The 117,118-nt window shown below is 35.4% G+C and overlaps 2 protein-coding genes across 3 annotated transcripts; both read left to right on the top strand.

Moving 5' to 3' along the window:
* Nucleotides 1–11,879: 11,879 nt before the first annotated feature.
* On the top strand, nucleotides 11,880–26,310 carry LOC136036860 (GTPase-activating protein skywalker-like). Its single transcript, XM_065719193.1, has 4 exons — nucleotides 11,880–12,095; nucleotides 21,323–21,481; nucleotides 22,752–22,975; nucleotides 25,316–26,310. The coding sequence occupies exons 1-4, from the start codon at nucleotides 11,937–11,939 to the stop codon at nucleotides 25,464–25,466; spliced, it is 693 nt and encodes a 230-aa protein (XP_065575265.1). The 5' UTR covers nucleotides 11,880–11,936; the 3' UTR covers nucleotides 25,467–26,310.
* A 21,810-nt stretch (nucleotides 26,311–48,120) lies between these two features.
* Nucleotides 48,121–114,513, top strand: LOC136037204 (uncharacterized). 2 transcript variants are annotated; one of them, XM_065719781.1, is made up of 8 exons: nucleotides 48,121–48,231; nucleotides 68,180–68,451; nucleotides 83,474–83,628; nucleotides 89,013–89,842; nucleotides 97,513–97,676; nucleotides 100,911–101,114; nucleotides 107,226–107,393; nucleotides 114,053–114,513. In XM_065719781.1, exons 2-8 carry the CDS (start codon nucleotides 68,229–68,231, stop codon nucleotides 114,418–114,420), a joined length of 2,112 nt encoding a protein of 703 aa, XP_065575853.1. In that variant the 5' UTR covers nucleotides 48,121–48,231; nucleotides 68,180–68,228; the 3' UTR covers nucleotides 114,421–114,513. The 2 variants fall into 2 exon arrangements, with proteins under 2 accessions (XP_065575853.1, XP_065575854.1); XM_065719782.1 differs by lacking the exon at nucleotides 48,121–48,231 and adding an exon at nucleotides 54,573–54,713.
* The last annotated feature ends 2,605 nt before the right edge of the window (nucleotides 114,514–117,118 follow it).

Below are 117,118 nucleotides of genomic sequence, written 5' to 3'. Positions count from 1 at the left end.
GATTGTCAGGTTTACCGACCCTCGAACATGCAACGTACAATTGTCCATGGGAAAAACAATCAGTATTAAGATCTATACCACATTTTTCTAATGATTGACCTTGAGCTTTGTTAATGGTGATTGCAAATGCTAATCGAATTGGGAATTGCAATCTTTTAAATTGAAACGGCAGATCCGTTGGAATCATGGGAATGCGAGGAATAAGAACAGCCTCACCCTCAAAAGGCCCTGTCAAGATTGTGGCCTCTATTAGGTTTTCCATTGTTTTTTTTACGGCAAGTCGAGTGCCATTGCAAAGCTTTGGTGGGTTTATATTTCTTAAAAGTATTATTGGTACGCCTATTTTTAGTTGTAGCACGTGTGGTGGAAACCCTGAAAGATCTATGGAATTTAAAAATTCAGATGGATAATTAACCGCTTCATTTGGTTCCAAAACTGTGTCGACTGACTTGTAAAGGACTGCCTGGTCTCGAATCTTGGTCAAAACAATATTGTTGATTTCGTGGACGTCTATATTTTTGGGTGCGAGAATCGCTCTTTCACTTAGCCATTTATTATTTTTATAATTTTTTAGAATATTCGGAAATACCTTTTCAATCAATTCATTTTTGGACGTCACTAAATTACAGAAATCAGCAGGTAGTTGTATACGTCCTGAAATTGAGTCTACTGGGAGCTTTCCGTTTCCCATTGCCAGCAATTGATCTGAAAATGTTTGACCAGAGTCATCGTTTTGCAATCGGACACGCATATTTGTAGTTAATTTTAATGTTTTTACGTGTGCCCATAAATTAGAATTTTTCAGGCAAGCATTCATTTCGTCTGCAGGAGTTGATCTAGGTATTATAGGTAATGTTTGCCTGAAATCTCCCGCAAGCAATATTAATGTGCTGCCAAAGGGTTTCGACTTCCCTCGCAAATCTTTCAAGCATTGATCCAGAGCCCCGAGCGATTTTTTGTGTGCCATTGTGCACTCATCCCAAATAATAAGTTTGCATTGCTGCAATACTTTACCCATCCCAGATGATTTGGAAATATTGCACGTGGGAGTTTCTGTAGAATGCAAGTTCAGAGGCAATTTCAAAGCGGAATGAGCAGTTCTTCCACCAGGCAGCAATGTTGCGGCTATTCCGGACGACGCAATTGCCAACGCTATATCATTTTTTGATCGCATTGATGCCAGAATCAGTTTTATCACAAACGTTTTACCAGTACCTCCTGGCGCATCCAAAAAGAAAATTTCTCCAACGTTGTTATCGACACAATGCATTATCGTATCATAAATGTCTTTTTGTTCCGACGTTAACTTGGAAATGTTATTTTGTACATACGACAATAGATCACTCGTACTGTAACTTTGTTCACGATCCAATTCTACACATGTCGAAACAGCAGCGATACGGTTAGGTGAAGGCATTCCCAAATCCTGAAGAGGTTTGTTTGCCATTCGTACGCACAAATCTTCTATAACAACTAAAGTGTAGTTATAAATTTCTGATGTAAAATCAAAAGTCATATCTGACGTCTCTAACTGTTTTCGATGGAGTTTATCTTCGGACATTTTTGACTTATATTTTTCCCATAACTCTGTAGGAGCTGATGGAGAGCAAGTTGTTAAAATGATGCCAAACAATGCACGAATTTGACTCGGGGTTGACGTTTCGCACGCGTCATTGATGCAGTTATCCCAGTGTTGGTCATTCTCCAATAAATTCAGAGCTTGGCATGCACTACGGTAAGTGTCATGTATAGTACCATTTACAGTCCTCAAATACTCAAAGGATGTCGGACCGGGTACATTCACCAAAAGCAGGCGTAGAAAGAAGCATTCATGTTGATTGGGGTGAACGGTGTAGAGTCTTCCTATCGTGGTATCTTTGAAGATGGTAGGTTGGCCGTCGACTGACTTACCCTGTTTTCGACGTTCAAATACTTTATTTTTAGTATTCCACGTGTAATACGAAGGCACTTCAGTATACAGCAGTTTTTTTGCAAAAGAATCATTTTTGCAAAGCGAAAAAAAAGCTGTTAATGTTGTATCCGGTGGATTCAGGACTCTTTGTTGCACGTTGGTTTCCGTGAAATAAACACGTTGACCATTCTGTAAATGTACCGCTAAGTGAACAACAGCTGGACTACGTTCATGTATCGGAAATGAAAGAATTCGCCAAACAGCTTCATTACTGCTTATGTATCTTCCAGCCTGATATTGTACGATTTCATCGAAATCTTTGATTTCGGGCTGCAAGCCAAAAACTGCCATGTCACTGCCTTTGTTGACGTATTTACATATGTATTTGATTGCCTTTACGGAGTTACAGTATTCAACGTTTATGTGTGCATTAAATGTTTTTGATAATAATGGGGAATATGGAACAACCCACTGGTTATCTACTTCGATGGTGGTACCGTTACGCTTCTTTATTATTGCTGTTTTACCGCCATCTTCAGTAGATCTTCTTCTATATTGTGGGTAACCATCATTGCCAGTAATTGTGTTTGATACTAAAAGTCGAGGATATTGCTTTGTGCACCTTCCTTTGGCCATGCATGGTGAATTTTCGTTCAGTGCACCGCAAGGTCCATGTATCGTATTTTTTACAATAATATCATGTAACCCCTTATCGACATTTTTATCAGGTATTTCAGCGGAAATCACATCATCAATTTCGTTCGAAGTAATTTTTTTATGTAGCCAGATTAGTATATGTGCGTGTGGCAAACCTCGTTTTTGCCATTCCACTGAGTACATCCAGCATCGCACTGACCCAAACACTTCAAGTTTTACAATGTAGTTTATCAGTGATTTCAACTTTTGCCGGAAGACACGGGCCGTAATGTCATGCCTATGAACCGCCGATTGTCCTTGAAGTAAAAGCTGCAGTATCTCGTCCCAAGATTGATTACATGTAAATGTAATAAATAAATCTGGACGACCATAAAGACGAACATACGCAATAGCATCTTGAGCATATTCATGCATATGACGGGGACTGCCAGCATATGACGAAGGTAAAATTGTTAATCTTCCAACGTTTGTGGTATTACCGTCATTTATAACTGCATCTCGCAAATGAATGTATTGTTCAGAGCGGAGCTTGGTCTGATTTAGGCGGATATATAGCAAACGTTCTGATTCAATTTTAGCATACATATCAACGACGAATTGGTGAAACAATTCACGGCATTTTAAAATATAATTTTCCTCATCCTGCCGAATCATTAGTCTATAGGAATAATAATGCATTGCACTGCATTTCTTATTCATTTCTTTGTTAGTGGCTGGATTCATCAATTTAATATTAAAGTGATAGCCGTCGGCTCCATCCCAAAAAATGATAGGATATTGTAGGGCATCGTAGCATCGATGAGTTTCAGCAATTCTTAACAACTGAGCGTTTCGCTTATGAAGAATAATATCTCGAGGTAAAAACTGATCACCGACCATAACGATTGCCACTTCGTCGATAGTTGGAGCATTGTATCTACGCACATGTTGGCCAGGAGGCGTTTTGTCAGCGGAAATAACAATTTTATGCGTATCAGTAGGCATCAAATCGATGGCTGTTTTGAACAGACGCACTAAATTATTATTTTCGTGGAAAAGATGTTGCAATTGGGAAACGATTGTCCTTTCAACGTTGGGAGAAATTTCGCAACGTGCATTCAATTCAGAATTTCTATCACTGATGAAGTACAATTGTAAAAATTTATGATTCTCGCCTGAGAATGGTAGAAGGGACCCTGCTCTATGATAAATTTGCCCTTTTACTTTGAAAGTAGACATAAATTGATCTGGATTTTCGATTTGGGCTCCAAACGACGTCATTTGGAAACATGAGTTGTATTTTCTGATTTTTGACAAAAAACGCTTAGATTCTGACGTAGTTCCAGTAAGGAAAGTCTTCAATGGCTCTGGCGGTGCAGCCAATAGAGGAAGTTTAACTTTTCCTGAGGCGCAACACATTCCCATTGTTTCACCATTGAATTTCAAGGCCTTGCAATAGGGACAAATTTTAGACATTGTCCCGATTTGAACACATCTACTCAAGCTATAATCATCGACTGGGTTGTACCTGAATGCCAGGCGATAACTTTCAGGTTGCTCTGATTCCTCGGCACGCTTTCTTTTCTTACTTTCTCTATCAGCAGCAAGCCTGATTTCTTGCTGTTCTTGTGATTCCTCGGCACGCTTTCTTTTCTTACTTTCTCTATCAGCAGCAAGCCTGATTTCTTGCTGTTCTTGTAATTCCTCGGCACGCCTTCTTTTTTCACTTTCTCTTTTAGCAGCAAGTCTGCTTCCGCGTTGCTCTGGTAGTTCCTCGGCACGCTTTCTGTTCTTTCTTTCTCTATCAGCCTCAAGCCTGTTTCCTTGCTGTTCTTTTGATTCCTCAGCACGCTTTCTGTTCTTTCTTTCTCTATCAGCCTCAAGCCTGTTTCCTTGCTGTTCTTTTGATTCCTCGGCACGCCTTCTTTTTTCACTTTCTCTTTTAGCAGCAAGTCTGCTTTCGCGTTGCTCTGGTAGTTCCTCGGCACGCTTTCTTTTCTGACTTTCTCTATCAGCAGCAAGTTTTTTGGCATAGACTCTTTGAGCATCTTCATCGGCTTTTGCCATGGTAAGTTCATCAGTCATTGTAAACTTAAACATTAATAGATTTCTACGTGAACATATGTCTTAAATATCTTGAATGACGTCACCGTCAAAGCAAAAATGACGACAACTAATTTCATGACGTCAGTCAACACAGAAACATGACGTCACCTGATCCACAGACAGACACACAGACAGACAACTTATTTTTATATATATAGACTAGCTGTTGGGGTGGCTCTTCGCGCCAACCCAACACCTAGTTGGAGGGGGCGCTTCGCCCCCCAACCCCCCAAGCCCCCCCGCACGCTTAAGTCGTTGCGCGCCATTGTAGTTGTGTCCCTGTGTCCCACCTGTGAATATAGATAGATATATATATATAGATTTTTAACTACGTAAAACTTACGAATATAAAACATTCTTGGCTGTCCCATTGTCTGTGCATATAAATAGATTGTCAGGTTTGCCGACTCTTGAACATGCAACATATAATTGTCCATGGGAAAAACAATCTGTATTCAGATCTATACCTCATTATTCTAATGATTGCCCTTGAGCTTTGTCGATGGTGATTGCTAATCGAACATTCCCTGTGTCCGCGTCGTCATTTATATATTCCCCTGTGCCCCCCGGCGTCCCCGTTGTTGTTGTTTCCCTGTGTCCCGGTCGTCATTTGTGTCCCGGTGTCCCAGTCTGTAATTTCTCTTTGAGTGTCGCGGTCGTCATTTATATTCCCGGTTCCCCGGTCGTCATTTTTGTCCCGGTCGTCATTTGTGTTCCGGTGTCCCGTTCTGTAATTTCTCTTTGAGTGTCCTGGTCGTCATTTATGTTCCCTGTATCCCGGCGCTTTGTTGATGGTGATTTCTAATCGAACATTCCTTGTGTCCCGGTCGCTTTCTCTTTGAGTGTCCCGGTCGTCATTTATATTCCGTATGTCCCGGTGTCCCGGTCGTCATTTGTGTCCCGATGTCCCGGTCTGTAATTTCGTCAGTCGACAAACATGACGTCAGTCGACACACAAACATGACGTCACTCGACACACAGACAACTTATTTATATATATATACTAGCTGTTGGGGTGGCGCTTCGCGCCCCCCCCCCAAGCCCCCCGCGCGCGTAAGTCGTTACGCGCCATATTAGTTACGCGCCATTGCAGTTGTGTCCCTCTGTCCCATCTGTCAATATAGATAGATTTATATATGTGTTTTAAACTACGTAAAACATGCGAATATACAACATTCTTGGCTTTCCCATTGTCTGTGCATATACAAAGCATTATATACTAATAATGACGTCATATGCAAACGCTCTTTTTACAAACAAACAAACATGCATACACACAACTCGTTTTTATATAGATATATAGATAGATAGATACAATACAAATTAACTCCGTAAAACTTGCGAATATACAACATTCTTCGCTGTCAAATTGTCGCTGCATATAAATAGATTGTCAGGTTTACCGACCCTCGAACATGCAACGTACAATTGTCCATGGGAAAAACAATCAGTATTAAGATCTATACCACATTTTTCTAATGATTGACCTTGAGCTTTGTTAATGGTGATTGCAAATGCTAATCGAATTCGGAATTGCAATCTTTTAAATTGAAAAGGCAGATCCGTTGGAATCATGGGAATGCGAGGAATAAGAACAGCCTCACCCTCAAAACGCCCTGTCAAGATTGTGGCCTCTATTAGGTTTTCCATTGTTGTTTTTTTACGGCAAGTCGCGTGCCATTGCAAAGCTTTGGTGGGTTGATATTTCTTAAAAGTATTATTGGTACGCCTATTTTTAGTTGTAGCACGTGTGGTGGAAACCCTGAAAGATCCACGGAATTTAAAAATTCAGATGGATAATTAACCGCTTCATTTGGTTCCAGAACTGTGTCGACTGACTTGTAAAGGACTGCCTGGTCTCGAATCTTGGTCAAAACAATATTGTTGATTTCGTGGACGTCTATATTTTTGGGTGCAAGAATCGCTCTTTCACTTAGCCATTTATTATTTTTATAATTTTTTAGAATATTCGGAAATACTTTTTCAATCAATTCATTTTTGGACGTCACTAAATTACAGAAATCAGCAGGTAGTTTTATACGTCCTGAAATTGAGTCTACTGGGAGCTTTCCGTTTCCAATTGCCAGCAATTGATCTGAAAATGTTTGACCAGTCTTCGTTTTGCAATCGGACACGCATATTTGTAGTTAATTTTAATGTTTTTACGTGTGCCCATAAATTAGAATTTTTCAGGCAAGCATTCATTTCGTGTGCAGGGGTTGGTCTCGGTATTATAGGTAATGTTTGCCTGAAATCTCCCGCAAGCAATATTAATGTGCTGCCAAAGGGTTTCGACTTCCCTCGCAAATCTTTCAAGCATTGATCCAGAGCCTCGAGCGATTTTTTGTGTGCCATTGTGCACTCATCCCAAATAATAAGTTTGCATTGCTGCAATACTTTACCCATCCCAGATGATTTGGAAATATTGCACGTGGGAGTTTCTGTAGAATGCAAATTCAGAGGCAATTTCAAAGCGGAATGAGCAGTTCTTCCACCAGGCAGCAATGTTGCGGCTATTCCGGACGACGCAATTGCCAACGCTATATCATTTTTTGATCGAATTGATGCCAGAATCAGTTTTATCACAAACGTTTTGCCAGTACCTCATGGCGCATCCAAAAAGAAAATTTCTCCAACGTTGTTATCGACACAATGCATTATCGTATCATAAATGTCTTTTTGTTCCGACGTTAACTTGGAAATGTTATTTTGTACATACGACAATAGATCACTCGCACTGTAACTTTGTTCACGATCCAATTCTACACATGTCGAAACAGCAGCGATACGGTTAGGTGAAGGCATTCCCAAATCCTGAAGAGGTTTGCCATACGTACGCAAAATTCTTCTATAATAACTAAAGTGTAGTTATAAATTTCTGATGTAAAATCAAAAGTCATATCTGACGTCTCTAACTGTTTTCGATGGAGTATATCTTCGGACAGTTTTGACTTATATTTTTCCCATAACTCTGTAGGAGCTGATGGAGAGCAAGTTGTTAAAATGATGCCAAACAATGCACGAATTTGACTTGGAGTTGACGTTTCGCTTGCGTCAAAGAAGCATTCATGTTGATTGGGGTGAACGGTGTAGAGTCTTCCTATCGTGGTATCTTTGAAGATGGTAGGTTGGCCGTCGACTGACTTACCCTGTTTTTGACGTTCAAATACTTTATTTTTAGTATTCCACGTGTAATACGAAGGCACTTCAGTATATAGCAGTTTTTTTGCAATAGAATCATTTTTGCAAAGCGAAAAGAAAGCGGTTAACTTTGTATCCGGTGGATTCAGGGCTCTTTGTTGCACGTTGGTTTCCGAGAAATAAACACGTTGACCTATCTGTAAATGTACCGCTAAGTGAACAACAGCTGGACTACGCTCATGTATCGGAAATGAAAGAATTATATATATATATATATATATATATATATATATATATATATATATATATATATATATATATATATATATCATCTATTCATAGGTGGGACACAGGGACACAACTACAATGGCCCGTAACGACTTACGCGCGGGGGGGGGGGGGGGGGGGGGGCTTGCGCCACCCCAACAGCTAATATATATATATATATATATATATATATATATATATATATATATATATATATATATATATATATATATATATATATATATCTATTCACAGGTGGGACACAACTACAATGGTGCGTAACTAATATGGTGCGAAAAAAGCTAAAAAAGAAAAAACCTAAAAAGAAAAAATTTTTAAAAAAGGAAAAAAAATAAAAAAGGTAAAAAACTAAAAAGAAAAAAAGCTAAAAACTAAAAAAGCTGCGAAACTAAAAAAAGAAAAACTAAAAAAGAAACTATATCTATATATATATATATATATATATATATATATATATATATATATATATATATATATATATATATATATATATATAAGTTGTATGTATGCATGTTTGTTTGTTTGTTTGTTGGTTTGCATGTGACGTCATTATAAGTATATAAGGCTTTGTATATGACGTCATTATAAGATGACACTACAGACCGGGACACAGAGAATATAAATGACGACCGGGACACTGACAGAGAAATTACAGACCGGAACACCGCGACACAAATGACGACCGGGACACCGGGACATAGGGAATATAATGACGACCGGGACACAGGGAATGTTCGATTAGCAATCACCATCAACAAAGCTCAGGGGCAATCATTAGAATAATTAGGTAAAGATCTGAATACGGATTGTTTTTCTCATGGACAATTATATGTTGCATGTTCAAGAGTCCGTAAACCTGACAATCTATTTATATGCACAGACAATGGGATAGCAAAGAATGTTGTATATTAAAAAAAAAAACATCAAAAATTTGATTATACTCATTTCTGCTGCGTATTTACGAGTCACACAAACATTTGGAGGGGGGTAGATTTCAAAGCCTCTAAACCCTCCCCAGGATACGGTCTTGGGAGCAGGTCCAAAGGGGTACATGTCTGACTAATTTTAAGACTTATAAATTGGTTTTCAGAAGGTTGGATATAGGTTGCTTTGTGTGTATTCTCTTGGGAAGTCCATGTCAAAACTGGACAGCTAAATTGCATGGCAACATAACTTCATTTCATCCAAAATGTCTTATATCTACTTCCTGATTTGACAACAAGATTATGTTCTGTATAATTTGGAATAAGGATTTTTTCATTGCATTATGACCTCAAGGGGTGTAATATTACCTACGGTCAGGACTGCCAACTGGACAAAAAATCACTAGATTCTTGAAAAATCACTAAATTAGTACAAAAACTACTAGATTATTGAATATAAATCACTAGAATTATAATTGTCTTTATCATTGTAATTAATATTTGTTCTATTTCTTTACCATGTTCTATACAGGTGGACCTACTGGAAGGGGATAAAATTACCCCTCTAGATGTGAAAACATAACTTTAGATCGATGGTTTTTTTTCTCAAGAGAAAATTACCCTTAACATTTTGGAAAATACCTTTTTGCATTTTTATGAAGAGGGAGTATAGAACAAAGTCCTAGCTTCCTCCCTGTATTTTTCTGAGTTGGCACCATTGGCCTATACCCCGATCACTGAAATCAGTTATTGGTCATATAATCGAAATATTTGTTTTTTCTTTTTGATTTTTTTTTTCCTTGTCGATTCACATCCTCTGTTTTTTCCCAACAAATATAGAAACTGTTTTCTTTTTACTCTAGTTGAGCTGATATAATTACTGGGACACCAGCGACAATTTTGATAATGGCCCTTTTGTATTTTCATGGAATTTATTTTACTGGAATTATTTTGTATTTTAAAGTAACCTAACCCAGCCCCCTAATTTGCAAATATATAGCCCAAGTTATACAAGTCCAATGCATTCTGCCACCCGTTAGTCTTTGAGGCTATGAAACTGGTTTTCATAGATCGTACATTATCCTTATTATCCGTAGCAAATTATGCTTAGCATACTTTCATCGCCAGATCTATCATCAGGGCCTGTGCGGGTCATGTTAAATCTAAAGGTGTAGTTTTGGAGCCTTTCAACTATACTAAATAGCTATCTCAAACAACAACCAACTGACTCTCTTAAACTTTTGATCGAACAAGTTTTGGGGGAAAATGGAGGTGGGAAGGGGTGGGGCTAGTAGCCGTCCGATTTTCTTGTTCAAATAAAAGAGACACCAGAATTCAATTTCCGTTCAAATGAGCCCTATTCCGATGTTCTAAGACCGTTAGTTTGATATCGCTCCTGACAAAATAAAACAAAGTAGCATCCGTCCATGCTTTTTCTTGTGGCTAATAATATAAAATTCAACATTTTTGTAAATAGGTGCTTTAAACTTGTACAGCAGGGTTCTCTGATACGCTGAATCCAGTGGTTTGATTTTAATTAAAATTCTTTGACTTTGAGTGGGTGTTCCCTTTCTCTTTCAGGCAAATTTTTGCACTTTCTTAGCCTTTTATGGGTAAAACTAAGCTTAATCAATCTTATATATTTGGAATCAACAGGATAAGCCTATGATAAATCGACTAATATCAAAATACTAAGTTCAATTTTCCTTTATCAATGTTTTTTTTTGGAAAATTTTACTCGATTTATGCCTACCTTCTTATTTTTCAACTCCATTTCTATTTTGTTTACAGATGTAGAGGATGTATTCATATCCACCATTCACTCCACTTCCAACGGCTTTAATAGAAGAAAATCTAACTAAGAACTAGTAAATTACAAAAAAAAACTAAATATGAAGACAAAATTTAACCTGTTCAAATATTGTAAATTAGGAAATATAGAACATTTTTGCAATTTTTGGATTAAATATGCTTGCCTGTTATCTTGATGATACACTCTGTGGTCTATTTCTGATGTGGACATATGGTGGGATATCGGAAGTTTCAAGGTGGTGTATTTCCATAAATCCTAATCTGGACCATATTAAGAACTGTATTGAATCACTGTTTTTTGTTTGTTTTTTTTTAAATTAGCTTTTTTGTATGATTTACTCGATTGAATCGTGAATCTACGCGCTATATCGTGAAAAACAACAAGATTTAGGGAAAATTCACTAGTTTTAGAACAGAAATCACAATAAATCACTAGCTAGAAGAAAATCACTAGATAACATACAAATCACTAAAAATGGTGATAAATCATAGAGGTAGCAACCCTGGCTACAGTTCTATCACTTGGCAAAGTCCTGGAAGTGTTTGGCACACTTTCGTTTTTTGGCATGGCGACCCTCGTTAGCAAACTAGAATTTCTATTTTGATCACCTGTAAACACACACCTAAGGCTTGTTTTTGAATTTGGACTGTAGCCACCTTACCCCGCCTCCCCAAACCAAAAAGTGGCTATGCCAATCATTAAAGTGAGAGAGAACACAATATATAATCAACCAAAAGTTTGAACCTCAGATTAACTAGTCTTGACACCTGGAACGATCCACCTTTTTCGCGGTATAAGCAATTTGTCATTTTTTTCCTTCTTCTCGGAACTATTATGACGGTGATTGTGTAGATGCGGAAAGTCCCTGGGGGATGTTTGAGTGAGAAAAGTCAGTTCCTCTACATAGCACGCTAAGCATCTTGTATAAAGAGAGTATCGGGCCACCTTTAGGCGGTCGAATCTTACTCGGCTAGTAATGAGAAAATGCTTAGTTTTACGGCATTGATCATAAAATAACATGTGGCAGAAACATTTGTTAAATTCCGTGAGTGACGTGTCAGTCTTGTTCTAACTACAAGTATGAAAGAATTGTGTGGTTTTTCTAAGTTAAATAAAAATGTTTGCTATATTTCACTCTACACGTAAATCCTCTGTTATTGCTGCTATTGGAATATCTGATGCTAAACAGGGTAGAGTATCTCCTGTTCTCAATTCCAGTGGAATTGGTACTTACCCATTTCAACAACTTAACTCAACATGTCTCTCACAGGAAATGGTAAGTGTAGCCTATTACCGCAATTAAGTTTGATTTAGTTGCTGCGACCATCTCTTGAGCTCTGTGCCCTTTGCTTTCCATCTAGCTTTTGAGCCTTTGTCCAAGATTATGTCCTTGCTTCTGTACTGCTTCTTTCTCCCAGTGTTGCAACCCATAGTGATTTATAACTATTCCTAGTGATTTTTTATATTACCTTAACAAAAAAAAATAATAAATCAGGACATAAATCACTAGATTGTTGAAGAAAATCGCTAAATCAACCAAAAAGCGACTAAAACCTAATGATTTTTCTCAACGGATGGCAACCCTGCTCTCTCATTGCTTCTGGTCAAACAACTTCTGGTAACAAACTGTAAGTAAGGAGCGACCTGGCTCAATAATAACCGAAACTCTAAAAATGGAACATTTTTGGAACATGTCATTGGAAAAGGATACCAATAAATGCATCATTAGAATCAGATTTTTATGCTAACTTCAAATATATAAGTTTCATTAAGTTTAATCCTACTCATCAAAAGTTACGAGCCTGAGAATATTTGCTTTATTTTCGAAAAAAGGGGGAAACTCCCCCTAAAAGTCACGGAGTCTTAATTAAAATTTCACCATCAGATTCAGCATACCAAAGGATCCCATCGCAGAGGTTTCAAGCTCCTATCTGCAAAAATGTGGAATTTTGTTTTTTTTTTTGGTTTTTTCTTCCCAGGGGTGATCGTATCGACCCAGTCGTCATAGAATATCGCAAGAGGACTCATTAGAACGGAAATTAAAAGTTCTAGTGCCCTTTTTAAGTGACCAAAAAGAGAGGGTAACTAGGCCCCCTCCCACGCTCATATTTTCCCAAAGTCACCCGATCAAAATTTCTAGATAGCCATATTGTTCAGCATAGTCGAAAAATCTAATAGATATGTCTTTCAGGATGACTGAATTCCCCACAGCCCCAGGTGAAGGGCTGCAAGTTGTGAACTTTGCCCATTGTCTACATACAATGTTGGTTATTGGGAAGTATACAGACGTTTTCATGTGGAATTTCTTCTGGGGAAAGGTCAGGGGGAGAAGTTTACGTGGAAGGATCTTTCCATCGAGGAATTTTTCATGGGGGAAGAGAATTTTCCATGAAGGGGCGCTGGATGTTTCAGCGTTATTTGACTTGACTTTGACTTTTATTTACATAAAAAACAAGAGCGAAGAGCCAAGAGGTCATATGGTATGAGCTCTAACAAAATTCTAAGAATCCATAGATTGATTTAAAAGGTAAATCAGAGGCTTAATGTCGATTGGGATTTAAAATAAGAGCTCTGAGTCACAATGTCCTTCTAAATATCAAAATTCATTAAGATCCGATTACCCCCTCGTAAGTTATAAATACCTCATTTTTTTTCTAATTTCTCCTCTCCCTTTAGCCCCTCAGATGGCCGAATCTGGGAAAACGACTTTATCAAGTCAATTTGTGTCGCTCCCTGACACGCCTACCAATTTTCATCGTCCTAGCATGTCCAGAAGCACCAAACTCGCCAAAGCACTGAACCCCTCCCTCCAACTCCCCCAAAGAGAGCAAATCCAGTACGGTTACGTCAATCACGTATCTACGACATTTGCTTATTCTATCCACCAAGTTTCATCCCGATTCCTCCACTCTATGCGTTTTCCAAGATTTCTGTTTCCCTCCTCCAACCCCCTTTGTCCCCGGATCCAATTCGAATCGAAAATGGAGCATCTGAGACATAAGATCCTTCTATATATCCAGTTTCATTAAGATCCGATCATCATTCGTAAGATAAAAATACCCCAATTTTCACGTTTTCCAAGAATTCTGGTTTCCCCCTCCAACTCCTCCCAATGTCACAGGATCTGGTCGGAATTTAAAATAAGAGCTTCAAAGCACAAGATCCTTCTAAATGTCAAATTTCATTAAGATCTGATCACCCGTTCGTAATTTACAAATACCTAATTTTTCCGAATTACTCCCCCCCCCAACTCCACCAAAGAGAGAGGATCCGGTCCAGTTACGTCAGTCACGTATCTTAGACTTGTTTCTATTCCTCCCTTCAAATTTTATCCTGATCTCTCCTCTTTAAGTATTTTCTAAGATTCCCCCCCAACTGGCCTTCCAGTGACGCTGGATCCGGTTGAGATTTAAAATACGTGATCTGAGTTACGAGGTCCTTCTAAATATGAAGTTTTTTAAAGAACCGATCACTCCTTCGTAAGTTAAAAATACGTAATTTTTTCTAATTTTTCAGAAGTAACCCCCCCCCCAATTCCCCCAAAGAGAGCGGATCCGTTCCAATTATGTCAATCACGTATCTAAGACTTCTGCTTATTTTTCCCACCAAGTTTCATCCTAATCCCTCCACTCAAAGCGTTTTCCATGATTTTAGCCCCCCCCCCAAACTCCCCCAATGTCACCAGATCAGGTCGGAACTTAAAATAAGAGCTTTGAGACACGATATCCTTCTAAATATCAAATTTTATTGAGATCCGATCTCCCTTTCGTAAGTTAAAAATACCTCATTTTTTCTATTTTTTTAGAATTAATCCCCCCCTCCCTCAACTCTCCCAAAGAGAGCGGATCCGTTCCGGTTATTTCAATCATGTATCTAGGACTTTCGCTTATTTTTACCACCAAGTTTCATCCCGATGCCTCCACTCTAAGGGTTTTCCAAGATTTTAGGTTCCCCCTCCCAAATACCCCCAGTGTCAACAGATCCGGTCGGGATTTAAACTAAGAGCTCTGAGAAACGATATCCTTCCAAACATCAAATTTCATTAAGATTTGATAAAAAAATATAATTAAAAATACTTCATTTTTTCTGTTTTTTTCCGAATTGACCGGCCCCCCACTCCCCCCAGATGGTCAAATTGGGAAAACGACTATTTCTAATTTAATCTGGTCCGGTCCCTGATATGCTTGCCATAATTTCATCGTCCTAGCTTACTTGGAAGTGCCTAAAGTAGCAAAATCGGGACCGACAGAATTTGCGATCGCTATATGTCACTTGGTTAATACCAAGTGCCATAAGAAAAATATAAACTATTACAGATATAAATCACTACGCTATGGAAAAAAAAATTGCTAACGCCTAGCGATTAACTATATAAACATTCCTAAAGGCATCGTAAATTAATAACAATAATAATAATAATAAACCTTATAATAATAATAATATTCCTAAAAGCATCCTAGACTAATTGAAATTATAATAAAAATTAAAAAAGAGAAAAAGAGACAATCGTCTTCTCTTAAACACCCCCAGGGCAACAACCACCATCCAAATACCTCGTCAATGCCTCGCTCTTTATGCTAAAGTTTTACTTAAGCATAAAAAGAGCGAGGTATTGACGGTTGGCGAAACCCCTCATATACGTAATAATTTCCGTTCGTTTAAGTTTTAATGTTGCTCCTTACTTTTAGCTGAAAAACATGTTTTTTATATTTAATATACAAAAAGCATTGTGCTAGTTTGAAATCCCTCTTGTGTAGCTGGATGCTTACCTTTGATATTGTATTCTTGCATGTTTAGCAGTTAATAATGATGTTGAATGTATGTTACGTGTTTACTAGGTTACTAGAAACCGTACTGTTGACTCGCAAAAACAAAGTTTGTTTTACATGATTCTTAGAAATGGTCGTTTTAAGGGTCAAGTTAAAATTCTTCGATCAGTTCTTTGGCTTAACTGCTTTAAATAAAAATCAGGTTGTCTGGATAATTACTTTGGTACTTCCGTGTTAGCCAGTACACACTTGAAAAGTGAAGTTAGGTTAATCATAATGAAATATATGATACTAAATTATAATGATGTGTAATGACAATGAAAATATAATGATTAAGTAAATGATGAAAATGTAATACTTCAGTTACAAAACTGTCGAAACCACGAAAAAGAACTATGGAAAGAGGGTTGCTCAGAACGCATTATATTAAATACGTAACCCAACCAAAATGCCAACTCTCTGTATTAAATATTTAATTAAAATATAGTTACTATGTATTTTATTCCAGTGAAACTAAGCTAATTATCTCCGAATAGAGAAATGTCAACCGGTGTCTAGGTAAATACGGTATTCAAACCGTAAGTAGACTAAATAAAATAGAAGGAGAGAGGGTAAAACTCTAGGGGTCTGACGTATTCCCCCCAGAAAATTCCTAGCCCTTGAAAATTCCCTTCTCCCAACAATTCCTCGCTAGAGAATTCTCCCCAAATGTAAAATTGAGCAGTCAAATGGAAATTAAGACAAATCAAAAGAATGAAGAAAAGAAGGGATTATGGAAAGTCTAGCTATATTCCAAAATTTAAGGTGCAGAATCAAACAGTTGTGGTGTAACGAATGTAAGAAGCAACTCGGGCCAAAATTAACCAAACGTCTAAAAAAAGGAAATTTGATAACAATTCAAATTATCAAAATCTTGTTTTTAGCTGATTTCAAATATATGGAGTTCATTAAATTTAGCTTAGCATATCAAGCGCCACGAGCGTGGGAAAGTTTGTCTGATTTTCGAAAAATGTGAGTGATCTTAACAAAATCACACCATTAGATTCAGCATATTAGAAAGCCCTATTGTGGAGGTTTCAAGCTTGTATCTATAAAAATGTGGAATTTTCCTATTTTCCCCCAGAAGAAAGATCTCGGATTCGTATTTATTATTTTTTTTTTTTTTTAGAACCATCTGATCGATGGTTCCAAAATATCGGAGATGGCTCATTCAAACTGGAAATAAAAGTGCTAGGCCATTATAAAGTGACCATGTACTTGGTTCTGACCTAGAGCTTGACTTATTGTAATTTAAATTAAATTGAAAAAAAAATAATGCTCCTTAAAGGTAGCCTACTTCAGACAGGAAGACCTTATGGTGTACGCCTAGTGGACGTGTTCTTGATCACATGGGATGAACTGGTGTCATATACTACAGCTATTGGCAAGAGCGTCACTTATGGGTTGAGGGGGGGCTCCCCCTTCCAGTATTTTAACCCATTCAGATAGAGAATTTAGGTCAGTAAAAAGTGGTGCGAAGCGCCACTATTTTACTGGCCCATTATTTTTTTATTATCATTATTTGGGTAAATGGGCTGACGAAAATAATATGACGCAAAATCAATGAAAGTAAATCATTCTCAGTTGAAAAGAACAAAAATGAAGTAATTCAATAGCAATACCACCCAAATCAGATCAGTCGGTAAAAATGACCAGATAAGCAGTAAGATCCCTCCCTCCACGTCCCAAACACTATCGCTAGTGATGCCTGTGGTCAGTTCCAGACCAAGTCCAGGTGAAGTGATTGATCGTACTTCTTAGTCCCACTCTGTTATCTCTGCGCACTTCCGTCATATTGCAACTCTTATACTGTTGTCACTAATTTCATGTTTTCAAACCTTTTTAAGGCACTTGGTATTAACCAAGTGACATATAGCAATCGCAAATTCTGTCGGTCTGTCTGTCGGTCCCGGTTTTGCTACTTTAGGCGCTTCCAGGTAAGCTAGGACGATGAAATTAGGCAGGCATATCAGGGATTGGACCAGATTAAATTAGAAATAGTCTTTTTCCCGATTTGACCATCTGGGCGGGAGTGGGGGGCCCGTTAATTCGGAAAAATCGAAAAAAAAAGTATTTTTAACTTACGAACGGTTAATCAGATCTTAATGAAATTTGATGTTTGGAAGGATATCGTGTCTCAGAGCTGTTATTTCAAATCCCGACCGGATCTGGTGACATTGGGGAGGAAGTTGGGAGGGGGAAACCTAATATATTGTAAAACACTTGGAGTGGAGGATTCGGGATGAAACTTGGTGAGAAAAATAAACACAAGTCATAGATACATGATTGACATAACCGGAACGGATCCGCTCTCTTTGGGGGGGGTGATTCTGAAAAATTAGAAAAAATGACGTATTTTTAACTTACGAAGGAGTGATCGGATCTTCATGAAACTTCATATTTAGAAGGACCTCGTAACTCGGATCTCTTATTTTAAATCTCAACCGGATCCAGCGTCATTGGGGGGGGGGCAGTTGCGGGGACCGGAAATCCTAGAAAATACTTAAAGCGGAGAGATCAGGATGAAACTGGATGGGAAGAATAAAAACCTGTCTAAGATACGTGACTGACATAACCGGACCGGATCTGCTCTCTTTGGTGGAGTTGGGGGGGGGGTAACTCGGAAAAATAAGGCATTTGTAACTTACGAATGGGTGACCAGATCTTAATGAAATTTGATGTTTAGAAGGATCTTGTGCTTTAAAGCTCTAATTTTGGATTCCAACCAGATCCTGCGACATTGGGGGGGGGGGGAGTTGGAGGGGGAAACCGGAATTCTTGGAAAACGTGAAAATTTGGGTATTTTTATCTTACGAATAGGTGATCGGATCTTATTGAAACTTGATATATATAAAAGGATCTTATGTCTCAGATGCTCCATTTTCGACTCGAATTGGATAAGGGGACATAGGGGGTTGGAGGAGGGAAACAGAAATTTTGGAAAACGCTTAGAATGGAGAGATCGGGATGAAACTTGATGGGAAGAATCAGCACAAGTTCTAGATACGTGGTTGACACAATTGGAACGAATCCGTTCTCTTTGGAGGAGCTGGGGGTGTTAATTTGGAAAAATTAGAAAAATTGAGGTTTTTTTAGCTTAAGAACGGATGACCGGATCTTAGTGAAATTTTTTTTTAGAAGGAATTCATGTCTCAGAGCTCTTATTTCGAATCCCGACCAGATTTGTTGACATTGGGGGGAGTTGGAGGGGGAAATTTTGGAAAACGCTTGGAGTGGAGGAATCGGGATGAAGCTTGGTGGATAGAATAAGCAAATGTCCTTGATACGTGATTGACGTAACCGTACTGGATTCGCTCTCTTTGGGGGAGCTGGGGGAGGGGCTCAGTAATTTGGCGAGTTTGGTGCTTCTGGACGCGCTAGGACGATGAAAATTGGTTGGCGTGTCAGGGAGCTGCACAAATTGACTTGATAAAGTCGTTTTCCCAGATTCGACTATCTTGGGGGCTAAAGGGAGAGGAAAAATTAGAAAAAATGATGTATTTATATCTTACGAGTGGGTGATCGGATCTTAATGAATTTTCATATTTAGAAGGATATCGTGACTCAGAGCTCTTATTTTAAATCCTGACCGGCATTAAGCCTCTGATTTACCTTTTAAATCAATCTATTGATTCTTAGAATTTGGTTAGAGCTCATACCATATGAGCTCTTGGCTCTTAGCTCTTCTTGCCTCGTCACAATTGCCATATGAGCTCTTAGCTTTTGTTAAATAATATAAGCAGGAAGTAAAATGAAATTGTTCTAGGAAGTTTCTATGGAAGACATGGTCATATAAACTTTGGAGGAGGATCGTTCGGTAAAAATATTAAGCATATTGCGTCATTGGCGCTTCAGTGAAAACTATATGTTTCTTGAAAAGTCTTGGAAAGAACCAATAAAATTAAAAAGAATATTTGATACATAATGATTTTAATTCCTGAAAGCTCATTATGTCAATATTTTATTTCACTGTAATTTTAATTTTATTTTCAATGTTGTAATTAGTACGTAAGAAAATATCTATATATATTTTGTAATATAATTCATTTTCAGTAAAGCGCCAATGACGCCATTAGCTTTATAATTTTACCGTTTGGGCAGGAGGCAGTAAACAAACACTTTTTCGAAGTGGTTTTTGTTCGTTTTATGCTTGATCTGCACAGTTTAAGTTTTAGTCGTTTTAAGATTTATTCATTCATTTATATTAGTACCTGTTGTATGTTTATTTGCTATGATTCTTTATTTAATTTCTGGTCATTTTGAGTTTGAATTATTATATATATATATTTTTTTTTCAATCTTAATTTTAATATGGCCTTTGCTTTTCTTTGATTTTTCGGAGAGTTTTTTTTTTGAATTAATTCGTAAGACAGGCCCATAGGATATCAATTATAACGGTAACACCTAGAATGTATGCTATGGTTTTAGATGGTTCAAATTCGATCCGATGGATGTTGTCGCTTATACTCCTCTGCAACTATAATCTTTAGGTCGCAGTTGCTGCGTTGCTTCATGGGGCGGCGGCTGTGCTCGCCTTGTTTAAATATCATTCCAGTACTATCATCTTTATACCATCCTTATTATTAGAATTCATGGAAGCATTTTAAATTCTTCACCGAGACTATAGAGTGGTTTACTATAGAGACATGGCATAATTTCGGGAGTGGGGATTTATGAAAATAGACTAGTAAGACCAATTAACCTAGTTGAGAGAAGTAGAAACATTTTTCTTAAATTCTGTTTTTATCTTTTATTGATTACGGCCGCCGAACGATATATAGACGAAATATCTATTTTTTTAAACTCTGTTCCAGAAGTCGTATCATTTCGCTACGCTATGGAAAGGAAGGGATGATTTTGGCAATTTCTGTGCTAAGATTGTTCCTGTACTAGGGGGTAAAAATCAAAGAAAACACTTATTTAGTGAATTTATTTGTAATTTGTTAATACACATTTTATGTTTCTTTTAAACTTTTGGGATTGGCCATGGCCCTCACCCAATAGTGACGTCCCTGAAAATAAACTTTTAATTGTCAGATTTATGGGAATATCGTCATGTAGCTGCTAATGCTATAATGTAAAATTTTATAATAAACTTTGAGTTGCGATAATTTCTGCTTTCACAAATATTGTTTTTCGACTTTCTTTTTTTTTATGAACCTTTTTTGTTTTCTTATTTTGTGAATTGCCTTAGGAGTCTACTAACTATAATTTAAAATGGTGAAAGTGAACTTACATTACGATAGTCAGTAAAACCATAAATAACGTCATTGACATTATAATCTACGTATTGTTATTGTGTAGTTTGGAACAAGGTACCAAATCAATATATAAACGCGCTAAAACGTGCTTTGCATCATTTGTCAAAGTAAGATGCACATAGAAATCGCTGACTGTCAAAGAAGTGCCAACAAATTCGGGAAAACATGGGATTTGGTGGAGGGGAGCTGGCCAGTCCCTCCTGTGTACGTGTTTGATCGTAATAGGTTTCAGAGATATTCAAAGAGACTAGATCTAAGAGACATCTATGACAGAATTTTTTGAAAATCAAGAGACATTTTGTAGAAAAATTCGGGAATATATTGGAAAGATTATCGAAAACATGATAAAAGAGAAAAAAAAGTGAAGATGAAATTTGAGGAGATATATCTCCAAAATGTTTGAAAAGTTTAATTTAATTTCTTTTTTCTTCTAGTTTTGGTCGCTGTGGTCTTGGCTTCCTATAAGGATAACTGTGTATCAGCCTACGCTTTTGTTTACGTCAGAAGAGCATGGTTACAGTCTTACGACTCTTTTTACTAAAGTCGAAAACCATAGTCCAACCGTTATTATTATCAAGACTTCTATGGGTGAGGTAAGAATACTTGGAAAAGTTGGCTTATAAATAACTATGTCAAATAATAGCATATAGAAAAGTGTTTCTTAACTAGGAATTTCCGGAATCTTAGAAGTTGTTTCAAAGAAGTTGACGAGTGGTACAGCAATAAAGTGTGAACTATGATGGAACCGCTTCAACTCGGACGATAAAATATAAAAAAGCTATTTATTCTAAATAGGTCCCTTGGAACCTCTTCTTTATTCAAGGCCTCCTCAAAGCTAAAAATTCTTTGAAACGATGCCAGAAAATAAACCCAGAAGATAGCATTGTCACAAGCCAGTGTATATGAAGGAACGGGGGGGTTATAACTTTTACTGGCTGCCTAGACTTTTTGGTGGGAGCGTTCGATTGTCGTTTTAATGCTATTGCCTATTTGGAGGATGCAGCAGTTCAAAGGCACTCTTTTACATGCAATAGCTTTGGTCCTTTGGTTTTATTAGAAGCGTATCAAAATCGAATAGAACATTTTGAACGGTTTCTTCTCTAGCCATGATTGTGGCAAATGGGGGTATTGCAATTGAAGCTTCGTGGGTCCATGGTAAATGAGTCCATTTTGCGTACTATGAGTCCTTTGTAATGAGTCCTTTGTACTATGGTCAAAATGCTTTGTGGACTTTTACCTTTGCACATTTATAATGAAACTTCCTTATAACGAGGGACATCTCCCAAAATGAAACCTATCTGTTGACTAAAATGGTAATTAGTGTGTTTTTAAGAGTTCAATTTGGCCAACTCCACATTAAGGAAAAAAATTGCATATTCTATGTACTCTATTCGAAGACATAAGCAAATACATGAAAATGTTAAGTTTTTTTCCCGTGATGATTTTTCAATAAAGAAAAAATTCAGTAATGCGTTTTAATGCAGTACTAGAAAAAACGCTGGGCTTTTTTTGTCACTTTTTCCCCTTTTTTTCTTATTTAGTTTTGTAGAGCGGTTTGTGTCTTTGCTATGCCTAGCATTATGGAAGTAATAATGTGCTGCAGCTTTAAGCCCCGCGAACCACTAATAAGCACTCCTATTCCCTCCTGTTTAAAGCTCTGATTTTGTATCTCTTATGAAATCTCGCAATATTTCTGGACGTTTCTTAGAGCCTCAAAGTTTTCTAGGAGGATAATCTTTGGCCATTCTGAAGAAATTTCCATGCTCCTTTAGGATACGCACGCGTACATAAGTTCAAGTCCCTATATTCTTAAAAAGTATTCGTCTGTCTTATCGAAAACTGTATGAATAATCTTTTTTGCAGGTCTTTGGAGCTTACTGCTCATCTCCATGGAGGAAGCGAAATGAAAAGGCCGCATTTGGGAGCAAGCAGGGATATTTTGGAACTGGTGAAACCTTTGTGTTTACTCTTCTCCCTGAAATGAATAAATACCCTTGGGTGGGGATTGAAGGGAGTACTAGCAATGATTCCAAGGGCACTGGCCTCTTCATGGCTGCTGACAATTATATGCTTGTTATCGGTGGGGGGTAAGTTTTTATATTTTTTTTTTGTATTACTCCAACTTTTTAAAACACAGCAATGGTAAGTAATGCAATGGTTGTAATGTTTGCAACTAAACGGATTGGAAAATCATCCTCAAATTTTTTTATTTTATTTGAAAAAAAACTGAAGTTGTAGTTCTCCTTGTTGACCAAGGAGTTGTTTTTACTGGGAAACCTTGAATGAACTCATCATAAATTTGATGCATCATCTTTATGAAAGGGTCAGGTTTTGAAATACAAGTAAACTGTAGGCTACAATTGGTGGTGTTTTGCTAGCGATAAGTTTCATGCTCTTTGGGTAGTTATGCATACATTAACTAAAGTGATTGGCAATGTATAAAAACCTTTTTAATGAGAAAATTTATTCCGTTGTCGAAAAAAAAAAACATTAAAAAAACAGAACAATAGGGCTATACTTCCACGTAAATCAATATCATGATAATTAATCCTTGAGAATTAAGAGACCATCGTGTTCACGAACCCAAATAGTTTTCTCAATGGCCTCAGATGCTGTTATTGATAATAAAATATTGATAAAAATAAAATTGCGCAATTTTAGTTTTAAGTTATATAGTTGGATAGAAAACGATGGTTAGTTTTGTGTTTAAAAAAAAGGCAAGTGGAAAAGTAAGGGAAAGCAAGTGGAAAAGTAAGGAAAAGCAAGTGGAAAAGTAAGGAAAAGCAAGTGGAAAAGTAAGGGAAAGCAAGTGTAAAAGTAAGGAAAAGCAAGTAAGGAAAAGCAAGTGGAAAAGTAAGGGAAAGCAAGTGAAAAAGTAAGGAAAAGCAAGTGGAAAAGTAAGGGAAAGCAAGTAAGGAAAAGCAAGTGGAAAAGTAAGGAAAAGCAAGTGGAAAAGTAAGGAAAAGCAAGTGGAAAAGTAAGGAAAAGCAAGTGGAAAAGTAAGGAAAAGCAAGTGGAAAAGTAAGGAAAAGCAAGTGGAAAAGTAAGGAAAAGCAAGTGGAAAAGTAAGGGAAAGCAAGTAAGGAAAGGCAAGTGGAAAAGTAAGGAAAAGCAAGTGGAAAAGTAAGGGAAAGCAAGTAAGGAAAAGTAAGGGAAAGCAAGTAAGGAAAGGCAAGTGGAAAAGTAAGGAAAAGCAAGTAAGGAAAAGCAAGTGGAAAAGTAAGGAAAAGTAAGGAAAAGCAAGTGGAAAACTAGGAAAGGCAAGTGGAAAACCGCTCTACAACAGGGTAACATACGTTATTATACATATGATGAAACATTTTTAGGTATGTGTTCTGCGTCTGCTCATATAGCAAGACTGAAAAACATATATGCGGCTTCTAACTCAAAACCTACGTGTGGAGTTAGGTTTAACATTTGATTGTCGATTCGGATATTAGTATCTTTTAGTTTTTGGAAGTTTGATGATGCTTCGTAACAAAACCTTGGACTACAGATAAATTAGTAATTTGAGAAATCAACGGTCTGCATGGTGCTTCAAGTTATTTTGGCCATAGAATTACTTGGGTCAAGCAATTATTTTGATATAGCTATTCAATAGGCTTTTTCTCTGTTGCTATATAAACTGCATATATTTGTTTCTTTACATCTGTCACGGAAGTTTGCCTTCTTCTCTGAGAATTTGTGCTTCTTCCCTACAGTTAACCAGGATATACTTGATGGTAGGAAGTAATGTATTTCCAAGTACCTTGTACTGGAAATAATTTTTTTATTCAAAATGAATAGTATGTACCTAAATGTAACTGAGTCAGCTTTTGTATACGTCTTGAACGATTTATTTTAAGATATAGGTGATTTGAGCATTTGAAGACGAAATATGACTCTTTCCTGTAGATCTGAGAGTAATTAATTTGTGTGTGGTGGGGCGGACCTTGCTGGATCGAGGCTCAGGCCTCAAAGGCCAATTGCCTCCACGCCTTTGGTTTCTGAGTAACACATCACTAACCCCCATCCCAAGTCTGGACCTGGCTCTAGGATTAAAACCTGCAACCCGAAGGGTAAAGGCTTATGAATCCAGTTTTCCATCCACTGGTCGAGGTTGGCCGGTAGCAGGTAATATAGATCAGCATGTTGTTACTTTAGCTACCTCGTTCAAATTTCACCACACTTATCCCAATCTTAACATAGTATTGGTTATGAAGGTATTGGCTAAATAAAGTTTTCATTTAAAAAATATTGAATGTTAGAAAAACTTTGAGACAACTTGTTTTATGCTTTGTAGTAACAGTTTCTAATTAACTACCTAACAGTTTCAAGATGTCGTAATTTTGTTCTTGTTATGAGTTGAATTTAGCGAGAAAGAAGTTTCTTTTCACTTAATCAGCACTATAAGTTTAACTGCGCTTATTTATTATTTCTTTTTATAGAAATGGCCAAGCTATCTACATTGATGCAGATCTACGCTTTGGAAACACGGACACGTGCTTGACCTTCAACAATCGACCTTTATGTCCAACTAAGGATTTTGAAATTCAAGTCATCGAAGTCATCGGCTTTGTCGGCTGCGAGACCCCATAAAATCTGTGTTTTCTTTTATAGTCTATTCCCTTTTTACAAGGCCGTATCAAAGGGGGGTTAGGAGGTTTAACCCCCCCCCAAAAAAAAAAAAAAATCTTGCTTACGACCCTGCCCTTGTGTTTAAGTTTTTGAGGATATCCCAGATCAAAAATATATGTTAGGCAAATAGCTGAACTTTTAGCAGGTATGCCGTACAAAATTAAAACACAACTTTTTAAAGAACAGATTTTTTATTTTTAAATCAATAAAAAAAAAGTTGTACACATTCTGCTTTGTACAAGCCTAAAAAAAAGATGTATCGATTTTGTAAACGTAATAGATCAACGCAGCTGATCAGGTAACAACACCTAGACAATCTGCTTAGAAATAGAAAAAGTACATAGTGTTTCGATTTTAGACGATAGATCTATATTAAGAACAGTTTGATACTGAAGACTTTATATTACAAGACCCTAGATAATATTAGTTTCTGTGCTAGGCTACGTTTTCACTTTGCTTTTTCAGATAATGGTGGCAGAGTGATGTCGAAACGAGCAACCTATCAGGTTGGTCAAATCAACAGGACCATATTGGTCCCACTCCGTCATGGGACGCATTAATTTGGAATAAAAATAATAATAATCTATTTGAACCCAGTATACATACAAAAATGTACCTAGAGGAGTAAAAAACTTTCATAATGGCACCATAAAAATACATGGGGAGCAAAAAACGAGTTATAAAGCCAGCCAATTGTTTGTTTTGTCGAATAGAACTTTAACTCCAGAAAAACGTCCATAGGACTTTCTCAACTTCTCTCAACAAATTTATTGTTAGTGACCATGTTTCTCAAATCGAGGTCATGAATGCAAGTCCAAGGTACTTTAGAGACATACTGGCAAAAATTGAATCAGGACGAACCTGAATTTTTGAATCAGGAGGGCGATGACAACCAAAAACGAGAAATTCAGTTTTAGCAGAAGCGACTGACAGCCCGGTGTCAGACAACCTGGCATAAAGGCTGCTCACAGCAGCCTGCAGTGATTGCAAATTATTAGACAGCAGAAGAATGGTTCAGAAGTCTTTTGGCCAGCTTTACCTGAAATAGGCAAATGATGAAACGGCTGTATACTTGCGTTATATCTTTTCCTCGACGTTTCCATTCTTCCGATAGAAACCGCAATGCCATCTGTGAAACTTTTAAATGAAATATATCAGTAACAAAAGTACATGTAGCTACAATACATTTTGAGAGGGCAATTCCACTCGTAAAATTGTATTCAAAATACTTTGAGATTTTCTTTTAATTTACACCCTACATAGACCAATATTTTTAGTAGAGGAACTGATTCGAGCGATTGGGTCTCTTCTTTCGGTCCTCGCATTGCTAATTTCGATAGCCGCTTATCAATTATTTCTATCTATGTACACCTAAGCTTGAGAATCGAAGTATCGAATTTAATGACATTAAGGGTCTAGTAATATAAGGTTTTCATCTGGCATCAATGACTATAGGCATTTAAGTGTTTAGCTTGAGAAACTTTCAATAACTTGGCTCGAGGTATTGTCACTTTAACGTGTTACAGTTTTTTTTCTTTTTTTTTACCTCTGCCCTTATTGGTACCATATTAGTGAGGTTAAATGAAAAAGAGAGACTAGGAATGTTGGTTGTCCCATACCAAGGGAAATTATCTTTAAAAAACAGTTTTAGAAAAGGGTTGTCCTAATAAACAATAGACTATTTCAGACCATGGCATATGTGTCCTCTTCTAAATATATACTGAAAAGGTATTCTGACCTAACTTTTGAGGGATGTTTTAGCATTTGTACCTTAACCTTCTTCCATGACAAGATCAGTCTATTTGATGAATTGATGTGATGCTTCAAAAGAACATTGATAGTATTATTTGTATCTGAAATTGATGCCTAATTAGGCTTATTCCAGATGTTTGGGATTATAATTGTAATATCACCTAAGTGAAATTTTCAATTGTCTCCTTGTAGGACAATATTGAAATACCGTGCGAATTTTTGAGAATCTTAGTAGCAAAGCAACATTTTGTGGGAAACAGTTTGTGGAAATGAGATGGATCATGCATCAATATTACTCATTTTCACACAGGAGAAAGCAAGAAGTGATAATCCAGCCGTGAAGAATTTTGGACGGGAAAAAAAATGTAATTTGTGGCAGTCATTTCGTCTGAAATCCATTGAAAATTGTATTTTCCTGCTTCAAGTTGATTAAGATCAGGCACTTTATTTTAAATGTCTAATATCTAAGAGAAACTCTGTAACAAAAAAGATTCGAGAAAAGGGAAATATATCATAAGATTTTATTTGTAGTGATGTTGTGATCACGTGTTGCTTTCTTTAATTTATTGGATGATTGTTTCCTTTTTTTTATATATTTGTCTTTCTGAACTAATTTTACATGCATGTTTGTAATTTAGTTAGCTTTTTTTTTACCCAAGTTCACTAGCCTTTACATTTGAGATTTTTTTTTTTTTTTTTTTTTTTTTTTTTTTTTTTTTTTTTTTTTTTTTTTTTTTTTTTTTTTTTTTTTTTTTTTCTTAGCATCATTTCATGTCTATATTTAGCAGCTGTTATTGAGTTATATTCCTATGTAATTGTTCTCAACGATGCTATATTGTTTTCTGCTACAGTGTTTTCCCATCATTTTTCTTTCGCATGATTATTGAAAAACTTTCCAGATAAATTTTGTCAAACAGATAATAATTCATCGTTTAATAGAATATATTTTTGGAGTTATCATTGATTTTTTTTTTAGTCTAATCGTCGTACCCATAAAACAAAGTTGCCTACACTTTTACCAAAAATAACCTGGTTTGCGGATGCCTTTTCAGGCGAATGCCTTTTCATTCGCTTCATAAAAAGTAGGCGACTCGGCAATGAATGGAAAAGGAACAATATGATAACACATACTATAGCTGACGAAATGAAGTTTGGCGTGTCTTTATTAATTGGAATAATATATTTGGACTAAGTGCGGAATACGGGGGTTGACGGGTCGGCAGTTCCCCTTTTATCGTGGAAAAATTTCAAGTGCAAAATAAAAGATTATGCTTAGAAGAAGATTTTCCCAAGGAATCCCCCCCCCCAAAAAAAAAGAAAAATGTAACATAGAAATTCGGTTTTAACTTATCTGCTTTTGCGAATACTTTCAGAATCTTAGTCTTGCTCTTTGCTAAAACTGCTAATGACTCAGATATGCCCTTTCGCTTCGAATAAAACGTTATTATCACTTAGGAGAACGTTTAGAAAATTATTAACATTTAGACCATCTGATCCAACCCTCAACCCCAGGGCCGTAGCCAGGATTTTTTTTTTCGGGGGTGTTTTACTCAAGGATTTTTTCGGGAGGGGTTACACAAAAAAAAAACCCTCAAAAACGCATAAAAATTGTTTCTATCCATTTTTGTTTAGTTTTTATGAGTCAAACATTTCCTGGGGATCTAACCTCCTCCCCTGGATACGGCGTTTCTCAACACCTATTTCTCAGTAAAATATTTAAACCGACGGATAGAATAATATAAACTGCAACACTTTTTTGCGCTTCATGTACTTTCTTAAGTCGTCTGTAAGAAGTCAGTACCTTTTTTTTATATCGAATATATACAATATCGGCATATGTAATGTACATTTCAATAATTTTCTAATACTATTTTTTTCATCGGTGTAATATTTGCGGAATACAACAATATTAATTACACAGAAACTTAAAAATAGCACTTTTTTTCTTTTTTTTAAGTCTTTATCAGTTAAAAATAGCTATTACCCCAAGACTGTTGCAATAAATATTAAATGAACTGAAAAAAAGGCTAGAATAGGGAATGTATTGACAATATATTCTTATGATAAACACTATTTCTACTACTACTACTAATAACTCACTGCAGCACCAAGCCGCCTGAGGCCAACACAGCTACGCATGCTCCTCCTCCAACCTAATCTATTTAAAGCCTCCCTCTTAACACCCTCCCAGGAAGTTCCCATTTCCTCTAAATCTTTATTTATGACATCCTCCCAACCCAGACAAGGACGACCTGCTTTCCGTGTAGCCCCAGACGGTTGGCCAAAAAGGACAATCTTCAGTAACCTGTCATCCTGCATCCGTAGAACGTGGCCTAGCCATCTCAACCTTTCTTTCATTATAGCCCTAGAAAGCGGGATTGAACCACATTTTTCATACAACCTACTGTTTGAAATACAGTCAATCAGCCGGGTACCCAGAACAATCCGTTGGCAGTTTCTCTGGAAAACATCTAGTAAATTTTCATCTGCTTTTCTGAGCGCCTATGCTTCAGAGCCGTATTTGACCACTGTCATCACTGTAGCTTCCAATATTCTAATCTTGGTTTGCAGACTAATCTTTCTATTCTTCCAAACTTTTTTATACCCATGTGGAAATCTGTGGTTTCAGGTCTCTGTGAGTTAATTTTCATAAGCAAATGACAATCAATCGATTCAGCAAAAAATGCGATCCAGAAATGTATAAAAATTAGTTACCGTTTAATCCCTTTTCTCCTTATAATGAAGACAGAGCGACATTTTTAACGCCATTTACATTCTACCTAGGATAGGAGCTACTCATGACGCGTATTCTTCAGTGCAGAATTCAAACCAAATATTACAAATAATTTATCTATCAGTGCTAAAATCTAATAAAAGCCAAGAGAGTTTGGGATGTTACCAACACCCCTTCCTCTTTCATGTTCCTATGATAATAACTGTAGGTTTCACTTGCATATTTGCATGGAAATGAAGCATGTATATTACGAGTAATTCGACTGCCTATTTAAGTCTTGAAAATTTTCAAATCTCAAAAATACGTTTGGAGGCCAGGGTTATTTTAATGATTTGATTTGTTGAACTTCCGTAAATGCGTAAAAATGAACCATTTTCTGGAACTCGTCTGACATAGTGGGTAACTTGTGTTCCATATAACGGCGGGAGAATACAAGCCATCATTTTTCACAGCCCCGCTCTCCCCTCGCCCTTCCTGAAACCTTTTAATATAAGGATTTTGATAAGTGATAAAGTTAAGGCTGGACTCCTGTTGAACCGTCAAATATGAGCTATTTAAATAAATTTTTATTTCTTTCTTTACGTTTGCATGATAAAGCTAAATCAAACGTATTTAATGATATGGAGGATTCAGACAGATTGGGCGCTAACAAATGCAAACTTTTAGGTGGCTGACAAGATTTTCTATGGGGCATGTCACTTATTTTAGAGACTTGACGGGATTCGCCCCGGGGTGCAAAGTCAAAAGCATACGTTACGCTATTGTTTCTATAGAAAATATTGCGATTTCAGGGTATTGATTGGTATCCGCTCAAGAGCACCCGGTATGCTAAAGCAGTATCGAGTTTATTGGTGATCTCCCTAATTTCGTTCAAATGAAAAGACGAAATCAACTATCATAAATTTCCACGGATTTGACTCTATCCATTCACCATTTCTATGCCAAAAACTTCTCATATTACACTAACATTTAATGAACACAAGAAGAAATTACTTTCAATAAAAAAAATATTTTCTTTTTTCGAACTTCCAAACTTATAGACTCATCCGTTTGTCAAAAAACATCTATGGCAGAAGAAAAAGTATGTGTGGTATTTCTATATAAGTCAGTTCCTGTAAAGCTAAGGACAGTCAACATTATTTTCTTAAAGCTGCACGTCCTAATAACTTGCTTTTCAAATAAAATCGTTTATTAATAAAAGCGTGCTATAAATGTTCTCCTAGTGTGTATATCTGTGTGGTTCTGGAGAAGCTAAATTTTCTGTGAATACAATTGTATTTAATCTAGATCTGAAATATGAGTGGAGATTTAACGTTGTGGTTTTTAATTATATCATACCGAAGGATTGTTTTGCTTATTTATTGTTGTGTCTAGTCTCGTTTTGTTGTATATTTGCTTCGTTGTAAAGATGGTTTATATTCATTAAAGCTGTGTTATGTGGTACCACAGCATTGTTATGAATAGGTTTGAAATTTGAGGCATATTTCTTAACGGAACAAGTGGGTTTTTTTCCAGAGTTCATGAGGTATTCAAACCATTTTTACCAGCCCAGCAGAAAGCGTAGATTTTTTCTAGTGTTACTTCTCTTTTTGTTCTCAGTAGTTTCTACAGAATCAAGAAAAGGAGAAACCAACCAAGAATATTGGAAAGGATTCTGTGGAAGAGCTTAGAAAAAGAGAACTGGTTGCTTCATTCTGAGAAGCCTTCATCCCTTGTTTCAAGTTGTGTTCTTCAAAATGACAAACGCATAGGTACTCAACCATCTCTGCATACTTGAAAGCGGAACGCCTAGAAAAGAGCTGGGTCCTTGGTAACAAAAAACTTGGATATTAGTAAGAGCTTCGTACTTCAGATTTAAACTGAAAAATATTAAGGTATTTTTAGTGTTTAAGGTGGGTATAGGGGTGGGGTATTTTTATGCCCCTGGTAATTCCAGCTTTGTATGTCGAATACTCTCGACGGTCCATAAAATTGGTTTCTGAGAAAGAAGTAAATAACATTACGAGTCAGTAAAAAACTTCATAATAAGGAATTTTGTTAAATTCTAAGTTATACCCCTCCCCCTCCAAAAAAGTGTACTTTTTTATCAGTATAACCTATATGCAACTCAAGAAACGAGAATATTGGAAAGGATTCTGTCGCCCTAGTCTAATTTTCTTGAGTCTGTGGAGGAGCTTAGAAAAAGAGAACTGGTGTATTACTGCAATTGGGTGACTTGTTATAATTGGAGAGTGGATTTACGCCCGCAAAATTTTGGGAAGTTGCGTCAATCTGTCAAAAAATTATAGCGAAGGAAAACGACAATTTAAATGCTTAATTCGAGATAACAGGTCGCAGCATTCCACAACATTGTTTTTAAAGAATGTTTGCCTGCTCGATTATTAAGTGGGAAACGTTAAAAAATGTTCAGTGGCATGTTTTTAGGCCTTCCGTATAATTTTGAAGGCCAGCTTAATCATCCAAAACTTCGCTCAAAAACGTCCGTTCAGATCTGGCATATTTCCAGAGATAATTTCAAGGGTTTCAAATTCAATAATAGGAGAAAAATAAGCCTTTTGCTTGAAAATTAATGTTGAAATTTTGGTAGGATTGACGCCCACTCTCCTTTCTTTTTTTCTTTTTTTTTCTTTTTTTTACTGAGATATGAATTTCAAACAGCTTCTTTTTTCAGAATTCTAGTAGTATTTGTACGTTTTATGGATTATGTGCGCATAGGCAGTGGTGAATAACCCGTTTAACTTAACTAGAAAAAAAAATAATATATAGTCATTGAAAGTATATTTGTTAACTTGTTTAACCGTGATTAGCTTAGCAGCTATGTGAGTCTCTAAAAAAGAATAAATGGAAGCCTTTTATTTCAATTTAATTTTAAATATTTAAAAATATTGCTAAAGTCAGTTCAGTTATCAAAAACAGAGTAGAGAATAAAATAGGAAAAGGGAAAATTGTATGTTTTGGCTTCGTTGGCGAGGAAGAACAGGACAATTTCTTCATCGTTGCACAGTGTTAAAAGGGCATTTACTATTGAAATAAAAATATTTTTTCCCCCATGGGAAAAAATTACGTGTAATAACTTTAAGAGCTTTTAATTTTCCTCAGTGCCTTATAACTTATAATAGTAATAGTGATTCCTTATAATAGTAATTCCTTGTAATTGCCACTTTATTTGGCTGTTTTTTTGTTTTTTTTCTGTTCTGAGGAATTTAGGACCTCTTCTCTTGAAATATGTTCCTGTGGCCGCTGCTGCTATGTAAATTGTGCTTTTCTATTTGGTGAACCTTTTTATATTTATGTATATATTTTTTTCCATTATTAATATTTAATAGATATTTAACGAATAGCTAGGGCCGGGGGTGAAGCAATAAATTTAAAGAGGGAATAATATTAAGTTTTTCGAAAAGGACATTTCTTTGATAATAAGGGCGAGGCTAGCTAACACCTTCCCCCTAAGATAAATGACCGCCACAGTGCCACATTGATCAGAACTTAAATCTCAAAATTTCATATATTCTAAATAAATCTTTGATTTTTGCAATCTGGGAATAGTTGATGTCAGGTTTTAGTACATTTGATTTAATCCTATATTTTTCAACAGGAAATAGTAATTTCAAAATAAGAAACCAATAATTGGTTGCCGGTATTAAGGATGTGAGAGTCAATCCAGCTTGATCATCCCTCCATATTAGTCTTGCATAAGACATGTTACCAAATAGGTCAGTTCACTTCATGCAGGGGCACTCGAAAGTCACTTTGGGTTCACAGATGATCCAGAATCTGGCTTGTGGACAGGCTGTATCATCTTCAGAGACCGATTGGCACCTATAAAAAATATTCTTAAATGTCGGCAATAATGATCCTCTACAATTGAATTGGCTTGCCTTATTCTGAGAAGCTTTCATCCCTTGTTTCAAGTTGTGGTCTTCAAGATAAAAAACGCATAGGCACTCAACCAGCTCTGCATACTTGAATTTGGAACGTCTAGAAAAGAATTGGGCAAAAAAAATTGGATATTAGCAAGAGCTTCTTAATTCAGATTTAAACAAAAATTATTACTAAGTTCATGTCACTAGTAACAAATCGAAAAAATAAAATATTAAAAATGTCTTTAGAAAGCTAAGCGTAGCCTGAGGTTGTCAGTTCCGATTAATTCGATCACTTTGGTTACCATGTCACTTTTTTTGGTATTTTGGTGATAAACACTTACCGTGCACAGCAATTTTAACATTGGACTTCTAAAATAAGTTTGATCAACATATAAGAAACTTCATCATTTTAATCTTTTTAACCGAGACTGTAAACATGACCTATTGTATGCAATGATTTTTTTTTTTTTTTTTTTGCATCAAGGCAAATCCTGCATTCTTTTAGCTTTTCATAAGCACACAACAAGTATACAACCGAAGCATATTTTATAATTCTTCCGCTTTGAGGGTGAACTCGAATAGATAACACATCCGTTATCTTGCAACTAGTTTTCACTAGTTAGAGAACAGCATCTCGTCATCCACATTAAAAATCTGTGTTTTCAAAACACTATCAAAATAATAGAATATTGATTTGATCCAGCGAAAGTGTCCTCGAATAGCACATTCACAGACAAATTTAACCAAAATCCAGATTTAGCTAGCGCTAATATGACCCAATCAGAAACTCTCGTAAAGTTTTTCAGCCAGTCAGAAAATTCTATTGAGAATCTGATTGCCTCAAATTATCACTAGATAAATATTAGTAAACTTCAACGAATTTGTTCCACCGCTCTTTCGATTTTGATGGTATTTACAGCGTTTAATTTAAAACTCGCTTTCATTAACCTCGAGCTCTTCAAACTTGGCTTATAATGAAAAAACAACACTTACTTAAAAATTTTGAGCGTGACTTCAAATGTTATAAGTTGGGAATGTAGCATGTTGATTAGGGGTATTTAAAAAAAACGGCAAAGGACAGGCTTCCAAGGATTAAAGTGCATAAATAGTATACTTTGTTACTTCCGTACGTACTGAAATTACCATGTGAATAAATTAAGATTTATCATGGAAACAAGTGTACCGTAAACCCAGGCACGTTCACAGCTAAACTGTTGAGGTTTTTATAGAATCTTTTTCATAGTTCCCCATATTTTCCGCACTTTTCTCCTGTCTTTGCTTATTAAAATCAACATGAGAATAAACCAAAGCAAATTTTGCAGTAGACTCGTGTTTATCAGACAGTTAATGATAACGAGCTATAAGCAAGGAGCAACCCGGCTCAATAGTAACCAAACTCTAAAAAACCGGATTTTGATAACAATAGATATATCGACAGAATTAGCTTATTACGCTGGTAGCAAATATATAAGTTTCACTAAGTTTGCTTTTACCTGTCAATGGCTACGAGCCTGAGAAAACTTGCCTGGCTTTCGAAAAAGGGGGAAAACACTCCCTGAAAATCATAGAATTTTAATGAAAATCACACACCATGAGGTTCAGTGTATCAGAGAACCCTATTGCAGAGGTTTCAAGCACCTACATGAAAAAATATGGAATTTTGTTTTTTTCGGAAGAGAGATCATGGATGCATGTTTATTTGTTTTTTTTCCTCCAGGGTTGATCGTACCGACCCAGTGGTCCTAGAACATCAGGAGTGGGCTTATTTGAACGGAAATTAAAAGTTCTAGTGCTCTTGTCAAGGGACCAAAATATCGGAGGGTAACTAGCTCTCCTTCCACCTTCGTTTTTCCTCAAAATCCTCTGATCAAAATTTTGAGATAGCCATTTTGTTCAACATAGTTTAAAATCCCAGTAACTTTGCCTTTGGGGATAACATGACTCCACCAGAGCCTCTTGGGAAAGTTCTTTAAGTTATAAAATGTGCCAATTGTTTGCGTATAGTATTTGCTATTGGGAAGCTTGCATACATTCTTTGGGAGGGGGCGGATTTTCTGCCGGAGGAATTTTCCATGGTGAAGAAAGTTTCCAGGAGATGAATCTTTCAGGGGAAATTTTACATTGGGGGAATTTGCCGAAGTTCCTATACGAAATTATTCATATATCTTGCTTTTTCTTTAGTGACTCAATTTGGCGCGTGGAGATGTTAAGGGTAATTTTCCAACGTAAATTTTCACCAGGATTAAATTGTCTATAGGATATATCCGTGGGGAAGAGAAATTTTTCCGTGGAGGTAGAGCCAGTTTTCCTCTCTTTATTAAAAAACGATCAGAAATTAGATTTTAAAAACAGAAATTTTTCAACTGAAAGTAAGAAGCAGCAGTAAATCTTAAAACGAAGAGAAATTACTACGTATATGAGGGGTCGCCCCTCCTAAACACCTCGCTCTTTACCCTAAATTTTGAATTTTGTCCTAATTCTCTAAGAACGACTCATGAAACAAAAGGTTTGCTTTACAAGAACAATCAGAAGCTTTTTTAAAAGTACTCAGAAACTTTAGCGTAAAGATCGAGTTGTGGAGGAAGGGGCAACCCCCCTCATATACGGAATAATTTCTATTCTTTTTTTATTGGGAAGGAGCAACAATATTTTTAATGGTCGGGGGGGGGGATAATACCTTTGAATAAAACGTGAAATCGGTTGATTATATAGAAATTTCCAGACACAGAGAAAAAATCAACAAAAATCTCGGGCTTTAAGCAAGGCCCGCAACCCATCTGTGTATTCACTTTCCACCTCCTCTTAAAGGTTAAAACCATGTGGAATGTGTACTATTTGAAAATTTATTGGCTATAAAAAGACTTCTAGCATGGTAGTCTCTCTTCTTTTACTCGTAGCTGAGTCCTGTTTACAGCCCAGTTCAAAGGGTCCGTCTGATTTTTTATCAGTTAAACTTCCATGTCTGATTATGATCAATGATCATAACAATCTTTGTTTGGATTAGTTAAGAAAATGTATTTTTTTTTTCAGTATATTGCTATGAGCTTAAAGCAAGAGTGCTCTGGGGTTTCATAGATGGCCTCTACAATCCCAGCGTCTGTTCTGTGTACACATTAAAACATGCCAATGCGGAAATTCAAGCGTTGGACTCTCCAAGTGCAAGAGAAGCAAAACAAACAAATTTGTTAACGATGGCATGCAGGTGGCAAACTAAGGTACACTCTGGTCGTGTGTAAGAGAGAAGCGACAGGAACACGAAATATATTCGTTAAATCGAATAGGATACAAGCTGTACACTTTTCACATAGGTTGTAATGTACCACTGTGCATTTTAAAACATTCTCATTTTTCTACAGAATACCATGAAGTAGGAAAAAATATTTTGCAGATTTTTAAAACAAGAATGAATCACGGTCTTACCTCAAATTATGCTAAAAAAAAACTGGCCTTTCAGTATGCTTTTGAAACCCCATCATCTTGGACAGAACAAAACAATACTTCAAAGGACTGGCTTAGTGCTTTTTTGAAAAGAAACCCTAATATCGTGCTTCTTGCACCTGAGCCCACTAGCCAAGCCAGGGCAAGTGGCTTCAACAAAGTAGTTATTTCAGAAAAAAATTAGAATCTACTTGATGTCTATGACAGGTATCAATTTAAAGCTGAGCGCATTTGAAATGTCGATGAGCTAAACAAGGCACCAACAAGAGCTAAACAGGTAAAACAGACCTTCTTACTGAGCGAAGATAAGATACAACATTGGTTTGCTTTATCAATGCAATGTCTCTATAGAGTGAGGTGAAAACACAACATAATGAAATTGGGGACAGGCTCCACCAATTTTTATTTCCCCAAGAGAACAATTCAAGCCTGAGATGGTACGAAAAGGTCCTCCTGGGTCCCTTCTTCTCACACACCCGTAGGGATGGGTGAAGAGCAAGAGCTTTTTCTTGTAGGCTCTACAAAACTGTTGGGAGCATTGCTACTCTTCAAGAGACAATCCTTATCTTCTCTTACTTGATAATCATGAAATCACCTTGATCCAATATGTATTTCTTTCTACAAGGAAAACAGTCTTGTTCTCCTAGCTTTCCCATCACATTGTTCCCTCCGACTCCAACCCTTAGATGTTGCTGTTCTTTGGTCCTTTCAAGAGCGGTTTCAAGCTAAAGCTAAATGAGTGGATCTAGTTAAACCTTGGACTAAGGGTGTCTAATGGGTGGCTGAGCTCCGTCTTACGCCTTACCTAGAGAAAATCTCACCGGCCAATATCACTTCCTCTTTCAAAAAGGCTGGAACAGGGCCTTTTGACAGATATCTCTTCAGTAAGGTAGTTTTCCTCCCGTCCAAAGTGAAGGACTGACTCATTCAAGAACAAGTAAGTTCAAATTAGGTTATTGCAGTAGCCTTAAAACTTGACAAATTTTGCAAGTCTTGAGCCACGATGATATTTCTACTAATAGACGATCAACTGACCTGCTCCCAAGCCATCAGCCACAAACCTGCAAGGTCAGTTGACAAGAACAACCACACAAATGATTAGACCTTTCTCGCTTATACTAAATGTTCGCGCAAGATCTCTTAAGCACTACAAAACCGGCAGAACCAGGGTGCTCACTTTGTCTCCAGAAAAACAAGAAATTGAGGCAAAAAAAGTATGGAAAGAGAGAAAAACAACCCAAGGAGACACCTGTGGTAGATCTCAAGCTGGACGATTCATCTGATGAATCATCACATCTTGGTGAAGAAGACAATAATGATGACCTGCCGTTCAGCCCATCTTCTTTGTCAATAGGAGATTACGTCCATTCAAGTTCCAGATAAAGAAGTCAGCCCACTACTATGTCAGCCTAGTGCAGGAGAGTGCAGAAGGTGAAGCTACGGTTCGTTTATGCACAAGAAAAGCGAAAGGTTTATCTTACCCGAGGCAGAAGACGTTGCAAGTGTGGATTTTTCTGATATTCTCCAAATTCTGCCAAAACCCCTTTCCTCTGGAAGAACCAGCAGTATGCCTTAAAGCTTTCGCTTTGAATTTGATTTCTCACCACGCAATATATCTTAATCAATCAAGATTAAAAATTTTTTAATTGTGCACAACTGTATTCGAAGTAAAAAAAAAAGCGTTTTATGAACGAATTTACTGTTTGTACAAGACTGTCAGTAGATTCTCGGCATTTTCTTAGCTTGCCCAGTTCGAGTCCCAGTGTTTCCAACACCCCCCCCCCCCTCCACTTTGGTGGGGATGGATCGGACACTAAGATTATAAATGCAGATCTTGAGAAAATTCGAAGAACGAAAAGCCAGAAGTTTTTTTTTAAGCATTAAGAGGTATCTAGAGAGCATCAAATTTTGGTTTCACATTCATAAACAAACGAAATATTTGTGATCGGTGAATTTTGTCCTATTCAACTCCGATCTCCGCCTAAAAATGTCTTTTCCAGCTTCCAGCTACATATCACTATCCAAACTTTTCGTTTGCAATTCAATACGATTCTCGCTGTCGTATTATCTATTTCTTTTGCTTAACTGTTGCGATTCTTGCTTTCGCTTCCTGTCTAATTACAAATTCATTTTTGCTTGATTTTCGTTACCCATTACCGAATATTTGTAATGCCCTTTTCTTTAGTTGTGTGAATATGTCTTGTCACATTCGATGGTCTACACTGTTGGGCAAAAATTTCTTCTTGTTGTTCAAACAACGCATCATTTTCAACTATTGTGAGTTCAGTAATGTCATGTTGTTTGTGCTTTATTTAAGGAAACAGAGCTTAAATTAGAAGTAGCCTTGTGTAAAATTATAAATTCGTTTTCTTAGTGTCTCGGATTGTGTAGGCTCGATCTCTACAGCTTTTGGTGCCAGATGTGGTTTTAATAGATTCTACTTCAGACTTGCCTATATAATTACATCCTTTCTCAACGTCCCTAAAATTATCTACATCCTAAGCGAAATTGCTATTCCCTCACTAAAAGTTTAACATGAAGCTCAGCAGTATTTTATACAGTATCAGCTTCTTCACTTACGTCCTTATAAACTCCAATGTCTATATTTATAGCTATTTTATTGCTAGGAGATTTAAAAAATATTGAACGTCTTTATTTTCTGCTTTTTCTTTGATTAGACCTTGAATTTTCGCCTCAGCTTGTCTTTTGTCATTATGAAAAACGTGTCGCTGAACTTTTTTTTCCTTAACAGAGGCTGATGCAGTATCAGGTTCTTTGTTAATGTCCTTGTAAACTCCAATGTCTATATTTATAGCTATTCCATCGCTTGGAGCTTTTATAAATTGCTGAACGCCTTCATTTACTGCCCTTTTTTACAGAGGCAAGATAAGCATTTATGGCGTCGTCGATGTCAAAATCTCAAAGCTATTCCTTATCGCTATTAAATAAAAAAAAAAGACTGGTTTTTTTAACTGAAAGTAAGGAGTGACATTAAAACTTAAAACGAACAGAAATTACTCCGTATATGAAATGGGTTGTCCCCTCCGCAATCCCTCGCTCTTTACGCTAAAGCTTTTAATTGTTTTAAAAAGTAGAATTATGGCAAAGAGTCAAACTTTAGCGTAAAGAGCGAGGGATTGCGGAGGGGACAACCCATTTCATATACGGAGTAATTTCTGTTCGTTTTAAGTTTTAATGTCGCTCCTTACTTTCAGTTAAAAAAAACAATTTTTTTTTTTTAATTTCTGAACGTTTTTGAATTAATGCAAGTTTGATTTTGGCTCTCCGCACATAAACTATTAAAATGAAACTTGTATATTAATTCTTTTTTTTTTTTTTGGTTAAATGGCTTTCTCTTAGTTTTGATCAGACGATTTTGAGAAATAAGGGGTAGGGAAGGAAGCCTAGTTGCCCTCCAATTTGTCGGTTACTTAAAAAGGCAACTAGAACTTTTAATTTTTAACGAACGTTTTTATTAGTAAAAAATATACGTAACTTAAGAATTAACTTACGTAACAAACTTTTATATTCTTATATTTTTATTATGTATACGAGGGGGTTTGTACCCTCGTTAATACGTCGCTCTTTACACTAAATCGTAAGTTTTGTCTCAATTCTTTAAGAATGGCCCCTGAATCAGAAAGGACGTAGAATAAATAGTTGAAATTACTAAAAAATACTTTAGCATAAAGAGCGAGGTATTTATCTCCTCCTAAATACCTCGCTCTTTATGCTAAATTATTTTTAGAACCCCTCATATGCGTAATAATCTCTGTTCGTTATCTCTGTTGTTGTCCAATTAACGGGCCATTGAGCCCTTTGGGATATTGTTTTTGTTATTGTTCTTTATGAAAATAAATAGAAAAAATAAAAATAGAACGTTTTAAGTTTCAATGCTACTCCTTACCTTCAATTGAAAAAACGTTTTCATGTTTATTTTTTCATTGTTATTTTATAGTAATGCTAGAAAATCCTGCGCCCTTTTTATTGAATTTTTCTTCCCCCATGACATATTCCTCCAAGGAAAGATCCTCCCACATAGCCCCCTCCCCTCAACCCCACCCCCAAACCAAAATAATCCCCCTGAAAACGTGTGTACACTTTCCAATAACCATTACTATATGTAATTTTAAAACAGTAAAAAACTTTAGCGTAAAGTGCGGGGCGTTGAGGAGGAAAAGCCCCTTTCAAATACGGAGTAATTTCTGTTCGTTTTAAGTTTTCATGTCGCACCTTACTTTCATTTAAATTTCATTTTTTTCATTTTCATTCATTTTTTTGTTTAATTTCTGGACGTTTTTGAATTAATGCATAGTTTGATCTTGGCTCTCCGCACATAAATGATTAAAACGAAATTTGCATATTAATTTTTTGGGGCTAAATGGCTTTTTCATAGTTTTAATCGGAAGATTTTGAGAAAAAAGGAGCGAGGGAGGAGGCCTAGTTGCCCTCCAATTTTTTGATTACTTTGAAAGGCAACTATAACTTATAATTTTTTACGAACGTTTTCATAAGTAAAAAATATACGTAACTTACGAATTAAATTACGCAGCGAACTTCTATATTCGTATGTTTGTATTACGTATATGAGGGGGCTCACCTCTCGTCGATACCTCGCTCTTTACATTAAAGCTTAAATTTTGTCCCAATTCCTTAAGAATGACCCCTAAATCACAAAGGCTGAATCAAAAATACTTTAGCGTAAAGAGCGAGGTATTACGAGGAGGTAAACCCCTCATATGCGTAATCATTTCTGTTCGTTTTAAGTTTTAATGCTGCTTCTCATTTTCAGTAGAAAACACTTTTCATATTTATTTTTTCATTGTTTTTTTTTTAAATAATGCTAGAAAATCCTGCGCCCCCTCCATTGAAAGTCTCTTCCCCCATGAGAAGTTACTCCATGGAAAGATCCTCCCCGGTAACCCTCTCCCCTCAAATATTCCCCCTCAAACCAAAAGAATCCCCCTGAAAACGTCTGTACACTTCCCAGTAACCATTACTATATGTAAACACACGTCAAAGTTTGTAACTTGCAAACAATGGTTAGCTAAACTTGCAGCCCCTCAAGTTACGCAGATGAATAATTAAAGTGAAATTTGCCTATTTATTTATTTGGCTAAATGGCTTTCCCATAGTTTTGATCGAATGATTTTGAGAAAAAAGGAGGGGGAGGAGGCCCAGTTGCCCACCAATTTTTTGGGTACTTAAAAAGGCAACTAGAACTTTTAGTTTTTTACGAACGTTTTCATTAGTAAAAGATATATGTAACTTACGAATTAGCTTACGTAACAAACTTCTATATTCGTAAGTTTTTAATATGTATATGAGAGGGTTCTCCCACTCGTCAATACCTCGCTCTTTACACTAAAGCTTAAATTTTGTCCCCTGAATCACAAAGGCCGTAGAATAAACAGTTGAAATTACTAAAAATGCTTTAGCGTAAAGAGTGAGGTATTAGGAGGAGGCGAACCCCTTACATGCGTAATATTTTCTGTTCGTTTTAATTTTTAATGCTACTCCTTACTTTCAGTTGAAAAAACTTTTGCATATTTATTTTTTCATTGTTTTTTTAAATAATGCTAGAAAATGCTGCGCCCCCTTTATGGAAATCTTCTTCCCCCATGACAAATTCCTCCATGGAAAGTATCCCCCACATAACCCCCTCTTCTCAACCCCCCTCCCAACCAAAAAATCCTCCTGAAAACGTTTTAACACTCCCCAAAAAACAAGGGTCAAAATTTGTAACTTGCAGCCCCTCCCATGGGGACTGTGGGGGAGTAAGTTGTCCCCAAAGACATAGTTATTGGGTTTTTCGACTATGGTGAATAAAATGGCTATCTTAGAATTTTGATCTGGTGACTCTGGGTAAAAAATGAGCGTGGGAGGGGGCCTAGGTGCAATTTTTTAGTCACTTAAAAAGGGCACTAGAACTTTTAATTTCCGTTAGAATGAGTCCTTTCGCGACATTCTAGGAACACTGAGTCGAGACGATCACCCCTGGGAAAAAAAAACACAAAACAAAACAAATAAACACGCATCCGTGATTTGTCTTCTGGCAAAAAATGCGAAATTCCACATTTTTGTAGATAGTAGCTTGAAACCTCAACAACAAGGTTCTCTGATACGCAAGGTTCGTTGAAGAGGTAAGGTTCTCTGATCCTTACCTCTTCAACGCCCTGCTCTTTGCGCTAACGTTTAACCCTTTCTCTCAACTCTAATTTTTAAAACAGTAAAAACTTTAGCGAAAAGAGCAGGGCGTTGAAGAGGGAACAGCCCCTTTCATATACGGGGTTATTTCTGTTCGTTTTAAGTTTTAATGTCGCTCCTTACTTTAAGTTAAAAAAACTTTTTTTTATCTTTAATTTCTGAATGTTTTTTAGTTAATCCATATTTTGATTTCGGCTCTCCGCAGATGAATAATTAAAGTGAAATTTGCCAATTTATTTCTTTGGCTAAATGCCTTTCCCATAGTTTTGATCGAACGATTTTGAGAAAAAAGGAGGGGGAGGAGGCCCAGTTGCCCACCAATTTTTTGGGTACTTAAAAAGGCAACTAGAACTTTAGTTTTTTATGAACGTTTTCATTAGTAAAAGATATATGTAACTTACGAATTAGCTTACGTAACAAACTTCTATATTCGTAAGTTTTTAATATGTATATGAGAAGGTTCTCCCACTCGTCAATACCTCGCTCTTTACACTAAAGCTTAAATTTTGTCCCCTGAATCACAAAGGCCGTAGAATAAATAGTTGAAATTACTAAATGCTTTAGCGTAAAGAGTGAGGTATTAGGAGGAGGGGAACCCCTTACATGCGTAATATTATCTGTTCGTTTTAATTTTTAATGCTACTCCTTACTTTCAGTTGAAAAAACTTTTGCATATTTATTTTTTCATTTTTTTTAAATAATGCTAGAAAATGCTGCGCCCCCTTTATGGAAATCTTCTTCCCCCATGACAAATTCCTCCATGGAAAGTATCCCCCACATAACCCCCTCTTCTCAACCCCCCTCCCAACCAAAAAATCCCCCTGAAAACGTTTTCACACTCCCCAAAAACCATTACTATATGCAAACACTGGTCAAAATTTGTAACTTGCAGCCCCTCCCACGGGGACTGTGGGGGAGTAAGTCGTCCCCAAAGACATAGTTACAAGGTTTTTCGACTATGCTGAATAAAATGGCTATCTCAGAATTTTGATCCAACGACTTTGGGAAAAAATTAGCGTGAGAGGGGGCCTAGGTGCCCTCCAATTTTTTTGGTCACTTAAAAAGGGCCCTAGAACTTTTCATTTCCGTTCGAATGAGCCCTCTCGCAAAATTCTAGGACTACTGGGTCGATACGATCAACCCTGGGAAAAAGAAAAAAAAAAACAAATAAACACGCATCCGGGATTTGTCTTCTGGCAAAAAATAAAAGATTCCACATTTTTGTAGATAGGAGCTTGGAACTTGTATAATACGGTTCTCTGATACGCTGAATCTGATGGTTTGATTTTCGTTAAGATTCTATGACTTTTAGGAGGTGTTTCCCCCTGTTTTCTAAAATAGGGCAAATTTTCTCAGGCTCGTAACTTCTGATGGGTAAATCTAAACTAAACTTGATGAAACTTATATATTTGAAATCATCGTTAAAATGCGATTCCTTCGATGTAACTATTGGTATCAAAGTTCCGTTTTTTAGAGTTTTGGTTACTATTGAGCCGGGTCGCTCCTTACTACAGTTCGTTACCACGAAGTGTTTGATTTTAACCTTCTGATCAAGGATTTTTGGCCATGCCGATCTTGATGGTACTCTGTTTATGCTTCCAAGCCTATCAACTCCGGGAATGACATAAAAAGTCCATTTTTGGTGCCATGTGTCACCTTGCGGTGACGTTATCCGGACGCATTTTGCAAAAAGTAGGTATATGATCAAGAGCTTTGAAATGAGCCATTGAACATCTGTTAACGATGTTGCAGTAGCCTTCTAGTTTTGTTAGTCAGTATGAAAATTATTAAGGGTGCTGGGAGGGAGAGTGTACAAGAGGGAGCGTTTTAGACCTTTGGTTAAGAGTTTCTGACTATGGAGGTTATATTTACACCCTATCTATTCTTTCCAGTCTTTCTAATCGAGAAATAACCCTAAAAAGTGCCATTTATGGTGCCGTATAGAACTTCAAGATAGCGTTGATGAGACAAATTAGCAAAAATCAGGTAGATTATTAGTTTTTTAATTGAGTCACGAAGAATCTCTCTATGATGTTGCAGTAGCTTTGGTAGAAAAAAAAACAGAAAAAAAGCAGACATCAGTGCTACCCTTTCTAAGAAGCTTTTTTTCTAGTTATTCATGGTGGGTGACTTTAATCCTCCTGTGTGGGATTTTCGACTGTGTTGACTGGAATGTTGCGGTTTCCTTTCGATCTACCGCCATTTCTGAGAGGTTTCAAGCTCTTATTCGAGATTCCCACAGACTCGTTTTCGTATTAGACTTCTACTATTACGATAGCCAAAATTATAGTACCACCCTGAATCAGCTTCAAATGATATTTTTTTGTCACTAGACACTTTTTTACAAAACATATTTATGAGCTTTTAGTTACTCTGGGCCGTGATTCGCTCTTTACGAGGTTCCAGATATCACTTCAACCCTGATCCAAAATTATCAAATAAAAAAATATGTGCATTAATTTATTCTATTTCATATTTAAAGAAACTAAAGGTTTGATAATATAGCTAAAAAAGAAAAGAATGAACAACATATTCGTAAGAAAGAAACAATTTTTTTATTAAAGAAGCGATTGATTTGTATTGAAAGATATGCATACAATCATATCGATTTATTTGAATCGCAGCTGGGACAAAGCAGGTGCAAAAATAAATATTTAGGCTATTTTAGCACACCTCGATCCATTCTTTTTTCTCGCATATTTAATTATGTGAACGAAAATATGGTGGAAAACACTTAGAATGTAGAGTTGATTACTTAGTTTCTATCTCTAGTATGTTTCCAATATTAACCTTAGTCAATGTTTCAAATGCATTTACGGAATTTAGTGTGATACTAAGCTCATAAATTTAAAAAAAAAAAAAAAAATTAAAGAATTGCATTTGGTTTGAGAGACCAGATCATGCGAATATACCTTATTATAGTAAGTTTACATTTTCAATTATTCTATTTCACCGATCCTATCCTTTTAGTGTTTACTGTTTAATGCCACCAAGTGTGGTCTAAGGGGGAATTGCAATCCATTTCTGCCAAAGCTTTTCTAAAGGAGCCATTTTTCTCCAGGTGGCTGGGCCGAAGAATAAAAGGGAGAGAGTGAAAAATAGAAAACAAAAACTAATCTGTGTTGTTTTACTTCGTGGAAATATAATCACACGAGCGGTAAAAAATTAGCTATGAGCGTCTAATTTTGAATTTGGCGAAAGTTTGAAATAAGATCTTGCAGACAAGTTAATCGTGTAGCATTTATAATCGGTTAGATTTTAGCCGTTTTGCATGGTCAAAAATAATTATAGCCCAAAAGACGTATGTCATTGGACCTTAGGGAGAGGGCAGAGGGAGACTTCAGCCTTACCTCTGGATAACTAGAAAGCCGAAAACATAAAGAATACAACGAATCTTAAAACTATATGGTGGATTTACTGTAAAAACTCATTTTTCTAACCATAACCTTTTGAAAAAAATTGTTCTATGCTTGCCCCCTCTTCTCCTTAAAAGAACTTTTGCGGATGCCCTTCGATATGTCTTCGATATACATATATTTTTCCAATAATTCTAGTTATTTAAATCTTGTATTTTTTTTCTGATATCTAAGCATTTAACTATGTGGATACTTTATAAGAAATTGAACCATTCAAATAAACAATGTTGTCAATCAAAAATCACTTTGATATAACCGAATTTTGCTATGTTTGTATATGTGACTTTGTACTATCAGCGACAATTTGATCACAACCAAGCTAAGGGGCTTATTTACACGTTCAGTTTTTTTTAATTACTTGTTTTTTTAACTAAAATTAATTTTTGTCACAGACTGATGTCAATTTCAAAGAATTATCCTTAAAAAGGGATTTCCTTATTATAGAGCTTTCTTTCTTGTGGGGATCCTTAGAATTTTATATGGGAAGGGGGGGGGGAGAAAGAAGGACAAGAAAAGCCGGAATTGTTTTTTGCCCGGGAGGACAGAGAATTATTTGTTCAACATCGAAAAATACGGTTTTCCAAGAATCGAAATGCGCACTTTCTGTGTCATCACGGTATTCTTAGAGAGGAGAGTAGAAATGCCTGTTTTACTGCATATACTTATTACTCCTTGGACTCGGTAGGTAGAGATTAACTAGTTTTTCGAAGCAAATTAACTATATTTTTAGTGGGTTTGTTTTCTATATCTTTCATTGTGTTGTTTTGGGGTTTTATATTGTAGTGTTTTGTTGTTTATTTTATGTTGGTTTTTTAAATGGTCTCATGCTCCATACTCTTTTTATTTTTTATTTTTTCAATTTATTTTAGCACATTCTCGGAAGCTCCGCTTTTGTTTTGCTATTATATAAAAATGATTATTTTCAATAAAATTATTAAAAAAAAAACAAAAAAAAACTGTTATTTGAATTCTATAATTCCAATTAATATTTACTTTGCTCCCTCTCAATAATTTTCTATTTTCTTCTTCTACAATATCTTGAAAGCAGAACACTTATAATTTAGGGTAATATGAAAACTACCACTTTTTAAAGTATAAACTATAAATATCCTAACAACAGTAATTTTTTTTATTAAAAAAGGGCTGCGTCATCATAATATTACCCGGTTAGAAGTTTAATGGTATTTTCGTTTACCTTCATCACAGTTATAAACAGTGCAAGAGAAGGTAAAGCAGTTACAAAGAGTACTAGTTAAAACCAACATCTTGCAATTGAATGTGATACCGGTTTTTCATATCAAATCAATCGAAGTTTTGTAAGTTATCTTCTTTATTAAGCACAAAAACGATCATAATATTTTGTTTGTAGGACTTCTGGGGTCAATTCACTTGGCTGGATTTTCTCGGGATCTTTACCCTCCCCCCCCCCCATCCAGAAAAAAAAACAATGTGAAAAATGAGCCGGAACAATTTGAACAAAACGTGTTTGTTTGGTAGAATTGTAAAAATATGGGCGTTTTGCTAGCTCGGAAAGCTGTTGAGCCTGGAATGGATACGCAGAGCAATCTCAATTAAGGCCCAGAGCAGGATACAGTAATCTTGTATCAAAGTTCCTATTCTGAACCAAGTACTATAATAAAATGACATTAGTACCATTCGATTCCCACTCAACTTTCTTTCCAAAAATAATGGCCACCGCTGCGACAATTGTACTCTAGCCCCCCCCCCACCTTTTCTCCCCTAATAAGGCAAAGTTTGGCCCAAGACTAAACCTAAGTTATGCAAAACTTTGCTGATTCTGTTGGATTGCATTATTTGTTTATAGTTAGGCTATTTTCATCAACATTTGGTGCGAAATAATGCTGATTTGAACAAAAATTAAAATCAGCAAAGCCCATATTTATATATAGCCCATATTTAGCCCATATTTCGTATATAGCCCATATTTAGCCTCGAGCGGGAAGGGGGCTCGGATCCGATTGCCACAGTAACGGCTATAATCTTAGGAGACGGTGCTTGGCAATTAGGATTGGAAATTAAATCGTACCACTTATCTGGTATTAGCCTATAATGTTTAGTACATAAAAGGGATCATGGCACAAGATTATCAATAATTAAAGCGTAAGTTAACAAACAACAGCTCAGGGCCAGTGGCGTAATTTTTTCAAAATCCTTGGGGGGGGGGGCAAAGTTGGAACCAATTTTCCAAAATCATGTGAAAATGAAAGTAAAAACTAAAAAAAAAGACATTTGGTAACATAAAGGTACTATCTAGTGCTATGAAGTACTAGCACTAAAAAGGTAAATTGTTACTAAAAAAAAGACTGGGGATACCACCAGATGGCCAATTTGACAGTGTATATATATGCAAATCTTTAAATTAGCGAACCAGCCAACCAGCATTACAAGCCTAGGAGCCCAGCTGGGCATAAGGAAACATGTTAAGAAAACAATTCTTACTCCATAATATGCAGAATAATCATAGTTAACACATTTTGCGGGGGAGAGCCTTTATTTTCACTTCTTTCCTTTTTTCTGCAGTTTTAAGCAATTTTATGCTTTCTAAGAAATTCATGCATTTCTTTGAACCTATATATTTACAGATCCCCAACCCCCCTAATGTGCAAAAATATACCCAGAATTGCATCCTGAATCTAAATATAACATTCATTTGCAACAAGAATGAGCTTTACCCCCCCCCCCCACATTAGTCATATGGTGGATGTCCAAAAAACTGATCCGTTTCTGTTGATGCTTGAATTATGTAGGTTTATCTTAGTTTTGAAAGATTTTGGGAGAAACTAAATTTCAGATGGGGGGGGAGATGAGGCCTAGGAGGGGGGGGGGGGGGTAAACCGAGGTTTTGGAGGGATAGTCTTATTTTTGTTCCCAGACAACGGATAACAAAGAACTATAGGTACTTTTAATTACTAGAAGTGCATAACGAACTATTCTATTAGCCCCTTTTGTGCGTAATAAACATTCTAGGGGCTAAACTAGTTGCTACCTTTGTTTTGAGGGCAAATGCAATGCTTGCTTACTTACCTTCTTGGAAACCGGACAAAGATCCGTCTAGCCCCGACGTCAGCGTTCGACGGGATGACTGACATTGTCGAATACGGTCTGTCAATGGCAGTCTTTTTTGCGATTTTCAACCAATTCTTTTCCCAACACGTGTGTGACGGTGGAAGCCACCCAGAGGATCAAGGCTATTCTTAATATCTGCCAAAGATTTTTCTCTGACCCCCAGATCCTCATTCCCAAATTAGAGGGGGCCCAAGTGAGGATGTCATGGGATTTGGTTGCCAGTTAGTCGTCATAGCGTGTGCCCAAGGAATTTCATTCGTCCTTTCTTGGTTTCTGAGTGGGGGTCTTCTTTGGATGCACTGCCTTCGAACTTCAGCGTTTGACATGAAAGACCATCGGCTGTATATAGAACGCGCCTCATGCAACGATGGCCGAGAACTTAGTGGGAGCGAGGTTTTTTGGCCTTTAGATGCCAAGTTTCCCAGGCGTATAGCAGGATATGTAAGAAAGTTGCCTCATACACATTCATTTTAGTTTTTATGCTGGTTCCTTCGCCATAGGGACTTATTTATACTTATGAATTTATCCCACGCTTTTTCTATTCGTGCTGCAATGTCGATTTTGGCACCACTACTTGGAGATAAGATAGAGTCAAGATAGCAGAGTCCTTAACGGTATTAACAAACAAAACGTTTTTCTGATCACGGTTACAACGGTAGCTGCAACCTAGTAAAGGAAGAACCTCGGCCCCTAGTAGCCAAAAATAAAAAAAAAAAAACGCGTTAAAACTGGCAAGTGAAGATTAAAGTTAAGAGCAAAGTTCATATTTAAAAAGTTCAGAAGTTCATAAGTTTATGAACTTATGAACTTTACAACTCGTTTGATACAATCATCTTTGGTAAAAAAAAAAAAAAAAAAAAAAAAAAAAAAAAAAAAAAAAAAAAAAAAAAAAAAAAAACACACAAAGCGGGTATTTTCTGGAAAAGTGAGAAAACTAATGACACATTGAATAACCTCTGTTCCAGGACTTTTCCAGGCGTTTTGAATTCTATGGTGTAATCTTCCTCAAGATTGTACCACTTTTGGGTCTTTTTTCACCCTTTTTCTTAAATTTTTCAAATTTACCATGACTTTATCCAAGCAACTCTAAGCTTAAGAATTTTACATACCTGGAAGGAGCATGAAAATGAGGTTTATTTTGTGCATACATTGTCTTGAAATTCGTTTTTTTAGGAATTTCTTTGCTATTGACAGTGTCGCTTTTTACCAGATTGATAGCTATGAAGCAACAACATTTTACTGTATAATAATCGAAACAACTCTACTGTTTAGCGCACGCTAGTTTTCTTCCAGTTAGAATTTTTTAATTTTTTTTTCAATTAAAAAAAAATTAATGAAAAAATAAAATTAATTTGGTCAGGAAGTTATAGTACTGGTGTGCTGTTTGCACTGAGCTTTGAAAATATCCAGTTCATGAACTTTCAACTGGTAAAACCTTTGGCGCAAGAAAAGAGTGTGTGAACATCCAATTTCCGATTCAATAAGCCCCGATCAAAATTTGTACAACGACATCTTCTATATGAGCGATCATAAAAAAATAATGACAACACTGGATGCACACGTCTCTTTAGTAAGGTAACTTTACTCCATTGTCTCAAATAAGACAGTTATATGACAGTTAATTTTTTCGAACAAGTTAGGTAGGATAGCCCCCATTTTCAACAACACTGTAAGTACAAGAATCGTAGATAGTGCCCTTGTCTTTCTTAAAGGAGGGATTATATTGTGAAAAGAAAGTTAAAGTCCCATTTGGTAAACCCGGTAATCCAAGGAGTAGTTAAGTTTTCCTGCTACAAATTATTCTTAGTTACCAAGGGAATAATTGTTCTTTTTTTGTCACTAGGGCAAAGGTTTTTGTCCTGAAATTAAAAAATAAGTAGAGGTTCATGTAACCGATAGGGTTTCTAAACCATCCTTATGAAACAATTTTAGCTCACTATACAGACTTGACTCTCCCCGGTTTAACTATGTGATCCCATGGTACTTGTGTATTGTAAGCCAATCACTCAAGTACTTCATTTAATTAGAACCTGTTTCTTTGAAGCTCATCAATATATATAAATTCCTAATAAAAAATCACAAAATGTGATGACAATATAATACTTTAAAAACAAATTTGGGCGATATATTTGTACATTAGCTGGGAGAGGGAGTAAAATATAGCGAGAGATGTCTTAGGTACAATTGTTCAGCATAAGATGAAGTAAGAATTGTTTTCTAACTTCAAACTGCCCATACACGTCACCCCACCCCAGCCCTAATGTGCAAATATATAGCCCAAGTTATATATTTCCCATCTACTCTGTCACTTGTCTTGTCTCGCGGAAGGCAAAAGAAACTAACGAAGAAACCGATTTGTTCTCGAGTTTTACACAGCGTAAACTTGAACAAGTGGCGTATCAAACAGTTCGTGGTAACAAACTGTAGTAAGGAGCGACCCGGCTCAATAGTAACCAAAACTTAAAAATGGAATTTTGATACCAATAGCTACATCAAAAGAATCTAATTTTAATGCTGATTTTAAATATATAAGTTTCATCAAGTTTAATCTTACCCATCAAAAGTTACGAGCCTGAGAAAATTTGCCTTATTTTAGAAAATAGGGAGAAACAACCCCTAAAAGTCATAGAATCTTAACGAAAATCACACCATCAGATTCAGCGTATCAGAGAACCCTACTGTACAAGTTTCAAGCTCCTATCTACAAAAATGTGGAATTTTGTATTTTTGCCAGAAGGCAGGTCACGGATGCGTGTTTATTTGTTTGTTTGTTTTTCCAGGGGTGATCGTATCACCCCAGTGGTCCGAGAATCTTGCAAGAGGGCTCATTCTAGTGGAAATGAAAAGTTCTAGTGCCCTTTTTTAAGTGACCAGAAAAATTGGAGGGCACCTAGGCCCCCTCTCACGCTAATTATTTTCCCAAAGTCACCGGATCAAAATTCTGAGATAGCCATTTTATTCAGCGTAGTCAAAAAACCTTATAACTATGTCTTTGGGGACCACTTACTCCCCCACAGTCCCCGTGGGAGGGGCCACAAGTTACAAACTTTGACCAATGCTTACATATAGTAATGGTTATTTGGAAGAGTACAGACGTTTTCTGGGGGATTTTTAGGTTGAGGGGGGGGGGGTTGAGAAGATGGGGATATGTTGGGGGAACTTTCCTTGGAGGAATTTGTCATGGGGGAAGAAAAGTTTCATGAAGGGAGCGCAGGATTTTCTAGCATTATTTAAAAAAAAAACAATGAAAAAATAAATATGAAAAAGTTTTTTCAACTGAAAGTAAGGAGAAGCATTAAAACTTAAAACGAACAGAAATTATTACGTCTATGATGGGCTCACCTCCTCCTAATACCTCGCTCTTTACGCTAAAGCATTTTTAGTAATTTCAATTATTTATTCTACGGCTTTTGTGATTCAGGGATCATTCTTAAGAAATTGGGACAAGATTTAAGCTTTAGTGTAAAGAGCGAGGTACTAACGAGGGGGTGAATCCCTTTATATACGTTATAAAAACATTAGAATACAGAAGTTCGTTACGTAAGCTAATTTGTAAATTACCTATATCTTTTACTAATAAATATTCGTAAAAAATTAAAAGTTGTAGTTGCCTTTTTAAGTAACTAAAAAATCGGAGGGCAACTAGGCCTCCTCCCCCGCTCCTTTTTTTCTCAAAATCACTCGATCAAAACTACGAGAAAGCCAATTAGCCAAAAAAATAAATATGAAAATTTCGTTTTAATTATTCATCTGCGGAGAGCCAAAATCAAAACATGCATTGATTCAAAAACATTCAGAAATTAAATATAAAAAAAACAAGTTTTTTTAACGGGAAGTAAGGAGCGACATTAAAACTTAAAACGAACAGAAATTACTTCGTATATGAAAGGGCTGCTTCTTCATCAACGCCCCGCTCTTTACGCTAAAGTTTGTTACTGCTTTAAAAAGTAGAATTAAGAGAAAGAGTCAAACTTAAGCGTAAAGAGAGGGGTGTTGATGAGGAAGCAGCCCTTTCATATACGAAGTAATTTCTGTTTGTTTTAAGTTTTAATGTCGCTCCTTACTTCCCGTTAAAAAAACTTGTTTTTTTTTAATTAATAATACACAAGCAATGATCCCATCTATACTTCTAGCTCTAGCTATAAAATTTCGAAACCACAAAATTGTTGATATTATCAAAAGCTTTAGGCAGGAATAATCCTACGGAGCCTCTTCCGTGACCTATATTTTTGTAAATAAAAAATGACTATTACAAAACCGTACAAAGGATTAAATTGTTATTGAGAAATCAGTTTCTTCCTTTAGGGGGCGAAAAAAGAAACAACTTTCGGTTATCGTCTATAATGGAACAGGTTTTGCATATACAATGCAAGGCCGCTCAGAACAATGTAAACACAAAAACCGCTCAGAATAATGTAAACACAAAAAAAGGTAAATTTTAGTCTTTGTTTACACACTCAGAAATGATGCCGCCTCCTGAATCAGAATTTTGTGACATTCTTTGGTTTCAAGTGGACTTTCAAGACTTTATTCAAGTTCACTAGCGATTATTTTTTCGTCAAAGGCACATGGTATAATCTGAATGATGGTTGAAATCATTTGCTTGGATTGGAGCATAGCCGGAGCCTAATTTGACTTGAATAAAGGAACTTGACTTGAAGAAAAAACTGGTACGAAGGTGCTGTATTCTGGGAATATTGAAATATCATGAGTAAGGGAAATTGTATTTTTAAGACATAGTTTAATTCATTTTAAACTTTTTAAACATTTAAACTAACGTTTAATTCATTTGTATACTAAAAGGTTTCTTTTGTCTTTTAGCCACCAAACTCAAGATCTTGTGTCGCGAACATGAGACAATAACCGGTTTTCATGGTCTTTATACGAGACGCAGGTTCGAATCCTAGTATACTCAATTGCTTAGTTTGGGATGGGGGACACTGATGTGACTCTGTAAGCTTAGCCAGAGTCGACCCAGCTCTAAATGGGTACCTGGAGACATCTGGGGAAGGTAAACAGGAAGGGTGTCCGAAACCACTTGATGGTTGGCCCTCAACGCCCATTGCACTTCCTAGCTGAAGGACCAAGAAACGCAGATCAGCACCGCCGGTAGGGACTGAAAAGTCTAATACCGTATCCTTTACCTTTTTTAATATTAGCTTCCGCTTGGTGGGAAACTACACTGTAGCTATATTTTAGTTAAATATGTAGTTGGTATTTTTGTTAAGTTAGGGTAGGTTAGTTTAGATTACGTATTTGATATAATGTGGTTTTGGCCGTCCCCTTTCCATAATGCTTTGTTGTAATTCTGTTGAAAAAATATTATATTGTCATCATACTTTGTTTTATTCCATTAGCATTCACTTAACTTCACTTCTCCACAGAATTTGAGTTGGGTGGCTATAAGACACAAGTACCATTATAAGCGTACAAATAGGTTAGTAGGCCCCACTGAACCATCAGCCTTTGAAGCAGGAAACGATGAAGTAAGGGCAATAAGGAACACTACCGAACTGTTATAGGAATACGTTTATTTTATAATACAAATCACTGATAATTAGCTATATCAGGCTTACGTTCACGGCACTGATTCCAGCAACGTAGATGCAAATAAAACAAATGCCAATCAGAAGCGGCACTCTAGGGCTGCATAAGTAAAGAGACCTAAGCTTACAATGGATTATTTTGCCCCGGGCCTTTCACTTATGGAAGAAATGGTTGTAGGAACTTCCGAAGGGGCTCATTTGCCTGAAAACTGAAAGTTGTAGTGCTCTATTAAGAGTCAAAAGTAATCGGAGGACATCCATCTCTCTTGTGCCTTCTTGGCAACCCAACTCCTGCAGCCCCCGAGAAATTCTATCAAATTAATCGATAGACATTTGGTTAAAAATAGTTAGAATTCCCAATAAACGTGCATATGGGATTATATGTCCCCATATCACCGGGGACAAGGAGTATAAGTTATGTAAACTGCCACTAGTTTAAATATATGTTGAATAAAGTTGGGTGTTTGATTTGCCTGGAAATTTCAGGGATATTATTTTGGGGTCAAAAAGATCAAAATTTGGTTGTTGGAGGGAGGGGCCCAGGTGTAGACCAAAGCCGTTCGTCCCTGATCAGTTGGAGGATTATAACCCTATTTCTAGTGACCAATATGAATCCAATGCAAAAAAATGTCGCGGAGCAAATCCCCCCCCCCCCCAAAAAAGACAATTAAAGGACCATGAAAAAATCGGTTCGAAGCTTATATCATTAAGTCCTGGGGCTAAGAGCACCCGAACGCAGAATTAAAAATAGAAAAAAAATTGGTTCCCCCAATCTTTCCCTGACAGAGGGCCAAAAAACGGTCAAAAGGCCATTTTACCGGCCATTTTTTGCTGAAGGGGCGCTAGGAAACATTAAAGGGTGCTCACTCGATTGAAAACTAAAGTTCTAGCATTTTTTAAGGGCCGAAAGTGATTAGAAGGAAACAGTCTACATTCCGTTCCTTTTTCTGCTACCCGTAACCGTTTTTCCGTACCACCAAGATACCGGATCAAAGTGTTGACATCTTAGTTTTTCTTGGGAACGTAGAAAGGTCTAATAACTATGCTTATGTGGTTGATTTCATCCTCACAATCGTAGGAACAGTAACCCTTAATAATGCAAATTACTTGTAGTTTACAGATCGGCTTTAGTAGAAAAGGAGGCAATGTTGGTTTCGGATGTCCGATCAGCTAGAAGTTTTTCAGATTGTTTTCTAGGCCCAGATTTCCAGAGTTTCCCAAGGGGTATGCTCGGAAAGGGTTTGCCTACTTGAGTAAACCAAAAGACTTTTGAATAATAGTTCATATAGAAATTAAACGAACCATCACATCAAACAGGAAGATAATAGATACCCTTTAGATGAATAGATGTGTGCTAAAGCGAACATAAATAACCAAAAACAGGATAGATAACCTGTGCCAAAATCTTCTACTGGCCAGAGCGCGTCGCTTGCACTTTATTTAAAATAACATTTTATTTTTTATAATTATAACACTAAAGATTCATGAATTGCTAACGTTTCGAGGAATATCTGTCATTACGTATTAAACAATCATTTTATTTACATTAGTTCTTTCCGGTATTTTTGATTATTATGGTTATTTAGTTTTTTTCTTTATTTTGTCGATATTTTCACTAATAAAAATCTAACTGTTCAGAATAGTTTAGGCGTTAAGCCTCTCGGAAAATCCCCCCACCCCCTCTAGAAAATACCCACCGTAGAAAATACCCCACGGAAAATACCCCCCCTTGGAAAATAATCTCCGTGGAAAATAGCCCCCTTAATAATCCTCCCCCGGAAAGTTACCCTCGTAGAAAATACCCCATCACCCTGGAATACCCCATGGAAAATACCCCATCCCGTAGAAAATACTCCTTGAAAATACCCCGCCCCTTCGTGGAAAATACATCCGCGCTGAAAGGAAATTATTCCCAAAAATCTTCTCCCCACTGAAAATTCCCCCAGACAATCCCCCCCCGCAGGACACTCCCCTGACAAAAATTTCCGTATGTTTCCCAATAGCAAATACTATCTGCAAGCAATGGACAAATTACCAAACTTGAAAAGGGACTTCATCTTCTACAATGGGGCTCTTTGATTGTTTTGTAGTTAGGGAAGGAGGGAGATGCTTCAAAGGGTGCATTTTAATGCCAAAATATCTCAGCGCTCATTGAGCTATCTGATAAATACAGAAGTAGTTTTAAGGAAGGGACGAAGGGAGGGTGGAGGTAGAAATTGATGTATAACCCCAGGGCCGTAACCAGGATTTTGCTTGGGGGGTATTTTTTTCGGGGAAGGATGTACAAAAGAAACTTTTAAAAAAATATAAAAAACGTAAAATTGATGCCTACTCCCTCGTGATTTGTGGAAATATTTTTGGTCTACGCTGATATTATGAAAGTAAAGAGTAACATCAAATCCCAAAATGAGGCAAATTTATTCCATATTGGGAGGGGGTTTGCCCCTTCCTCGTCTACACCTTCACCTCATTGTCGCAGATATTTCGGAGTGTGCGCATTAGAACAGAAATTGAGATTTCTAGTGTTCATTTTTATAAATGGAAAGTGACTGGAGACCAACCAGCTGCGGGAGGAGCTATTTTCTAAGGGGAGGGTGTTTTCAAGGGAGACATTCTGCCTGGGGGATCGTTGTGTGGAGGGATGGTATTTTTCGCCGAGGTGGTAATCCTGAATAAATAACGTTTTCAATAAAATGCAAATGACACTCAAGTCGCTTAGAGGATTTGAAAGGGAAAGGGATCACCACTCTGTTGCAAACCTTCGTTAGATTTGTGGTATATTGCGCTGTTAGCCTATTACAGATAAAGAAAAAAACACTGTTCCAAATACAAATTGTTTTCGGTAAAGCGCAAATGACGCTATGACATTTAGAAGATTTGGGTGGAATTGTCCTCCTCCTGTTTGCGGTAGTTTCCCTTAATCTCAAGTTGATTATTCAAATTTGTTCGGGATGATATTCCATTTGTTGTTAAGAAGCAACTATCTAAGCATGACCAAGAGATGACTTTTGAGAGCCTTTGCATTGAGTGTGTGATTGATAATAGGAAAGTTCTTGTTTGTGTTGTTTATCGATCACCATCGGCTTCGTTACAAGAGTTTTTGTGAGTTTATGAATGCTTCATTGAAGGTGTGACTAATTTGAATTCTGAGCAAGTTCTGGTAATGGGTTATTTTAATATTAATTTATTGTTAGCTCAGACAAATAGACCGGGAATTTCTAATCATTTGCATGAAAAATCGCTTGAATTTCTGTGCATGAACCTATCAAAATCACTTTTACCATCATGCAGGTCTGCGACCCGGGTTACGGAAGATACGGCTACTCTCGTTGATAATATTTTTTCTACTATCCCCGTTACTCTTTCGCATATTGTTTTTACAGATTTTTCTGACCATTGTGTGGTAGTTGCGGATGTTGGAATTAATCACAGACCAAAATTTTCGGAATTTAAACAAACTCGAAAAATTGATAAAGAAGGAATGGATAAATTGAGGAACCTTTTGTATTTAAATGAATGGACTGCAATTCTAGAATGTGAATGCCCTGAGATTTCTACGGCTCTGTTTTCAAAATATTTCCGTGAGTGCTTGGATGAAGCATGTCCATTGAGACGCATTAAAATAAAAAAATATACACTCCCTAAAAAACCATGGATCTCACGCGGGCTTCTACACTCTATTTCAATAAAAAATAAGCTATTTAAAATATCTATGTCATTCCCATCTACTAAAAATAAAGAAGAGTTTAAAAAGTATAAAAATGTCCTGACACAGTTAATTCGGAAGGCAAAAGCTAGATATTTTGAAAAATCATTTATAGAAGCTCGTGGGGATCAAAAACACACTTGGAGACTTATTAACTCTCTGTTGCGAAGGTCTCAGAAATCTTCATTTCTGAATGAAATGCTACGTGGTGATGGTACTTTCTCTTCCGATGAGCAGGAAATAGTGAACTTGCTCAATGCTCATTTTGTAAGCATCGGTGAGAAAACAGCTAATGCATCTCATGTTTCTCCAAATAATAATAATAGTGATTTATTTAAAGATCACATGCGCCCTCCCTCTGATAAAAGCATGTTCCTTTCCCCGGTCACTGAAATTGAACTAAAACACATCATATCTAAAATGAAGAATGGTTCATCTGAAGCCCTTGATGGATCTTCGACTAATTTAGTCAAAGAAATATTCCCCGTTACATCACCGGTGTTATGCCACATTATTAATCTTATATTTGTAACTGGTGTCCATCCTTCAAAATTTAAATCAGCAGGAATTGTTGCCCTACATAAGGGTTATGACCCGAGGCTTCCTGCTAATTGTCGTTCTATATCGATACTCTCTGCTTTTTTGAAGGTTGTAGAGCGAGCACTTTATAACAGAATTATTCTTTTTTTGAGGAATTTGATTACATTTCTAAACTTCAGCTTGGATTTAGAAAAGAGCACTGCACTGATCATCTTATGGCTATTATTGTCCAACATATTAGTGATTGTCTTGACCCTGGCGGAACGCCTGCAACTATATTTTTAGACATACAGAAAGCTTTTGATTCCATTTCTCATGAAATTCTTTTGTATAAGCTTTCGAATGCTGGTATTCGTGGTAATTGCCTTAGGTTACTTGAATCGTATCTTCATGCGAGGCAGCAGATACTTTTATATAATGATGTAAGATCTGATTCTCTAAAGCAGTCAGATAAGGTTGGTGTTCCCCAGGTACCCATATTAGGACCTCTGCTTTTCCTAGTTTACATTAATGATTTGTGTTCAGCTACTGGAGTTTTTTCTATAGACACTCAGTTTGCTGACGACACTGCAGTAACCGTTTCTGGTAAATCTCGTGAAGAGCTAGTGGTCAATTTAACATCCACATACGATAGATTGTCTACTTGGCTCTCTGATAATAGACTACTTCTGAACAGAAAGGAGACGAAGTTTATTGTTTACAGCAGAACGGGTCACAAGTTTCCAGATATGGAATCAGTTTCCCTTTCTGCGAATGAACCTGAGTCTGTTATTGAAAGGATTGTATCGATAAGATATTTGGGATTTGTGTTTGATGAGAATTTGTCATGGAAAGAGCAAATTAATCAGGTTGAAGCAAAGTCTGCCCGTGGAGTTTGTATAATGTGCAGACTGAAAAACCTTCTTCCATATTGTGCTCTTAAATCCCTTTACATTTGCCTTGTGCAATCCCATTTTGATAATGCATCTATTATTTTTTTGAACCCTTTTAAAAGTAATGTTACCCCTTTACAGATTATCCAAAATAAAGCAGTTCGTATCCTTAAACCTTTTCTGCCATCGCCATCAAACTTCCCCTTAAAATCCACAACAGAGACCCTTTTTTCACTTCATAATATTCTTCCTGTTCGGCAAAGTATCCAATTTTTAAGTGCTATGTTTAAGATTAAGCTTGAACGAGAAAAGCTCCCCAGATATTTAGCATCGATGGGTCTTATTTCTTCTCCTTCATCTTCACAAGTTGAAACCCGTGGTAAATATAATCTGCGGACTCCTAAGGTAGTTACAGAGAGGTCACGTTTTTGCCTGAGGTATTTGATTCCTCTACATTGGGAAAGATTGAAAAATGAGATTGATTTTAATGTAAGCATAGATGCTATAAGACGGAAGTTGAAAAGAGTGCTGATTGAAAGTTATAAATCTAAATAATATGAAAAAATGTTTTTTTTTTCTTTTAAGGATGCTTATTATTTTTTTAAGTATTGGGTTGGTCTCCGGGGTTCACCCATAAGGCCTCCAGATGTCTTATGACTCGCTTGGTTTTAAGTTGTAAATTTAATTGTGTCTCAGGATGGTGCGCGGAGGATGGAAGTGGTATCGTACGGCACGGGATTTGTTTTTTATTTATTTCTGCCAAGATTGGTTAAGAGAAGTATTTATTTTTAATTTTTGTGCATATTTAGTGTTTCTTAAAGGTAGCTCAATTGCATTCGAGCTATACTCTCAGCCTTGGGTTACCTAATATTTTGTATATATTGGTTATAATAAAAGAACCTTGAACCATTTTAATTTCTTTTCATATTAGGATTCATTAATACATCTATAGCAGTATTTGTTGTTTTTGTTTAATGTGATAATATTCGTTTTAATTCCAGTTAGTTTTACGATTTGTCAGTCCATAGTAGTGTCGGATATTTTATGTTTGGTCTAATTATTAGCTTTAATTGCTGCTCGTTTTGGTTTTCATTTATTCATTGATTCTAACTTCTGTTCGTTTTAAGTTTGAATGGTTATATGACTTTATCTCTGCCTGTCTTCGGTTTTAAAATGCTATGTACTTTTTTATTTTAAAAACCCTTTTTTGGGAAACGCTTTTTTAATTAATCGCTTTAAATGAGCATGGGAAAAATGAATTTACTGGATAGCGTAGTTAAGAGAGTTTCTTAAATGATCTTTCTATGGAAGCCGTCCTTGACAGTTTTGTATCATGTCATCAAAGTTGCCATCAATGTTATTGCGCACCATTTATAGAATTTTTACTCGAAAATGGATAATTATGCCGCATTTTTATTGCTCGAAGTTGAATGTAGGGCTACCAGCCCCCCTCGTGTGCCCCATTTTGCAACTAGGCAGAGGCAATAATCGTGGGCAGTGGTGGGGGGGGTAGGTTGTAACTAGCCACTTTTGATTTTGAAAAAAAATTGCATTTTTATTGCAAAAAAAAAATGTGCACTCTGTATGGTAGTGACTCTGACAAAATGTTTTTTCTATCTTCATTTCAGAAATGTTGAGAAAATTCTTTCTCCCCCCCCCCCACATTTTTATAAATTAGTATCATTGCCAGAGGTCGTCCTCATAACTCACCATTGAGTTGGATAAAAATCGGAGATAGCCATTTCACTTAGAATGATAAAAAGGTAAAAAAAAGAAAAAGAAAAATTGCGCCACCAATGTTGTAGGAGAGGGCAGGACAACACAGCCTAAAGGCTAATGACCTAAATTGTAGAAAAATAGCCAGTTTTTTTTTTCGGAACACTGTAGTAAAAAATATGGGCACGCTGCTGATGGCTACAACCCAAATCCCATGAAGAGCTAGATTCTTTTATGCTTGGAGGTGTAAAATATGCTTCGTAATCCTCCAAACAACCACCTCCTCCTGCACTGCAAACTTTTAACATTAAAGTATACATATATATATATATATATATATATATATATATATATATATATATATATATATATATATATATATATATATATATATATATATATATATATATATACTAGCTGTTGGGGTGGCGCTTCGCGCCACCCCAACACCTAGTTGGTGGGGGCGCTTCGCGCCCCCCCAAGCCCCCCCGCGCGCGTAAGTCGTTACGCGCCATATTAGTTACGCGCCATTGTAGTTGTGTCCCTATGTCCCACCTGTGAATATAGATAGATATAATATACAACATTCTTTGCTGTCCCATTGTCTATGCATATAAATAGATTGTCAGGTTTACCGACTCTTGAACATGCAACATATAATGGTCAATGGGAAAACAATCCGTATTCAGATCTATACCTCATGATTCTAATGATTGCCCTTGAGCTTTGTTGATGGTGATTGCTAATCGACCATTCCCTGAGTCGCCATCGTCATTTATATATCCCCCTGTGCACCCCGGCGTCCCCTTTGTAGTTATGTCCCTGTGTCCTGGTCGTCATTTATATTCCCTGTGTCCCGGTCGTCATTTGTGTCCCGGTGTTCCAGTCTGTGATTTCTCTTTGAGTGTCCCGGGCATCATTTATATTCCTTGTGTCCCGGTCGTCATTTATATCCCCCTGTGCCCCCCGGCGTCCCCGTTGTAGTTGTGTCATTTATATTCCCTGTGTCCCGGTCGTCATCCCGGTATACATTCGTTTTTGAATTGGTATATGATGAAATAAATTTTTAATTTTTTCCCTTTTTTCCTTTTAGTTTTTTTTTATTGGTTTTGACCTTTTTTTAGGTTTTTTAGTTTTTTTCTTTTTTCTTTTTAGTTTTTTTTGAAGTTTTTATCTTTTTAGTTTTTTTATTTTTATTTATATTTTTTTAGTTTTCTTTTTCTCCTTTATTTTTCAGTTTTTTTCCTTTTTTTAGTTTTTTTTCTTTTTAGTTCTTTTAGTTTTTACCTTTTTTAGTTTTTTTTAGTTTTTTAGATGAAAATTTTTTTAGTTTTATTCCTTTTTTTCTTTTCAGTTTTTTATTGGTTTTTACCTTTTTTTTAGCTTTTTTAGTTTTTTTTCGTTTTTTCTTTTTACTTTTTTTTTTAGTTTTTATCTTTTTTATTTTTTTTATTTTTATTCTTAATTTTTTTTTATTAGTTTTTAGTTTTTTTTGTAGTTTTTGCCTTTTTTAGTTTTTTCAGTTTTTTTTTTAGTTTTTAGATTTTTACCTTTTTTAGCCTAACCAGGATTTGAACCTGGGACCTTCATTCTCCGTTCTGACAACCTCTCTCACCGAGTGACTACTCCAGCATGTTCATTTTGGTGTTTTAAATGGTATATTATTAACCAAATTAATGTGTTTTACAATATACTAAGCAAATTTAATGACGTCAGTCAACACAGAAATTAAGTTCTGAAATTAAGTCATGAAATTAGTTGCCGTCATTTTTGCTTTGACGGTGACGTCATTCAAGTTATATAAGACATATGTTCACGTAGAAATCTATTAATGTTTAAGTTTACAATGACTGATGAAGATGCTCAAAGAGTCTATGCCAAAAAACTTGCTGCTGATAGAGAAAGTCAGAAAAGAAAGCGTGCCGAGGAACTATCAGCAGCAAGTTTTTTGGCATAGACTCTTTGAGCATCTTCATCAGTCATTGTAAACTTAAACATTAATAGATTTCTACGTGAGCATATGTCTTATATAACTTGAATGACGTCACCGTCAAAGCAAAAATGACGACAACTAATTTCATGACGTCAGCCGACAAAGAAACATGACGTCACCTGACAACTAATTTCATGACGTCAGCCGACACAGAAACATGACGTCACCTGATCTACAGATCCACAGACAGACAACTTATTATGGTATGAGCTCCAACTAAATTCTAAGAATCAATAGATTGATTTAAAAGTAAAATCAGAGGCTTGCACATTTTATCAAAGGCTGAATTTAAAATGAAATTAAAGATTTCTTTTTCATTCCTCGTTTTTGCTTCTGTAGGTTTACTGAAAAAGTGTCATTAAACATTTTCATATTTGGTTTTTGATCAAGTTGGAGGGCTTTATGAATCTTTGTGACCTTAAAACCTTTGACTACGATCCTTTGCAAAAGAACATGGTATACAGCAATATTCTGTTCTGGAATAATTTCGGCAATACGTTTTTGTTTTGAAGGTGTTCTGTCCATTCCCCCATCCTCTACCAAAAAATATCATGTGGACTCAAAGAGGCCTTAGTAATCGGTCTATGCACGGAAAAACTAAATCTTTTACCATGAGTCATGAAGTTCCAAATGTATTTTACCATCAATTTCAAAAAACCATCCATGGGGTACATTCTCCTCAACAGCGGCAACGTCTGGGACCTTTTGAGTATGAAAATTTTCTGGACATTTGTAATTACAACACGACAAAGAGTTGTGAGACATTGCCGACGGACAAAGGGAATTCATATCCAGAAAAACTGTTTCTAACTTTTCACCAGTGCGTTGCCCAGTTGAGTCTGTTTCTAAGATACAATCCCCGTGAAAGACATACCCTCCCCTCATGCTCTCTCTGCAAATACATGATGATCCACATTGGTCATCAAGCTTTTTTTACTTATTTTTAGAATTAAATCCATTACCCGACGAGGAGTTGAAAAATAATACTCCAAATCCAGCCTCAACCAAAATTCCTGATAGGTTTTATCCGTGTTCTTACATATAATATCCAACAGCACTATTACATCACTTGTCCGGTACATTTTTTAATAGTCCTCCCTGTTTTTACAGCCTCCCTTTGCCCTTGCTTGATTGCTTAAATGATCATGATCGCGTAATGACATCCCTAACCCACTACCTTCAACAAATTTACCCTGACAAACCCAACACATTTTCTGATTTTTAATGGGCAAATCGTCCTCTGGTGATAGGGTCATTGGATAATTAATATTGTGCAACTGTAAAATTGACTTATTTGCTGTTTTATTTAGTCCAATCAATTATTTAGTCCGTGAATTTTATTTAGTCCAATGACTGCGACCGTTCAGTCTTCCCCACACAATCTGAAAAAGCTCTACCAATTGCATGTTATTACTCGAACCTCTTTGTGCATGGGCGTAAGGGACTGCAATGGCGTCAAGCTCTTTGATACGATTTAAATTCCATGGGTCGTGCACAACTGTGAGTCTAGACTCACAGTCTAAGACGTGTGAGTAGAATGAGTATTTGAAAGTCTTTGTGTGTAAACTCTTAAATGTTATGACCTGAATATTCAAACTTTGTTCCTGTTTGAATATAGGCTATTTGTAACGTATGCAAATTTTATACATGTTACACTGTAGGCAATATGTACCTGATGACAAATGGGCAATCTTGTTGCTTGTACCGTCTGTAGTATATACAATCTTAAGAGCCTCAGGCGTATTTATTAGCCAGGCACAGGCTATGGCGATGGAAGACATCATGTAAATATGGGACCCATTGAGGCTATAGCGATGAGACCAATTATGTAAGCATGGGACCTATCTATGCCATACTACTTATATATCAGTGTATTGATATAAATAAGAAAAAATATCTTATTTGTATCAAATGAGTATAATGGTATAAGTAATAAATAAATGTTAAATAAGTAGTAAATGAGTAATAATATTTATATCAAATAAGTAGTAATGGAAATAAGTAGTAAAATGGAAGAGGTGGTCGTATCTCTTCCATTTAATATGTCATCCCTAACCACGAGTGTCGAGAACGATGCATAGAAACGTTATGCTTAGAAAGTTCTCCTGTGAAACTGGCTTAGAAGTTCAAGACTAATCTTTATTAAGTTCCAAACTACTACAAAATGCTACTAAAAATATTAAAGAATACTATTACTACATCTGCTTCTTCGTTTGTCAAATGTAAGGTTAAGCGAGCGTCCATTGGCCTTAGCGAATTTCAAATCTTTGTCGTTACACGTCCTTCTTATTATATGTCATTTACATACGTCATATCATTTTCACATATCATCATATGTTACATATCATTTTATGTCATTTACTTCGTCCTTCTTATTATATTTCTTTGAAATTTTATTCCTCATTCCCATAGCGCTTGCCAGGATCTTTGATTAATTAGATGGTCTTTTTTTGAAACGTATGTGAAGTTTGCGTCGCTATTCATAAGAATTCGTCGAGCAAAAGATGAAATAAAAAAGGCTCAGAAGATGAAAACCTGATGTAGGCCCCATAATAAAAACCTTTTTTAAAGGTTTTTTTAGAAACTTTAGAGTGAAGAGAGGGGCATTGAGAAAGGGACAGCCCCCTTATATGCGGAAAAATTTCTGTTTGTTTTAAGTTTTAATGTTGCTCCTTACTTCGGGTAGAAAAAAACTTGTTTTTTTAACTAATTATGACGACAAAAGGAGTCATATTGGACACTTGACGTCATATTGGAGCATATTCCGATATGACTATGTTCAATGATTGGAATTGCCGATAATAATCATTTGAGTTACCGAACATGTGTAATGTCAATTCAATCAACTGCTTTAAGATCCGCGAACCAGGACTAACTACACACCGTTTTTCTTTAATAGTCAAACTAAAGAGAACAGAGGATTTATAAGATTATCATGCTCTTTGGACAGTGGTTTCAGTCAAGGACATATCAAGGACTTTTTTTCAGGGGAGGATATTTTTGTTTGGGAGAGAGGATACAAAAAAACGGATCAAAAATCGTTTTTATGCGTTTTTGTCACGTTTTTTACGAATTAAACGACAGTTTTGGGGATAGGGAGGTTCAAACCTTTTAGCATCCTCCTGTAAACGGCCTTGGTGTTAATTCACGAAAATTTAGAGGGGGCAAAATATATTTTTCAAAGTTAGGGTGAGGTGAGCTTGTGGTTTTGTTCATTTTTTTCAAAGAAAATTCCCCCCAAAAAATATTTTTCCATTAGGGAGAGGAGCGGAAATCTTGGAGGGGACTTATGCCCACCTCTCCCCCAATTGACGCTACTGTCTAAGCATCACATCTCTAAAAAGGTATGTTCTGATTTTCTGTTTTTTAACCTTATTGCTCAGTTCTCCAACATGGATCAAAAACACCAAAAATTGTCATACTAAGAAAATTCCCGGCCTGATGACTTGGATAATTTTTTTCATCAACGCCCTTTTGTTCTGATCAGAAAAGACAACGCGTCAAAACTTACCGCTGGGTAGTCGTATGAGCTTAATATCAGTCATATGCCCCATTGAAGAGGCAGTTTTAGGCAAAATTAAACATAATATTCCGAATAGTTTACTTTTTAGGTGACTGCACATTGTTGCCAGAAATGATTTTGCAGTTTTCTTCCAACCTTTATCTTTAACTATTATTTTGTTTAAGTGAGGCGTAAAGCTAGTTTCACTAAGTCATTTGCCAATGATTTGTCAAACTTTGTTTTTATTTCCTTTCTTATTTAAATAGGCTCAAGGACTTGGTTTGACCTTTTGTTTTTTTTAGATTATATTTCAACTCAATTATGCAAATTTGAAAGTTATTTGAAGTAGGAATGGATTTTTTCAAACGATCCGATAACACCAAAAACGAAAAGAAGAAAACGGAGAAAAAATTGGAAAAGAAGAAGGCCGAAACTGGAGAAAAAGATGAAATTAATGACAAAGGAAAACAAGGAAAAAATAAGGTGAAAGTCACAGGATGGGCTCGAATAAAGAAAGATTTTCTTGTTCGAGAATTTTGGCCACTAAAGCCTCTTTTCTTTCTCCTTTTCTCAAGTAAGTATTATTTTTAACAATGTCTGATCATATAGGGTTTATTAGTATTGCCATTTAGCCTTTCTCTGCGCTAGAAATGTCATTGCCACCATTAGCCTGACAGTATTCTGCTAATAGTATTCGCCGTTGATCCAGACACTAGTTCAAGTTCAAGTTCATTTATTTATTAATCGCACATACATATATATATAAATGACATAGGCCCATGGGGAGACAAGCTCGAAAAACTAGGCCTAGACAAAGATAAAATAATAACACACTACAATACAAAGATAAACATGACGGCAAAGATACAATAACACAACAATAATATGAAAGTAGCAGCTAGCCTAGGATCATTCAATACTATTGAAGAAATTAAAAATGTCCATATTATTAAATATAAATTAATACTGGAAGATAGCTGAGAGGCCCATAATCACCCAGAGCAACGAATCAAACAAAAACTTTGCCTTACTAGAAAGATACTTAATTAAAAATAATCCTGAACTAAATGAAATTTAAGTTTCCTTTTTATTATGGCACTTGGTATTAACCAAGTGACATATAGCAGTCGCCAATTCTGTCGGTCTGTCGGTCTGTCTGTCTGTTGGTCTGTCGGTCCCGGTTTTGCTACTTTAGGCACTTCCAGGTAAGCTAGGACGATGAAATTTGGCAAGCGTGTCAGGGACCGGACCTGATTAAATTAGAAATAGTCGTTTTTCCGATTTGACCATCTGGGGGGGGGGGCCCGGTTAATTTGCCAAAAATAGAAAAAATGAAGTATTTTTAACTTATCAGCGGGTGATTGGATCTTAATGAAATTTGATGTTTGGAATGATATTGTGTCTCTCAGAGCTCTTATTTTAAATCCCGACCGGATCTGATGACAGTGGGGGGAGTTGGAGGGGGAAAACCTAAAGTCCCGGTTTTGCTACTTTAGGCACTTCCAGGTAAGCTAGGACGATGAAATTTGGCAAGCGTATCAGGGACCGGACCAGATTAAATTAGAAATAGTCGTTTTCCCGATTTGACAATCTGGGGGGGGGGGGGTAGGGGCCGGTTAATTCGGAAAAAATAGAAAAAATGAAGTATTTTTAACTTATGAGCGGGTGATTGGATCTTAATGAAATTTGATGTTTGGAATAATATTGTGTCTCAGAGCTCTTATTTTAAATCCCGACTGGGTCTGATGACATTGGGGGGAGTTGCAGGGGGGAAACCTAAAATCTTGGAAAACACTTAGAGTAGAGGGATCGGGATGAAACTTGATGGGAAAAATAAGCGCAAGTCCCAGGTACATGATTGACATAATCGGAACTGATTTGCTCTCTTTGGGGTAGTTGGGGGGGGGGAGTAATTCTTAAAAATTAGAAAAATGAGGTATTTTCAACTTACGAACGGGTGATCGGATCTCAATGGAATTTGATGTTTAGAAGGATATCGTGTCTTAGAGCTCTTATTTTAAATCCCGACCGGATCTGGTGATGGTGGCGGGGAGTTGGGAGGGGGAAACCTAAAACTTGGAAAACACTTAGAGTGGAGGGATCGGGATGAAACATGGTGGGAAAAATAAACACAAGTCCTAGATAGATGATTGACATAAACGGAACGGATCCGCTCTCTTTTGGGTAGTTGGGGGGGGGGGTATTTCTGAAAAAATAAAAAAATGAGGTATTTTTAACTTACGAACGGGTGATCAGATCTCAATGAAATTTGATATTTAGAAGGATATCGTGGCTCAGAGCTCTTATTTTAAACCCGACCGGATATGGTGACATTGGGGGGGGGGGAGTTGGGAGGGAGAAACCTAAAAACTGGAAAACACTTAGAGTGGAGGGATCGGGATGAAACTTGGTGGAAAAAAAAACACGAGTCCTAGATACATGATTGACATAACCACAACGGATCCGCTCTCTTTGGGGTAGTTGGGGGGGGGGGGGTTAATTCTGAAAAATTAGACAAAATGAGGTATTTTTACCTTACTAACGGGTGATTGGATCTCCATGAAATTTGATTTTTAGAAGGATATCGTGTCTCAAAGCTCTTATTTTAAATCCTGACCGGATCTGGTGACATTGGGGGAAGTTTGGGGTGGGGAGACCTAAAATCATGGGAAACGCTTAGATTGGAGGGATTGGGATGAAACTTGGTTGGAAAAATAAGCAGAAGTCTTGCGTACGTGATTTACATAATTAGAACGGATCCGCTCAATTGCGGGGGGGGGGGGGTAATTTTGAAAAATAAGAAAAATTACGTATTTTTAAATTACGAAGGAGAGATCGGATCTTCATGAAACTTCATATTTAGAAGGACCTCGTAACTCCGATATCTTATTTTAAATCTCAACCGGATCAAGCGTGATTGGGAGGGCAGTTGGGGGGACCGGAAATCTTAGAAAATACTTAAAGCGGTGAGATCAGGATGAAACTGGATGGGAAGAATAGAAACCTGTCTAAGATACGTGACTGACATAACTGGACCGGATCTGCTTTCTTTGGTGGAATTGGGGGGGGGGGTAATTTTGAAAATTGAGGTATTTGTAACTTACGAAAGGGTGACCAGATCTTAATGAAATTTGATATTTAGAATGATCTTGTGCTTTAAAGTTCTAATTTCAAATTCCGACCAGATCCTGTGAAATTCGGGGGAGTTGGAGGGGGGAACTGGAATTCTTGGAAAACATGAAAATTGGAGTATTTATATCTTACGAATAGATGATCGGATCGTAATGAAATTTGATTTTTAGAAGGAATTCATGTCTCAGAGCTCTTATTTCAAATCCCGACCAGATCTTTTGACATTGTGGGGATTTGGAGGGGGAAATCTTGGAAAAACACTTGGAGTGTAGGAATCGGGATGTAGCTTGGTGGATAGAATAAACATATGTCCTTGATACGTGTTTGACAGAATCGTACTGGATTCGCTCTCTTTGAGGAAGTTGGGGGGGAGGGGTTCAGTGATTTGGCGAGTTCGGTGCTACTGGACGTGCTAGGGTGATGAAAATTTGTAGGCGAGTCAGGGAGCTGCACAATTTGACTTGATAAAGTCGTTTTCCCAGATTCGACCATCTGGGGAGCAAAAGGGAGAGGAAAAATTAGAAAAAATTAGGTATTTATAACTTACGAGTGGGTGATAGGATCTTAATGAATTTTGATATTTAGAAGGACTTTGTGACTCAGAGCTCTTATTTTAAATCTTGACCGGTATTAAGCCTCTTATTTTCCTTTTTAAATCAATCTATTGATTCTTAGAATTTTGTTAGAGCTCATACCATATGATCTCTTGGCTCTTAGCTCTTCTCGCCTCGTCACAAGTGCCATATGAGCTCTAAGCTCTTGTTAAATGGATAGAGGAAAAATTATCAATAAGAGTCTTGTGAGCATCCCAGCACCGAGCTATTGACTCAAACGGAGCGAATTGATCGCTCCGTTTGACCAATCTCTCAGTATTATACTTGTCAATGTAGATATCCTTTTTTTGTCGAGTGTTATAATTATGTAAATCTTGTGATTGGGAGAACAAACTTTGATGGAGGTAATATGGCAGTAATTTCTTAATGTCATAATTGATTTTGAAAAGAATTGCTCCAAAAGCAAATTGTTGAGAGACTGGAAGTATATCTAGATAAGTATATAAAGATGCAGTAGAAGACTTATTTGGAAGTTCAATAGGTGATGGAATAAACAGTTTAAGGATTCTTAGGGATTTATTTTGTCAAATCTGTATTGGTTTAATATGGCTTTTAAATGTAGATAAATTTCAAGTGAATAAAAATGTCACTATTGAGTGACCCGGCTCAATAGTAAACGAAATTCTAAACAATTGAACTTCGATGCTAAAAGATATATCAAAAGAATCGAATTTTTATGCTGATTTTAAATATATAAGTTTCATCAAATTTAGTCGTTGTCATCAAAAGTTATGAGCCTGAGAAAATTTGCCTTATTTTTGAAAATAGGGGGAAAGTTTGACTCTTTGCCACAATTCTACTTTTTAAAACAATTAAAAACTGTAGCGTAAAGAGCGACGGATTGCGGAGGGGACAACCCATTTCATATACGGAGTTATTTCTGTTTGTTTTAAGTTTTAATGTCGCTCCTTACTTTCAGTTAAAAAAAACTTGTTTTTTTATTTAATCTATCATAGATTGAGACCATTCACAATGATTTCTCCAGCCATTTATAGATTTTGTTTTCTACCTTTCTTTCTATTCGTTGTTGTTTCCTTCTTACTGCTCTCTTTAAGCCTGGATTGTTTCTGTAATCCCTATATTTCAGTGTAATTCTCAGACAATGGGTGTACTTTTAAGGTTTGGATGAACTTGCCTCTCGAACCTGAAATGTGAGCCATCCCATATAACAAATCGGCACACGGGTTTGTGCCACATAGTCTGGGGCTACCCTAAGAATTGTCTGGTACTACCCCACAGTGGCTTCAATTGGGGGAGGGGATTTTTGAACAGGGACTTAGGGGAATACTCACTAAATTCTTTATGCTCAAATTTAATTAAAAATGATCTTACAAAATATTTTACTAAACCGATTTATAATAGTATTGAACCAGTTACGAAAATGCCTTTGAGACAGGCTGCAAAAAATGCAAGGTCGGCTCTGAGAAATTGCATTTAATCACTTTGTTCTCTTTAGTTTGAATGAATTTATATTCTCACTTCATTCTTTTTGTCAGTTCTGGTTGAACTTCGCTGAAGTAAGGATGCTAGGGCTGTTTTTTAAAAGAGTTTTTAAAAACATTATTAGTTTTAATTCTCATAATTTAATGTAAGTTTATTTATATATACATATTTTCTCTCTCGTTGTCGTATTGTGCTGAAAACGGCCCTTGGACATAGGGTCGAAATATTCACAGGACTGATTTCCACTGTCTTGAAAAGATTTTCCCTATTGTTTCTACTTTGTATTTGTTTGGGCTTGTGCCCTCTGTATTTTATTACTCCACTATATTTTTAAAAATACCATGTTCGGGGGGGGGGGGGATTTTCACTAAAAGTGCCTTTGTTTGGTATTTATATTTAAAACAAATTGACGAATTTGCCCGCATATATTTTGAAAAACACGCGTTCCCCCCACCTCCAGAATTTCTGTGAATTGACGTCAACTTTTTACATATAATTTTGGGAAAGCGTATGAGGGCTCACAAAAAACAAGACTTTTATGGCTAATGGCCTCAAAAAGTATTTGGAGATTTAAATAAGAGAGAGCTAAGACATATCTTCATTTTTAATACTTACGTGACAAGCGGAAGATAAGTAACCGCTCTACCTGTATATTAATTATTGTACGTCATGTACCTCTGGTGTCAATAATTTTACTTACCATTTTGTATTTTTTATCACTTTTTTTAATAGGCTTATAAAATGTAGAGACGTCAAGATATTTTTTGGTATGTGCGTCCTTCCAAAATAAAAATGTAACTTAAAGTAATATTTTTAAGTGGTCTAAATAGTAACTCTCCACGAAGTTCAAATACCCTGTTAGGACAAGGGTAATGTAGGGGTACCAGGGTAAATATTTAGGGCTGAAATCCCTGGTAAAGTGTTTTCGACTGTGATTTACTCAATGACACACATTTTTTTTTATCCACTGCCATTTTGAGGGTTTTCAAGCTCGTTTTCGATTTTCTCATGTATTTATTTTTGCCCTTGGTTTTTAGTTTTGTTACCAAGTAGAACAAAAAATGGGACTTGATTGTTTGAATTGGTTACGTGGAAGCTTACACAACAATACATGTGTTAAGAAAATAGACACTGGAAATTCAATTCCTAATGAAAACGACCTCCATATGCAATTAAGCATTTTGGTAGTAATTAATTTTGCAAAAAAAGAAAACAATTGTGATGAAAGGAAAGAGCGAAGTCGAACATATTTCTGATCATTTGATTTAATTATTTTTACATATATTTGGTTATTGAAATTTACAATTTTACAGAACAATTTTAAATCTCTAAAAAACTTATGCAAGCTGAGTTTTCAGTAAAGCCCTAGTTTTTCAGAATTTTACAAATATAGAGAAACATCACGAGTCGTTGCATTTGAAACAGATCTTCAAAAAATACGTTGAATTGATTTATTTAAGTTTCAACTTTGCAAAAATAAATTTTTGCGCGTTTTTAAGGTTTTAAAACTACAGATAATAACCTTTATATAAAGATTTTTACCAACTTTGACAAAGAAACTTTAGAAGTCAACCTGAGTTTTTGCTAAAATACGGAATCAAACGCAGGTTTAACCTCATATATCTCTTAAACTTTCTCTTAAAGAAAATCAGAAATTTTTCAAATAAAAATCAATGGGATATGTTATCCTTGGCATGTTTGAGGAGTTGTGAATAAAAAAAAAAATCTGTTACCTGTGGTGTATTATCATATACGAAATATTTACAAATTTTACAAACCTGATGGACGTCGAAACAATCTAAAATGATCTCCGGGATGAGAATCTGAGAGAAATTTTTCAGGAACAGTTGAATACCAAACTGGAGAGTTTAAGATTTGACAATGTAGAAGAGTAATAATTTGGGAAAAATAGTTTATGGGGTCGCTAATGGTGTCTTAGGAAAAAGAGTTAAAAACACAACACGGAATATTAGTGAAAATGCTTTATGTTTAATAGAGGGGAGGAGGGGCTTGTAACATGATTATTTGAGCCAGGAAATATATAAAAATAAGAGAAATATGGTGAAAGTAGATAAAGCAATTAAATGTGAATTAAGAAGGTGTGAAGTGAAGGCTATGGATAAAATTGCCGAAAATCCAGAAGATACACCCAGACGGCATAATTGTAAAATGTTGTACCGGCATGTTAATAAATTTAGAGGGAATGGTCAACCCAGACCCGTCCCATCAAAAATAGGAACAGGGCCATAATTACGTGATACGTAAAGAGCTAAAAAGAGGTGGGCAGAGCATTTTGAGATTGTGCTAAAATGTGGAGAAAGCAATAAAATATAAATTAAGAAGGTGTCAAGTGGAGGCTATGGATAAAACTGCCGAAAATCCAGAAGATACAGCCAGACGGTATAATTTTAAAATATTGTACCGGCATGTTATTAAATTTAGAGGGAATAGTCAACCCAGACCCGTCCCATCAAAAATAGGAACAGGGCCATAATTACGTGATACGTAAAGAGCTAAAAAGAGGTGGGCAGAGCATTTCGAGAATGTGCTAAAATGTGGAGAAAGCAATAAAATATGAATTAAGGAGGTGTGAAATGGAGGCTATGGATGAAACTGTCGAAAATCCAGAAGATACAGCCAGATGGCGTAATTATAAATATTGTACCGGCATGATTAGAGGGAATAGTCAACCCAGACCCGTCCCATCAAAAATAGGAACAGGGCCATAATTACGTGATACGGAAAGAGCTGAAGAGAGGTGGGCAGAGCATTTTGAGAATGTGCTAAAATGTGGAGAAAGCAATAAAATATGAATTAAGAAGGTGTGAAATGGAGGCTATGGATGAAACTGCCGAAAATCCAGAAGATACAGCCAGACGGCATAATTGTAAAATATTGCAGTGACATGTTAATAAGTTGAGAGGGAATAGTCAATCCAGACCTGTCCCATTAAAAATAGGAAATTACATGATACGGACAGATCTAAAGAGAGATGGGCAGAGCATTTTGAGAATGTGTTAATTGTGATAGAGTTATAGGAAAAGATATATAAAAAATTAAAAAGTTTGTGACACTTTAGATGTGAAGGAAGATTTATTTTATGAGGAAAAATTGGTGACAATACTTAAATAATTAAAAATAATAAGGCTCCAGGTGCTGATAGTGTGTTATATGAGTTTTTATATATGGCGGTTATAAAGTTCGAGATAAGTTGCCAAAAATTATGAATATGATTTTAAAAAAGGGAAGTGCCTAGCGGTTTTAGGAAAATACTAATTACACCCCTCTATAAGAAAAGCGACAAGAGAGAGTTTGGTAATTATTTTGGCGTATTAGCTTGGTTTCTGTAGGTAGCAAATTACTTAGTATGGTGATACTTTTTAGACCAAGATATACTGTAGACAAAGTTATAAGAAAAGAACATTGTGGTTTTAGGAAAGGTAGAGGATGTGTTGAACAAATTTTCACTGTCGAATAATAATTCAATACAGTCACTTAAATTTAATCAATAAATTATCGAAGTCACTGTGTCGAATAAATTAATATTTCAGAAGTGCCTAAATCGTCGAACCCCTTCCTCAGTTTTATTGATTATGAGCACGCGTTTGATTTAGCTGATGGAAGAGCTTTAGTGAAGGTCTTATCCTTCTATGGTATAACGGATAAATAACATTGAACTGATTAACTATATACGAGAATAACATTACTGCGGTTAAGGTAGGAGATGAGGTTAGTAGCTGGTTTCTTATCAAATCAGTAGTTAAGTAGGGTTTGGTCCTATTCTATCCCCAGTTATATGGATCATTTTGGTTGACTCTGTCCTAAGTAGTGCAGCAAAGCCAATTGGAGAGCGGAGATTCAATAGGGGAAGTAAAATTTTCCTAGATTTAGGTTATGTTGATGATTCAAGCATCTTAAATGAAAAAATTTGGCAAAATAAATGATTTTTCAGAAGTTTTGCAAGTTCAGTGTGCAAGAATAAGTTTCAAAATTAATGTTAAGAAGAGTAAGTCGCTAAGACTAGGAATAAGTGAAGGCGAAGAGGTAATGATGGGTAACACGAAGATCGATCAAGTAGACAGCTTCACTAATCTATTTAGTATTATTAGTAAAGACGGTGGTTGCAGTGAAGATGTTAAAAGTTAAATAGCCAAAGCTCAGGGTATTTTTTCGCAGTTGAAAAAAGTTTGGATGAATGGGAAGATAAGTCTGCAAACCAAGAATGGAATGTTAAAATCTAAAGTGATGACAGTGGTCAGGTTTTATTCTGAAGCGTGGACGATCCAGAAAAACCGGAGGAGAATTTGTTAGATGTTTTCCAGAAAAACTTCCAACGGATCGTTTCGGGCAGCAGACTGAAGTCCTGATCCCAGCTAGTAAGATGTAAAAAAAATGGGGGCTTATTCCGCTTTCTAGTTCTATAGTGAGAAAAAAAGTTGAGATGGCTAGGACACTTTTTGCGGATGAAACATGACAGATTGCCCAAGATCGTCCTTGGCGGGCAGCCGTCTAGGGCTAAACAAAAAGAATATCACCCACGAATTGGGTGGGATGATGTCGTAAGGAAAAACAAGGCAAATGGGAACTTATTGGTAGTGTGTAAAGAGGAAGGCTTTGAATGGATCGAGAAAAAGGAGGAGTTTGCGCAGCTTTTTTGGCCTCCGGCGGCTAGGTGCTGCAGTGACCTGTTAGTTGTTGTAGTATTAGTAGATAATATACTTTACGAAAACTTGTGTTATTATTGATGCAATTTTTCTCCTGCAATGTTGCAAAGAATTTGAAAATCTCACCTGAAAGTATACTATCTGATTTTTGGACTTTAAATATTTTAGGAAAACCGGTCATTAGAAATGAATGGGCGCTTGTAACAGCATGCGTATTAAAAAAAAATCGTCTGAATAAGGATTACCACGGCAACAATGAGTTGTCCTTACAGCTACCCTGTGTCCTTACTCTTGTTTTATTATGTTTTTTATGGTTTTGTCGTTCCCAATTAACATTTTATTATATCCTAAGAATTCTATGCAAATGAGATAACATAGACCTCAAGTTCTACCACCACTTATACATTCGTTTTTTAGTTTTGTTTTTCTCCTTTATTTTTTTCCTTTTTTTTCTTTTTTAGCTTATTTAGATTTTTAGATTTTTTAGTTTTTTTATTAGTTTTTAGTTTTTTTTTCTTTTTAGTTTTTTTGTCCCGGTCGTCATTTATATCCCCCTGTTTCCCCCGGTGTCCCCGTTGTAGTTGTGTCCCTGTGTCCCGGTCGTCATTTATATTCCCTGTGTCCCGGTCGTCATTTGTATCCCGGTGTACCGGTCTGTATATACATTCGTTTTTTAGTTTTGTTTTTCTCCTTTATTTTTTTCCTTTTTTTTTCTTTTTTAGTTTATTTAGATTTTTAGATTTTTTAGTTTTTTTTTTAGTTTTTAGTTTTTTTTCTTTTTAGTTTTTTTGTAGTTTTTAACTTCTTTTTAGTTTTGTTAATTTTTTTTTTACTTATGTCCTGGTCGTCATTTATACTCCCTGTGTCCCGGTGCTTTGTTGATTGCTAATCGAACATTCCTTTTGTCCTGGTCGCTTTCTCTTTGAGTGTCGTCATTTATTTTTTTCTTTTTTAGTTCTTTTAGTTTTTACCTTTTTTAGTTTTTTTTAGTTTTTTAGATGAAAATTTTTTTAGTTTTTTCCTTTTTTTCTTTTTAGTTTTTTATTGGTTTTTACCTTTATGTTAGCTTATTTTTCAGTTTTTCCTTTTTTTTAGTTTTTTTTTATTTTTTATTTTTTTTAGTTTTTTACCTTTTTTTAGTTTTTTTAGTTTTTTTAGTTTTTTTTTAGTTTTTTAGCTTTTTTACTTTTTTTATTAGTTTTTAGTTTTTTTGTAGTTTTTGCCTTTTTTTAGTTTTTTCAGTTTTTTTTTAGTTTTTTATTGGTTTTTACCTTTATTTTAGCTTATTTTTTCAGTTTTTTCCTTTTTTTTAGTTTTTTTTAGTTTTTAGTTTTTTTAGTTTTTTACCTTTTTTTAGTTTTTTTAGTTTTTTTTTGTTTTTTAGCTTTTTTATTTTTTTTATTAGTTTTTAGTTTTTTTTGTAGTTTTTGCCTTTTTTTAGTTTTTTTAGTTTTTTAGCTTTTTTATTTTTTTTATTAGTTTTTAGTTTTTTTTGTAGTTTTTGCCTTTTTTAGTTTTTTCAGTTTTGACGTCACCTGATCCAGTTTTTTCAGGTGACGTCACCTGATCCACGATCCACAGATCCACAGACAACTTATTTTTATATATATAGATAGTTTTTTTTTTTTACTTATGTCCTGGTCGTCATTTATACTCCCTGTGTCCCGGTGCTTTGTTGATTGCTAATCGAACATTCCTTTTGTCCTGGTCGCTTTCTCTTTGAGTTTCGTCATTTATTTTTTTCTTTTTTAGTTCTTTTAGTTTTTACCTTTTTTAGTTTTTTTTAGTTTTTTAGATGAAAATTTTTTTTAGTTTTTTCCTTTTTTTCTTTTTAGTTTTTTATTGGTTTTTATCTTTATTTTAGCTTATTTTTCAGTTTTTTCCTTTTTTTTAGTTTTTTTTTATTTTTTATTTTTTTTAGTTTTTTACCTTTTTTTAGTTTTTTAGTTTTTTTAGTTTTTTAGCTTTTTTACTTTTTTTATTAGTTTTTAGTTTTTTTTTGTAGTTTTTGGCTTTTTTTAGTTTTTTCAGTTTTTTTTTTAGTTTTTTATTGGTTTTTACCTTTATTTTAGCTTATTTTTCAGTTTTTTCCTTTTTTTTAGTTTTTAGTTTTTTTCGTTTTTTACCTTTTTTTTTAGTTTTTTTAGTTTTTTTAGTTTTTTAGCTTTTTTATTCTTTTTATTAGTTTTTAGTTTTTTTTGTAGTTTTTGCCTTTTTTTAGTTTTTTTAGTTTTTTAGCTTTTTTATTAGTTTTTAGTTTTTTTGTAGTTTTTGCCTTTTTTTAGTTTTTTTAGTTTTTTAGCTTTTTTATTTTTTTATTAGTTTTTAGTTTTTTTGTAGTTTTTGCCTTTTTTAGTTTTTTCAGTTTTGACGTCACCTGATCCAGTTTTTTCAGGTGACGTCACCTGACCCATCCACAGACAGACAACTTATTTTTATATATATAGATATATATATATTTATATTTATTTACTGGCGCTTAAAGCTTAACTTGGATAATAACAGCTACCTTTCCTTAACCAGTATCGAACGACGATTTGGAAACTAATCTCAAGTAACATGGTATTTTCCATACGAGGAGGAGGTTGGGAGAGCAATTACGTAAAATACGAAGCTGTAAAAGTGGGAGGAGTTGCATTAGATAAAAATGGTTGTAAGAATCCTCATATACGGTGGGACAAAAAAAATCCCTGCGCATATGCAAATGGCTGTCAATAAGCAAAAAATTCTTTGCTACAATGATTTCTTGATTTAGTTTAAAATACCACTTTATTCGAAGTTTGATTCTGCTCGAAAATACTGATTTGCATTTTGATTTTACAGTAATGTTGGTACTTACGTGTTATAGCGACCACACTTTGTTCTTGATCTGTAGTGAAACCGGTTTTCTGTGCTCATTCGGAGGTAATCAGCTTAGCTTTTGCGTTATAAACGGTATCTATGCAGGTATATTTTAATTAATATAGAGGTGGTTAAATATTTAATTTTATTGCGTTCTGGGTGGCTCGTTTTCCATAATTTCCTGTCGTAGTTTTCTTAATTTTGCTGCTAAAGAATTATATTTTCAATCATATTTTGGTATATGTAATAAGGGCTAACCTAAATTCACTTCTTTGGTGTAGTCGCTATAACAAGTAAGTACCTTAATTTTTGAATGGGGTTTAGCTTCGGTTCGTTTGGACGTGAATATTTTGACTTGCCCTTTTCTTACTATTATCACTATAACTTTCTAATTCGGCTTGATTCCGAATCAACAGCGATGCATAAAGCTCTAATTCGATTCAACCTCCTCCTTCCCAAACCAAAAAAGTTAAAAATCCAGATATTTTATTTACAAATAAGAAGGTCAACCACCTTAGCTCCAACTCCTCCCAAATGAAATTTTGACTGCGCCTGCCTTTTTCTTTTTATTAATTGATTTATCTGAATAAGCTCGTGAAAAACACAAAAAATCCTTTAACTCAAGCGGAAAAGTGGTTACTTAAAATTGGATGCTCAGTTTAAAAGACCGGATAGGAAATTATAACGAGTAGTAAAAAAAAACAACAACGAAAATACAATAGAGAGCAAAAACTGGTTTCTGGATGCTAATCAAAATTTTTAAAACAATTTGCGAAAGGAATTTTCTAACTTGGGTTCATAAATGAATATTTAAATAGACTATTTTTAAGAATATCTATTCAGCATATTTCATACTTTGAATAAGCCTGAAATATGCTATACTTTGAAATATGCTATCAGCATATTTCATACCATGAATAAGCCTGCTACACATACCTGTAACTAGAAAAGGATATAGAGGAGCCCCAAAGAAAATCTGACAGGGTTGGCACTACAAACTCTCTGTTTGGGTTCTTCAAACGCCCTAATCATAAGATATCCAAAATTTGAAGAGATATCGAAGTAGCATGGGATGTTACGTATAACATAAAAAAATTAAGTCAATGACAGTTTATTTTTAATTTATTTTTAATAAATTATTTATTTTTAATTTATTTTTAATTATTTATTTTTAATTTACCAGCAAAAAAAGAGCTTCAAAAAATTTAAGATATGAAAGAACACTACATAACTAACATATAAATATCATGAAATATCCAAATGAAGGCTGACCAAATAATTTAAGTTTCAGTGAAACTTTCCTTCTTGGAAATCATTCTGAAAACAGATTTCCAAACATAAATCTTCTATTTATAGAAAGGTGACTAATAATGATCACTCTTTACTCTCTTCAAACCACCTTTGAATAGACCCTTCTTTGAATAGAGGCATGGTAATGTCTTTAGTTCATACACTTTCAAGGATTTGTTCAGACAGTCATGTAGCCATTGAACTAAATTATACAAAACATATCTTGTTCTGCAGATCTCGTATATCACAACTTAAAAAAACATAATAAAAGACAAAAATCAATGTATTCCCCAATCTTCTGTATAAATCGTAACATAAAATAAAAAATTCACAATACTGCCGTATATTCCTAGACTTGGCAAAGAGCTGGAAAAATTTTTACGGGAATATAATATTTCCATTTTCTTCAGAAAAGGGTTTATGATTGAACTTTTTCTTACCCCAGGAACGACAAAATAGTCCCTATTCTCGTTAGTGGTGAGCATAGAGCCCAGTGTCTCGTGTGGTAAATTTTCTATTGACAATGCTCATTATCACATAAGACAAAGGTCACGTGAACATAAGCTATCAATACATCAGTCTTCAAAGTCTAACAATAAAAATTGTACTTCCGACTCTCAGGGCGCTCTCCACACTTTTGAAAATATAGATTATTCGTTTTTTTGACGAGGTTAAACTTAGTGCCCACAATAAATGACTTACCGTAATCTTTTAGGGAAGAAATAATTCTAAAAAAAAAAAAAAAAAAAAAACAAACGAACACGCGCAAAGGACTCGCTTTAAACTAAGATATTTTGAACAAAACATAGCTTTTCTAATAGAAGTAAAGAGCTAAATCGACATTTGTAGCAAACAAAAATTATTGCTTCTTAGATTGTGCAAATATAAAACTAGCTACAAAGCTTAGCTTGTGCAAATATATGTTTACAAATAGCAAACATAAAACCCCCTCAAACAAATCGTCTCATGAAATTTCCCTTTTTTATAGAATTTGAAAAATTAGTGTTTTACTGAAAACACAAAGCCCATGTCAAAGAATGGGACATTGTTTTAGGAGTATAATAGTTCCTAAGCGACCAGCAGAAATTTAAAGCCTACTTTATAAGACTATTAACAACCTGTTGCTGGCCTTGATACTGATAATTTTTAGTATAAAATTTAGATTCTCTAAAAAATCTAAGTAAAAAAAAAAGAATCATAGCTGACAAGTAAATATGCAGTATACAGAAATTAAACACTGATTTATGAGGCAATTCACTTGTGTTACCACCCAAACTACCAATAGCCAGAAATATAAATTTTTAACTGTGGAAATGCACTTTAGAATTATTAAACACAAAACTAATAAACCATAATGTAAATTCCACAAACGTTATTTCTGCCTATAGTACGGTGAGTTTCAAGCCCTGATGTGAGTTCACTTCAGATCGTCTACAAAATTATTAATAAGCAAGTCGTGCCAAATTAAGGATGAAGATCTCCGTGTCCCCAAGCATAGCATCAATCCAATATACTACAACAGGGAGCACTGAATTACATGCCACTCGATTCTTTTACTTTTTTGGCATTGAGACAGCTCGTACTTCAGTCAATTATTGTTATGTTTTTTTAGGTATCGTTGCCCTATTGCCATTTATGACGCTTCACATGCGGATGCTGGGGATAACAGACGAAGAAACAGGCTATATCATGGCCATGTTTGCCATTTTCTCCCTTCTAACGCCTTTTATTTTCACAACAATTGCTGACAAAGTTGGGAACTTTAAGGTGATTATATCTTTGTACCTTTGACAGAAGGGCCTCATGTAAGAAAGTAACCATGTTTAACATTCATTAGACAAGTCTAGTAATCAGAGGACTCCCTTAGAAAGGGCATATTCCGTTGAAGTATTTGATTAAACATGTGAGTGACACTGCCCTGAATTGAGCCTACTTCAACTCTAAATATAGGGCTTCAGACTGATGCCCGTAATCCGTAATAAATAGCAAAGCCTTGGGATTGTTGTCTCAAGAATTGAAATATGCTATAAAAACACATCGAGTTACATTGAATTCAATCATATTTTTTTGTCAATCATGGCTTTGCAATACATTTTTGGGGTGATATTTCTATTATATCTAATATTAAACAAAAAAAAATGTATTCTTTTTACTTAGTATCCATATTTTTTTATTATAGTTAATATTTGGCGATATTTACGTTTGAAGCACCAAATATTCCATGAAAACCGAAAAAAAAACAACCTCACAAAATTATTGGTGATAGAAGTAGGCGTGTTTCGAATATGTCTTGATTCTAGCGCACAAAGGAGCACCAGAAAACTTTACTAAAGAACTGATCTTTTTTTCTCACAAAATTAAAAACTTCAACAACCAAAGACTTTATTTTTTTTCTGATCTCAAACCAAGGAACAAAGCAATCTTTTCTTTGGTTGTAAGAAAACACTGACAAAATTTTCGGTTATTGTATACTAAACTGCATGGTGGAATTTTGCCAAACTATAGAACAAAAAAAAAATAAAAAAACAATAAATGTAAACATCGGAAGAAAAAAAGTCTAAAAATTGGTCATCAAAAACCATGATTAATGAAAAGTAATTTTTAGTTCATTTTTTAGCTAGAGGCTATTATATTTTTTTAGCTAAAGGCTTTTTTTAGCTTGTTTACTTTTTTTTAAAGCTATGACATTGGGTTTTTCTTCTGATCTCACACCAAGGAACAAAGCACTCTTTCTTTGCCCAGTCATTGAAGTGTTTTCTTTTTTGTAAATGAACTAATATTATTGCTTCCATTTCTCTTTTTCTGAAATCGGGCAAAGGTCGTATAAAATTGGATGATCTTAAGTAGATTCAAAGAAGATATTGAAAGAAAGAAACGTAATTTTTTTATTTGTGATCTCTCTGTGTTTTGATAGCCAAATGGAGTGCTGTTATTAACAGCTTTTGATAAGGCAAATTCACAATTGTGTTCCGTTGGTGGTATCTTGCCACCGTTTTGAAACTGGTGCAAATGATTTCCTAATTAAACGGGCTTCTGCTTGCAGCATAACTATTGCAGTTGTAAGTTTTTAATTGCTTTTATCTCCTCATACACTCTTGACTTGAAGAGGCAGTCTGTGCAATTACCATCACTGCGTAAGAGGCATCTAAGCTAAACAGTAAAAACAGCAAAACTTATGTATTCTTTGTTCTGCAAAAAAATAAAGCATACTGTAAAATTGACTGGAAAATTGGAAATTAATATTTGCTTTTTGAGATGCAGCAAAGGGATATTGGATAATTTTTTTGTTAAGTGTATCCGAGTCTATACACATAACAAATATTTACATTTGATTTCCTACAAACTATATATGTTGCACTCAGAAAAGCTTTTAGTTAAGTACTAGGAGCACTGTAGTTGAGCACTTCGATTAAGTGCAAGTAGCACAAGCACTATTTTAAATTTAATTATCACTCTTCACAGCCAATTGAAACCTTTTTTTTTAAATTAGTATGGTTCAAGGTCCAAAATATGAGCTATATGGTACTGAGCATTTTTTCCCAAATTCAAAATAAAAGTGACGTGAAGCTGACGATTATTCTGATTATTATCCAAAATTTTCTTGGGAACTTACTTGGAAACAAAATCCAAGTGTCTATATTTATCTTTTGATCGTGATATCTGCTTTTGGATTGTGATATTAATTAAAAGAATCGTGAGAACTCACGATAAGTAGGTAGGCATGGTGACACTGTTAATAGGTCAATTTTGAGAATGCAATTAGTACTATCCTATCATCTGAAGTTTTTGCTCAATATTTTTTGATTTTTTCTATTGTTTGAAACATTAAACCCACCCCTTGAATAAATTACCCTGTACTTGCTTCCTTTGGTTGTAAGAAAAAACCGACTAAATTTTTGGTTACTGTATAAAAAAACTGCATCGTGGAATTTTGCCAAGCTATAGGAAAAAAAATACGATAAATGTAAATATTTGAAAAAAATGTTTAAAAATTGTTCCCTCAAAAACCATGATTTATGGAAAGCCATACTTGTTTTTTGTATATTTTTTTAAATATTTTGAGATTTTTTTAAGTATTTGAGTTTTATCCATATAACAATAGAATCGCCAAACAACTTTCTTGATCCAGAAACCGCGTTTCCCAACTGAATGAAACGGCATTTTTTAAATTTCACTTTCCAGGGTTTCTGTCCCTAATGTAAGAGGTCTGTTCTAATTAAAACAATAGGCACTGCGATTTTTTTTTCCCATTTAATTTTCTCCAAAATAATTTACCTTTTTATATTTGAAACACTATAAATACTAGGAATTTTTGTGTAAAGGCCCCGCAAGTCAGGGCCGGACTTGCTTTACCGGAAAGGCTTTACCACCCTGCCGGGTTGTAAAGCCTTAATCATAAGCCTATATATTGAACCTGGATCTGCTGCGCTTACCTAGCTTTATTTTCAAACAACTAAGGGTATGACTTTGATTCTTGGACAAAATTTTTCGACCAAAACTATATGGAACTTGTCTTGGCAGATGTAGTTTGGACACTATATTTTTTTTGAAAATTTCATCCTTTTCAGCAAGGCTTTTAACTACCTTGTAGTTAAACCGGCAATTTAGTTTCACAATATTAAGGTGTTTTGTCACATACGTGTCTTTTATTTATTAGAAAGTTAAATTGCTTTATTTCAATTTGTAGCAAAGGATAGAAAAAGCATACGTTTTATGAAACAAAGCAAGATTTGAAGGCTATTTTTGTTGTTAAGCTAATTTCTAATGTTTCTGTTAACCAGGAAACTTGGCAAAATCCTTCATCATTCCGAGAGTGAATTTAAAGCTATATAAGAAAGAGGATAAAGAAAATATAGCTGGTGCCTATATCTTTGAACAAATATTTGTTTATTTGTTCTTAATTTGTTTATTTGTTTATTATATTCTATGCATGGCTTAGAAGTTCCAATTTAACTGTTTCTACCTATACCAATCTTTCTCATTATCGGGAGTCAAATGAACTGCCTTTCTGATTGGACAGTGGAAAGAGCATAGATGGAGGGATATCTGTATGGAACCACGGATCCATTGTACGAATCGGTCCATTATATTTGTTCATTGAAATTTTTTTATCTTTGAGTCCTTGCCGAAATCTTATTTCCGAGGCGGTCCATCTTGAAAAATGAATTTTCTCTTCAATGCATATATTTATAGAAAGTTTTTCTTATTTTACGAAGGGATTGAACCCCTCCCCGCACGTTCACACATTCCCCAAAATCTTTGGTTATACTGCTGAAGAATAATAAACATGAGTAATAGAAGATTCTCAAAAAAATTATGTTTTCAGGAATTTGCTACAAGCAAAATTTTTACGAATAGTTCCGGTTTTTTGGAGCCATAAAATAGACCATAACTATTTCCAAAGATGGCCACTGTATTAATATTTTTTTTTTCTGTTGAAAGACCGAAACAAATTATAAGAGTTTAGTCAAACACATAGATTTGGTTATGCATCTACAAGCGCTTGAGTAAGCAGCGATATTTCTGGTTCAGTCAATGACCAACCCGAGCGAGTTGAGGTCCTATCTGCCCAGCGCAGCTCATGGCGACCAAAAGTCGAAGGGAGTAGAGGAAAACTAGGCCAAAACTCGACTCTCTGTTACCCTTTAAGATTTTAAAATAGCTGTTTCAACCCCCAGAGCGAAAGGTTTCCTCACTCCTGCCATAAGAATCTCAAGCATTGCTCATTGCGCAGGTGTATTTTAAAACAGCAAATATATCGTGTGACCAATCTTTTAATTTCAATAGTTTTCCTTTTCTTCCAAATAGCCTAATCTTTTCCAATAATTTCTGGACAAGTTGGCCCCAAACTAATCTGATAGTAAAGACACTTTTTGTGCAATTTGTATCTAATTATATTGAAAGTTTAGATGTGCACTTTAATCTCTTTGAGTATAGTTATTAGTCAAATCCACTACAGATTGGATTAAAAACACAAAATTATCTAACTTCATCTGTAAAGCATTGGCATCTTATTTCTCACGAGACTAGGGTATTATTCCACTTCACTTATTCTAACTTTGCCTTGGCATCCGGATTAAAGCATATAAATACTCTCAGGTAATTCTGGTTTAACTGCTTTTTTTCTTCTAGAATTCCTATTTGTATTATTCAGCTCTATTCGACACCAGGTACGTCTTCAATTCGATCGACTGGTTTCTGTTCAAGCATGAAAAAATTATTTGCATAACTGATCAGGCGTTGTTATTTGATCGCACTTCTTTGTCCTTCCAAAGGGCAATCTTTTTCCTTAACTTCCAAGATTTACTATTTCCATAAGTTGTTTTAATAATAACTAATAAATCGTTTTTAAAATAGTGCTGTCCCCCATTTTGTAGAACTAAATTACTTTTCAATCTTTTTTTGTTTGTTTCTTGCTATTACAATCAGACATCTTCTTCAAGAAATTATCAAGAAAATTATACGGAACTTGAAACTTTCTATATATGTTTGTTATCTAGGGATGAAAAAAGGATGGTCTATTTGACCTCTCCATCCGTGTTTGGATATTCGTTTTTAATGAAATTTTATCTTTACGGAAACCACTTGGAATATGAGGAACGAACTATACCAGGGAAGAAGGAAATTACGGAAAATCTGAGTTTTACTCTATTTTAGGTAATATCTTTTATTTCGTACGAAATTATTGCTTAAATTTGGGTCCTGACATACCCCCTCCTCCCACTAAAAACTTTACAAGTTTTGATAGATATTTAAACTAAGTTTACTCAACGTAATAATTAATTCATCTTTATGTAACAATTATTTAGATGGTTAAATGGGAGCATACCCTGGACATTCGCAATGCTAAGAAATTTTCACCTTTCAGTTTTTACTAAAACCCGCGTTGGTTTGGTTCACAGAATAAAATTGATTAAGACAACGAAGCACAGACATAGTAACTAAAATTTAATTAAAGCTCAAAGCTAGAGATTCTGTTTCAATCTCTTGAAAAAACCTTCCTTATAGTACTAACATTAAAAAGAAAATGTGTAGAAACTAATATAATGTTGAAACATTTTTGTGTGTGGTCTATGTATGCTTGTTATTAAAATGCTAGCCATTTCAAATGATCAATTTTTCCTTTATATTTTATAAGGCCTTTTTTTCAGTGGCTGCTATTTGGACTTCTGATAGCAACAGCAGTAAATGGTCTCTTCTTTCTTGCAATCCCAAAAGGACGATTAATTACAAAGATGCCACAAAATATAAGTTTTGATGCTCCATGTTCGGCTGATTTTCCTCTCTTTTTTGACAACTCTGTTGAACACTGCAACCTAAATATTTATGATAATGCAACACTGGAATTTGGTGCCTGTGGTTATGAATGTGATTTCTTTTTAATGGAAGATACTCTTGAAACAATGAAGTTGGTAAATGAGACATTGAAAAGAAAGTCAATATTTTATAAAGACCTAAAAGATGTAGGTCTTTTCTGCAGCGGTGACTTCTGTGAAGTTCGTTCAACTGCTGAGGAAGGCTTAACTCCTTGGAAAGCTAACAATTTAACCATGTTTGATAATGGTGGAAGAATCGAGATTGAGACTTTTATATTTAATAACCAAAGCTATACAAATTTTAGTCTTAAATGTTCTCCTGAATTAGCTCCAAGCCTCCAGAATCTGCTCAACCAAGCTCGATGCCGAAGAAAATGTTTTATCGAAGGGGCTCGATCTCAATTTTGCAGCAATCCCAATTGGATAGTTGATTTAGGTGCTAGTAACACCTTTTGGTGGTATACTGTTACTCGAGTGGCATTTGCCATAACATTAGGAGGTTCCATGATATTATTTGAAGGTGCAGCTATGTCAGTAATAACTGAATACAAAGGAGATATAGCATTGCAGCGAGTTTTTGGAATTTTCGGTGCCATGGGTTTCGCTGCTTTTTCTGGATGGACAATTGACAAAGCAAGTGAAGGTCTACCAGATAAGGATTTTACGTAAGTACTATTTGCTCCAAACCCAATTATTTTGTTTCTAATTTTGGTAGCCTACTTGTTTATTATCCCGACCATTCTCAAGAAGTGAAGTTGAGTTAATGATAATGAAATATACAATGATTCGATGAAAATATAAGACTTTAGTAACAAAAATATGGAAACTACTTCAGGGAATTATAGAAAACAGACCGCTTAGAACGCATTATATGAAATACCTAACCAACTCTATTTATAAAATATTTAATTAAAATATACCTACCTAGGAGTTTGTCTCACTCAGACTAAGCTAATTATAACCAAATGCTGAGAGAGAAACCGGTTTTACTCAGATCAAGAACTTAAGTGTGAACGGGATAATAGACAAGTACCCTAATTGCTGTTGTGCTTTGCGCTACTGTCAATTGTGATAATATAACAATCGACGAGAAAAAATGGCATTCCTGATTTAGATTATCGTGTGCCAATTATCTTGTTGAAAAAATGCGCTTGCCTATAAGCTCCAATGAGAATAATCCATTAATGTGATTAAGAGCCTTAAAATGGATCGAGTCGAATTGGCTTCTAAAACTTTTCTTGGATACCCGATGCCATTAAACTGTGTTCTTTAATTTTTTTTATTTTATCTTTTGTTTCATTTTGGGGTAATCATCTTGATTTTAAGAACCTAGTTCTTATAAAAGTGTAGTTTCAATTTAATTGCATTTTAATTTCAAATTAGCAGCGAAGCTTGTCGGGCAACCGGCATAAATAAAAAACGTAGCGTATACTGCTTTGTGAGGATTAGAGAATAATTGCCCCCCCCCCCAAAAAAAATGAAGTCACCATACCCGCTCTCCCTCCTTTACATTGAAACTGTTGGTCAAATAAATTTAGAAGAATGGAAAAAAAGGCATCGAAAACATAACGGTTTAAAAGAATTCATGGAAAATTAGTTAAAGCATACATTAAGGCAATACGATACCTTAAAAATCATTTTGCTAGTCCGAGCGTTGGCTGACCGCCTCGAATACATAAGTTCGATTAGCAAAAAGAAAGTAAAATTTTATTTTGCTTTTGTCTGCGAGTTGTTCAGTCAAAGCGGATGCCACCACTTGGAACTCCCAAAGCAGCCAAATTACTCAAATAGTACTAATAATAGTAATAGTACTTTTAACTAATTTGGAAGGTTTTCCGAGTAGTTATGCTACAGAAGTCTTAGGGAATGCCCTTTCCCGAACTTTAAAAACAAAATTCTGCTCTCTTTAATAAAATTTAAAAAAAATCACACTTTCTGATGATATATCATTCATTAAAACTGAACATGTGTATTTCCAGCACAAAGCTGGGTAAGTTAAATGGTTTTTCAAAGATGACTAGGAAATTAAGTGTTGGCTTTAAGTTTTCTATCATTTATTCAGATCTCTTATTCATGCTCTGCAAGTTATAGCAAGACCGTCCAATCAATTTCAAATAATAAAAGTTTGTGCGGGTTCATCCGCACAAACTAAAAAAGTTTATGATAAACCAGATAGGGTGATTCTTTAAGGTATTAAATAAAAAAAAAAACAAGTTTTTTTAACCAAAAGTAAGAAGCGACATTAAAACTTAAAACGAACAGAAATTACTCCGTATATGAAAGGGGCTTTTCCTCCTCAATGCCTTGCTCTTTATGCTAGAGTTTGACTCTTTCTCTTAACTCTACTTTTTACAATAGTCTAAATCTTTAGCGTAAAGAGCGGGGCGTTGAGGAGGAAAAGCCCTTTTCATATACGGAGTAATTTCTGTTCGTTTTAAGTTTTAATGTCGCTCCTTACTTTTAGTTAAAAAAAAAATGTTTAATTTCTGGACGTTTTTGAATTAATGCATCTTGGCTCTCCGCACATAAATAATAAAAACGAAATTTGCATATTAATTTTTTGTGGCTAAATGGCTTTCTCATAGTTTTAATCAGAAGATTTTGAGAAAAAAAGGAGCGAGGGAGTAGGCCTAGTTGCCCTCCAATTTTTTGATTGCTTAAAATGGCAACTAAAACTTTTAATTTTTTACGAACGTTTCCATTAGTAAAAATATACGTAATTTACGAATTAACTTACGTAACAAACTTCCATATTCGTATGTTTATATTGCGTATATGGGGGGGGGGGGTTCACCCCCCTCGTCAATACCTCGCTCTTTTCACTAAAGCTTAAATTTTGCCCCAATTCCTTAAGAATGACCCTGAATCACAAAGGCCGTAGAATAAATAGTTGAAATTACTAAACATACTTTAGCTTAAAGAGTGTGGTATTACGAGGAGGTAAACCCCTCATATGCGCAATAATTTCTGTTCGTTTTAAGTTTTAATGATGCTCCTTACTTTCAGTTGAAAAACTTTTCATATTTATTTTTTCATTGTTTTTTTTTAAATAATGCTAGAAAATCCTGCGCCCCCTTCATTGAAATTTTCTTCCCCCATGACAAATTCCTCCATGGAAAGATCCTCTCACGTAAACCCCCCATCAACTTCTCCCTCTCCCCAAACCAAAAAAATCCCCTGAAAACATCTGTACACTTCCCAATAGCCATTATTATATGTAAACACAGGTCAAAGTTTGTAACTTGCAGCCCCTCCCATGGGAATTTGGGGGGTAAGTCGTCCTCAAAGACATAGTTTTTAGATTTTTTGACTATGGTGAATAAAATGGCTATTCAGAATTTTGATCTGGTTACTTTGGGGGGAAATGAGCGTGGAAGGGGACCCAGGTGCCCTTCAATTTTTTGGTCACTTTAAAGGGCACTAGAACTTTTAATTGCCATTAGAATAAGCCCTCTCGTGACATTCTAGGACCACTGAGTCGATACTATCACCCGTGGGAAAAAAAAAACAAAAAACAAAACAACAACAAAAAACAAATAAACACGCATCCGTGACCTGTATTCTGGCAAAAAATGTGAGATTTCACATTTGTGTTGATAGGAGCTTGAAACTTCTACTGTAGGGTCCTCTCATAAGCTGAATCTAATGATGTGATTTTTGTTAATATTGTATGACTTTTAGGGGGTGTTTACCCCTATTTTCTAAAATGAGGCAAATTTTCTCAGGCTTGTTACTTTTGATGGGTAAGACTAATCTTGATGAAACTTATTTATTTAAAATCAGCATTAAGATGCGATTCTTTTGATGTAACTATTGGTATCAAAATTCCATTTTTTAGAGTTTCGGTTACTATTGAGCCAGGTCGCTCCTTACTACAGTTCGTTACCACGAACTGTTTGATCGTGTGGGCTAAACTCATAGCAACAATGAATGAATTCCTTGAATTTGTTGTGCGATAAGAATTAATGATTTGATTTAGTGACTAAACCTGTACGGAGTATTCCACTATCTAATATACAAAATACAACACACAGGTTGTGCGATAAGACTGACCAGAAACAGATAAATGATGTGGCGCTACACTTTACACGTCTAAACCGGTGGTGCTGATCCCCTTTTTTGCACTTCACCCAGAAAGTACAATGGGAAAGACAGGGGAAAAAGAGCGAGAAAAAAAATACGTTGAATTGAGCGTCGGAAATATTATAGCCAATTAAACCAGTAAAGTATACAAAGAATGAAAGAAGTCAATTCAACAGAAAAAGGAAGGAAAACACGGGAGTTGGCACATATAACAAGATGAGGAAAACCACTGTAATGTTTCATCAATTTTTTCAGTAATGTAGGAGACAAAAGTAGTGTTTCAGTTATGTCTCAACTGTAGGCAAGAGGTCGTGTTAGCTGAAGATAGGACGATTTTAGTTAATGAGTGCACCCCCAACTTTTCATCGAATATCTTTCCTGCGGTTGCTAATTAGCAAATCGAAAATGTCTTGAAAATGAATCGAATTAATATTACTCTGTCTACTGCCAAGTTATATTGATAGAAAAGAGTTGTATTGTCATGTCCTGAAGTAAAGACAAAAGTTGAGGACGGTATCTGGACGGGAAGTATGTTTCTGGAAAAATATTTTCTGCGTGAGGGTTTAGTAGGCCTACTACATTTCTTGGAAAACCAACAAACAAAATAAATCTCCTACCCATAAACATTTATAACCTAGCTTTTCTTAGAAGAAGAGAGCATGGGACTCTGCCTTCTTTGGAATCATCTGGTGGGTACTTTTTGGAGGGTTCAATGTTGTTCGACTCTTCCTGGGAAGCGCCATAGTGCCAAATTGGAAGGTGAACAAAGGAGGTGGTATACATCCTTAAAGAATGAGAAGGATGCTCAAGAATTAATAAGGATCTTAAGAAGAAGACAGATGCATTAGCTTTGTGGATGATATTTTCAACTTGGACGTTCCCCATCAATAGAAAAAACTTTGCCACCAAATAATTTTAAGTAGGGCACAGAACCTTCAGGAGAGAAAGGAATAAGCAAATGAGGTGAGGATTCAAGGATATTTATTGGCACTATCATGGATTTAAAGGGGCTATCTCTTATGTTTGAGTCCAATGCATTACGCGCATGTCATGACGCTGTTTATAGAGCTGCTTGTTAATTTGTTACTGCAGACTTCAGCAAGCGTTAGGTCATCAGCAAGTTTCCATCACTCGAGAAATTCCTTAGCGAGGCATGTTAATCATAATTAAATCAAGGGAAAGATCTAGGAGAGTATCATGGAGAACATCATTATCAAAACGGAGGGGGTGAAATAATGATTCAGATAATTGAACTCAATTAAAAACCAATAATTATTTCTGAATTTGGCCAAAAATATAAATGATCAAATTTGCCACAAGAAAATGAAGATCACTGGTCCCTATCTTCTTAAATTCATATTACAAAATATTGAAGCCTACTATTGCAGGTATTTTCTGTGATAAAATTATTGGCATTACCCTGTACGTGACAGTGTTCATCCGTTTTGACTGATTGGGCCAATTTACCCATCCTCGTAAATAAGCGTCTCTAAAAAGTTCTACTGTTTCTATCTGGAGTTCATATATGAAGAAAAAGTAGAAAAATAGACTAAGTCTTGATAAGTCTCCTCCCTCTGAAGAATAACATTTTTGGTCTAAAGCCCTCTTGTAGACGGAATGTTTCGGTGCACACCTGGAGGCAGTATGATCAAAAGCACTGGCTAATTTCTTCTTTCTTTGTGATCGTCGGTTTGATATTTGAATTATATGTTGGCTCTATGTTATCTAATGAAAAAAAAAAACCTGTGTTGATGTGCCAGCAGTGAGCAGAAAAAAACCTTGATAAATAATATGTCATTTCATGGGAATCCCCGATCAGTTTCGTTTCGGGTATTTTTCTCCCCTTTTATGGCAATTCAATCTGCTGCACGAAATTCAATATATCGGGGCTATGACATGCAAAATCAATTCGACTCCTGATAGAACGGCATTTTGACAACATCATATCATTCTTCATTGTAATTATTATATGCACCCGCTTTTTAGCTTCTATAAATATAGACAAGTTAAATAACTAAGGGTTTTTTGTTGTTTAGTTTTTTTCTTCGGAGAGGAGAGCTTTGTAGCCATACTGACTGTGTGCAAAAAAAGGTTTCTGACAGTTTTATTGTATATTAAATAAAAAAAAAACAAGTTTTTTAACTGAAAGTAAGGAGCGAAATTAAAACTTACAACTAACAGAAAGTACCTCGTATATAAAAGGGGTCGCTCCCTCCTCACCGCCCCGCTCTTTACACTAAAGTTTGACACTTTCTCTCAACTTTACTTTTAAAAACAGTAAAAAACTTTAGCGTAAAGAGCGGGTCGTTGAGGAGGGAGCAACGGAGCAGCCCCTTTCATATACGAAGTAATTTCTGTTCATTTTAATGTCGCTCCTTACTTTCAGTTAAAAAACTTGTTTTTTTTAATTTCTGAACGTTTTTGAATTAATGCATGTTTTGATTTTGGCTCTCCGCATATGAATAATTAAAACAAAATTGGCATGTTTATTTTTTTGGCTAAACGGCTTTCTCTGATTGAATGATTTTGAGAAAAAAGGAGCGGAGGAGGAGGCCTAGTTGCCCCCTCAACTTTTTGGTTACTTACAAAGGCAACTAGAACTTTTAAATTTTTACGAACATTTTTATTAGTAAAAGATATACGTAACTTACGAATTAGATTACGTAACGAACTTCTGTATTTGTATGTTTTTATTACGTATATGAGGGGGTTTACCCCCTCGTCAGTACCTCGCTCTTTACACTAAAGCTTAAATTTTGTCCCAATTCCTTAAGAATGACCGCTGAATCACAAAGGCCGTAGAATAAATAGTTGAAATTACTAAAAATACTTTAGCGTAAAGAGCGAGGTATTAGGAGGAGGTGAACCACTCATATGCGTAATAATTTCTGTTTGTTTTAAGTTTTAATGCTGCTCCTTACTTTCAGTTGGAAAAACTTCTTCATATTTATTTTTCCATGTTTTTTTTTAGATAATGCTAGAAAATCATGCGCTCCCTTCATGGAAATTGTTTCTCCCATGACAAATCCTCCATTGAAAAGTTACCCCAACATTTCTCTCGCTTCTCAACAAATCCCCCCCCTCCCCAACCAAAAAATCCCCCTGAAAACGTGTGTAAACTTCCCAATAACCATTACTATATATAAGCCCTGGTCAAAGTTTGTAACTTGTAGCCCCTCCCACGGGGACTGTGGGGGAGCAAATCGTCCCCAAAGACATAGTTATAAGGTTTTTAGACTATGCTGAATAAAATGGCTATCTCAGAATTTTGATCCGGTGACTTTGAGAAAACAATTGGCGTGGGAGGGGGCCAAGCTGCCCTCTAATTTTTTGGTCACTTAAATAGGGCACTAGAAGTTTTAATTTCCGTTAGAATGAGCCCTCTCGCAACATTTTAGGACCACTGGGTCGATTCGATCACCCCTGGGAAAAAAACACGCATCTTCTGGCAAAAAATTCAAATTCCACATTTTTATAGATAGGAGCTTGAAACCTCTACTGTAGGGTTCTCTGATACACTGAATGTGATGGTGTGTATTTTTGTTAAGATTCTATGAATTTTAGGGTATGTTTTCCCCTATTTTCTAAAATAAGGCAGATTTTCTCAGGCTCGTAAATTCTGATGTGTAAGACTAAACTTGATGAGACTTATATATTTAAAATCAGCATTAAAATGCCATTCTTTTGAAGTAGCTATTGGTATCAAAATTCCGTTTTTTAGAGTTTTGGTTACTATTGAGTCGGGTCACTCCTTACTAGAGTTCGTTACTGTGAGTCGGGTCGCTCCTTACTAGAGTTCGTTACCATGACCTGTTCGAAACTTCGTTTTATCAGTTGATTATTTCTAGCAGTTCATTATGTCCATGTTCTAAAAAAAAAAAAATAATAATGAACAATAACACATTGAATTCATTGCTCAAACATATTTCAATTTCCAGTAAATTCAAAGGGCACTCATATAATTTACGGTTATATAAAAAAAAATAGGCATTCATAAGCTTGAACTATTTGAGAAAAATTGTTCAATAGAATTATGTAAAGCATAGAATATGCATTACGAACGACAATTTTTTTACATAATTAGTTTTTAAATAAGTCTGTAAGCTACTGCCTTAAAGCCCTTTTACCCAAAAGTTCCACATCCAGTAAATACAAACATTTTTTGTAGGGTAGCCGCGGTATTAAAGCTTCTTTAGTACAGCACTTGAAATCTAACACCATAATACAAATTAAAGATTGTATGAAATTTCAGGCCTGCTTTCTACATGTATTCAATTATGATGGGGCTAGGAGCATTTTTAGTGCTACTAGTTAACCTAGACATCAAACCGCCAGCCACGCATTTCTTACAAGATGTCAAGCTTCTGATATCGAAGGTAGAAATGATTGCTTTAATCGTTGCAACCATATTTTCAGGTAAGATTGGTAATGTATTAGCCTATTTAACTTTATATAACCTAATTGTTAATTGTCCGTAAGTTTCAGCCAATCACTAAAAAATCCTATGAAAATAGCCAATCATCTGAAAAAACAAACAAACCATGTAGCATTATACAACCCGTACCGAAGCTTCTCCGAAGGTAGGTAGGTAGGTGACTTTACTAAAAAACAAAAGCATAAACTTTCATTCATCAGCTAAAAAAAAAAGATCACAATAGCCTGTAAGCATAGCTGACATCAAATACGATCCATTTCTTTAAAATATATCACTTATCATCAAAAACTAAATAAATAAGATAAATAAACTATAAAAAAGAAAATAAAACACAAAAAAGAAAACAAAACAAAAAACTAATTATTATTTTAACAAAAAGGAGGGAGGGGATACCCTTCTTTCGGTCTAAAATACTCAACATTACTAATTGTTCAGAAGATGGGCCTTGAGGCGACGTTTCAGTTGAGGCAGACTTTCTGATTCCTTAACTTGCTGTGGGAATGGATTCCAGAAAGTTGGTCCCATGTGTCTGAAGACATGAGCCGACCGGGAAGTATTGCGACACTCATGAACAAGATTATTTGAATTTCGTGAGTCATGATCATGATAAGAAGAACCTCAGCTAAAAAAAAAAAAATCATCAAAAATTTCAGGCCCTAAATTACGTAGACACTGATATACTAAAATACCAATATGCATGTCTCTGATTTTTCCAATACCAAAAAATCAAACTTCTTATATATAAATACAGCGCTAGCGCTTCCATGATCATGATTTCCTAAAATTCGAATTGCCTTATTCTGTTGCACTTGAACTCTCCTATAATTAGACTGAAAGTTACTAGCCCAGATTAAACCAGCATAATTTATTATACGACGCTATTAAAGTATGGTACCGTGACATTAAAACCTTCAAAGGAGGCACATTTTTAGACGCCGCAGCATTCCAACTCCCCTTGACACTTTACAGGGAACTAGGTCACTCTGCGCCTTCCAACTCAGTTTGAAGTCAATAAGAAACCCGAGGTAACACGTTTCTTGGACTTGTTTTAAAGAAACATTGTTGTACTTAATATCTGAAGGTAATTCTTGGGGCTCACCAGTCCTCCTAAAAACCATGTAATTTGTTTTTGAAGCATTCACAACAAGTTTACTGAGTGTAACAAACGTATGAATTCCCTTTAAAGCACCGTTTGCTCATTCTATCAAGTCCGGCAACGATCTGGCAATAACAGTTATAGCAGTGTCATCAGCAAAAGACGTTAAGTAACCAGGGACAAAAAATCTCATACTATCTACATAAATTAAAATAAAAGAGGAGCTATGACTGAACCTTGTCAGTTAGTTTTGCGATCCTCGCATGAAAGTATACCTTCGTTTACCTTTTTTGTATACCTTTTTTGCATGCTGTCTGCCTGAAAGCAACCAAATTTTTGCCATTATAGAGATTGCGTACCGTCAGTAGATTCCGATAAAGGTGATTTATCGTATTTTGAACATAGTTTGGGTACAGCAGGAAACCTGCTCATGTTTGGGGATTTAGCTGAAACTTCCAAGAATTTTTCTTTTTGGGGGGGGGGGGGATAAAGAAAATGGAATTTCGCTTTTTGGAAAAAGGGGTAAAATAATTCCTGTCCAGTACCCACCAAAGAGTAAATGCTTTATTTTTTTTCTTTTTTATGCCAATTGTCTGACATACTTTAGACCATTTGTCTGCATAAAGCTGGATTAGGATTTCGTGTTGTCTAAAAGTTGCTAGAGGGAGTGGATAAACCAAGGTTTTAAACAGCTCTACTCCAACTCCTATTTGTGAATCTCTGGAGTTGATAAACCCCGTTGTGGAAACTCCTGCAAACTTCACTGAAATTCTCGCATCAAGAAGGCTCACCTTATACATACTGTTGTGTTTTGTGTTTGATTCATTGTCCTTTCAGCTATGAATTTCGGCGAAAATTAGTACAATCGGTCAAAAGCGAAATGCTTCTAAAATCAAATAAAACCAAAATAAACAAGTGTGTATGGAGTGGGGGGGGGGGGGTCAGGAAGAACCCTGTCAATTTTTTTAATTCTTAGGTATGTCACTAGAATTGTTTTGCAATTCGTCTATTTGGTGTTTTCGTTTGCAAATCAGCTGGCAAATTAAAAATTTATGTTCTTCTTCCTTGAAGTTGTTTTCTAATTTTATTTATATCCAGGAACTTGGGAGTTTGGCTTATTAACATTACCTAAGAGTTGGCAGAGACCGTTTTAACAGCCTAAATTTTGTTCTATATTTCAAGAATCTGGTTTTCAAAAGATCAGATTCAAACATTTTGTCGGAAGTGGACGAGCAAGGGAGCCCCGCCTCCTATCAATGTGGAAACTTGTAGAAAAATATAGATTGTATGAAAATAAATTTAGAGACCACACTGCTTTCCCAATTACGAAAAATTAATAGAGAAAAACGGGTTTAATTTAAGTAAAGAAGTAGTTTTAAACCGATGCTTTATTTAAACTAAACCCGCTTTTCTCTCTTAATTTTTCGTAGATCATATGAAGTTGATTGGTCACAATGTGGGATTTTAACTAACACGACTGTTTGCTGTGAAATTCCCTTGCATAAATCACTGTTCAGAGGTGGAAGTGCAATACTGAAAATGATTTATACTCTAAGCTAAGTGATGTCCTATGCTGAACGGTTGCCCAGTTTTACCACATTTGATTCTGACAATATTATACTCCAAACGAAGACCAACTCCCATCATGTCGCAGCAGGAAAATAATTCACTGTTTTAACTGGTCGTCCTATATCATTTCATAGGGTTTTTAGTTGGGTATTCTTTTTGGGCCAGAGCACTCCGCTTAGCTCAAGTGGCATGTCAATCCTGTGACATCGTGACAGTCCTGTCCTGTGGAATACCTCGAATTATCCAGCATATGAACGACGACTTTGTGCTTTGTAAGCACTAAAAAATAACAAACTAAAAAAGGACTAAGCCAGTACTTGCTTTCTAACCTTACAAAAATGTGGCCTAATTCTTCATATACCGAAAGTTTTCCATCTTAGAAATCAAGCTAGGAAAACAAAACGCATATTACGGGGATGAAATTGATGGCTCCCGAACTGCATATTACCAAAAATTATTCGTGATCTAGAGATACATCTTGGACGCTTAGGCGTGCAGTGTCATGAGTTTTGTTTTAATTTCACATCCTGTATATTGTTTTTTCTTTCAGGTACTTTCTGGGGATACTTTGAAACGTTCATTTTCTGGTTTTTGGAAGATTTAGGAGGCTCTAACCTACTTATGGGATTAACAATTACCGTGTCTGGAGCATCTGGTATTCCATTTCTTCTGCTCTTTGAGCCCTTGTGGAAGAAAATCGGACTGATAAATATCTATGTTATTGGCTTCATAGTATATATATTCCGCTTTGTCGGTAAGCATCATTTTCTTATACTTAAATATATATTTATCTTCCAGATTTACTGATTATTTTTAAGAGAGGTTTAGAAGACACGGTGCCTTGAAGAATCGCCTTATCTAGTCCTTTATCAACTTTTATAGATGGTGTGGCCAAACTATTTAGAATTGTTCGGACGGTCTTGCCATAACTTGTAGAGCTTGGATAAGACACCTGAATAAACGACATAAAACGAAAGCCGACCCCTTCTTTCCAGCAAATAATAGAAAAATTATTTAACTCATCCTATCACTGTGCCGGAGATGCAGATATCCCGACTTAATATAACTTACAACATTAGAAAGGTTGAATTTAGTATTTCGATAAAACAGAGCAAAATTTTCTTTTTGAGGTTTAGGAAAGGGCAGGTCCTAAGAATATTCTAGCATACCTGCTTAGTAAACGTGAAAATCCAGTTCAGAAGAAGTATTATACGAGCAGTTTGACAGCTTTTGGAGCTGCTTGTGGTCATAGTCACATTGACTGAAAATCTTGCCAACACAGAGAACAGATTAATTACGCTGCAGTCACAATGATAAAGAAAGCTTTGCTGAAAAACTAGTAAAAAATTAAATCTATTCTTTATTTAAAACCAGCCTTTTGTTAGCTTTTTGAGTTGTTGATCCATTTAAGATCACGGATAAATTTTTACTAAATTTTTACTTTGCGAATTCCCCAGCGTTTTGGAAAAATTGGCCAGTGGGCCCTTTGTCTTTGAGACGGTCAACCGATACTGAGAATCACAATATGATGTTTAAGGCATCGAATCTAGAGCCATAACTTGATGAATAGAGGTGATGAGCCCACTGTATAGGCTTGAACAATAATATGCTGGGAAACGGCTGCAAACTAAACATTCCAGCCTTACACAATAAAACAAATCTGGCAAAGTAAATTGTTTGAAAGAACAAATATGAGCAGACTCATCTTAATGAATGAACCACTATTGATTAAATGAAGAAAATCACAAACAAATTTTGGATAGTAAACAGTATATAAAACGGTTTTTCGTTGGCAATTTTCTTCGTTGTCATTTCTTATATGGAGCTAGTTTTTTTGGAACTGAATATAATTATATTATTTAGACCCTAATTTATTTATCCACATGCCTAAAATTTGTTTGGATCATAGTTCGTACTAAATAACTCCAATGTTCCCTTTTTCCCACCCTAACAATTAACAAATACAAAGTTACTAAATATGTTCAACACATTCTAAAAATTAAATTGAATAACGTTTTTCCTTTGATAATTATCTTTGATTCCATTTTTATAGGGAGTTAATTTATTTGGGAAGTGACTATAAATATATTTGTTAGACCCTAATTTATTTATCCACATGCCTTAAAATTTAGTTGAACACACCCTTCGTACTCAATAACTCTAATATCCATTTTTTCTACCCTAACAAGAACTAAATACAAAGCGACTAAACTGACTATACATGTGAACACATTCTAATAATTAAAATCAGTAACTTTTTCTTTTGCAATTTTCTTCGTTGTCATTTTTATATGAGAGAAAGATGGGTTTATTAATATAAATAACAAAACAAAACAAGCAAATGGCCCGAAGCAAAGCTTGTTTGGGCTTACAACCCCAATACACATACAAATAAAACAATACGAAAAAGAAGAAAAAATAAAAAGAAAAGGAAAAGAAAAAAGAAAGAAAGAAGAAGAAAAAAAAATAAATTACCCTGCATTTCATTCGAAACGGATTTACACTTCAAAAGAGACAAAAAAAAAGAAACTAAAACCACTTTACCAGTATCGCCAAAATCAAAACCAACATCTTGGCTCTACTTGAGGTCCACTCAACTATCAAAACCATAAATATTAAGGCAAAATAGCTTTAATTCCCGCCGAAATTCAAGAAAGCTATCCATATTTCTCAAAGTCGTAGGTAAACAATTCCATGCATGGGGTCCTAGATGCCGAATAGAGAATTGAGATCTACGGGTAATAGTAAGCGGACGACGAACTATATCGGACTGTCTCGTAGAATGTGTATGAATATCACTTCCTAATTCAAACATACTTTTAAAACATATTGGTAAACAATTTTGAAAATATTTATATATAAACAGGCTTCGATAAAAAATAATAAGTCCTGCTAAAGGCAAGATTTTGCATTCTATATACCTCTTTTGTACCGAGTCTTTAAAACCTACACCACATAACACTCGAAGCGCTTTATTCTGCAAAACTTGAACACGATCGAGATGAGAAGGAAATGTACTACCCCAAATATTGCAACAATATAGCAGATAAGGATGAATTAAGGAATAATACATTGTTCTTACAATATCTCTTGGGAAAATATACTGCAACTTTCTTAAAATGCCAACATTCCTAGCGAGTTTAAGACTAATATAATCTATATGTTCTCGAAAGCTGAGACATTCATCAATTAAAACTCCTTGATATTTTGTACAATTCATTCTTAAAATACCCATATCAGCAATATTAAGTTTGTGTATCCAAGGGTAATAATTTGAGCTCCTACCATACAATAAAACGCAAGATTTACTATAATTCAAATTTAACTTATTAAGCTTCATCCAATTTTGTACTATATGGAGCTAATTTATTCACGAACTGACTAAAAATATATCTTTTAGACCCTAATTTATTTACCCAAATTCCTTTAAATTTGTTTGGACTCGTCTGTCGTACTAAATAACTCCAATAGCCCCTTTTCCCACCCTAACGAGTAACAAATACAAAGTTACTTTATATGTTAACGCATTCTGAAAATTAAATTCAATGACGTTTTTCCTTTGGTAATTATCTTCGTTTTCATTTTTTATAGGGAGTTAATTTATATGGGAAGTGGCTATAAATAAATTTGTTAGACCCTAATTTATTTATCCATATCCCTTAAAATTTGTTTGAAAACATCCTTTGTACTAATTAACTCTAATATCCCTTTTACCTACCCAAACGAATACCAAATACGAATTTACACATTCTCATAATTAAATTCAGTAACATGTTTTCTTTGGTAATTTTCTTCGTTGTCATTTCTTATGTGGAGTTAGTTTATTTGGTATTTTTATTAGACCCTAATTCATTTATCCACATGCCTTAAAATTTAGTTGAACACATCCTTCGTACTCAATAACTCTAATATCCCTTTTTACTACCCTAACAAGCACTGAATACAAAGTGACTAAACAGACTATACACGTAAACACATTCCAATATTTAAAATCAGTAACTTTTTCTTTTGCAATTTTCTTCGTTGTCATTTTTATATGGAGCTAATTTATTTGCGAACTGAATATTAATATATCTGTTAGACCCTAATTTATTTATCCACATGCCTTTAAATTTGCTTGGACTCGTCTTTTGTACTAAATAGCTTCAATATCCCCTTTTCTCACCCTAACGAGTAACAAATACAAAGTTACTATATATATTTAATGCATTCTAAAAATTAAATTGAGTAACGTCTTTCCTTTGATAATTATCTTTGATTCCATTTTTATAGGGAGTTAATTTATTTGGGAAGTGACTATAAATAAATTAGATAGACCCTAATTTATTTATCCATATCCCTTAAAATTTGTTTGAAAACATCCTTTGTACTAATTAACCCTAACATCCCTTTTTCCTACCCTAACGAATACCAAATACGAAGTTACACGTTCTAATAATTAAATTCAGTAAAATGTTTTCTTCGTTGTCATTTCTTATATGGAGCTAATTTATTCGGAAACTGACTATAAACACATTATTTAGACCCTAATTTATTTATCCGCATGCCTTAAAATTTGGGTTGAACACATCTTCGTGCTCAGTAACTCTAATATCCCTTTTTCCTACCCTAACAAGCACTAAACACAAAGTGACTAAAGTGACTATACATGTAAACACATTATAATAATAAAAATCGGTAGCGTTTTTTCTTTGGCAATTTTCTTCGTTGTCATTTTTTATATGAGCTAATTTATTTGGGAACTGACTAAAATATATTTATTAGACCCTAAATTATTTAACCACATGCCTTAAAATTTGCTTGAAAACATCCTTCGTACTAAATATCTCTAATATCCCTTTTTCTTACCCTAAGGAATACTGAATACGAAGTTATTATATATATAAATACACTCTAATAATTAAATTCGTTGTCATTTCTTAAATGCAGCTAATTTATTCGGAAACTGACTTTAAATATATTTGTTAGACCCTAATTTATTTATCCACATGCCTTAAAATTTGGTTGAACACATCCCTCGTACTCAGTATTTCTAATCTCCCTTATTCCTACCCAATGATAGGTACGTTGTACTTAGAATCAGAAACAAATATTTTTATCATTATCCCCTGTCGTTTCTTCTTCAGTCAATCAACATTTTGGCAACCGATTTATTCAACCTAGAATTATGAAGTACTGAATAATGAGGGACCAAATGACAAAATTTGGACAATGGTCTTGGGGTAATTTTTGAGGTAATGCACCTTCCCGGCGTAAACCTTACTTGGGTCTAGTGGGTCCAGCTATACCAATACAATAGGGGTTATTCTGTGTATATATCCCCATAAGATGACACCTTTACATAATGAAGGCTCGACAATTGCTTTAAAATACAGCTAGTTAACTAAACTTTGTGTTGGGCTAAAAATTATATTGTTCAGTAAATTTTTTCGGAAGTGGAAAACAAGTTTAATTATTGCAGCGATAAAATCCTTTTTTTTGTAATTGGCGAGCTCGTTGAAAGAATGCCTCTTAGAAATACCTGTCGTAATTAAGAAAACGGTAATTGGTCAGAGAAAGGTGCAGTGTATATTCTGGCTGCTACATAATGTACCGCTCTGCTTGTTGATCTTCTGCAGCTCCGAAAGTGTGACTTCAAATCTGGTATCGTTGTGAAACATAATTTTGTGTCTTTTTTTTTTGTTAAAGTGCGTTAGATTCTTCTAGAGTTCTACTGAAGTGTTTTTCATATGCTGGTAATTCTTCTCTAAAATAATAGTTTTTCGTAAAATCATGCTGATTATATGGAGCCTGGGATTTTGCCTTGAGAGCTATCGGAGATCCAACCATATGTATATTAGAAAACCATCATGACTTTTCAGCTTGTGAAATCTCTGGGCTGAAATTAATGGGTTGGAACTTTGGAGCAATCTTGTACCGCACGTTATTTAGTATAATCAAGGAAGTGATTGCTGCTATTTCACAAATGAAAAAAAATACCACTTAAATAAGACAATGTTTTAGATCTTAATTCAGTTTAGATGGGAGGCAGTTGCTTTACTGTATGGCCGTATGACCGTATGGCTGTATGGCCTTTACTGTAATTCTTTCTTTAGTGTATGGCCTTAGACTAGAAACCATGGTGGAATTGTTGTTGTTTGGTTATTAGCAGCTTTTCATTAGGCTATGGATCTTTTCGTTAACTCCCGACTTTAGCTTAACGTCGCTACTTGCTACCCCTTGACTTTTTTTGCATAGAAGCTAGTTTTAAAATGTTTAGTGAAATTGCTACACTAAAAATTCAAAAAAACTCTCATTGCCTACGCTTTGAAAACAATTCAAGTTTTTTTTTTAACAGAACTGCAGTCAAGATCAAATTCTTTTAGTAAAGTTATTCACACGTCTTCTTCGTTATTATTGCAACATGCAGCCTGGCAGAACTGTTTTGCATCATTTTTTTAGTTTTCTTAAACAATTTCCTAAACATTTTTGTAGTTTTCTTGTTTTATATTTTTTACTAAAAAAAGAGATTTTTTAATAGTACAAATTTGTTTAATAAAAAAAAATTGCAAAATCGGAGAGTAACTTGGTCCAACCTTATATATTAAATGGTTGTTAAATTGTGTTAACAAATAAACATTAAACTTCGTCAAATTTCCGAAAGAAAGCTATCACAATATACACAACTTGTCGAACTATTGTTATTTACACTCTATACAGTTATTTTAGTTCACTTTGCCTTGATTATTCATTTATATTTCTGTTCGTTTTGTGGCTCATTGATTCATTTTTGAATAATTATTTCTATCCGTCATAAGTTTTACTTTGAAGATATGACTCATTTCTGATACTTTTGAGTTTACTCATATTGTTCATTTTTCTTCAGGTTATGTTTATTTGGAAAATCCTTGGGTATGTCTCGTCTATGAAGCAATGGAAGCTGTAACTACTCAGCTGATGACGACTTGTATGGTGCAATATGCTGCCAATCTTGCTACCCAAACGACGATGGCGACCGCACAAGGACTTGTTTCTAAATCTTACTATGCCTTAGGTAAGAATTCTGGCTGATTTTATGCTTTCAACCGCAATGGTATTTTTATCATATACTAGCTGCTACATGCACCCTCATGAAGTAAATTTTGAAGAACAGGTTCTGATAAGAATTTGGTGTAATATTTGGTGCCCTAACTTAGATTGAAGCGAGAAACTGAAGCTACACGTGTCCTTTACGTAGTCGATTTTTGGAAGGTTTTCTGCAGGAGTCTGAAGTACAGTTTTTGGTATCGCGCTTTCTAACTCCAGCGATTAAATAAAAGGTATAAACAGTAAGAAATTTGGGTATATCCTAAAAAATCAAGTAAGAAAAATTGTATTGTCTCCTGGAAATTCTAATACCCCTACCCCATCAAATACTTGCTCTTTACGGCGAAGTGTGACCTATCTCCTCAGGCATGTGTTCCAGCTAGAGTTATGCAACGATAAGTTAATACTGTTTATTTTCAGTACACCAGTTCAAGAGTTAAAAAAACTTAAAGTTTTCATTTCAAATGTTTTGAAAGGTAATTGGTAAAAATAAAATACCTAGTATTCCCGACTGCCTATGTTTGTTGCCCTTTTAGAATACTTTTAGGGCAGCGATTGACGAACGTTGGTGTTAAAAGCAGCATTTGTGGGGTTAGAATCTTCTTTTTGTGTAGTGTAATATTTGTTCGTTTTCATTTTTAATGTCAGTTTTCTCTTTCGTTAAACAAAACTTTGCTTTATTAACTGAGACAAAAGGGAGGACTTAAAATCTATGTTTCAGGCCATATTTTAACAAATACTGGTCTTTTTTATTTATTCATTTATTCTTTTTTTGCATCAGTACCTGATTTTGACGAAGATTTTTGTCAGGTTATTTTTTTATATTTATTAAATAAAAAAAATCAACTGAAAGTAAGGAGAAATATTAAGCCTCAAGACTACTGGAGATTATTCTGCATAAAATGGGGCGTGCCCCTTCCCCCAATGTTCACTCATTACGCTCAGGTGTTTTAGGGCTTTGAAAAAGATTCTTATTCCAATTAAACGAACTTTTCGTTTCCGGAGTCGTTCTTAAGGGATTAGGTCAAAAAGTAAACATTTAGCGTAAATAGCAAGGGTTAAGGAAAGATCAACCCCCTTATTTACGGAATAATTTGTGTTCCTTCTGAGTTTTAACATTGCTCCAAACTTTTAGTAGAAAAAATTGTTTTTATATTCAATTTCTGATCGTTTTCAAAATTTTGCTGGAAATCCACCTCGCCTCTCTGTGAAAAATTTCCTTTAGACAAACCCTTCCCAAAAAAATTACCCTGCAAAAAATTTACTTCTACTTAAATTACCGACCCCCCACCCATCCCCGGGAACTTTTCTTCATTACCTCCTCATTGAAAATTTCCATCGAAAAAATTTTCTTACTTTCTTTTGCATCTTTTTATTTCATTTTTGATCGTTTTTCAAAACTTACCAAGAATTCTCTGTCCCTCCGCAGAGGCCGGACAATTCTTCCCTCCCTATGGAAAGCTCTCGCTAAAAAAAAAGTCCATATCAAACAGTTCGTGGTAACGAACTGTAGTAAGGAGCGACCCGGCTCAATAGTAACCAAAACTCAAAGACCAATAGCTACATCAAAGAAATCGCATTTTAATGATGATTTTAAATATATAAGTTTCATCAAGTTTAGTCTTACCCATCAAAAGTTACGAGCCTGAGAAAATTTGCCTTATTTTAGAAAATAGGGAGAAACACCCCCTAGATGTCATAGAATCTTAACGAAAATCATACCATCAGATTCAGCGTATCAGAGAACCCTGGTATAGAAGTTTCAAGCTCCTATCTACAAAAATGTGGAATTTTGTATTTTTTGCCAGAAGGCAGATCACGGATGCGTGTTTATTTGTTTGTTCTTTTGTTTCTTTCCCAGGGGTGATCGTATCGAACCAGTCGTCCTAGAATGTTGCGAGTGGGCTCATTGCAACGGAAATGAAACGTTCTAGTTCCCTTTTTAAGTGACCAAAAAATTGGAGGGCACCTAGGCCCCATCCCACGCTAATTATTTTCCCAAAGTCACCGGATCAAAATTCTGAGCTCGCCATTTTATTAAACGTAGTCGAAAAACCTTATAACTATGTCTTTGGGGACTACTTACTCCCCCACAGTCCCGTGGGAGGGGCTACAAGTTACAAACTTTGACCAGTGCTTACATATAGTAATGGTTATTGGGAAGTGTACAGACGTTTTCAGGGGGATTTTTGGTGGAGGAGCGGTTGAGAAGAGGGGGATATGTTGGGGGAACTTTCCATCGAGGAATTTGTCATGGGGGAAGAAAATTTCCATGAAGGGAGCGCAGGATTTTCTAGCATTAATTAAAAAATAACAACGAAAAAGTAAATATGAAAAAGTTTTTTCAACTGGAAGTAAGAAGAAGCATTAAAACTTAAAACGAACAGAAATTATTACGCATATGAGGGGCTCACCTCCTGCTAATAAGTCGCTCTTTACGCTAAAGTATTTTTAGTAATTTCAACTATTTATTCTACGGCTTTTGTGATTCAGGGGTCATTCTTAATGAATTGGGATCAAAATTTAAGCTTTAGTGTAAAGAGCGAGGTACTGAGGAGGGGTGAACCCCCTCATATATGTAATAGAAACATGAGAATACAAAAGTGCGTTACGTAAGCTAATTTATAAGCTACGTATATCTTTTACTAATAAAAACATTCGTAAAAAAGTTCTAGTTGCCTTTTTAAGTACCAAAAAAATTGGAGGGCAACTAGGCTTCCTCCCCCACTCCTTTTTTCTCAAAATCATTTTTATCAAAACTATGAGAAAGCCATTTAGCCAAAAAAAAAAAAAAATGCAAATTTCGTTTTAATTATTCCTCTGCGGAGAGCCAAAATCAAAACATGCATTGATTCAAAAACGTTCAGAAATTAAATAAAAAAACGAGTTTTTCTAACTGAAAGTAAGGAGCGACATTAAAACTTGAAAAGAACAGAAATTACTTCGTATATGAAAGGGGCTGATTCCTTATCAACGTCACACTCTTTACGCTAAAGCTTTTTACTGTTTTAAAAAGTAGAGTTGAGAGAAAGAGTGAAACTTTAGCGTAAAGAGCGAGGCGTTGACGAGAAATCAGCCCCTTTCATATACGAAGTAATTTCTGTTCGTTTTAAGTTTTAATGTCGCTCCTTGCTTTCAGTTAAAGAAAAACTTATTTTTTTATTTAATATTAACTAAAACAAATACTCTATGCAATCAATTGTCTAATTCCATAACTTATATCCTTTTCCCCAGGGGCTTCCAGGTGTCATGTCATCTCCAGAGACATAGTTAACGGACCTTTCAACTGTACTAAATCAAATGGCTGTTCAAAAATTTTAATTCAATTTCATTGGAGAAAAACTTAGGGATCAGAGAGGGGCTTTTTGCCCTCCAATTATTTGGTCTCATAAAAAGGACGATAGAACTTTGTTTGAATAAACCCTCTCCCATTCATTTAGGATCATAGGTTCGAATTGATCGCCCCTGAGAAAAAACAAAAGCGAATAAAAGAGCAAATGAATACGCATGCGTGTTTATAAAATGCAAAATTCTACATTTTTGTGAAGAGAACTTCAAAATCAGGCTGTCTTATACGCTGAATCTGATGTTGTGATTTTTATTAAGATCAATGGACTTTGGGGGGATATTTGAAACCAACAAACAACAAAAACTGTTTTGAAAAGGAACAAAATTAATTGGAGTAAAATGAATTTCTCTTAATGGAAGAAAATTTTAATTTTACAAATACGGAAAGGTCTAATGAGTCTGTTTATTTCAATTTTTTTATAGATATGTGTTGATTAACAGAGTAATAACAATTTCTGTTCGTTTTGATCTCCAATTTTGCTCTTTATTTCTGTTAGGAATGTTTCATTTTATTTAAACTGATTTTTGCTTGTTTTTTAAATATAAAAAGTCAATTCGACAAATAAAAATGTTTGTCAAACTCAAGCAGTGATACGAAAATTTCAAAGCCAGTGTTTATTAAAGTGGGGCACCAAATATAAATTTTAAGCTCTACCTCTCGGAAACTTTCCCACGAAATGATAGATAAGTATCCCTAGAAATCTATTATTTGAGTTATTTTAGAATGGCGTTGATAGAAAATCTGATTATTCATTATATATCCTCCTTTAGAAATATCTGAAAATGAGTTTCCATAACTAATTTTACTGTTAACATTAGATAAAAAAATCAACTTAAAGTAAGGAGCAACATTAAAACTCGAGAAGAATAAAAATCATTCCGTATATGAAGGTGTTTACCCCCTCAATACCTTGCTCTTCAGGCTAAAGTTTCTAGTACTTTTAAACAAAATTCCAAATTTAATTAAAGGACCCTTGTGTTTCAGGAGTCATTCTTAAAAAAAACTGGGACAAACAGCCCAACTTTAGCGTAAAGAGCAAGGTATTGTGGAGGGGGCTAACCCCTTTATACACTAAATAATATATGTTCTTTTGAGGTTTAATGTTATTCCTTACTTTTAGTAGAAAAAATTGTTTTTTTTATATATTTAATTTCTTTATGTTTTTCAAATAATGACGGTAAATCTGACTCACCCTTGATAAAAAATTCCCTCCCCTCATGGTAAACTCCTCCTTGGAAAGTTCCTCCCACGTAAAATACGCCACTTGAAAAATTTTCTGGACAATTCCATCCTCGCTCAAAATTCCCCTCTCCAATAAGTCAAATTTCTTGCATAAGATTCAGCCTGAAAAATTTTACTTATCATACTTTCATTTGCAAAAGACTAAGTTCTATTTTGTTTTTCCGATCACTCCAGAAATCCTCCTTCCGGGGAAATTATTTCCTGGAAATCCAAACACGCAGAAAATTTCCCTCCAGGAATTCCCCGGGAACATATCTATATGCAAAAGCGAATGGGCAAAGATAAAGTAGGACAAATAAAAAGAGTTTTGTATAGGAATTATGTCAAATCTCCCTAGTGCAAAAATTTCCCCTGGAAAGTTTAACCCCAGAAATATCCTTCCACATGGGAAAGCATTCCTATGGAAACCCATCCCGATCAAAAATCCCCTTCCCCCAGAAAAATGTCTGCTTACTTCCCAATACCAAACACTGTACGTAAACAATGGGTAAATTCTATAGCTTGAAGATCTATCTTCACGGGCTGAGGGAGGAGGTCAGTGTATCTCCAAAGACATGATTTTTCGGACTTTTCATATATACTAAACAAAATGGCTATCTCAAAATACTGGTCGAATGATTTTTGGGGAAAGGGGGCATGGAAGGAAGACTAAGGCTCTCCAGTCTTTTCAGTCACTTAAAAAGGGCACTAGAGCATTTATTTTCCGTACAAATGAATCCTCTTCTAATTCTCTAGGACCATTGGTTCGATACGATCACCCTTGGAAAAAAAACATGTATTTGTGACCGTTTTTCTGACGAAAATAAAATCTACATTTTTGTAGATAGAGGCTTGAAATCTTAGCAATGGGGTTTTCTGATACGCTGAATCTTCATGGTGTGACTTTCATTAAGATTCCTTCTTTGTCAGGGTTGCAGCCTTTTATGGGTAATATTATGCTTAATGAATCTGATATATTCGGGAAGTAGGAAGAGGGGGAATGTAAATATCTGGCTGAAGTTTGCATAGCGATTTCAATGGTGCACTCTATTGCTGCTTCCAAGTCTTCTCACTCCAGAAATGACACAAAGAATTCCAGTTTCGGCATTTTATGATTTTGTTATCAAGATGAATTTTCAAAATTATATAGGTGTAAGCAGTGGCCTTTAAATGAACACTTACATAGCTTTCTGCGATGTTCCAGCTCCCACCCGGTGCTGGAGAAAACTTTTTGTGTTTTTAATGAAATGATTGTGCTTCCTTCTGTAGTTGCAGTACGGCTTCCACGAGGTAAAACAGGGATTTCTTGATATAAAAGGAAGGGAGAAGCCATTTTTAAGGGGTTTCAGAGAAATTTTTAAATCCAATAAATTGGTTTTCAAAATTTAACTTTTAATATGAAGACTAATCTAGATGATAGCCACGGTTTCAGAGTCAGCAACAAATGACAATTTTTTCTCACCAGTCAGCATTTATTATAGCCATTATTGTTTTTGGTTGTTAAGAGTCATGGTTTGTTCTTTACTAGGCTGCAGCCATCACTGTAACGATTATCTCCTCCAATAGAAATGTTCTACCGCTGAATGTTTAAGCTTATCAATAGCTTTCGATGCTGTCCTTGGTTCAAAACTCTTCGCAATTCATAAGCTTGGACTTTCTGACAGCTTCTGGCTTTATTCCAGTTGTTGCGTGTGTGACGTAAGAATCGTTGTTGTGAAAACCATCATTGACAGGGCGATAGTGAGGATTTTTGTTCAGATTTGGGGTATTTCCTTCGGTTGGGGCTGGAGGGGGGTTTTGTTACAAATAAAACTTTAAAAAACACATCAAAAATTTCTTTTTCTGGATTTTTGTTACATTTTTACGAGTCGTACGAAACTCCTTGGAGGAAACTTTCTAACCCTACTCCTGGATACGGTCTTGATCGTTGATCAATAAATGGAAAAATTTGGTTTTATTTTGTCATTAAACAAAAAGAGTGTTGAAAATAAAACTAACAATAGAAAAATGTAAAAAAAGTAAGATATATCTTCAAATTGTCCCTATTTCTACTTTAGGTCGTGCATTGGGAAGTGTTATTGGTGGCAAATTGATTGGGACAATCGGTCATCGAAACACCTTCAAAGTGATGGCAGTAGCATCTGCTTTTTCAGCAGTTGCCTATTTTCTTTTTCAAGAGCTTTATCTTAAGCGCACGAAGAAGGATGGAAATAGGACTGAAACTGCTGATGAAAACAAAGGTTGTGAAAACCCAGTTTTTGAAGAGCAAAATGATGAAAATGAAGATACGCTAAAGAAAGTCGCTGATGAGATGATTAATAAGCTAGGTGTTGATTATGAATATGGTACTGGTATCGATAACCCAGCATTGGATGATATCGAGAAAGAATCAGCGGTACCTGGTATTTTGAGTGATAAGGCATAGATATATCGCGTTGAATCATGCTTAGAACTGTCACGACACTGTATTCCTTCCTATTTTTTAAATGATAATTTGTAAATAAATAATTTTGTATTATTCAATGCTATTTATTACTTTTATGTGACTCCATAACAACGATTTTTTTTTCTGGCAGAACAGACGTACGACAGAGTCGGATGGAGGTTCACAAAGAAACGCAGGCTTTTGCGTCGCTGCGACGAACTCTAAAAGCACCTAATAGCCAAAATTAGCTTTTCAATCAGCTTTATGACTTTGGTTATGATTATTTTTTTTTAATCAGAACAACGCATGGGATTTGTCGTATGAGTTGAAATTAATCAACGCATCTGACTTTGCAGCAAAACGAATGGTTTCGCGTCGTTTGTCGCACGATTTGTGTCTTTTGTCACATGTCACAGGATTTCGCGCGAAATAAAAGCAGTGGGAACCAGGGGTTACAGGAGGTCTACACCCCGTAAGTCACGGGGCATGGGGTATCCTTCAAAGGAAAGAGATGTTGGAACATGTGTGACAAATACGAGCCTAAATGTGTTTTTAAGATATCTGAAAACTTGTTTTGGTAAACTTTTTTATTTTGGATATTTACTTTATTTTATTTTAGGTTTTTGATACTGGTTACCCAATAAAACAAAAAGTAAAGGGGCAGGTGTCTGCCCTAAGTCTTCAATATCATTGTTCTTCCAACGATAGTTAGAATAGGTTACTATGAAGCAAAGAAACTACTTAGTTAAATTCAAAAAATTGCACACTACATAATAAACAATAAACTTACATTGAGCAAACAAATAATTAAGTACTTTTGCTTGATTTTACTAACATTATCAGCAATGAGTTGTTGTGGACAACAGTAGGATAGCGTAAACGAGTTTTTGGGCGGACAAAGATGAATTTAGTATGTGCTAGGCTTTTTTCAGACAGCTTTACCACTAATTTTACAATAGCTATTCCTATCCACTTTCCCTGACACCCACACCCAGCACAGAATGCTTAATCTCATAGCTAAGCTAACCTCTACTCCAACAGCTCTATATTTCACACTATTCATTTGATTAGGGATTTTAAAAGGCGTCTGAGTAAATCAAAAGTACACCCTTGAAAAAACCATTGTCAAAGCCTTGGAAAATTCTAACCACCTCCTTGAGCAACAAGAAGGAATCACTCTTTTGCATGGGCAGCAGTTTTGTGTCTTTTTTTCTCGTCAAAATCTAGGCACTGGAACATCATAGAGAGATGTTTTAGTACTCATTTCAAAGCTGATTCTTCTATTTTATTGCTTTTTCTTATAAATTAGATTCAATAAAGCAATACTTGGTACCCTGAAAGTTCAATTTGGGTGACATATCTTAAATGGAAAGGCTGGGTCAGGCTTACAAAATAACTCTTATATTTCCTTGCTTTTTTCCTCTTAATAAGGCAATCGCAGAGCGGAACATGGCACCGAAAACGGAGCATTTGTGCTGTTTTTCCATTTTTAAAATAACTAAAAAAGTTGTGTCAAATGAAAAAATTCCGCGACCAAATTTCCCGGGAATACCACTTTCACCCCTATATATTTATAAAAATATAAATTTATCTATGTATTTATCATATATATATATATATATATATATATATATATATATATATATATATATATATATATATATATATATATATATATATATATATATATATATATATATATATATATATCTCTGAATAGGGACTTAGGGGAGTACTCACTAAATTCTTTATACTCAAATTTAATTAAAATTGATCTAACAAAATATTTTACTAAACCAATTTATAATAGTATTAAATAAAAAAACAAGTTTTTTAACTGAAACTAAGGAGCGACATTAAAACTTAAAACGAACAGAATTAATTAGTATATGAAAGGGGCTGCTTCCTCATCAACGTCCTACACTTTACACTAAAGTTTGGCTCTTTCTCTCAACTATACTTTTTAAAACAGTAAAAAACAGTTTGGCTCTTTCTTTCAACTATACTTTTTAAAACAGTAAAAAACTTTAGCGTAAAGAGCAGGACGTTGATGAGGAAGCAGCCCCTTTCATATACTAATTAATTTCTGTTCGTTTTAAGTTTTAATGTCGCTCCTTACTTTCAGTTAAAAAACTTGTTTTATTTATTTAATTTCTGAACGTTTTTGAATCAATGCATGTTTTGATTTTGGCTCTCCGCAGAGAAATAATTAAAACCAAATTTGCTTTTTTTTTTGCTAAATGGCTTTCTCATAGTTTTGATCGAATGATTTTGAGAAAAAAAGGAGTGGGGGAGGAAGCCTAGCTGCTCTCGGCTTTCTTAGCTTAAAAAGGAAACTAGAACTTTTAATTTTTTGTGAATGTTTTTGTTAGTAAAAGATATACGTAACTTATAAATTAGCTTACGTAGCGAACTTTTGTATTCTCATGTTTTTATTACATATATGAGGGGGTTTACCCGCTCGTCAGTACCTCGCCCTTTACACTAAAGCTTAAATTGTGTCCCAATTCATTAAAAATGACCCCTGAATCACAAAAGCCGTAGAATAAATAGTTGAAATTACTAGAAATACTTTAGCGTAAAGAGCGAAGTATTAGGAGGAGGTGAGCCCCTCATATGCGTAATAATTTCTGTTCGTTTTAAGTTTTATTGCTGCTCCTTACTTCCAGTTGAAAAAACTTTTTCATATTTATTTTTT

This window comes from Artemia franciscana, chromosome 16 (assembly GCF_032884065.1).
Source record: "Artemia franciscana chromosome 16, ASM3288406v1, whole genome shotgun sequence".
NCBI classification, from domain to species: domain Eukaryota; kingdom Metazoa; phylum Arthropoda; class Branchiopoda; order Anostraca; family Artemiidae; genus Artemia; species Artemia franciscana.
Note: the sequence above shows the minus strand (reverse complement) of the source record. Positions and strands in the feature narration are given on the sequence as shown.

Excerpts from the sequence above, each read along its gene's own strand:
- LOC136036860 (XM_065719193.1), top strand. The coding sequence starts at position 11,937 with ATGTTTGCTATATTTCACTCTACACGTAAATCCTCTGTTATTGCTGCT. Across the intron at positions 12,096-21,322 it reads CATGTCTCTCACAGGAAATG|TTTTGGTCGCTGTGGTCTTG; the intron begins GTAAGTGTAGCC and ends TTTTTCTTCTAG. Across the intron at positions 21,482-22,751 it reads TCAAGACTTCTATGGGTGAG|GTCTTTGGAGCTTACTGCTC; the intron begins GTAAGAATACTT and ends TCTTTTTTGCAG.
- LOC136037204 (XM_065719781.1), top strand. The coding sequence starts at position 68,229 with ATGGATTTTTTCAAACGATCCGATAACACCAAAAACGAAAAGAAGAAA. Across the intron at positions 68,452-83,473 it reads TTTCTTTCTCCTTTTCTCAA|GTATCGTTGCCCTATTGCCA; the intron begins GTAAGTATTATT and ends ATGTTTTTTTAG. Across the intron at positions 101,115-107,225 it reads ATATATATTCCGCTTTGTCG|GTTATGTTTATTTGGAAAAT; the intron begins GTAAGCATCATT and ends ATTTTTCTTCAG.